The 144,179-nt window shown below is 43.0% G+C and overlaps 1 protein-coding gene across 2 annotated transcripts; it reads left to right on the top strand.

Moving 5' to 3' along the window:
• Positions 1 to 40,140: 40,140 nt before the first annotated feature.
• PDGFRA (platelet derived growth factor receptor alpha) lies at positions 40,141 to 102,057 on the top strand. Of its 2 annotated transcripts, XM_032774239.2 has the most exons (23): positions 40,141 to 40,296; positions 52,672 to 52,732; positions 54,716 to 55,030; positions 64,105 to 64,368; positions 64,535 to 64,665; positions 66,075 to 66,246; positions 66,350 to 66,539; positions 75,308 to 75,423; positions 77,183 to 77,309; positions 78,325 to 78,518; positions 79,033 to 79,127; positions 79,235 to 79,367; positions 87,196 to 87,300; positions 88,732 to 88,842; positions 89,115 to 89,268; positions 89,823 to 89,989; positions 91,581 to 91,696; positions 92,115 to 92,237; positions 92,821 to 92,932; positions 96,011 to 96,110; positions 96,235 to 96,340; positions 97,935 to 98,170; positions 99,421 to 102,057. In XM_032774239.2, exons 2-23 carry the CDS (start codon positions 52,684 to 52,686, stop codon positions 99,566 to 99,568), a joined length of 3,264 nt encoding a protein of 1,087 aa, XP_032630130.1. In that variant the 5' UTR covers positions 40,141 to 40,296; positions 52,672 to 52,683; the 3' UTR covers positions 99,569 to 102,057. The 2 variants fall into 2 exon arrangements, with proteins under 2 accessions (XP_032630130.1, XP_032630129.1); XM_032774238.2 differs by lacking the exons at positions 40,141 to 40,296; positions 52,672 to 52,732; positions 54,716 to 55,030; ... (2 more) ...; positions 66,075 to 66,246; positions 66,350 to 66,539 and adding exons at positions 70,962 to 71,232; positions 71,399 to 71,529; positions 72,939 to 73,110; positions 73,214 to 73,403.
• Positions 102,058 to 144,179: the final 42,122 nt, after the last annotated feature.

Here is a 144,179-nt window from a genome sequence, read left to right as displayed (position 1 = left end):
ATAACTAGTTCAGAAAAGCAGCAAAGAGTCCTGTGGCACCTTATAGACTAATAGACGTATTGGAGCATGAGCTTTCGTGGGCGAATACACACTTTGTCGGATGCATGTAGTGGAAATGCATGTAGGGGCAGGTATATATATGCAAGGAAGAAGCAGACTAGAGATAACGAGGTTAGTTCAATCAGGGAAGATGAGGCCCTCTTCTAGCAGTTGAGGTGTGAAAACCAAGGGAGGAGAAACTGCTATCAGGGGCAGGTATATATATGCTTCTTGCTTGGATATATATACCTGCCCCTAGAAATTTCCACTACATGCATCTGAGGAAGTGGGTATTCACCCATCAAAGCTCATGCTCCAATATGTTTGTTAGTCTATAAGGTGCCACAGGACTCTTTGCTGCTTTTACAGATCCACACTAACACAGCTACAGCTCTGATACTAGTTCTGAAAAGATAGTGGGAATGAACCTTGGAGCGAACAGACTGCCTGGGCCTAACTGTGTCACAGTAGTAGGTCCTGGGCCTTTGGCTTGGATCTGTTTCCTGAATGTTGCACGGAAACAGAAGATACTTCTCATTAGTTTTCTTTATTCTCCCAGGGTTGCTCTAGCCATGATGTAGCTCCACCAGTGCTAAGAGTGGGAACACTAGCATTTCCTGGCCACTGGCATTTTTACCACTAAATAGTCTAGACCCACTTTAAGCAGGATTATATGTTGCAGTTAGAAAAATGTTAGTGGCTGGTCAAAAATAGCACTTCCGTGGTTGGCTGCTGGCACCCATGCAGTTGTTGGCACTCATCTAGGCAGTGAATTGAATAATGAACCCCTGGGCCTGATAGAAAGCTGTCAGGGCTCATTAGCAAGGGGATGCTCATAGAAAGAAGGTCTCCTAAGTGAGAGAGGAGCTCCCGGGGACCATAGACCCCAAGAGGAGGGACTTTATTTCAAGGTCATTTAGATTTAATTAAGTGGAACTCCAGAAGGGGATTTTTGTGTTATAGTCCATTGGACCGTGTGACGTTCTTAAAGGCTGCTGAGAGACAGGAAGCTGAGACAGGTAGTGCCTGCAGCACTCACTAGCTCAGCAGGAGGCATTGCAGGGCAGGCATGTCCTGTGACAGCAATGGATGGAGACTTCAGCCAGGACTGTGGCACAGGGACTATGAGCAGGGTGATGCAGTGCCAGAAGCTAAGGAACTGATGTACCATATGGGGGTATGTGGAATTTGTTCAGGAGATGGCCTAGAGATTTCAGTCTACAATGATGAAGAGGGACCATACAACCAGAGCTGGTTCTAAGGGCAGATGAATAGTGTGCTGTCTCCCTGGGTGTCACCTTGCAGATGAGGCAGGATCGTTGTGCCACATGGTGTTTTTTGTACTCTGCTCTGATTGGCCAGTTGTTCTTGCTCTAGTAATGATTGGTTGGTGTTTTCTTGTTTCTGTTTTCTCTTGCCCTTTGAAGGGGGATGCAGAAAACATTTTCTGCTTTGGCCAACAAAATAGCTAAGGTCACTCCTGCTTTCATCTATATTGTAAGAGGTAAATTTGGGGCACACAGATGCTTAGCCTACTGTTTTCTTCCAATTGACTTTGTGTTTAGCCCTTTCTATGCATCCATTTTGGGGATTCACTAAGAAATAAGATCAGGGTGGTGCTTAGAATAGGGTTGCCAATTTTGTATTTAAAAACTTCACACTCCAGCAGAAGTGCTAGAACCTCCCCTACCCCACCTCTTCTTCCTGAGGCACCACCTCTGCCCCACCTATTCCCCTCAAAGCCCCACCCCTGCCCCACCTCTTCCCTCAAGCCCAAGCACCTGCCCCTGAGGCCCTGCCCCAGTCCACTCCTCTTCCCCCTCCCACCCATCGCCCACTGCTTTTCCTCTCCCACCCCCTGCTGCATTGGTCAGGAGGAACTCCTCCTCTGTGGAGCTGGGGCTGGGAGCTGCAGCTGCTCGATGCAGGTAGGAGGTGGCCCCACTGAGTAGGGGCTGGAGTGCATGATGCCCGGCATCTCCCCACCTCCCACACTGGCAGTAACTGAACTTTGGGTGTCCAGTCCCCTTTTTGACCAGACTTTCCAGTTGAAAACTGGGCACCTGGCCACCCTAGCTCAGAGGCATTCCTCCCCCTTCCACTTTCTTACAACTTTTCACTGTGAACAAAAGTAGGATCAATACTGGAAACATGTCATGGAAGTTTAGGGTGACCAGATGTCCCAATTTTATAGGGACTGTCCGAGTTTTTGGGTCTTATATAGACTCCTATTACTCCCCACCCCGTGTCCTGATTTCTCACACTTGCTGTCTGATCACCCTATGGAAGTTTCTTTGATTTATTTGTTGGATTTGTGCCGTGTGTATGCCCTCTGTCAAACACTCAGAGCTCCCCACAAATGAATGAAATTCTCTCCCCATGTTGTTGTACAATAGCTTTAGAACAGGAAATCATGTGCCTCAGATGGCTTATGCCTGGCTTTATGCAAAGATATGAAATGTATGCAAATTTGCAATTCAGACTTTTTTGCCAGAAGATATTGGCATGTAGGAGTGACAGTCAGGAAGTGGCCAGGGACCCAGGGTTGGGCTGTGGCACTGATACAAGGAGTGAGTAGGCAAGAGATGAGCTGCTCAACTGGGAGTGTTTGGGTTTCATGAGAATAGCTTGTGTCTGAAGAAGAGACTTCCTCTCTTGAACTGGTGCCATCTAGTGGAGAGAGTAAATAACTTAAATTGGAAGTTAAATGAGAGAAAAAAATGTGTTTTGCAGTTTTAACGGTAGGCCAGGGTAACTGTGAGTGCTTGTCTTGGGTTCCATCTTGGACCTCTTTGGGGGGTAGAGAGAAGGCAAAAGGTGAAGACTAAAGATAGAAAATGGAGATCAAAACCTTTTTCTACAAAGTGTGTATTTTGATCCACTGACAATTTCACTATTCCAACCTGCCAAAGCTGTATCAAAGGGAGAGTGGGAATGCTTAACCAGTAAAAGAATGTATGTGGATTAAAAAACTTCATTCTTATTGTAACCAGAGCAGAAAATGGCACAACATGAATCCATTCTAGTGGCAATGATTGTAAATGAGAGTGAGAATGGCACAAAGGTAACCCATTTCAGCCTTTATAAAGTAATCTTGTGTGGTCTTACTTGGATGTCCTAACACACTTGGCTCTTTATTTTGTGGAACATTATGGTTTCTTTGATAGAATGACTGCATGGTCATAGCTCTGGAATAGCACACTGGGAAAGACTTTAAAGAGTGTAATCTTGCACTTTAATCACAGGGGTGCTTATCAGTAAATGTCTTTCAAATATACTGTAGCATCATGTTTAAAGTGACTAAAAAGACACTTGCATTAGAGGCCCATTTTCAAGCACTCAGAACTCTTAAAATGGAGATTTGTTTGTAATGTTTCATGCTTATTCTCAGCTCAAAGATTGAGGGCAAATATTTCAAAGTGTGTGCCTGATTTGAGATTGTGCAGACACTGCTGGACACACAAACAAACCTTGATTTGTCAGGGCTTGTGTGTGCGCAGCATATTTGGGTTTGCTGGTACACAACAGCATGTGCACAGTTTAGCACAGGGACTTCTGAAAATGTTGTTTAACTGTGTGTGAAAGTGCAGCAGGCTGGTACTGTCTGCCTGAAACACCTCCAGTTGCTATGTTTCCCGCTCTCCTGGGAAGGTGCTGAGATTTTTTGCTGACTCATGGGAGCAGCTGGCTTGTTACCCAGCCAGTTATAAGGCTGATGGACTACCCCTCAGGAAAGAGAAAGCTAGGGCTTGGAACAGGCAGATTCTGATAGAAGGAACCTTAGGAGCAGCCAAGCCTGAGGAGAAAATTTAGGCTGGGGTGAAGTCATAGATTCTGGGAGCCACGCGGAGCCATGGCACACATGGAGGCACCCCACTCCCTGCCTGGAGTGCCAGAGCAAAGCAAGCCAGAGACCCCACTCCCCAGCAGGAGCTCGAGAGCCAGATTAAAATGTCTGAAGGGCCAGATGTGGCTGGTGTACCTTAGTTTGCCCACCCCTGGTTTAAACTGTAACAGGACACACTTCATCCGAAATCTTAAAAATATGGAAATAAGTTAGTGGGAAAGATAACATGCTCCAGTGCTCCATAAGGCTTTCATTTCTGTCCCCAGCAGACTCTCAAAGCAATGCATACCCCAGCTTCAAATGTGCACTCTAACCCAATACCTTACCAGTGACCTTGTGTGCTTTTGTAACAGATCAGCACAGCTGACTGTCACACATTCTATGGGGCAGTTATTGTGCCTTAACACTGTTAAGCTTTTGCAGTAGAGTGCATCACATACTAAAATCCATGTGGCTGAGTTTATTTTAAAGGATGGAACTCCAGTTTTATTCACGTCTCAGAACAGTGCTAAAATCAATGATACAGTAGGGCCCATAATCACTACTTTATGCTAGCTTGATTGGGTTCTTCATTTAAGATTGTGTGTTCTGTGTTTAATGTATTCTCCATGTGGATGTGCGGGTGCCGGGGCTCAACCCTCCCTGGGGAGGAGGGGAGCCACACCGGCCTCGTCTTGTCGTCCGGGGGCCTCTGCCCTCGGGACCGCAGTCAGCTCCGGCGGTTCGGGCCCTGTGGGCGGGACCAAACAGCAGCACAGTTAAACAGGGCCCAGCCTCTGGCTCAGGTGGGCGCCCGGCAAACCGTTACAATGGTTTGTTCCGCTCTGGCCCTTTGGGCAGGGCAGAGCAGTGGCAAAGTCACGAGGGGCCCAGCCCTTGGGTCAGGCGGGGCACCAACAAACACAGTAGCAGTTTATCAGCTCTGGCCCTTTGGGGCAGGACAGAGCAGTGGTCAGGGTGAAGGGGGATTCTGCCACTCGGTTATGGGTGGCAGGGGGAACGCAGGCCCACCCACTCCTCTGCGTTCCAGCCCGGGGCCCTAGTAGCGGCTGTCGCTGCTAGTGGCGATCAGTGGGGATCCTGACCGAAACACACTGACATAGGCACAGGGCCCTCTGCAGCCTGACTGTAGTCAGCTGCCCCCAGGCTACTTCCATTCTCCCCCTCGGTTCCTACCTGGTCCGCTGGGGCGTCCAGCACCATGGGTTCTTCCCAGTCAGGGCTGGGCGGCAGGTCCGGGAATACCTCCGGGACGGCAGGCCAGGTCTGGTCTGGGGGCTCCTCGGGGCCGTAGTAGGGACGAGGTAGCTCTGGCAGCTCCTCGTCTTAGCAACTGCAGGGCAGCTCTGGCAGCTCCTGGTACCGGTCTCTGGCCTCAGCGGCTTCCCAGTGACAAGGGTCGGCAGGCACATCTGTGCCTGCCAGCAGCTGGGCCCTAACTGAAGGCTGGGGCCTGGCTTTTATCCTTCCGGGTCGCCGCCTGACCCTCTGAGGGGCGGGACTTTTGCCCAGCGGTTCCGCCCTGGGGGATGATTGACGGGGCTCAACCCTCCCTGGGGAGGAGAGGAGCCACACCGCCTCGCTACACTCCATTTCCTAGAATAGCAGACAGTCTTGCTTCTCACCATTTGAATCGATCAATATTGTTTGTAGAGCAGTGGGGGTATTCTTTCCCCACCCTGGCCCTGCAACGGTTAATTGTGCATTGCAGGTTGAGGAAGCCATGTCCCTTCCTCTCTGCAGTGCACGCTCAGCCTGGAGGTAAGATCTAAAAGGAAGTGGCCCAGCTCAGTCTGGGCAGGCTGCTGAAGGGAGAGGATGCAGACTGCAGGCTTTCTCCAGGGAGCTGCTACAGGCCCCGAGCCCCAGATGGATACCAGGCGGCCTGACAAGCCCAGAGAGGAGGCTGAGCTGTGAGGAGCTAGTACTACACTGCCTGAGGACCCCAGAGACCAGTGAGAACCATGGATCATCGCTGGTGAAGACAGGGTAGGAAGCAGCCTGGGGGCCTTAAACTTTGCTCCAGTGGGTGAACCGGGGAAACAGTCAGTGTGTTTCAGGAGGTTTCCTGCTGACTCAGTGGTGAGTAACCCCACCACTGCCAGGACCCTGGGCTGGGGTTCAGAGGAGCAGGGAGGGCCCGAGTACCCCTATCCTTGGCGCTACACACCCTGAGTGGCACCCCACTTCTCCAACATGCCAATAAGCCACAAAATCCCACAAATGGGGTGCTGCTTTATTGACTCTGGTCATTAGGCCACGCTGCCCTGAGTGGAAGTGCCACTTTATTGATTCCGGCCATTAGTCCGTACTACCACATTTCATAGTAGTAAAGCCTCTGCCCTTTCTTTTGACAATAGGACACCTGACACCCTGTGACAGGGTGTACCTACCCCACTGCAAGCAATTATTGACCTGCTTGATTCTTATGTAGGGTAAGGAACAAGGACAAAGAATTACTATCTAGTAGAGATTGTTGGCCCGGGGCCCAATCTTGCAGATACTTGCTACTGGACACAGTGCTTACTACCATGAGCTGTCCCACTTGCTTCAATAGGACTATTTATGGTCTGGTAGCAATCACTGCACTTGGCTCAGCAGTAAGTGCCTGCATTTCAGTCCCTAGTATTATTCAAGAGCTGAGAATCAGATCAGTTACATTATGAGGGGTTGCTAAAAGATTAAACTCCCTTGAATAACGAACATTTAAGTGCAAACAAACAGATTGCTCTCCCTTACCTCTCAGTAAACTATCTGATAAGTTTTAAAAAAATGACTATTTTCCTTTAGATAAATCAATGCCGTTTTAGAACCCAGCTTCCACTCAAACTAATGACAAATGGTTTCAATGGGAGCAGGATTGGTTCCATAATATTGCCTAACTTAGAGCTTTTAGAACACAAACCCTAGATTGTAATAACACAAAAATAGTGGTTCAGAGAGTGTGCTATGCTTGGACCTTTCTGTAATGTCTTGTGAGTGCACTTGTTCTGCTGCTAGGATCTGAGTGACCCCTTCTCTCAAGGGGGAATCCTGGAACTCTGCCACTCCCAGACTGGGTCCCTAGGTTTTAGCACCCTGTGTTTCATGCTGTGTCTCCTCCAGCAAGGACAATTTGCCTTGATTCCCGGCAGGAGAATTCTCTCAAGAGCTTTGTAAGGGGAAAGTGTATGCAGTTCAGACTTCTCCAGAAGCAAAGTATCTGTCAACAGGAACACAGCAGCCAGAGATAAAATAACAAAGAAGGCCTATATGCATGAATCTTACATAACCTCTTAGCTTCTTCTTGCTTAGTTAAGCAGTCCTGTCCCTACTTCACTCAGGCAGCATTCAGCATCTGGGTTGAAAGAACACCTGAGGCTCCTACAGGGCCGGCTCCAGGCACCAGCTTATGAAGCAGGTGCTTGGGGTGGCCACTCCGGAGCGGGGCGGCACTCTCAAGTATTCGGCGGCAATTCGGCGGAGGGTCCCTCACTCCCACTCAAAGTGAAGGACCTCCCGCTGAATTGCTGCAGATCGCGATCATGGCTCTTTTTTTTTTTTGGGTGGGGGGGCTGCTTGGGGTGACAAAACCCCTGGAGCCAGCCCTGGGCTCCTACCTCTGACCTCCTCCCAGTCCTTCCCAGCGTCTCTTCCAAAATCCCCTCTCTCATTTGTCAGGGCTGCTTTTTAATAGAACCAAATCCCTTTGTTTCAGCTTTCCTAACTCAGGAATTCTCCTTCTCTTATCCCAAGCCAAGGGTGTCTGCCCAGTTAGGTTGGAAGCTGTACTTTATCTACTTGGTGAAGTACTAAGTGACTGAGTCAGTCCACATCACTGTCTCTCTTCCTGGTCTGCTGGGTGAGACCTCCAGGTGGGAGTTAACCCTTTGAGTCCATGTAGCCCAGAGTACTGAAGTAGGCAGGTAAACCAAGTCACACATAATAGTCATAATAATAATTCCCAAATCTCCCACAATCTCCACACTATCAGAAGAACATTTAGAACACAAATCTTAGATTTAACATAAACATCAGCAATCCATAGGAAAGTCTTTCTCTCACACACACACTCGAATGTGACTTCAGCTTGGAGCTGGTTTTTCAGATATTGAAAATTTGTGGAAACAAGCGAATTGTAACAGTTGCTTATTATGTATTACCATAATTCTGTAATATTATAGCACTAGATGTCAGACTTTGAGATCCAAGAATGTTATCAAGATCTTATTGTAAATCCTGACAAGATATACATTCTCTCTATATATTTTAGTGCCAAATCCTGCAGTCATTACTCAGTGCTTAGCCATACAAAATTCCCATTCTAGCCAATGAATAAGATAGGCAGGATTGTATCTTTAGACTTAGTTTTTGGGGAAGGAATCTCATTGCTTAATGTACTTTTGGTTTTTTGTAAAGAGCTGTATATACTCGTACACTCCATAATATTTAATATTTTATTACATTTATAAATAAAAGCTTTCAATAATATGACAAAACATGTGCCCTCTATTCAGGAAAGCACTTAAGCACATATTTAACTTTAAGCATGTGCTTGAGTCATATTGAACTCAATGCTGAAAGCTCAGCACATAGTTATATACTTTTCCTGCATTGTTGCCAATGGCTATTGAAGGCAAATGAGATCACTCCTGAGTGAAAAACGGAGACTGTTAATCTAACATTCGCAGATGTTGCAATATAGTTGTGCAAGAGTTTCCTTTCAGAAGAGATGCCTGTCATTAATTGATTAGGGCCTGAACTTGACCCACTGAAGTCAATGGAAGGTTCACCGTTGATTTCAATGGAAGCAGGACTGGGACCTGATAGAATAAGTCAAATAAGAAATTCATTCCGCTTGTGACATAGTTGGACACAGCTCCCAACTGGAAATCCCTACAGATTGATTAATAGGCCTAACAATAACACTGTCAACTGTTCTAGTAAATCCATTACAGTATCTCTAATAAAAGGGCTCACTTGGAACACTATAAACAAGATGGCTTTTTGTATTACAAGCACAAGAAGTGTTTGATATAAGTGTCTGTTTTTGTCACAGAGAGCTTTAAGCTGAAATCTTTATGCAGCCCAGTAATCGTGTTTTTCAGTGTATTTGAGAGTACAGTTGGGCACTCTGCGCACATTAAAAGTAAAAAAAGGTGTCACTGCTGACAGGAAGCATGTGATTCTTAGCTAAACAGAAGCATGTGAATGCCTGAACGCACTTACAACACTTTACAATGATGGCTATTTGTTGGGTCTGTCTTTTCTCTTGTGACAACCCCTACTCTTCTGCAGAGCCACACAGTGTGTAACTGTGGGAAGTTCTGCACACTCTGTACCCTACACACAGTAGCTCTTTTGCCAGTTGACTCTCCATTTTAAAATTAAGAGCCACTTTAGTGTATCTAGCTCTAAGATAGCTCTGAGTGGGTCAGGCAGACTAGCAATCCCCCTGTATATATGCCAGGTTTCACCAGTCACTGCCCACTTTTTACAGGGCGAGTATTAAAAGTAAAAAGCCCAGTGCTGAAGCCTTCTTAGGAGCAGTTCAGATTCCAGATCTGAATGTTACAAATGGGGCCCATCTCTGCTGAACAGTTTGGGGATATCAGATTTATATTCTTATTAGTTGACTTTAATTTTTAAAACTTTAATAAGGAAAGGGGGATGTGACATTTCGCAGGGGTACTAAGGGCTATGAGGCACCTCACTACCACCTGCTCTTAACAGGAGGAAGCTTCATCTGTGACTGCCATGGTCAGCTCCCCAACCCCACCAGCCACGGGTAACACAAGCACTCCCCTCTAGGCCTATGCAGGCCCTGCTTTCTCTCTACAGGTTAGCAAAAGGCACCCTCCAGCCCCTGAGCCCTCCGAATGTCTCCAGCCCCTGATCCCCTGGACAATCACAGTATTCACAGATCCACGGCTTCCAAAGATACAACCCATCTTACCAGTTCCATCTCAGATCACGGCTCCACTTAACTCTCAGCACTTAGATATGAGAGAAATCAAATATATGTTTATTTAACAAAGAATAGAGATGCAAGTGACTGCAGGTAGAAGTATTAGAAACAAATGGTTACATCTAAAATAAAATCATAGCAGGCATTCTAGAGCCTAGGCTTAATTAACAAGATACTTTCATGTCTAATAAAGTATTGCTCACTAGCACTTTGCAGCCAGACTGGCTGTGACACCTCTTTCATGAGGCACAATCAGCTATCAGTTTGCTTCCTTGGTGAAGGATCCTGGGTGTCTCGTGGTACCCTTAGATATATCAGAACAATCCTTTATTCATATTCATAAACAGGACCTCATCTCCTCTGCTGATTCCCACCCCCCACCCCATGGTTTTTCTCGTCAATTTGGCAATCTCTGGATTTGCGTCAGCTTCAGTATGCAAACAGACCTCCGCTGCGAGGTGAACAACGTATGTATGACCAGTCAGGGAGTTAGGTGTCAGTTATCTCCTGCTTGAAAGGAACCTGTCCGAGATATGTCACCTCCTGGTGACCTGCCTCGCCTGCAAGAGCTTAAGAACAAAACTTTCAATATAGATACATAACTCTTTAAACATTTTATGTACATATATTTTACAATAATTATGATGACCAATGGGCTACTGGCTCTTGTCAGAGATCTTACATGCTGTGGTTAGATGTTTGGTTGCATGTGGTTCCTCTATATGCCATCCCAGCTGTGCGCAGATAGCTGGCACCCAGTGACCACAAGATCCGTTAAGGTCTGAAGGCATCCAGCCAGGTTTGTTGTCGACGAAGCATGGTACTAGCAACCCGCAGACTCTACCGGACCACTAATACATGTATGACCATAACAATGGACCAGCTTAGTGAATAGTGGGATTTTCTGGTCCTCTCTAGGCCGGACAGAGTCACTCCCTTTGAAGCATCATTTTATACGCCAAACAAACAAGTTAAGTATTGACCCTCTGATGTAGTTAGTTATTGCCCTTTACCTTGTACATGTTGATTTGATCAAAATCTCTCTATTCATCATACTCTCATCCTGACCTTATCTTTAGAAGGGGTCAGTGTGTTCTTATTATCTTTGAGGAGGTGTTTGTACCATACCTGATATTGGGGTGTTCTGGAGCCACCCTTCTGGAATGTGTTTGTGTGAGTGTCCTATGCCTAACCTTTCTGAGGAATGTGTGTGGTTTTTGCATGCCAGCCCTATTCCTGCCAGTTTCTGTGAGCATGCAAACGGGCAGAGCCTGACTTCTGCTAGCTTTGCTTCTTTGCTTTATATCAGCAAAGTTTGATCACTACTTTGGTTCAGGCTTCTGATACAAGGCCTTTTTCTTTCAGGCTGTCTTCCTCCACCCTTCATTGAAATATTATGCTGTCATGGTATCTTTCCCCAATCTGAACCTTAAAGTCCAAAAAATTGGGGTACCAGCATGAATTCCTCTAAGCTTAATTACCAGCTTAGATCTGATAGGCTGCCACCAATCAGGACTTGGAGTGCCTGATAAACTCTGGTCTCCCCAAAACCTTACCTGGACCAACCCGACCGCCTGGATTTATAAAGAAAGTAAGAACTCTTCCCTCCTAGTGCCTCTCCTAGGGATTTCCTCCTGGGTTTACCCTGGAAGATCACTGTGATTCAAGCTCCTGAATCGAAACAGGGAGGTAATGTCCTTCGCCTCGCTGCCTTCCCCTCTAGCCCAGAGGATTATAGATTAAAGCTCCTGAATCTAAAACAAGGATTACTTTCCCCCCCTCGTCCTCTCTCTCCCACCACGTTCCCTGGGTGTACAAGACTCAATAGCCTCAGGCCTAACCAGAGGAAAATCATTACGGTATTTTTAAAAAACAGAAGTTTTAATAAAAAGAAGAAGAATAAAAATACTGTTAAATTCACAGATTGGATATTAAGGAGTCTTTCAAGTCTATAGAAACGAGAGAAAAAGCATCCTGCAGCGAAATACAATTTAAAATATTCCGCCAAATACACATTAAAAACTTACGAGCCAGATACACATTTGCAAATAAAGAAAACCAATTAAAAAGACTAAACCGCCTTTCTACTTGCACTTACTACTTGAATAGAAAATTAGAGCCTGTAGTACATCTGGTCACTCTCAGATCCCAGAGACAACACAGACAAAGAAAAGAACACACAAACAAAGACTTCCCTCCACCGAGATTTTAAAGTATCTTGTCTTCTGATTGGTCCTCTGGTCAGGTGTTGCAGGTCACTGTTTGTTAACCCTTTACAGGTGAAAGAGACATTAACCCTTAGCTATCTGTTTATGACATATGCAAATATCTGATGCAAGGGATCCCTGAAAAACACTGTGCCCTCTGCCAGTTGGCACTAAGGTGTCCCTGAGTCACAGGGTACATGAATGATGGTTCATTGGGTTTTCTAATATAAGAAGAATAATTAAAATAAATTTCTGTAATCACTATTGACCATCTACTTAGACACTATTGGTGTATTTAATTTCTGGAGTAATTTTTTTTTTATGGACTAAAAGTACGAAGGAAAAACCTGGAGGAATTTTTTTATACATCTTACAAGCTCTGCTGGTGGAGATTAGAAATCCTTGAACTTCAGTGGAATCTGACGAAGTGGGTATTCACCCACGAAAGCTCATGCTCCAAAACATCTGTTAGTCTATAAGGTGCCACAGGATGCTCTGTACAGCTTGTTTGACATAACAAGTGTTCACATATATTGATTTTAATGGGAGTTCTGTCTCAGAAACAGAATTAGGGCCTTAGGTATCTGCCTGCACACCTGAGACTCGATGATCCAAATGCTTCATGAATATAACCATTGACTTCAGTTTTGACCACGAGCAGGGGTTTTGTTGAAAGATCTGAAAGCTGGATCAAGATGAGGGGCTATAATTATCCTGAGTCTTGAAAGCTTTCTTCTTATCTGTCCTCCATTCCTTCCCTCCTCTGTGCTATATGGTACGGAAGGGACTCTATAGCTCAGTTGGTCATCAAAGCCCATTTATTATAGGTAAGCACATTAACCCCAGCCCTTATTGGCACTGGCCTATCATCCCAGTGCGGGAGAGTCACCAATACATCCATAGTGAGGGAGTGTGGTCCCTGCTTCCCTCGCAGTTCCATAAACCTCTCTCTTTGTGGGAAGCATTCAGGGGAAACTCTGAGATGAACTTTGCAGAATCTCCTGAGCCCTGCCATGAAACAGTTCTTCTGTGAGCCTTATTGGAGGAGGTTAAGATAGGGCCCTTTGGGTCTTCCTTATATAGGACCAAATTCTATTAAAGGGGCTTAGTTCTGAGGAAATTGCTCTGAAGCAAAGTGCAGCTGAAGAAAGAACTCTTAAATAATTTCAGCATAGGAATTATCACACTGGATCAGACCCCTGGCCCATCTGGTTCAGTATCCTGTACTCAACAGTGGCCAATACCAGATGGCCCAGAAGATGGTGGCAGAAATACCACAGTTGACAAGCATGTCCCCCATTAAAATTTCATCTTAACTTCTAATAAAGATTGTCTTAAATCCTGAAGCAAACTCACATAGCTAGCTTCTGGTTGGTTACTGTAAGGTACTAGCTTTTGGGCGTTCAGTGGCTGCAGCCCACTGCGCTCCTGAACCATGGAGCTTGGTGCTTGTGCATTAACACTGTGCGTGAACCCTTTGGGCATGACCTCAACCCATGCACTTGTCCCATTTCTCCATATGACAATATATGGAGACCTTGTCCAGGTGTTCTATAGGGTGAGGAGTTCCCCTGCATAGGCTTTCCATTGCCTGAATAACTAATACAGTCAGGTGCATCCATGGCATTTGAGCCCTATGCAGACAGAGCAGCACCGCAGTCAGATTGCCAGGATGAATGAGTACTATAGAGAGTATGTCTACACAACATTTTGGAGCCCATGGGAGTGTGCCTACTAGCCAGGTCAACAGACCTAGCCTGCTAGTGAGGCTTGTGCTAGCTTTCTAAAACTACCTGTGTAGACAGTGCTTTGAAGTTACAGCATGGGCTTCACCCACAACTTCAAAGTGCTGTCTGCAGAGCTATTTTTAGAGTGCTAGCGTGACCCTGCTAGCAGAAGTCGGTTGACCCAGGCTGGCAGGCTTGCTCCCATGGTTCCGAAATACTATGTAAGCATACCCTTACCAGGTGCGTGTTTATAGGAAACGGGGTGGCCCCATCCTTAAAGAGACGTGATTTCTATTTTCTTACATTATTTATTCAGCTTTTGAGTTTACAAGCTACCAGAATAAGCAAATAGTGCTGGGATATTGGGTTGTGGTATTTGTACTCATTTGCTCATTTACATGAGCTTGTACCTAGAAGAACCTTCTCCAAGGCTGAAGTGTTGCTGAAATTACACCATGTGAAGAGCTAAAATGCACTTTTTAATAAAATTGTTCCATTATACTGACACTGACTTTGAACTGACCATGACTTCCTTGGGGCTAATCATACAATTAAGAGCTGCAGGATTGGGCCCTGGATTGGAACTTTAGTGGCATATTTTCCAAATCAAGAGGATTTCTTGGCATCCTTTGTATCCGCTTTATAAATGTTGCTATTTCCTGTAGCTCTGCTGCAGCACACAAGAACTTGTGGATGTGTATCGCCTGCAAGAAATCAGGGTTGAGCTGAGCAGAGAAGCTTTTTTATGACGAGTATGAAAAACACATGCTTTTTTTAAATTGAAAGGCGACTATATTTTAAATGCCAAAAAATGGAAAATATACTACAGTTGAATATGAATGTGAACAGATGTTTACTTTAAGGAGGTTCTCAAGTGACTAGAAACCCTCTGGAGTCATTTATAATAAAGAACAGGTAAACGAACACCTGCAGTAGTGGGGCCTCTTTCTCCTTTCAGTGACACTGAAGTTACAGTGATGTTACTCCTCCTGATTTACACCATTATAAATATGATCTGAATCTCTTTCTAGCTTACTCCATACATGTGTGATACTCCTTTTATTAAATTACTCAGTAAAATATATGGCTGATGAGAGAAAAATGAATGTACTCCAATAGTATGATCAGTTTGGGGCACTGTCATTTCAAATGGCAACATAAAGTTCCCTGATTTTCTCCTGTTGAAGTGAGTGGCAAAACTCTTACTGACTTCTGCGGTGCAAAATCTGACCTACCAAGAAAAGTAATATGGTTCCCATAGGACTTCACATATTTTCAGATTTATTGGGTTCACTCCCTTATAACTTGATGTACAAATATTTTTATAATGGGATATATGATGGACAGTCTGAAGTGATTAATTATTAAGTTATATTGCTTTTTACAGTAAAAAGGACTGACTGTTATTTCCATTCTTCCATAGTTCCAAAGAGTTATGGCCTTTTTAGACATAATTTGGAAAACAGTGCTGTCTCTCCCCACTTTAGAAGGAGTTATATTGCGCAATTCTAAATTATATATATATATATATTATACCAACTCTCTTTACAGTAAAATCATCACTACTGGCTTTTAGGGTTCAGAATGCACAGTAGTTGCAAAATTTTTGCAATCATAAACTTTCTTTTCTCATGATCAATCCTTTCAAGAGGAAACTAATCTCTCACTGAAAAACCAAGTCTGGGAAACATTTCCTTTTATATTGGCTTTTGTGTATGTTTATGATAATGTGAGTAGGCAGTTGCTGAAACAATCTAATTTTCCTTCAGCCTTCACCGTCTCCCTTTGTACAATATACTCAAACAGAAGAAAAAATAAATTTCAGTTTTCTGTTATTTTTATTGGTTATATTTGTATTTCTATCTGTTTCTAGATGTTGAGGTTAATCCTGAATTTCTTACTCAGGGCCTGATCGTGCATATCTTTTTATTGGCAAAACTTCCATTGACTTCAGTTGCAAAGGAGTCCCTGGGAAGTTTATCTGAATAAAGGCTCTAGGATGGGTCCTGAGTAAGTTATTCAGCATTTGGTCAAGTATTCATAGGCAGACTTCCAAGAGCGAAGAGGAAGAAAGGTGAAGAAATATCTAGACAACAAAGCATAGTAATACTTTGGACATACACTCAGGGAACTTATCTATACCATAGTTACAACCCTGTTAGAAAACAGAGTCATAATTTGGCTCTATCCTAACTATGTTATAACAATTTGAGTTTGCTTGATTTTGGTAGATCAGACCAAGTCATGTTATAATCACACTACAGAACTTACAATACCTTATATTGTACAAGATCCTTGCAGCCTCTCCTGGGGCCTGATCGAAAGGCCGCTAAAGTCAGATAGAGTTATTCACTTGACTCCAATGGGCTTTGATTCAGGCCCTAAATTGATTAATTTCTGGTCTTTAGAAAGAGCCCAGTCCAGACAGCTCTTCATTTTCTCTGCATATAAGCTGATCCTGATCATCTTCCAATTGGTTAACTCTGAACTTTGTCACCGCAGAGGAAACGTGCTTTGTTCAACATCCATTTATTTTTTAATTGTACTTTTAATAAATTTGTATGAGACCATGTGCTTCAGACAGCAAACATCTTTACTATATACATATACATGATATATAAACCACATGTCCCTGAGGATGTGTGAATAGGAACTTAGTCCTTTATCTCCAAAATACTAGTCTCTGCTACTTGAGCTAAAGAACATTGTGCAAAGTCAGAAGTAGTTGTAGGTCATTTATTCTCTCTGTGGGTCAGCCACTAGATGGTGATATCCTACATATAGATGTGTCCAGGCAGGCATGCCCACATATAAATTGTCAAAGCCAGTATGTTACCAAATATATCTTGCTGATTACTAGATGGGAAAACCCAGGCATTTCATTTCTGGTTTTTTAGAAAAATAACAGTGAAAAGAGAAAAATGTGTTCTAGAACAAAATGTTTTGATACCTGGAAGCAGTACAGGAAAGAGATGACAAGGCAAAATTATAGTGCAAGGTTTGCATGTGCCCTGTGAGTTAGAGTAAACAGGAGGAATTACTTTGCAATACTTTGGGGAAATCTTCAGTTCTGTGTCTCTCAGCAACCAAGAAGCAGCTAACACATGACTGAGAGGAGATCATCAAACACCAGGTCCCAAATACGGCTAGATTACAATCATTTGAAAAAACTGAGACATGAGTGCTGAGGACAAAGAGATTCATAAGAGCAAGCAATTATAGTATCTACATGTAGAGTTACTTAATAAAAAAACTACCAGGAACTTCGTTTATTTTGACATTTTCAATGGAAAATAGAGTTGATATGTTGAAAGAAGAGTGCAAGGGTTAATCTGTTTACAGATATAAATAACACAAGGTTCAAATGACTCTGGAAATCAACTTTTTTAGAGGTAGTTCCCAGCTCTGTCTGACAAGATCTCACCACAAAGAGGCTACTTTAGATAGTAAGACAATATCATGATTAACAGATGCACAACACAGATATTTTGTGATATGCTCTCATCTCAAGCCAAGAGGGATCTATTATAGATATAAAGGTTTAGATGGTCTGAAGAGAGAATTTACAAGATGCTACAGTATAAAAATGGGTCACTTCACTTGGAGAAAAGTGGTAGTTCAAATAATATCACCTTCTAGTCTCAGTGATGGTTACAGGTTGCAATCTTGGTTTCTCTGTTATTCTTTTTTGTATCCTCCTCCATCACACGCATTCTATCTGCAGAACAAACTGTACTTACCAACTAATTGCTGCAGGTTTTAGCATGAACTGTCCTTAAAAAGTGGAAAACATGAAGCACAGTAACTGAGAAACTCTAACAAACCTACTATTAATAATAAGATCAATACGTTACCCTTTAAATATTTATTTTTCCAAAAGAATCTTATAGGTCACAGAACACAAAATATTATAAAATGTCAAAATGATAGTTTTCCTTTATTTAGGATCTTTTAAAGATAATAATAGAGATGTTTATCTCTTTCATATATTGTGATGGTCCTCAAAATGCCAGTGCCTGATTCTCCTCTTACACCACTATACAAATAATTCTATTGAAATAATTGGAGTTGACCACTGTAAGACCATAGTAAGTGAGAGGAAAATCAGGTCCCTAGTGTTACTTAGGACCTGATCCTACTCCCACTGAAGGCTGTGAGATTTGTCACTTACATTAATGGTGCATGAGTAGGCCCTCGGTAAACTAGAGTCTCACTCACTTCTTTGCCACCATGTTTATTCTAGTGTGACTCCAGGGACTTTAAATGGTGTTATCCATGTAAAACTGAATGGGGTGGAATGGACAATCCTTAATGTAGAGGTCAGATGTGGTCATCACTTCATATAATCCTGTGACCACTGAACACATCTGGGTGAAATCCTGGTTCCAGTGAAGTCAATAGGAAAACTCCCACTGAATAAAATAGGGTCAGGGTTTCACTTTTATAAAGACTGTAAAAGAAATGCTGGTATGAGACAGAAGAATGGGGGGTGACAATAGAGGTGGTGGAGGTAAGGATACTATTAGTGGAGAGAGAGTGAATTTTGTCTTATTTCTGAATTACTTACTGTGGGCCAAATGGGCACTGCTTCCAGAGATGTGTCTGAGGCAATGATTTAATTTACACTCTGGAATCTATCCTCAGCTGTGACTGAGTTGCCTTTGGCAAAGCAGAGGTGGGGCAAATGTGGCTGTATGCCATGCAATCAATGGGGCTACTCTTAGAGTAAGGTACCACTTTTGGAGTGAGTTGCTATTTGCTATGCATGAGAGTAACAGGGTCGGGCCTGAAGTGATCTGAATTATTTTTCTGGTTCTTAATGAATTATCTGGGGTGATTCTACTGAAGATTAGTATGAGTCTGAAAAGCACGGTAATATTTAAATAAATCAATATTGCAGGCCTGAGTGACCTGATAAATTTAGGGGGAAATGGCTATTTGGCAAAAGAAGAGATGAGTTTGAAAATTTTCAGGAAAGTGATCCTACTACTTGGAATTACATTAATGTGGAAGGAGGTTGATCAGAATTGCCATTTCATACTGAGTAAACATGTGGGCTAAGAAAAGTGATGTGTTTTCTTTCCTTCAAAAAAATAATAAAATCCATTAAAACAAGCCACTTCTTCTTTGCGAATTATGAGTCTGCTCATTGTGGCAAATTGCCGGTACTGTTCTCTGGGTCTCGCGCTTTCTCTTCTCTGGGGTAGGTTCAGGGCGATATTGCTTGCCTCTGAACCAGTTCTTAATCACTCCCCTAGTGTCCTTGGAGGAGGGGAGTGGAGAGGGAGGGACCTGGGCCCGCCCTCTACTCCAGGTCCCAACCCAGGGGCCCTGGGGTTGTGGTGAACCACTTGACTAGCGGTTTCTTCCCCTGGGTTACTTCCCTCTCATACCCGTCAGCTTGTGAAGGGCTTCTCGCCTCTCTTCTATACAAGCCTGGTGCCCCTTACCTAGGGTTTCTGTTGGGCTTCCCAATCCACCGCAGCACTCCTCCAAACCTTCTATTTCTCTCTGGACAAACTCTTCTCTTCTGCAATCTGCACTCTGCTCCAATCCAACCTTTCTCCTTCAACTACCACCCCCTGTCTGACTGAAGCAGGGGTTTATATCCCATGACTGGAGTCAGGTGCTCTAACTGGAGTCAGGTGCTCTAATTGGCCACAGCTGTTCTAGTTAATCTAAAGCAAACCTTCCTCCCTTGGCAGGGAATAAGGCCCCCTGCTAACACTCTTATGCTGCCCTCTGGCCATGCTGTATCACATCATTAACAAACAAATGAAGCATGATTATTTTGGGGCGTGTATATATATGCCATATTAAAGTATGTTTGGGGCATGTATATATGTGCCATATTGATGTATGTTCTAAAGGATTCCTGGCAAGAATGCTATAGCCTGGGTTATGCAGGTGGTCAAACTAGAAAATCCTAATGACCTTAAAATCCATGAATATAATTTACTTTAAAAAGGCATATTCAGAATGGTTCATCATAGTTTCAGATCAGAGCTCAGCAAAACTGCAGATGCCAGAAGGACTTAGACCAAAAACTCGTCAGAAAGATGGTCTCATAATTACGATTCTGGACTGAGGAACTTCTATTTAGTTAGGAATACGGGCACATTGGAATTGCCAGACTGGATCAGACCCATGGCCCAGCCACTCCAGCATCCTCTCTCTGACAGCAACTTGCACCATATGCTGCAAAGGAAGGTGTGAGAACCCCACAATATGAAGGTGAGGGATAATCTTCCATTCTCAGCTTCTGGCAAACAGAAGCTAAGGACATCATCCTTGCCTATCCTCCGTGAATTTATCTAGTTCTTTTTTGAACCTTATTTATCTAGTTCTTTTTTGAACCCTTGGCCTTTACAACCTTCACTGGCAAGGAGTTCCACAGGTTGACTGTGTGTTGTGTGAAGAAATATTTCCTTTCGTTTGGTTTAAACCCCTAGTTCTTCTGTTATGAGAAGGAGTAAATAACATTTCCTTATTTTTCCATACCAGTCATGATTTTATAGACCTCTATCATATCCTCCCTTTAGTCCTCTCTTTTCCAAGCTGAAAAGTCTCAGCCTTATTAATCTCTTCTCAAATAGAGGCTGTTCCAAACCCCTAATCATTTTTATTGCCCTTTTCTGAACTTTTTCCAAACCCTTTCCAATTTTAATATATCTTTTTTCAGATGGGGGGACCACATCTCCACACAGTATTCAAGATGTGAGAGTACCATGGCTTTATATACAGGCAATATATTATTTTCTGTCTTATTATCTATCCCTTCCTTAATGATTCCCAACATTCCATTTGCTTTTTTGATTGCCACTACACAATGAGTGGATGTTTTCAGAGAACTATCCACAATGACTCCAAGATCTCTTTCTTGAGTGGTAACAGCTAATTTAGATCCAAGAAGCTGGGAATGGGTGATTGGATAGTTCACTTGATGATTACCTGTTCTGTTCATTCCCTCTGGGGCACCTGGCATTGGCCATTGTTGGAAGACAGGACACTGGACTAGATGGACCTTTGGTCTGACCCAGTATGGCCATTCATAAGTTCTTATGTACAATTAAGGACAAAATCATGTAAATATCTGGTAAAGTCATCTTCCCTTGTTGCTGTTGTATGTGAATTACATAATGTATTGAAAATACTATATAATTTTCCTGATACAGTACTCCTTAAACTTCCTAATTTTCTTTGAAAACAAAACTTCCATCATCATCATCATCATCATCATCCTGGCAAATCCCAAAGGTATGTGGACTCCTTGAGTATCAGCACCACCTAGATTGATGTCTGGCAAGTTGCTTAAGAAGATCTGGCTGGATATTCAATTTATGTCCATCAATGGCAACCTTATTGCAACATCAAAGTTTTGGTGCCCATGTGATCACTGGCCATATGGCAGCATTCCATAGTACATGCGCTTCAGAATTTGTTGGTCTTCTAGTCTAATAACAAGAGAGCTTCCCAAATCAAACCACTGGTGATGTCAGGTGGGTAAACAGCTGAATCCTTTTGGCTTTGGGGCAGCTTTCCTTCTCCCTGGGTGATTGGTGCGGTGGCTGTGTGCCGCACTTCTGCCAGCCCTTTGTTACCTTGCTGCACTGGGTGACTGTGTTGGACTGGCAGTGCCTCTCACTCTGCAGCACACACAGCACAGTGGGGGTGGGCAGACAGCAGGAGCAGGACACACAGCCATGGACACACAAAGCCATTGCTGCACCAACCCCATGGCCCGGTGAGGTGAGCCGACCTCTCGGATAGGAGTCTGGGTATCTGCTGACTCAGGTTTGGGGTTGGGATGGAAAATGACTCCACCTGCTCAGGTCAGATCTGAGTTGGGCCTAAAACTTAGACCTGAGCAGACCTCTAGTGAGGTTACAAGTGAAAGTCAACACCAGTGATACAAGCTGCAGTTTTTCTCTTCACTGTGCTTTTTGCTTCCCTCTGGTGTGTGTTTGTCTTGTTTTGTCTTCTAGGAAATGGGATCAGACTTTAACAAAAGCACCGGCCCATCTCAACTAACTTCTTCTCTTTTCCCTACAAAGGACAGTTATTATCATCAGAGATTGTCAAACGAAGGGCATATTCCTTCTAAAGACATTGTCCAGCTAAAGGGGACAAGACCGGATGCTGGGCTAGATGGACCTTTGGTCTGAGCCAGTATGGCCGTTCTTATGTTGTTGTTAAATTGAAAGCCATATTTAATACTTTACATTTCAAATGCTTTAACTGTTTTTTTCTTTTCTGTATCTTTAAATAAAAGGTTAAAAGGATTGTTAATGGTGTGTTTCTACGGGACTATGCAAGATGAGATCTCTGTAGAAAACCCCCAATCTTGTTTAAAACGGTTTCTGTTGGATAGTGACAGAGTCATGTTATTCTTTATTCTTTGGGCCCATTACTCCATGTAAATTAGTACAACAGAGCTCAAGATGTAGCCATTTGTAGCCCCAACTTAAAAGCAGAGTAGCACTAAGTAATAAACACAACCTAGGTATACAACTATAAAAGAAGTGGGGAGAGAAGAAAGTGCGGGGAGATGAGGGAAGGGGGAAAAGGTAAAACCAAAAATTGGAGGAAAAATGGGCTTTTATTGTTATGGGTTGGGCTTTTTTTGTTGTCAAAACAACAAATTTTTGGAAACAAATCCAAAACAGTTACCACTTTCTGACAAGTTCTTACATTTATGTTAACGCCAATTGTGAAGGCATTTTAGGGTTTGGTCTTACACTATTCAGGTCAATGGCAGTTTGTCCCTTGACTTGAGGTGAGAGCAGAATCAAGCCCTTAAAGAGTAACAAACTGTTCTATGCAATGTTTATAAATTTGAAATTGTGAGGCAAGTAAAGGAGGAAAACTAATGTTTTTGTGAGCTGTGCATCTTTCTCAGCAGTTAGTGAATGTGCAGTTATCAGTTATCGCACCTTCTCCCCAACCGTCATTCACCGTGGCCAACTTCTACAGTGCAAAATGTGGAAAAAGTGCCCATTTTAAGCGTGTGTGTGTGTGTGAACATGTGTGCTAGAAAGACTGATACATTATTAATCCATGCTCCAGGTAGCATGACATATTTCTACATCTTGTTTAGTGGAAAGAATATCTGTTTAATTAATATACAGTGATAAGTTTCTATCTAAATGCTTCTTAGGGTCCCTGGTTGGTTCTTACGCGGTTAGTTCCATTTTAATAATGTTTTTGTTAAGAATAGTAGTTGCACATGCTACTGCTGCTCAACATTAACTCTTTTTCAAGAAATGAATACTGCAAGTACCATTAGCTCTGAATAATGCCATCTTTCCCCCTTTATTACATTTCTTGTGCAACCTTTGCAGGGCGCAATCACATTGGGCCTGATTCTCAATCAATGTAAATCATGAGTAACTCCACTGAAGACAATACAACAGGTTCTCCATTCAGCTACACCAGTTTTAAGCTGGTGTGGTTCCACTGAAGTCAAAATGGTGTAAGGGAGTGGAGAGTCAGGTCCAAAGCAGTTACATCAGCATAAAAATGGTATAAGGGCTAAGGAACCAAAACTCTCTGAAGACCCTCTAGAGTCTTTTTATCATCTTCCATGGGCATCAGAATCAGACCTTCTAGATTTAACAGTGGCCTGGAACTTGTGTAACTTTCTTTATCTGCCTTGTTCCTCTCCATGATAACAGCAAACCCAGCCTTTCCACCAGATCTTGTGTATAATCCTTTTATGAGACTGCTGTGTGAGGAGCTTCAGATGTTGCTAGCATGATGCATTCCATAGAATACAGCATATTTGCAGCAGTTACTTTACTAAAAGATAGGAAATAGCTAGATAATGTCAGACCAGTTTTAAATCCTAAGCAGATGGCTCAGTGGGAGGATCACCTCATGGGAAGTTCCACACACTATTCTGTTGGGGGCTGAAGGGGGTGATGGGTGAGGTTTGTACCTCTCTTCAAAAAAGAAGGCTGTAGGTCTCACTCCCAAACTGGGAAGTCTCAGGGGAGCCTCAGGGCCATCTGTATGTTGACCATGTCCTTCTGCACCAGCTCTGATTCTCAGCAGCCTTTCTTCTCTGGTTCCTTAGCAGTATGGTTCAATGGCAGCTGTGCTATTGGAGACTTTCCTGGCCATGGCTGCCTCTGCATGCTAATAGGCGTGCTCTGCCAGAAGGACCACAGAGTCCACTACTTCCTCCAACCATCCTACTCCCAGTCCCTGTTTTCTCCCCTGTATAGACCCTGGGCCATGAAGCACCTTCTGTAAGGTCTAGAGAAAGGGAACCAGTAGTCACAGAGGTAGCTGAACCCCCACATACACATGGGAGAGTGACAGTCCATGCATGGTGTGTCTACTCCAGACCACAATCTTTGATATTTATTGATGAATATTTCTATAGCATGTGCTATATATTTGAAAGTGGTACATGCTAGGATTTCCTTCAGTCCTGCCCTGTAAATACTATAGCTGTGCGCACTCAGAAAAATTAACAAATCTGTTACATAAAGAACCTCCCCCATCCCACCCTCACTCCAGGGTGTGGAGCTACTTCATGGAGCCTACATGTGTGCTGTGTCTGGAGTAGACTCACAAGGCCCTTGTGGGGCAAGAAGGGAAGATGCAAGCAGAAAAGGATCTCCAAACCTGCTCCCTGTGCATTCCCATGGAGGGGGACCATGAGGAGCCATTGTCCTACCAAACCATGCAATGGAACCACACAGGTTTTCCTTGCTGAGGAGCTTCTGAACCTGTGGAGGCTGCTTCTGGTTTTGGACTGAATGCATAAGATCATTGTAAATATCTGTTTAAAAAACATGGTGATAAACATATGTCATGGGATCTGAAGAATCTGAGCTAATGGTCCTAGTTCTGAGACATAGGAAACAGTCTGAGATTTAAGATATATCTCAAAGAGCATCCTCTTGTTTTTACTATGAGATGAGGTTGTTGTGTTTCACTTCCCAGAATTTTGGGCTGTACTGTTTGTTTTCCCTGTCTCCTTTTTCCCATCATGAAATATATATAACATATACATTCTTAAATCATAGGGTCCTACACAATCTGGCTGAATGGGTCATACTGCAAATGGAATCAGACAAAATTAGCTCTCTTTTTTTTTTTGTACCTTTCCCAAACAAAATTCTCCCTCTTCCCAAAAACAGCTGTTTCCTTTCCAGTTATACTCCTAACACATGAGCCTGGAAAAGTGGGATGAGAACGTTACTAACTATTCCCCAAACTCGACCTTTTGGACATGTTATGTGCTCAGACCTTTGACAGCTCTGGGTGCATAGTGTGTGTTATACCTTATGTTGTCCTTGCAGATTTTTCAGTCCCTGTTTTATTGCTGAAATGTCCTGGCAAATTTTAATAATCAAATGTAAAAAGATACCATATGTGATTACTGTAGCCTGGGAGAAAATGCTCTGACATTTAAGATCTGATTCTCTTCTCACTTAACTAACTCTTCCTGATGTAATTCTTTGGATTTCGACAGAATTATCACTTATTTATACCAATGTAAATGAGAGAAGACTCAGGCCCTTGACATATTTTTCTACACACAGTTGGCTACAAACATTAATTGATGCATTTCACTTTTTAAGTAAAATCCTGCTCTGTTTCTAATGAGTGGATATTTCAGTTGTGTCTGTGTATGATATGGCTGGGATCCTGGGTTCCACTCATGCTGTGCACAGAAAATACACTGAATATAGTCTAAATTTATACCTTTGCCTTTATTAGTTTAAATAACAAAAAGAAAACTTGAATATATGCCTATGCTTTCTCCCTGTGCTTGGCTATTCTGCCTGGCCTTGGTTCCCTCTGCTTGAGAGAGTTTCAAACCCATGTCATGCTCTTGGATTGCCTCTAACTGGACTCACCTGATCTAACCTTAGAGTGACTCAACAAAAATGCTTCTTTATCTGTATGCAGGGTTCAAGGCCTTGACATTATGGCAGCTCAACAGACTATCCTTTCAACCCATGCAAAGTCCTAGAATCTGCCACCCTATTAAATACCTCCCTCCCAGAGTAACACCCATGAATGCCATCCTTGTTTCTCTTCTGCATAACACTAGGGGATCCAATGCCAAAAATTCCATGTTGCTATCAGAAAATCTGTTGTTGTTTTGTGTGGCATTTCCTTTTGTGGTCATGAATAGATTCCATGACCCCCTAAGTAACTTCTGGAGCTCAGAAGTGTACAAAAGTTCTCCCACTCCTTCCCCAACAGAATTATCCAGGGTAGTGAATGGGTTATCCCCTGTGGAGAGGGACCGTAAGACCATGACTCATATAGGATTACACCCAAGTAATATGTCCAGGAGTCCCTGGTTATGCTTTCTGCAGTTGCTTCATTCTGAGCAAGCCCTCATATACCAATGCTTAGGCACAAGATCCAGTCAAAAATTTTCACATGAAACTTTTTTTTGATGAAAATTGGCCTCTTTCTGAAACAACAAACTTACATAAAAAGCATTTTTTTCTTCACATTTTTCTACTTTTTCATCAAAAGCAAAAAATTCATTTTTAAAACAATTCCCATCCTTCAGGTTTTTTGATTTCCCTCCCCCTTTTCCCCTCTCTCTTACTTTCCACATTATTCCTTTTCACCACTGAATGCAATAGAAATAAAAATGTTTGTTTTAAACAAACAGCAAATTTAAAACAAACGAGACAGAATATTGAACGCTGTGAACCAGAAACAACTTTGAAATTTCAAAATTGTTTCTGAAATTGTTTTTCCATCTCTATTCTTTACCACCTCTGGACATACTCCAATGACCAGATCCATTCCACCTTCTCAGATACACAAGCACAGAACATCCCTTGGGTTCCCTGTATCCCATGTCCTAAGCAAGATGTCACATCTCCCTATAACCCGTGCTCCATCAAGAGGCAGAATCTTTGCATGTGGCCCTTTTTATCACAAGCAAAGCATATGGGGCTGCTAGTGGCTCTCCCCTAAAGTCTCTGTGAACTTTCTTGGGATCCCACTCCCCAGTCACTTCATACTTCTGCACAATGGTTCATCCATCTGTCTATTTGATTGTTCTTCCATTCTAAATGGTAGCTAATGATGGTCTCTTTGTAGAGTCAGCCTCAGTTTGGTTTGTTGCATAGCCACTGCCAGTGTAGATGGCTGTTGCTACTTCATGAAGTCTGCACCTTCCCAGGCATACTGCTCCATCATATTCATTAGTTTCCCCACTATCTGGATCTTGGGCTTGAGTCAAGCAGCTGGCCACTCCATCACATGTCAAGCATACACAAGAATAGGGCTTACATGGAAAGAGTAGGTACTGTCACACAGAGACTCTCAACTGCTCCAAAACAGCAGTTTTCGTGGCTTTAATCTGTAGCTGCATCCTCATCCAGGCCCTAATAGGCCACTCGTGCCGCCTCCATCAGAATAAGGGTCAACCGCGTAGTCCAAGACTTTCTCCCACTGAGCAGCAGTACCTACCCATTTGAAAGCCATCAAATAAGTTGCTGGGTCATCTGGTCTGTTCTTGGATAGGAATGGTGCACTTGGATTAAATAGTCTTGAAAGCAACTGCTTCTAGGAATGCTGCGGCTGCTGTTGTGCTCCAGCCTGGATCTGCTGCCTTTCCTGGAACTCTTCCTGCTGTTGCTATTGGGCTGCAGCCTGGGCTTGCTGGTGCTCCTGCTCCAGCTGCTGTTTCTGTCGTTCTGTCCTCCAGTGCCAGATCATTCTCATTTTCCTCAGTTGTGCAGAGGCTAGCTGATCCAGCTCCTGACATCACATGTAAACCAATGGCATTCCCACTCTGATGCAAATGGAATAGACACATGGGATGTAGTCCAGACTTACCCCCTTCCTAGGCTGTCATTATCTGAGTTAACAGTAAAGGCAAAAAGTATAAATATAAACCTACGCTTTCTCCTTGGCTGGTCCTAGTGCTTCTTTGGCTGGTTCTCGTGCTTCCATATAATACTTCTGTCTGCTCCCAGAATGACACTCCAGCTCCAGGACTGGTGCTTATCTAGCCTTGCAGAAACTTAACAAAGCTTCCTCTGTATCTCTAGGCAGGGTTCAGGCTAACACAGCTGAAGAGCCATGTTATGGTCCTGTTTCGTGTTGACATAATATGCTCCCTGCCAAAAAAAGCCCAGAGTCTCAGGGTATTTTTGCACCCACTAAGGGCTTGGAATCCTAGGTTGCAGCACTGGTTCTTGCCATCTTTTCACCTCTACGGGCAGCTCAGGGGTTTGATTTGTTCTTTTCCTTGCTGAAAGGAGACCTTTCCATAATCATTCATGTTCACCACATCTGGGCCCGACGACTGCAGTATATCTTGGTGCTACCCTTGAAGACAACTCAGAAGCTCCAGAAAGTACAAACTGGTGAACCACCTGCTCAGCAGAGTGGGTTACCACGAGTACATTATAGCTATGCTCCATGTGCTTAACTGGTTTCCCAGCTGCTTCTGGGTTCAAATCAAGCAGTTTGTTTAATTTCTGTATGCCAGCATGGCTTGGAACAACTCTTCCCGTCTGGCTCTGGCCTTATGTAACTTTGTAATAACGAGCTAATCTGAGATGCCGTTCCTGACAGTTCCAGATGTGCGCTCTTGGAGGTTAGAGATAGGATACTCTTAGTGGAGGGCTCCTTGTTTGAGTGCTTCCAGCTGTGAAACACTCTCTCTCTGGTGGTCTGACAAAGCCCAAGTTTACTGACCTTCAGAACTGTGCCACCCACCGCAGCTAGTCCCTTTCCCTCCCGTTTACATAGTGGCTCCTTCCCACTACTGTATCCAATGCCCTGATATTCCCCATACGCTACCTCTTGCTCAGGGACTTGTGGACCATGGTGGGCAGCTGTGGGGGGTAAGGACGGCATAATGGGTGTCAGAGGAAGGGAAGAGAGCTCTGAAAAGAGCTGGACTAGCCCTAGCATCAGCATCCCTATTTGGTATCCAACAAGGGATACAACAAGTGGCACCTTAAAGACTAACAGATTTATTTGGGCATAAGCTTTCGTGGGTCTGAAGAAGTGGGTTTTACCCACAAAAGCTTATGTCCAAATAAATCTGTTAGCCTTTAAGGTGCCACCGGACTCCTCATTGTTTTTGTGGATACAGACTAACACGGTTACCCCTCAGATATTAGGTATCCAGTGATTACAGCTACAGTACCCCTGAGATCTGACATATTTGCGAAATGTGAGTTTGCTGCATCCCTCATGCAGAATAACTTACGTTGCTGAGAGAGACTTAAAAGGCATCCAGCGTCATCCAGCTTCTACTCTCTGTTTCAAAATAATTGATGGAGTGGTATATACACAAGGTGACTGCCTCATCCAGTTTTCTTCCTGTGACCTTTATCTCTATTCAGATGCTAATAATGGTTTAAGCTAATGTTTGCCATTCAAGATCCTAAAGCAAAGCTGTGCAGTGGGCTGTAGACCATAACAGAACAAGTTACTTTTAACTTTCCCCTTTCCTAAGTCAATATTGGGATAGGCTGCAATGAAAAAAACCACCAACATACGGAAAAGAAGTTAGAACCAGGGCGTTCTTTAGAAGCACTCTGAACAAGCGACTGCACAGGGCAAAGGGCAATTAAGGGGCACTGACAGGTGCAAGTGTGCTGTGGGACCATTTGTCTCACAGAAAAAGAAGTCATTCTGTTTCTTACATATTTACAATGGCGTTTGTCCACTGAAACTGTGTAACTACCTATATAGTTTAACCACACACAAGCAAATTCCATGGCTCTGACTTTCAGTGTTTACACTGGTGACAGTAATATCAAATGCAAGTCTGATCCTAAAGTTGGAACTCTAGGATCAAACTGCCAACCAATCCTATATGTACAGCTACTCACATATTTTCTTTGGAGTAAAGCAATTCCCTAAATCTTTCCGTTTGTTAGGCTGACTGAATGCTACTCTCATTTTGAAACTCATGTGATACTGGGCATCATAAACTCATTTGGGGCACCAGCCCCTTGCAGGTGAATTATGATTTTAATATAACACCTGCTATCAAATATGTCTATGCGCAGCTTCTAACAATTTTTCACATCTATATTATGAGCTTTAATAACATCCTTTTTTTGGTATTTGAGGTAGTACGAACTTGAAACAGAACACTTAGCACCATGCACAGTCTTCTACCCCAGTGCAAGTGTGTAAAACACTGTCAAATCAGAATGGCTTTATATGCAGCTTTGCTGAAAGAAATTGTGCTCGTCATGTTTTTATACCTATTTCCAGTTTCTTTCAGCAAAAATGAATAGCAGCAAGAATGCCCTGTATTTGTCTTGACTGAAAGACATTGGAAATGCCTCTTGAATACATAATAGACCCAATTTCCAGTGTCTTTCATTTTCATTGATACCTATAGAGCTAAATGTATTACTTTTCTTGCATGAATATGCTAGCAGAATAAGAGGGGCCTGGAGTCTTTTTTCTCACTCCCAAGACACCCACCCAGGAAAACAGGAGGAGGGACCAATAGATAGACTTAGGTTGCTAACTACAGCAGTAGGTATGGGGCCTGTGCCCCACAGCTGCCAGAGGCTATGATCATACAATATGGGGTACCCCCTAGAACCTGCTTTTTGAATGTTGCCAACACTTTTCCTTTTTGGTACCAGAGCACTGCAGAACACTTTTCTCTCTGGTCCTTTGAGCCATTCTGCCTCCGTTTGTCTGAGCTCATTCCAGTTGGATGCTGTATAGTACATTGCGCCTGTTTTAATTCTGAAAAATTGACAGGTGCTGTATTCTGTTGCAGCTTCTCACTCAGACTGGTAACCTCCCTTCAGAGGGAACCAAGACACTACCTTTCTTTAGGTTTGTTTTTTACATTAGACACCCAGGTCTTGGCTACCCTGTTTTTCATAGAAGACTACGGATGAGTTGTTAACTAGTAGGATTTTGATATCACAATAACAAGAGGGAAGCCTGAGCAATTGAGAAATCCCTTCCTCTTTCAGACTATAAGAAATCCCTTGGCAGTTTGTTTGGTTAAGTGTTATATCTCAAAGGTACAGCAAACAGCTGGAGTAAATTATTACTCTGTGAAAAGTTCAGCTTTCACTGATCACTGCAAATACACCCATTTCAGTTCTCTGGGGCCACAAGGAGTCCTCCAGCAAAAAGAAGAATGAAGAGACTTAATAGTCCTGATGTTTCTGCTAAAAAAAAACAAACAAAATGTCTGTTCTCCTCTTGTCTCTTTGAAAAACCCTAAAACAAATCTTTCAGGCTTCCTTTATAGATCAGAAAGAACAACTAAGGGCACAACCCTAATCTTCCCCTTCCCTGCTGCAGCCCACCTTTAAGACACTCCTATTAACCTGGAGTGAAATCCTCGCCCCATTCTTGTCAACAGCAAATATCCTATTGGCTTCAGCTGGGCCAACACTTTAGCCCTGGAACCAGGGCTTAAATTCAGATGGAGCTATCTGAAGCGTTGCTCCAGTAAATATTTTCAAACTTGTGGGAGTCCCTGCTTTCCTCTCTCCCCCCGTGGGGCTAAAGCCCCCAGTCCAGGCAATCTTCAAGCCCAGAGACCGCCCCACCTCCCAGCTGAGGCCTGGAGGCCCAAATGGGGGTGGGGCATGGAGAGCTCTGGGAAATAATCTCTGAGAATTTAAATCCTGCCTGGAACACATCACGCAGCTACATAAATCAAGCCCAGAGACATCTTGGGGCTGCAAAAATTTATGATAAGCTGATTTTATATTAGTGACATTAGCTAAACAAAAACACTGATATCAGACAGGATGGCCATTAAAAGATATAGTGCCATGCCGACACATGGGGAGTTATGTAGGCAGGACTACATTTTCAAAAGCTACTGATTTAGGGGGCTTCAGTTTTTGAGCCTCTGACTTGAGACACCGTAGAAGTGCTTGCTTTTCAGAATTACTGAGCAAATGCTCTCTGAAAATCAGGCTCTTTCCAAATGTGTCAAGTTGGGCACCCAAAATTACTAGCCACCTCTGGACTATTGTGACCTGCATGTAACTCATAGCTTGAAGAAGGAAATGTGCTGCTTTATCACATGACAACCCCCAGCCAATCATAATATCACATGTTCTTGTGCTAAAATAGCAATTGCATCCTTGGTGTTCTTTTTAATAAATTTAGTTTAATTACTTCTACATTATTTGATCTTCCTGCAGAATGATATATTTATGTGCACACAGTTACTTGAAACATACTCTGCTCTCAAGGGTTAACTTGGTTACTGGAACCAAACTGAACATTTTAAAATGCTGCTACTATGGAGAATAAATGTCTTTAAAGCCCTTATAGCATATGTTAAATAAAAGGGCTCCCAAATGATGTTCTGATTTGAATTATTTGTCTTTGCAGTACATCTCTGGTTTTATTGCCAAAAAAAAGACATGAAGGGAAGCCACATTCTTATCTGTTATACCAGTTTAAACCTGGAATATTTCCATGGAGCTAAATGAAGTTACACCAGATTTAAACAAGGGAACAGAACCTGGCCCAATTCATATAGTGTTTAGTTTTCAAAATATAATTTGCGTTAAAAACACTTCCTGCAGCAGCTGGATGTTTCTTTCAGGTTTCCTATCTAGGAGCTGAGCTGGCAAGGCGTTGTCAGATCTCTCAGTATCAAAGGCTGTAAAGGGGAATGGTACCAATAGTCAATAACTGCATAAACAACATTGTCTGAACTTGGCAACATTGATTTGCTGTTGTAATCCGTTAATTGTTGTGGACTGAAAACATTTCAGATAGAACAGACTGGAGACTTTTATAAGAACAAAGCCAAAGAGAATTCTGTCCATCATTAAATATGGCAACTAAGGGGGGATTATCAGCTGGGGTGGATCAGTGCTGATCTACCCCAGTGGAGGCTCTGGGCCTTAACCTCTGCTTCCTTGAGCCACCTTCATCCCTGCTGCCACTTCCCTGGGGGGAACTATCAACGGAGAGTCATACATGTAGTGAATCTGACTAGCCTCAGATTAGCACTGTGGAGTATGTATACCAGGGTTCGGCAACCTATGGCACACATGCCAAAGGCGGCACGCGAGCTGAATTTCAGCGGCACTCGTACTGCCCAGGTCCTGGGCACCGGTCCAGGGGCCTCTGCATTTTAATTTAATTTTAAAAGAAGCTTCTTAATCATTTTAAAAACCTTATTTACTTTACATACAACAATAGTTTAGTTATATATTATAGACTTATAGAAAGAGACCTTCTAAAAACATTAAAATGTATTACTGGCACGTGAAAATTTAAATTAGAGTGAATAAATGAAGACTCAGCACACCACTTCTGAAAGGTTGCGACCCCTGATGTATACAATCCTAAGAACAAAGGAAGGTTCCTTTCATGATCATATGCAGAAGGGACTGATAGACCAAACTGATCTGATTCTGTTCATCAATCATTTAGGAATGAATTGTCTTGGGGCATTATGAATATTTGACAGGATATTTTTAGAGGCAAAAAACCACAGTTATAAAGTGTAGCAGGAGATGTGAATATCTTCAGACAAGAGTTTTGCATTGGGTCATCTCCCAGCAAACCTCTCACATTCACACCTACATTATATAGGCTGTTTGAAACCACCAGCATCCTTTGCAACAGTAAACAGAAAATCTTCATAAAATAAAATTGGCTGCAAATGAGAAGAATTCATGATCGAGATTCCTAAGCAGGAGTCGTATTTGTCTTTATTGTAGTTAATAGAGGCAACAGTTGGTTTCAGTGAGACGGGGGCAATGCTATATACAGAGGTAAAATTTGAATTGTCGATGCAGAATTTGACCAATGTCACTCTGGTCTGTTGCCAAGCGTCCTTGAAAGAGGTTGAGTTCTCTGTTGGACTGGAGTGCCCTCTAGTGGTTTTAACACGTCTTCCAAGATTTACTCTTCTCTAACTGTCCCGCCCTGTGAAGACTCGAGGGAGTTACTATGATTTTAAGAATAGTGGAGACACCTCCTCCAAATTGCTTGACAGCGTCCCTTATCAACTAAACTGCTGCAACAACAAGCCCAAATCCACATTGTGCAATACTACTGCCGCAGCAGTCTGCCGACTTTTTTTCCCAACCATCTAACAGATGTTCATACCGTGATATTTTGGAAGTCGCATAGCACGCAGATTAATAATCCTTTCGTTGACTAACGACACCCCCCAGATCGTTAGGATTTAATGCTCATCCCCATGTCATCTGGAGGCTTTTATGATCAATGTCCCCCTCCCCTGCTTTCGAGGACTTTCGTTGATTTTTTCATACCTGTGTCCTACCCTATCCATCTATCTGATCTACCAACGGTACATTCAACTCTGTACCAATTTCTAGCTCTGCCACCGCCTTCCTGGGCAAATCTCTCTGTACCTCAGTCCCCCAGCTATAAAATGGGAATAATATGCTTCCTTCCTCCCATCCTTTGCCTGCCTGGGCTAATTAGATTGTTAAGTCTTCACAGGCAGGGACTGTCTCTTGCTATGTGGGTGTAGATACACAACGCCTACCACAGTTGATGCACCAGTCCTAGGTGGGGCTTCTAAGTATTGTAATATAAATGCTAATATGAGGATATGCGTTTGTCAGTCTCTTAAGAAGGCCGAGGAAAGCAATTGTACTTAGGAACTAATGGCAGAAAGTGGTGAAAAGTGGCACGAGGGACCTAGGGAAATACTTACTGATCCCCCTACCGCCCCAGCGAGCATATCAGAGTCAGTTTTTCCTTGGCTCTCTGGGCTGGATGACCTCACCTCTAAACTGGGTTAGGGCTGCTTCAGGTCCAGAGCAGCCTGTTTATTCTGCCACAGTCAACACCCAGGGCAGGAGCCGAAGGAAAACAAAGCTTATTTTCAGAGAATAAAGCCTTCAGCCTTTTGGGGGTGGGGTGGGGTGGCGGACATCTTTTAATGTTAAAAGCCAAATGCATCAATGAGAGTAAAACCATCTCCACGTTTCTCAGCAGAAAAACTTTGGGCTCAACTACCTTAGCCAACAATGTTATGAATAAAAATAAAGGTAGGAGGAAAGGCGGCGGGGGCCGGGGGGAACTAACCGTTAACTTCTTTTGTCTGGCTCAGCTCCCCTGCAGTGTCACTGGATCCCTGCTATTCAAAGCCAAATTATGTTGAGCAAACACACTGAGTGGAACTGGTGTTGGGGAAGAAGAAAAAAATCACAGGGAGACTGTAAATGTGTGCACGTCAGCAGAGGGCCTGGCTAGCCTTGTCAGACTCAATCGAGGTGACGACTGGATTTCTTTTTCTCCTCTCTGCTTTTGTCTTCACAACGGCCAGTGTAGTGTCTCTGGGAAGCTTGATTTACTTGCTCGGCTAGTTGTTTAGTCTGGCAGGCATAACAACCCTCTTGCTGTTCCCACCCCCAAATGTGGCGACAAGCGGAGGCGCTGAGAAGCCCCCTTCTCGGGGGTTTAGTGGGTCGCTTCTCCGAGTTTAACGCCTGAAACAAGATTTGTGCTTTGAAACTAAAGGTGATATTGGGAGGGTGGGAGGGAGACACTACACTAACCCAACCCAAACGCGGTTGTTGCTCCTAGCCTTTCAAGCAGCCCTTTAAGAAATCGCCCTGAAGTGACTCGAATAACCTCTGATGCTAAGTGTTTTAATGATTCCAGAGAAAAACCTGGAGACGCGTGGAAATCAGGCTGCTTATGAAAACGTGCCAAGATGTGAGGGAATTTGGTTTCAGTGTTTCTCGCTTGCAGTTCTCATTTGGACGGGGATCAAAAATGATTTCCCAAAAGCCATTTCCTGTGGCCGCTGATGCACATGCTGCTCGGGCGCATTCGGATTTAAGGATAGGGCTGGGAAGTCCTTTCTTTGATGTTTTCTACAGTAGGGAAGAAGTTCTCACCTTTCTGAATGCTACTCGGCCACAGGTAACTGTGGTTACAGCTGGGAGTGCACACGACGTGTCAACCTGAGTGTCTTGCTTAGCAAGGTTTGGCCAGACTCTGTGCAGAAAAGTCACAGATCCAATTTGGGAGATTCAGTTTAATGGATCCAGATACAGCGGCCGTTTATTTAGGAGCCAGGTCAAAACAAGGGATTGATTAGTTCATTCCTTGTAGCTCGCCACCTTGGACCGTATCGGGAAATAAACAAAGTTAGCTGGAAAAGTACAAGAGATGCGTGTCCCTGATCTAAAAGAGTGTCAACTTCAGGGAGATAGCCACAAAGGTGAGGCGGGCAAGAGGAGGGGTTTAGATGAAATCGGCCAGCACACTACTTCAAAGCCCATGCTGCAAATGCTTAAACATGGGTAAGAATAATTAAAACCAGACCTCCTCGAGCTGAGACAAAGGACTCCATCCCTGTTCCATCTGATCCGACCCCATGTACAAATGAAGCCCTTTAAAAACAGCGCCCGATCCGATGCTTCCAGGTTTGGCAGGCGGCATGAAGGCACACACAACAGCAAGGAGCCCAGCCCCGCTACAGCAGAGGACAGGGATCCAAATTAACAAACCATTAGCCTGCCTAATAGGTCAGCTAGTTAAACTCAACCCGTCTTGCCCCTGGGCCGGAGGGACGCGCAGGAAAGGGTCATTATTTACAGCAAATTGTTTCTTCTCCTGGGGACCAATAGCGCTGCGGGGGCCAGAGAGGCAGCTTGAGGGCTCCCAGCTCAATGAACAGCCCACATGAGCAGCTCTGGACAGGGAACCGCTGCTCGTTTCAACCTCACTCCCCAGCTACCCCCTTCTCCATGTGGATTCCTCCCCTCCGGTCTTGGACCAGCCACGAGATCTGGGCTTTGAAGCACTGGCGAGCTGATCTGTGGATAAGAGCTAGCGTTGCCTTGCTGGCTGGGCCAGCGCCGCAGTGTATACACACGCTGAAGTATATAGGGTTGAAGTGTAAACATGTACTTTGAGGCAACAGCCCTGTCAGCTGGGCTCCCAATGTTTTGTTTAAGACGCGAAGCTCCCATCTGTCTGCCACATAAACAGTCTGGGAAGGAAAGTGCCCCCGAGAGCACAATGCCGTCGGTTGCAGGCTGAACTGCCATTGCCGTTAAGCCGTTGGAAGCGTTCGTGACAGAAAAAGGGGCATTTGAACCCCGTGGGGTAGGGCCAAAAGCCCCCCCCCACATGCCACCACTTTCAGGAGGGGTTAACACATATTTGCTCGATTCGCAGCGAAGGAAAGCAGCCGAACGCTTTCTGGTTGCCCTGCGAAATGCATCCGAATCCAGCTGCGCTTGGATGGAATTCGATTTGTCACAGAAGCCGAATGGGGAAGGCATGTGAACGGCTTAAGCCGTGTTTGGGGGCAGAGGGCTTGTTCTGGAGGACCGACGGTTTGTTTAAATACATCACCCTTCAACAGGCTGATTCTGGCAAAGTCATGGGGAACCACAGTGCTTGGGGGCCGGGGGGGAAGGGTGTTTGAAAATATCCAGATGTTGAATTATATTTGAAACTGGTTTCTTAACCGTCCAGTTTCCTCCTCTCCCTCCACCAACCTCAACCCCTCCCCCCAAGCCAGTGCTTCACGTCCGTTCCTCACCGTTGCTTGCAAAAGTGGGCTACGTGTGACAATGGAGTGCCACCTCATCAGTGTTTTTGCACGCCCCGCACGGCTCAGTGATCAGGGCAGGATCCCTGCATTTCCCAAGCCTGTTTCTCAGCACAGTAAATGGAGGAGCAGGGGGGGGGGACAGGAGCACAGTGGGGTCTCTCGCTCTCTCCCAGCAAATGGCCCGGAGGCAGCCGGGACAGGAACAGGGGCAGAGCGGAGCCCTCCAGCCAAGGGCACACATATGGTGTGCATCTCCACTGCTTTCCATCAGCCACATACCTAGATAAGAAAAAAAATAAACACCCAGTCTTGTAAATGGGAAGGTTTCTCGCCCTGTTCCCAAGATGGGGACCACACATGGCCCCCTGCTTTGCTCTGTACAACAATCTTGTAGGATCTTAGAACAACAGAATGGAAAGGGCGTCTCGCTCTTCCCCTGTGTAAACCGTGCAGGGCGAGTGACTCAAAGGGGGCTGGAGTCAGGGACTGAGATAAACGGCTGAAAATTTCGAGCTTCAGGGACCGATCCCTTCCCTGCAACAGGCCAGAAACAGAGTCAATATAAGATGGATTATTAGCGGTATTTCCTGCTACCGAGGCGTGTACACGTTGAGTCTGATCCTATCCTCAGCTGGAGGCAAAGGGAGTTTGCCCACTGATTTCCGTGAGAGCAGGACAGGGCCTATGGCTTGTAACTAGCCACGTTGTGTTTACCCTGAGGGAGGAGAGGCGCTAGATACATATTTCATGTTATAGATGGCTGTGATAGAGCCAGTAATTAAGACACTAGGTCCCGAAATACCAAATTATCCTCCAAAGAACTGTACTGCTAAAGTGCCTTTAATTTTTCCCTAAACGCTGTGGGATCCCACATGGAAGCAGTTAGCGAATGTTTGTTAATGATCATAACAAAGGCATTATTCAAATTAGACAGGTAATTACAACCAGCAGGAACATTCCTTTCTTTTCTTTCTCTCTTTGCAAGAGTGGCTCTCCCTTCACATCTGGTCCGGACACTACAGCATCAGATGTCCCCTTTATCGTTTTAGGGATTTAATACCCAGGCGATATTCATGCAAATAAATCCCAACCGAAACAAAGCCACTTTGCAAAGCTACTAAAGACCTCTTTGATATCCTGGAGCCCGTTGTGATTGATGTGAGCCTTGTTTTAAAATTCCGAATCTCACTTTTATTTAAGCCCTTGTAACCATGCAGGGTTGATCATTTTTTTTTAGAGGCTTTGTTTTTCCTCTCCCCATCACCAGCTAAAAGAGCAAGGTCATTTGTAACATTGTAGCTAAAATAATTCCAAGCTGCAAATATTTTTCCTTTGTTGCTGATCGATTGGAGCCTGGTATTTATTTACAAGCATTACGGTATCCTGTTAGCATTCCGAACAAGGGGCTGTTCATATATCTGCCTCCAATGATTTCCTGAAGGAACATGTGGAAGCAATAGTGAGGTTGTGCACTCACCCAAGCCGAAGATGCCTTGGTGGAGAACACGCAAAAGGCTGCAGGCACTGGGAGCACCAAACAACCCAGTGAGGGGGGACCCTGCAAACGCAGCCAGAGGGCTCTCAGCTTGAACAGAATTACACTCCTTGCCTTTCACAGCTCTCGCTGCCCAGTCCCTTCGGGGGATTTGCGCTTCAGAGACCAATTCGCCTTCGTTTGGGAAGGAGAAAACCACCAGAGTCTATTGCTTGACTTTGAGAACAAACTTCTTTTGTTCAGTAACGAAGGACCAGCGCCTATAAAGGCAAGGCGGGAGAACGGGAAAGCTGTGCAGGAAAAAACGAGGACGCAATTTTAACATAAATTCCTCTAGGCACCCTCCCCGGCAGCACGCGCCCTGCTCACCCCAAGTTCTGCCCTGGAGAAGGGGATGTCAAAGGCACCTCAGCTCCCATTCCTGGGGCTGCACTGCCCCCTCGCACCCAGCAGCTGAATAACTCCAGTTGCACGAAGCTGTGCACTCTGTGTCTCGTTTCGTAGGAGCTAGCCAGAAAGCGAAGAGCAGCCCCATCTGACTCCCACGATTACATCTCAGTCTGTCACACACTTATCTCCAGCAAATAGCAACAATCGAGCCCGACGAGATACGTGTATCTCCCGGCTGGGGATCAAAGCTCTGGCCGGAGACTATTCCAAACCGAGCCATTCAAACCCGCAAGGCTTCGACTGCAATGTCTGTCCAAGCTCCTTAATGTTCTGCGGTGGCTTTGGAAGTTGAGCGAGCCTAGGAAGAGAGGGATAGAGCACATGGTCCTCCCATGTGAAACAGCTGGGTTCGGACAACGTTCTCTTTCGTTGTTCCTTTCATTCATAAACACTAGGAGCTCGCCTCTGTCTGCGAGTGCCAGGCGCTTCACAGCCATCCATCCATCCACCTTTCTACACCAAGCCCCAGCTCAGTCGGGCATCAAAGACATCACTAAACTACCAATTCATTTCCATCTCAGCTTCTTCATCCATGCCCTGACACGGGGAGAGGGACCCCAGCCTAAGCAGCCGCCCCACCTGCACAGAGCGTGTGTGGAGGGAAGCTCATTCGTGCCATTGGGAACAGGATGGGTTTTCAGGAAACTTTTTCCCCCTGCAGTGCAAAACTCTCAAATTCGTCCCCCATTCCCCGGCCATATGGCTCCACTTGCCGCCCCTCCTCTCCGCGGCTGGAGATTGACTGGCCCCCCTGCCTGCGTAAGAGCCGCTGGAGGCTGGGCTTCAGGCGCGGACCGGACCGGAGCGGCTCTTATTCTGAAGGGGCGGGGGAGGGGGGCTCATTTCCTGACAGCTATTTACTTAAAGCAAATGATTAGTTTTGGAAGGATGGACTCTAACATCGAATCAATTACAAGACGCGGTCTCTGAGAGCACTGCAGTCTGAACTGGAGGGAGAGAGGGAGGAGGAGGAGGAGGAGGAGGAGGAAAAGTCAGAGGACGTGGACATATTTTTGACTCTTTCTCTAGACTTTTCATTGCGGATTAACGTGTGAACTGGAAGGTAAGGCGTGGGGAAGTTCCACTTTTTATGCTCGTTCCAGGGGACGTTGCCGATCCGGATCCAAAGAATGGAAGGTTGCTGAGGATCAGCCCCTGTGTGGACAGGAGAGCCAGGGCACGGGGGCGGCTCACCTCAGGGGATCCTCGCTGGAAACCCTAACTCTGGAAGTTTGCGCCTGAGACTCAAAGGGCGCTGGAGACTCATTCCTCAGCGGGCAGCTCCCTCCTTAGGGGGCTTGCAAGGGGAGTTGCTAGGGCTGGGAAGGTGGTTTGTCCCGGGAAGGTGACGCCTGCCCCCTCCAGTGAGAACGCTTTGAGTGAAGGTAGCGCGCTTTGTTGGAGAGGGCTGGGGAGAGGGGCGATAGGGGTTGGATGGAGACGGGGAGCAGGCAAGGTCGGGGCTCTCGCTGGACCCCGAGAAGGGAAGCGAGGGCACTGGCCGAGGAGCCAAGGATGGACACGTATCATCGATCCCCTTCGGCTCCGGAGATGGATAGTGCAGGAGCTCCAGTGGCCTGGGGGCAGAAGAGAGAGCAGCGATCGCCTGGCAGTGGCGGGGCCAGGGGACCCCGACAGTCCGGACTGGGGGGCGACAGCCGGGGCCCACCCTTCGGGGGACGCGGGGGGGCCCTGTCTGGAGGGTGCTGCCCCGCTGGCGGAAAGGCTGCGCTAATGACAAACACATTTGGGCAGGGGCGGAGGGGCCACCGCGCCACATTCCTGCCGCCGGGCTGGGAGCGATTCCGGGGACGGAGCTGGGGGCGGGCTCCGCGCCCCCCTATCCCCAATCTAGAGTGAAGCCCTTTGTGTGAAGAAAGGAATCTCGTAACGGGAAGGAAAGCGGGGAGTTTGGCGAGGAACTCGGATCAGCTCTCGGGGCAGCGTACGCGGGGAGCTGAGAGGGTTTGGCGAAGGTAAGAGGAGGTTTTTTTCTCGGACCCTCCCTTGGCTGCTGTGGTCCCAATCCTCCCTTGACTTTTATCTAGCCCTTCTTCCCTCCATCAGGTCCGACCTGCCGTCCCTCTCCTCCATTGTCCCTCCCTCGTCTTTTCCTGCCCCTCCCGAGCCCCATCCCCTGGCGGGGGACTGTCTGGATGCAGGGGCAAATCATCCCCCACCTCGATCCCTGCGCTGGAGGTTTTTACACCTCGTTCTCCGTTCTCCCTGCAAGCAGGGAAGCTGAACTCTGCGCTCTGGGCTGTTACCTGGCGGTGTCCCAGTTCACACGCACCCAGCTGCGCTCCTCGTGCGATGGACATGCCAGAGCCACAGAGCTGCCAGCGTCCCCTAGCTGTCTGCCCCCTCCCTGGCAGCCGCTGCAGCCCAGGCGGACGAGCCCTCTGAATTGTGCCCAGGGAGTGTAAGGCACCATCAGCCCTTGGCAGCTTGTGAGGTGTTTGGTTGGATTTTGTCGGGCACTGAGGTTGAAACTTGCTGACCCTGCTGGGCTGGAGTCCCCTGGAAAAGTCCCGAGAGGACTAGGAAATGGCTTCTTGGCTCTTTTCTGCATTGCTCAACATTTTTGGACTGCGACCCAGCAGCGAGTAGACACTCCTAAGAACAGGGCTGGACCGTGTTTTGGAGCAAGATGGATGGATCTAGGGACACAGCACCAGCCTTCAAGACTCAGCAACACGTCTGGGAACAGAGACGGTAAATCCCAGGGGAGAGCCCGCTGCCTTTTAATTCCTGTGAGGTAACTACAGCGACAAACATCGCTTTAACTGCGCTCCTGCCTGGATTACAGGGTTATTTTCTGTCCGGAGTTTTCAACTCCACCACATGCAAATTCTCCAATTGCTTTGGCGACGTCCCACCCAGATGTGTAATAATCCCTGCGAGAAGCGCCTTGCAAAGACAGGAATCTACTGCATCGCCGGGAGGAGATCTGGGAGTGACACGCCTGGCGTGCACACATCTCTCTCCGTGCCCACTCATCAGACGGGTGGTCCCCGGAATGCGGATTGCGCTCGCCCCTACCGAGCTCGTCCAGCTGTGACTGCGTCGTGTGTGAGCAGTGGAGCGTTCCCGGGTTGAGAAGGTTTGAGGTCAGGCAGAGAGAGAAACTCATCGCCCCTGTCCCTAGTGGACGCCTTGATCTGCGCAGGGGAGTCCTCAGCCTCGGATCCCCTAGAGACCAGGCATCCTGCATAGACAGGGTGAATCCCTAACCTCTTCAGGTCCCCAGGAAAAGCGGCTTTGGGGGACTCTGCAGACTCCTCACAGCCGCTGTGGAGATCTGCTGGCACGTGGAATAGTGTGGCCTAGGATTCCTGTCTGAAGTGGCCCCTAAGACTTGGAGAGGGGATTGAAAAAGAAGTTCTGAACAAGCGCGACGGATCATGGAAATGTGGCCCTTGGAAAACATTGAATCACCCCAGTAAAGACCGAATTTGTGGGGCTCCTCCCCACCTCTTGTTTCGTTTCTGTGTGGCTCGCCTAAGGGTTGTTGCTTCAGCTTGGCAAAGGTCTTGCTATTGTTTCCTATGAAAATAGCTAAGTGGCTGAAATTTGACGTCACTGCTGGGTTCTCTCATTGTTCTTGGTCTCTTTAGGTTAATCCTTTCTCGCTAGCTGTCAGCTCACTCGGCTTTTCCAATCTGGTAAACATTATAGATAAGTGTTCCCTAAAATGTGTTGACTTTCTTCGCTTCGGGGTACCCTAGGATCATTTGGCCTTCACTCTCTCGGAGTCAGTCAATGAGTGGCAAGCGTTGGCCAGACCTTTAAAAAACAGAACAGGGGATTTGAAAGTGTGAATGTAAACATTCCTCGCCCCCCAAACTAAACAAACTGATAACATCAAGGCAGTCTTTACAATGTCCAGTTGTTCTCTGGCAGTGGAGACTGAGTGAGCTTCCCGGTTGAGCCCTGGGTGTGTATATGTGTGTGCATGCAACCCGTAATGCCAAAGTCCTGTAGACTTTAACAGAAAGGGGTCACACGGTTGGTTTTTTGAATGTAATCGAGACTTATATTCCCTGCCATAGGATTTTGGTTCAAATAAAGGACATCATTTTTTATTGAAATGTATAGGGATTTTAGAGTAGTTTTCATAGCACCCTATTCAATTTCCATGGACTTTACTGGTTTCATCTCTATTAAGTTCTCCAGGAATTTTCCATACGTGTGAGTGTGTGTACTTGGGTTTTTGAACCCAGGCTGAAATTTTAACCTGATCTAGTGAGAGTGGAGTTGGGGAGAAGAATGGTTTGATGGATCTGACACAGTTTCCTCCAGGCTGAAATCTCAAAGCTTGGTTTCTCGCAGAGGAGAATTGGTTGCGCTCCATAGGGAGAGAAGGAAATTAGTGACCTCTTCATCTGAGTCGGGTCTGGGAGGGAGGGAGGAATTACAGAGCTCCGTCCTTCAGCTGTGTGTGTGTGTGTGTGTTTATATATATATATATATAGTAGGAATGTTGATTCTGCAGTTTTTCCCTGCCAGCAATTAGTGCCATACGTTTCCGTGTGTGCATAAGGGAAGCATCTCAGCCTCCTCCCATAAAGTTGGGAGCGGGATGTAGGTGGCGAGAACCGTTCATCAGTTGTTAGCATCGACAGTTAAAAAAAGCAGCCAGAGAAACTTTCCGCGGGAAACAAAGCCTATTTGGTTTAACAGAAGTGCTGAGGTTGCTTTCGCAGCCCCAAATCAGCGCTCTGGGGAGGGAGTGGGGGACGAGGCGTGAGCTAAACAGCTAGCGCCGGAGAGCAGGGCTGGTGCCTGTGTGGTGTGACGTGGTGGATAGGCTGGATGGTGCCAGACAATGTTTTCCCATGGGAAGAGGCAGGAGTAGATTAGTCAATCTGGGACAGGCTGAGCTCTGCAAAAGCCGTTTGCGGTGTTGTACTGCCCCCTAGCAGTCATTCTTATGGTTACCGCCTGAGCCTGTTTGCGGCATATTGGCCAGTTTCAAGAGCGGGGATAGACAACCTATGGCACACGCGCCGAAGGCTGCACACGAGCTGATTTTCAGTGGCACTCACACTGCCTGCGTCCTGGCCACCAGCCCGAGGGGCTCTGCATTTTAATTTGGTTTTAAATGAAGCTTCTTAAACATTTAAAAAACCTTATTGACTTTACATACAACTATTGTTTAGTTATATATTATAGACTTACAGAAACAGACCTAAAAACATTAAAATGTATGACTGGCATGCAAAACCTTAAATTAGAGTGAATAAATGAAGACTGGGCACACCACTTCTGAAAGGTTGCTGACCCTTGTTCTAGACTGTGTCTGAGTAGTACCATCCCCTTAGGTTAGTCCCACTACTTGATTTCAGTGGGGTTACACTGCTGTAAAGCAGGAGCAATACACTGAGGAATCAGGCCTATGGTTCTTGACCCCAAGAATTTACAATCTCAGGGGCCTATCCTGGCATAGGCTCTTCTAGTGCAGGTCCCTGCACCAACACAGGGCTGCCCAGAGGATTTAGGGGGCCTGAGGTCTTCGGCGGCGGGGAGCCCCCACCCAGAGGATTCAGGGGGCCTGGCGTCTCTGGGGGTAATTCGGTCGCGGAGGGTCCTTTCTCTCTGGGAGCTGTCGCCGAAGTGCCCTGAAGACCCGCGGTGGGAGCCCCCCGCTGCTAAATTACCGCTGAAGACCTGGCACTTCAGTGGCGGGTCCCGCTTTGGTGGTAATTCGGTGTTGGGGGCGGGGCGTCCTTCTGCCCGTGGCGCGTTGCGAACGGACCCCGCTCTGGCTGCATAAAGCCTGGAGCAGACTGAAGCTCTGGTGTCCTGGACCTGCCATAGGGTTTTCCAGCCCTGGACATAGCGTGGTGAGCGACCCTCCGTGTCATAAACAGATTGTTAAGGGGTTAATGATCTCCTTTCACCTGGAAAGATGGTGGTAACAACAACAGCCTGCACCAGTCGTAGGAACCAATCAGAACTAAACAAGTAGGATCAGTTTCTGGTGATGGTCCTTCTCGCTTCTGTTCCTTGTGCTCGCGAGGGTGATCATCGGTGCTCAAGGGCTCTGTCTGAGACAGGGTGCTCCTCCTATGTGGTGTTCCGAAAGGGCCAATTGTTGACGCGACAGGGTAGGAAGACAATTATAGCGCTGTATGATTGACACATCCGGTTTTCGTAGATTATGCGCCAGGTGTTTCCTTGCTGTTCGCTGCCGTAGGCCATGGGTGGTATTTTTCAAATTGTGTTACTTTTGTTTTTCAGATCTTAAGATAAGGTGTTGTGTGATTTTTCTATTGTGGTTCTCCTTTTTGTGACCTAAGACTTAGAATCAACTCTCTAACGCCCTTCTGTAGGTATTTTCTAATCCGTGTGTATCGTGCATCGGACCGGTAGGGATTACTTCTTTGGTGCCTCGGTATATGCTCTGTTCTACTATATATCCCTTATGATCGCAAAATGGGCTTTCCTCCTTTGTTTTAGAGGGAACTTACGTTCACTCGGTATGATTGGTACTTTGGCTATAGTGAAATTCATTCGCAGTCGATCACAGGGAGTTCCCGGGAATTGTATTGCCACCCTCGTAACTGTCCCCATATCTTGGAATATTCGCGCGTGCCTGTTTAAGCAGTATCTCGCTCGCGTATGTCGATTTTGGTTTATTCGTCACCCTTTACTCCGGTTGGTGGTGATCTATATGTGTTGGGTGGTGCTTTTCAGATGGGGTTTGAACTGTTCGAACCTGGTTGGGTACAGTCATACTCGCTTTGCATTCGTATTGGGCCGCGAACGCCATAGGGGATCGGTTGCGCAAGACTCATGACTCATCACGCTGTTGAGTTCTGGCGCGGGTTAAGTCAGTGATGTGCGGTATAGTATGATCTTCACTGTCTCTTCGCTCGGTGTGTTAAGTATCCGCAGCGTGCCTGGGCGGTATGGTGTCCTCCGTCGTGACATGATCAGGGTCTCTCTGTCAGGTAGAGGTTTGGGTCTCAGTGTTGAATCGAGACCTGTGTTTTGGCATTCTTTAGACATTCTCGGGCTGTCGTGTGGACTTTGGTCTGGTGGTGCAGGTTGTCTAATCCCTTTTAGAATCTCTATCTGATTCTACCACAGCTCGGTATATTCAACTTGTACTCTTATAGTGCGTTCAGTTGTCACCGCTCCAGATCTCGGTCAACTGATGGCTAGGAGTTTTTGCTTCCGTGGGTACGCGTGTAAGCGTTCAGGCAGTCTTAGGCGCGCATACACTCTCGATTATCCTTCCGGCTGGAAATTATGACTACTCGCCATATGATATACTGCAGGTCCCGACCCCCGGCCCCGGAAGGTAAACTTCTCGTGGTATGTGGTCGCCCGCTGTGCCTCGGTGTCGGTGGGGTCCCTTTTTTCAAATGTCGGTGCCACAGCATTGCATGGGCGCTTTGTCCTTTCCCCTCCTGATCTTCCGCTGCGTCTGCGCTCTGTTGGCTACTCCACACTGCAGAATCCTCTTTGAAGATTGCTCCATAAATTACTCATGCCTCTATGACTGTCGGGGTTGTCGCGTGTGGTCTCTCAGCTGGTATACTTCAGAAGACCGCGACCTCAGACTAAAAACAACCATAGGACTCAGACTCGAATAGATGCTTTGGCCCCGATAGTATTCTCTGAGGTATCCCCAGCCCCGTTGTCCATTTGGCTCAAGCCAAAGATCGCTTTGAATCAATGTCGAGGATCTGGCCATTTTAAAATAATATGCAGCCTAGTATCAGGGGAAGGCATGATCTTCATAACAAGCGGTCGTGTCACTTCCTTATGCTATAGTACGTATTCTAGAAATTATAATGGGTTTGAAAAGAACCCCAATGTCGCTCGGCTGTGTACGCTTATGAGCGAGGAAAAGACTCTCCAATGTATTATATGAAGGAAAATGATGTTCAGAAAACTTGATAAGATGTCAAGAAGCTACTGAAAGTATATTAAAAAAGTTCAATGGGTAATTTTCAGAATCCACAAGCAGCCAGTTCCCCTGAGTATCCCAGTCAGGAGACCGTCATCTTACTTTGTAAATTGATGGCTTCATGTGTTTTTGCTGGCAAACATTTGTACGGCATAATATGAGTGGCTCGTTAGTGTTTGCGGTCCGGCTTTCGGTTCACCTGTGCCGAACGCATTTCGCCCACACAGGTGTCTGCTCAGTACGCTTTGCCAATGGCGTGTTCCCGATTCCTGATAGTTAGGCTATTCGTGAAGCTGGGCCCTATATATGTTTTGTGGTTTTTGGTGTAGACGGAAGGTCCGAAAGGCTTGAGTGTGTTTTACGGCCCGCTGTAGCCAGTAATGTGTCCTTAGGCTTACTTCCATTAGTATGGGACGTAATACTCCAGTCGCCGCTTCTCTCTCCTCTAGGGGAACCCAGGGAGGGGAAGCCTAGGAGTGGCACTAGTGAGGGAAAGAGTTTACTTTCCCTGTGTTAAGATCCAGGGGATCTGGGTCTTGGGGGTCCCCAGGGAAGGTTTTGGGGAGACCAGAGTTTATCAAACACTCAGAGTTTGATTGGTGTCAGCTTATCAGATCTAAGCTGGTAATTAAGCTTAGAGGTTTCATGCACGTACCCAAATTTGGACGCTAAGGTTCAGATTTGGGAAATATACCTTATGACACCCTGCTCCAGGGGCCCCGAAAAACTCTCGTGGGGGGCCGGGGCCTGGGGCAAATTGCCCCACTTGCCTCCCCTGGGTGGCCCTGCACCAATGCAGAATCCTCTTGAAGTCATTCCAGCCAGACTCAGGGGCTGTGTCAGTGAATTCAGAGACAGGATCAGACAAAAACAATAGGACAGAAATCGAAGATTTTGAGGTTCACCTTCCATTTGGCTCAAGCAAAATTTGAACAATGGAGATCTGGCATTTTAAAAAAATGCCCTAGAATCAGGGAAGCATGATCTTCAAACAAGCATCTTCATTCTTAGCTTCTATTGATTTTTTTTAAAGAAATGTCCCTGGCTAAGCAATGATTTGAATGAAGGAAAATGTGTCCAAAAACTTGATAAAGTGTCAAGAAGCATGAAAGTATATGTAAAAAGTTCAAGGGAATTTCAGAATCCACAAGCACCAGGTTCCCCTATCCCTAGTCAGAGGTCATCTTACTTTTAAATGATGGCTCTGTTTCTGCAATTACATCAGTGTTTGCGGGGAGGGAACGCACAAGAGTCTGCCAGAGTTGCTCTGACTGTAGGATTGGGGCCATATTTGCTATTATTTGTTACCAGATATGTAGGCTACAAAGAGATCTTCATAGATCAGGGTGGTTTATACAGATTTTGGTACTAAGGAAAGCAAGATATAGTAAGGTGCATTTTCAACCTTGTTTTCTTTGTATTGTACTCTGGGTCAAAACTAGGGTTTGGATGCATATCATACTCTGATGGCCTTGAGCCAAAGAGGTTTGTTTCAACTGTTTCAAAGATCAGGGTTTTCTGAAGACTGCCTCACTGTGCCCCCAAAAAAGTGCTAATAGCTTAAAATGCAAACAGACAGAACCTCCTGCCCCCATCCCCAGGCTTCCAAGTTAAACTTTCCTTTTGGTTTCCTACTTTAGACTGTCTTCTCTTTTTTAAATGTTAGATCCTGATCCTGCAATTTGATCTGCAAGGGGAAAGCTTTATTCCTGTATTCTTTCTATGATGTCAAAGGGGCTAAGCATGTGGTTTACCCCATTGATCAGACTGCAGGATTAAGGCCTTAGGTTGTAAGATCTTTGGGACAGATATTGCTGCCTGTGTGTCCTGTATAGTGCTGGACTAACTGTTAGAACTTAATACAGAATTAGAATTGATATTTAATAACTGTTACTTTGCTATGATACAGGAGAGATATTCAGGCCACCCTGAATGTAAATATTTTGAAAGGGGCAGTTGAGCAACCCTGTCTTTACGAAAAAATATTTAATTTTAAACTGCACTTCGCTAGTGTATTTTAAGTGGACAGTCACAGAAGCGTTTTTGGTTTTGGTTTGTGTGGTCCTTTCCTCTGAGCACGCACGGAAATCTTCAGAACTTGCTATTGTTCACTGTACAGAGGGTCTTGCTTTTGGGGAGTCTTATAAGGAAAGGAGCCAATGACCAAGAAAATTTACAGGGGGCAGTGTCCGCATATTTACATCAACCTAGTAAAGCACACCATTTTCATCCAATGTTTTCCTTTTTCTTACCTTTCCTGGAAAAGCTCAGAGCTTCCCCAGAGAAGCCAGTTTTAGGGAGAACCTGCACTAAAAGGATCAAACTCATTCCCAAATTAAGATAATCTCATCATTATGTTTCCAAAACCTGAACAATAGACCTGCTTCTGCAACAGTCTCCACTAGTACTGCAGGTGTGAGTAAATGTTGCAGGATCAAGTCCTTTTACCAAGACTATTGCTCATATGAAGTTAATATAATTTCTGTATAAAATGACAGTTTCAAGTTGATCCATGGAGACTTGGAGTCGTCCAAATTCCATGTACCACCGTTGAGACTGATGCTCCTTTCTGCCAAAGAAATTCAGTTTGGCTGCATTAGTGTGGATCGACACTGCCATCATGTGGCCAATTAGATTAAATGCAGGTGACTGGTACCCAATGGGAATTGAGGCTATTTACTGTAATTTAACAATGGATATACAATTCTACTTTCCCGGTGAAGGTTTTTGCCTAATTTATGACAGTATGAAAGATTAATATCACTCTTTCCTCCCCATAGTGCTGGCGCTTTCCCTCTAGCATGTACAGAATGACTGACTGGGTCTCTCATTATTTTCTATATGGATTTTTCCATCAAGGTTCACAACATTCTGGATTCAAATTTTTCCAAATTTTGTTTTTAATTACACACCACAGTCAAAGGAACTACTCATGGTGGTAAGCATTGTACTCAATAGGAACCATTTGCCAGACCAGGTCCTTATAAACAAAGATTTTGATTATATTCCTTTCATGGTTTAGTATCATCTAAATAAGTAACTGAAATACTAACATTTAATCTAGATCACTTAAAATATCTAAATAAACACAATTACTGCTTTACTCTATACAGTCTGCTTTATATATATTGGCAGACTAATTTGGAAATTTGAGCCCGATCTAACATTCTTTGCATGCCTCCCTATTCCCATTATAACCAGTGGGTGTCCTAGGGTGTACAAGGAATGAAGAATCACACCATAAGTATGCATACACTGCACATGTGCTTATGACCTTGGCCCAGATCCTCAGCTAGTGTAGCTCTATTAACTCAATTTACATCAGATAAAGATTAGGTTCGTGGGGTGTTCTGAACTGAACCTGGGGTGTTTACTGACGCTCACTAACCAAAAATCGTTAAAATAAAGAGCATGAAGGGCTGGGATGGACTAACTCTTTCTCTTGCCTCGGATGAGACAATTTTTTTTGCCCACTTAGCGGCTGGAGCTAAATATACTTACTCCTACCAATAGTTTGCCTAAAGTATTGGCACCGAATTAGGCAAACAGGCAAAAGAAGCATATGCAAAAACCCATTGGCGTGGCATTGTTCTTTAGATGCATCACAATGTGCAATTCCATTCAAACTGGAGTAATGATGAAGAATTATATGTGTATCCCTATTCTCTCTTTCTCAGTTGCTGTAGGTTCCTCTGGACCTTGTCCCATAGGGTAATATGTCAGATCTCAAAGAGCAACCAGTCTGACAATGAACATTTAGTAAATCCCTACATTGCTGCATTGGTTTCAGGCCCCTTAGCTCCCATTGGCTTGCATGGTAGCTAAGCTGTTTGACTATGTCACAGCACAGTGTCATCACCCATACTTACACTGGGTATTATAGGCCTGATTCTCCATGTACTTATACTGATTTTATACCAGCATCACTTCATTGACTTCAAGTGAAGTAACTCCAGATTTGCATCAAGGTAAGAGGAGAATCAGATCCAGATTATTTCTGTACAGACTGCATTGTTTTCAATGAATAGTCCATAAAAGCAATATATTGTGGTAAGAGAGCCTTCTATCTGTAAAGGCAAAAGGAAACCTGGCAGATAGTATGGGTAACACTGTCTTGGGGATCGTGAGCTGTTAGCGCTCAAATCAATAAGGCAGAGTATGGGAATTCTTTAAAGATGTACAGTGGGTTACTTATCTAAAGAAATACAGGATATAAATGTGATAAAAGTGAGAAAAGAGGCTGAAACCAGAGGACTTCTTTGATGTCCCAGAGTCTGTTATCAGTGGGAGGCAGATACGTAAACACATGGCCATTATTGTTAATTGCAAAATCAGGCTGAATGGCTTGTCTTTGCTGGAATGCTGTCTGTTGAATTTCTGAAGCTGTTGCATATGTTCCTTTAGCTGGTAGTTTGTTGCCACTACACTGCTCAAGTCCTATTGTGTCCTTGTGGTGGGAGCAGAGGCTGTCCAGCACCTTGAAGAACTGGGGGCTAGCATGGCTTGCTGTCAACATTTAATTCATATCTGAGAGGCCTGTGTTCCACTTTAGTAGCCCATTGTATTATCCTTGTTCAGTATATACTGAAGTTACTGTCCCTATTGAAATCAACAGCAAAACTGAGTAGGGACTGCAGCATTTGTCTTGGGAAATTTGGATAGTTTGATTACCATACATTTAAATTATCTTACATGGCATGTAGATATACAGTTACTTGTTGCAGTTACCCCTTGGACACTGCCTGCTGTCTTATGGCAATTTGCTCTGTATAGCTTAGAAGACCAGAAAACTCCAAATAATCCGTTATTCTTCATGCTGCTTGGGAAAAGAGGTACTGTAGAAACACAACTGCAGTCTTGTGCTCCCTCTTGTGTTTTATTAGAGAACTTCAGCACATGTTTTAAATAGAAAGTCTCTTGATCAAGGGAATTTGTATTAAATTAAACAAATGCATTTATTGAACAAACTAAAAGGTAGATACAGTGGTAAAATAGAACTTTAGCAGATGATGGTACTTTGTAGTATAGAAAGTGGTTTTAAATATACTTTCTCTCAAGTATCAGAGGGGTAGCCGTGTTAGTCTGGATCTGTAAAAGCAGCAAAGAGTCCTGTGGGACCTTATAGACTAACAGATGTATTGGAGCATGAGCTTTCGTGGGTGAATACCCACTTCTTTCAGAATTGCTACCATCACATTTTGTAAGCGGTCCAAAGGCCAGATCTTGCCATCAGTTACACTGATGTAATTCCATTGCAACCTCACTCACTTCTGTGGAGTTACTCCATGCATAGAGCAATGCAGTTATAGGCCCAGTTCTGGAAGCTGCAGTAGGGATTGTGGGCCGAAGGTGCAGACTTTGGCCCAAAGTGTCCTTAACGTTTCCCAGAGAGAGCTCTGTATGCAGTATGTACTCCTAAGCTGGCGACGGAGTCAGAAGCCCTGCAAATAGCTCATTGCCTTTATCAATATGTTCACTAACTTTACTTTTTCTTGCTTTTCTATTTTTCTCTTTCAGTTGTCCGCAGTGATGAGTACTTCCCCAAGTACATTCCTGCTCCTGGGATGTCTCCTGACAGGTAACATTCCTAAATACCGTGTGTCACTTCATTCATTATCCTTTGTAAGTCTGGGCTTAAATCAATGCTCTACAGTCAAAGTTTCAGATAGATTTGTTTTCAGTGTGATCAGTGATCATGAATCACAGCACAGAAGATCAGTCAAGTGGCTGTAAATTATTTTTTTCTGACATTAATTATAATAAAAGTCGCCAGGAAGAGAGTCCGAAGTCTGTGATTAAATCTACTGAAAATATTCATATTTTTATGGACAGTCCGTCTTTTGTTACTGATTAAGGATCCCAGCTTGGTGCCCGTGAGCAGCCCAATGAAATGGATATGATACAAGGAAATTCCCTGGTGGAGGGGAATGGAATCCACTATGCAGCTACTATTGCAGCCTCAGGGCTATAGTAACCCATGCAGTTGATTCTCCCTCTCCGGAGGGAAGAGGTTTGGCCAGTGGATCTGTGTCACTACCGATGCACCAGCCATGTCTCATGTCTCCCGCCAGAGTTTCTTCAGCAGCACATGGGAGCAGAGCTCCATGATGTGCAGCAGAGTGCAGGCTGCCTGGGTGGGATCCCGGCATCCTCCTACTCTGTGGCACATAACTGCATTGGCGAGCAGGCCTTCCGTATCAGCAGAAGGAAATGTAGGGGCAGGGCAGGCTTTGCCTCAAAGTGCCATATATAGAAAAGGCCAGCATTACTAGATATTACAGGTAAAATACTTGCAATGGCTTGAGAAGCAGAACAGAGACCATGATGGGCCCAATCCTTGGCTCCAGTAAACCCGCTTTGTGCTGGTCCCCTGGCATGCAAACCATATCTACCTCCCTGATAATTTCTCTGGGGTCTCAGGGGCTGTGGTGCTGGGTGGGATTCTCACTTAGGGTGGGGACTAAGCCAGCCCTTGGCCAGCCGAAGTAAAACTTGCCCAAACTAGAGAACCTGGCCTTGTAAATCCAGATTGCACATTAAAAGCACTCCATTACAATATCCTGTTCAATGAGTTATGGTTCTATTTGATCATTGGTCTTCCTTACATTTCAACTAGTGATGGGCCTGAGCCACTTAGGGTATGTCTACACTGCAACCACTCCCCTCTCAAGTCCCAGACTCACAGTAGTGAGTCTCAGAGCTTGGGTCTACACAGGGGTGGCTCCAGGCCCCAGCATGCCAAGCACATGCTTGGGGCGGCAAGCCACGGGGGCGCTCTGCCGGTCGCTGCGAGGGCAGCAGGCAGGCTGCCTTCAGCGGCTTGCCTGTGGAGGATCCTCCGAAGCCATGGGACCAGCACACCCTCTGCAGGCAAGCTGCCGAAGGCAGCCTGCCTGCCGTGCTTGGGGCAGCAAAATGCCTAGAGCCTGGGTCTACAGACTTAGGCTGGCAAGACTGACAGCATGGCACTAAATATAGTCACATAGACATTCTGGCTTGAGCTGGAGCTTGGGCTTCGAGGTGGGCTTAAAAACCCGAGCTGAAATGTCTGCATGGCTCTTTTTAGCACCATAGTGCAGTCCAAATTTGTAGAGCCAAGCTCTGAGACTTGCTGCTGCAGGTTTTTTTGCAGTGGAGACATAATCAAAGTTTGTATCCAGGCTACTTCTATAGCCCTTTGCAGAAATAGAGGTCAGCTGTAATGTTCAGATACAGGCGTTGATCTAGCACGAAATGCTCCCAGAGTCTGAGGCTGTTTGGATCTGGGGTTTTGGTTGAGAGCCATCGCTAATTTCAACTCTTTGTCTTTCATTTCTCGATGCAAGTCGGGCTGAACTGAAATGAGCAGCATTTTGTCTGAGACGTTCAAAGAGGAATTATTTTGCCCTCCATAGGGAAATGCAGTGGCTGCTTTCAAAAGGGCACATTTAAAGGGAGATTAGTGTGTCTGGTTTGTCCATAAACATGGCTGTTTTATAGATAAATCACTCATCCTTTCTCACATCTATGTGGTGAGCATGCTCTGCTTAGTAACTGGTTACTTATTCATTTCCTTTGACAGGACCATGGCTAACTTTTTGCCTGCTTCCATTGCCGACTGTTCTTCCGAACAGAGATGAAATGGTGGTGCAGCTGAATGCCTCGTTTACTCTGAAATGCTCTGGAGACAGTGAAGTGACCTGGCAATACCCAATGGCTGAAGGAGGCCACAGAGTCGACATTAGAAATGAAGAGAACAACAGCGGTCTCTTTGTGACTTTGCTGGAAGTGGGGAATGCCTCAGCGGCTCATACTGGATTATACACTTGTTACTACAATCATACTCAAGAGGAAGATGGAGAGGTGGAGGGGAAGGATATCTACATCTATGTGCCTGGTGAGTGGGTTATGCTGTGTTACAGCGGAAAGGTTTGCCTGGGTTGCTGTGTAGGAATATCAAGAACCCTATTAAGCATTTAAATGGAGAGCAACCTCTTGATCTGGGCTGGGCATGCTCCTCTTCACATTGATTTTGTTTGGTATGAATTAGTTCTCATGAAAGGTAGTGAACTGACAGCCTTGAAGGCTGAAGCTTTCTCTCCACAAAGCGCAGGAAAAAGGCAGTGCTCTCCCAGTGGATACCTCGACTCAGACATGGAGACCAGCTCTGTGGGTGCACACTGCACATAGTTGTCTCCATGCCTATTGGCTTCTTTGATAAGGCTTCCAACCAGGGGAACACTAATTCCAACTATTTGGTGGTGGCTTGTGTAATGTGTTCTTTGGGACCTGTACTGAGACGAACTAACTTCATGAATACCACTATATAGTCAATGGATGGTAATGGCTCTTGGTCTGTATTGACCAAAATTGGATTTGACCTGATAGCTCAGAGGCTATGTATTGCTACTTTCAAATATCTGAAGTGTGGAAATGTGTTAGTTGATGGAAAACTTGAACTGCAGTGCAGGAGGATGCTCACATATTTACAGGGTGTAGGAATCAAAGGTGATTAGTAAGATGTAGCTGTATTGGAACACCTGTTACAAGAGAGGTGGAAACAAGAAATGGCAGTGAGGGCCAGTGTGGCAAATAAGGTGGTATTTTCATGCATCATTTGCCACAATTTTCACAGCAAGACCTGCCTTTCCTGCCCCTAAACTTCCTCTCATGCACCGTGGAAAAATCTATTGGACCCAAAGAAATGACAATGGCAAAACCAATGAGGCAGTGTAGTCTAGTGGATAGAGCACATGACTGTGACCCAGGAGATCTGGGTTTTGTTCCCAGCTCTGCCTCTTGCCCTCTGGGTGACCCTGGACAAGCCATGTCCCTCCAGTGTCTCAGTTTCCCCCATCTGTAAAATGGGATAATGATACTGACCTCCTTCATAAAGCATTTTGAATCTCCCGAGTTAGGTATTATATTATTAATAATAAGAACACCACCCAACAGGGATTTCAGGGAACATCACCCCACTTGGTAATCTTCCCATTCTCTTTTAGAAGTGCCCACCTTGGCCCCTCTTCCCCCACACACTCTAGGGGCAGGGGTAGGGATGTCACAGAATGTCCTGTCTGCCAATTCTCTGAGGTTGGAGTCAAAAGTCTATTAAACTCATTTGTCATGGCTTTAATAGGAGTCACTGGCTGAGTCATGACTGACTGTCACATGAATCCATGAGCGCCAACGTCTTTAAAAAGGAAGAGACTATAACATTTGGCATCTGGGGATTTTGGTGTGGGCGGGAGAGGGTGAGTGGGTGGATGGAGGAGTGAGTGAGTGGATGTGAAGATAAATGGCTTTACAAACTTTATTGAGAGCCTTTGTAAAGCATTATACATGACTGCCTGGAGCTCTACTGGGAAACAGGGGATTAGAGACAGCACTGCAGGGACACAAAGTGCCAGACTGGTAGACTGGCAGTGAGCATTCTGAGGGTTAGCCTGCAATAGCAGTACAGGAAAACAAGGGAAAAGAAAAGAGGTTGCAAGTCACCCTGTAAAAGTTTAACATGTTTGTGAAGTTAAAAAAAAAGATGCCTGGACTACAAAAAAGATTATGTAAGGGGAAAGAGGCTATATCAGAGATTTTGTGAAGTGCCCTAAAACTCTGAAGTCTGTTTTGCAATGGCATTTGGGTTTTCTATAAACTATAACGTGCAAGGTTAGCATGATTCTTCCATGATTTCCCTCTACATTTACTATGAAAAACTTGCAGCATCAACACTTGTCCTTCAGACAGTTATTGAAGCTTGGGCAGAGCCTGTAGGCTTTATACCTCAGTATCAAGTCAGCTCTAAGGCCTGGTCTACACTACGCATTTAAACTGAATTTAGCAGCATTAAACCAATTTAACCCTGCACCCGTCCACACAACGAGGCCCTTAATATCGATATAAAGGGCTCTTTAAACCGGTTTCTGTACTCCTCCCTGACGAGAGGAGTAGCGCTGAAATTGGTATTGCCATGTCGGAATTAGGGTTAGTGTGGCCGCAAATCACGGATATTGCTACCGGGCGGTATTCTCACATGTGCACACAAGTGAAGCCGCTCTGGACAGCGCACTCAAACTCAGATGCACTGCGCCAGTTAGACAGGAAAAGACCACGCGAATACTCTTTGGAATTTCATTATCCTGTATGGCCAGCTGTTGGAGGCTCTGATCAGCATGAGTGAGACCGATTGACAGTCCAAATCCATAAAAGAGCTCCAGCGATGGACCATACGGATACATGACTATTAATGATCATTGTTACCTGCGGGAGACAAAACTGTTCTATCAGAGCTCTGTTTACAGAAGAATGAAATGCTAAAGATTTGAAAAAAAAAATCTCCAGAGCCATGATACAGAGTCCACAGCACCAATGCTGTTAGTGACAAAGCATAACCGAGAAAGCTGAGAATCCAACTGGGATGCCATGGAGGGATGGCGAAGGGGGTACGAGGAACATCAGACTATTCCACAGTCCCACAGTCTCCAAAAAGCATTGCGTTTCTCTAGGGCTGAGCATCCCAATGCTTGTAGGGTTGACAACACATTGTCTGGGGTTGGTTCAAGGTATTCTGCATCAATTTACCACCCCTGTCCCCTGTAAAGAAAAGTGGAAAAAATTCGTTTCTTGACCTTTTTCAGGTGCTCACCGTATAGTCTACTGATTGCTGGTACGACCAGGAGCTGTTGGCACCATGAACAGCAGCAATCTCTCTCCCCTCTCTTCCCCGGTGGCAGAGCGTGCAGTGACAGAAGGACTGGGTTAGCCATCCTCAATCATCATCCTGTGAGTGCTCCTGGCTGCCTCAGGTGAGTCAGCCAGGGGTGCCTGGGTAAAAATAGGAATGGACTCTTCGGTCATTCCCAGAGTAGGAGGGTGTTGTTGTACTGGTGATGTAGTGACATGGCTTGCGTAACCGTCTTCATCATAGCAGACTGGTGGCTGAGCTCCCATCAGCCCTCCCAACTTTTCAGTGTCTAAAGAAAATGTTCATGTATTGCCTGGACTATTCATTAGGCAGCCGGGATTCTGGCTGTTCATTCTCCCTCACGTTTAATGTCCTGCCTGGACTATCTAAGCCAGCTCGGAGGCTACCTTCCACTCATTTTATCTCACTAAAAGTCAGTGTTTCTTATTCCTGCATTCTTTATTACTTCTTCACACAAATGGAGGGACTCTGGCAACGGTAACCCAGGAGGTTGGGGGAGGAGGGAAGCACAGGTGTGTTGTTGCAGGGCACGCCTAGAATGGCATGTACTCATCATTTCTGCAGGGATCTGACACAGAGAGTGGCTAGTGCTGTCTGGTACATGGTTCTCCTAGTACACTTGCCCCCATTATTCAGGCAGGACTGATTCTATTTTTAGATACAACATAAAGGAGGGAATGACCCAGGGAGCATTCCCATTTTTGTCTTTGCGCCCCAGGCAGGACCACAGCGAAGGTCAGCCAAGAGCACCCATGCACAGCAGCAGACGGTACAGAATGATGATAACCGTCATTTCATCGCCAATTTACAATGGCATGGCAGACGGTCAGAACGACTGATAACCATCTCTGCTATCTTGCAAAGGCAAATGAATGCTGCGTGTAGCGCTGCGTAAGTACCGCCTCTGTCAGTGGCATCCAGTACACATATCGGTGACAGTGACAAAGGCAAATGGCCTCCTGGCTTGCATGCTATGGCATCTGCCAGGGCAATCCAGGGATATAAGTGCGCGAACATGATGTCTGCCATTGCTTTCACGGAGGAAGGAATGAGTGATGGCATTTACCCAGAATCACCCGCGACACTGTTTTTGCACCATCATGCATTGGGATCTCAACCCAGAATTCCAGTGGGCAGGGGAGACTGCGGGAACTATGGGATAGCTACGGGATAGCTACCCACAGTGCAATGCTCCAGAAATCAATGCCAGGCTCGGTACATGGACGCACACCATTAAATTAATGTGCTTAGTGTGGCCGCATACACTTGACTTTATACAATCTGTTTTACAAAACCGGTTTATGTAAAATCAGAATAATCCCATAGTGTAGACATACCCTAAGTGGCCCACTGCTGAACAGTATGATAGCTCACTAGTAGCTCGAGGACAAGGAAGATGAAGACAGATATCAGAAGACTCCTTCAAGAAGGTTTTTTTTTAATATTCCTGTGATGTACCAGGGTACAATCCAAGCTGATGAGTAGCTGTGTCACCCCTGCCCTCTAACCTGTGGTGACCTTTATACTGCTTTGCTCAGTGATGAGCTGCCAAAATCTTAACAACCAGTTCCCTACCGGGTCTTCGGTGGCACTTTGGCGGCAGGTCCTTCATTTGTTCTGGGTCTTCAGCAGCACTTCGGCGGCGGGTCCTTCAGTGAAGACCCGGAGCGAGTGAAGGACCTGCTGCCGAAGTGCTGCCGGAGACTTGGAACACCAATGAGTACAAGCCCCTGCTGAACCTCAGTGTTGAATAATAGCTGACTGCTTCTCCAAATATAATACATATGTAGGCAATAAGTCAGATTTAATAGTCTTTATTGGATTCTGATATTTATTGCAAAATTGAACTAAGTGCTTTGATGAAGCAGTTTTTACAAGCACTAGTATGAATTGAGGCTAGCAGTTACATTAATTTAATCTCTGTTCTGTTGATATGATGAAAAGCTTGGCAAGAATTTAGACAGTAGCCATGGCAAATGTTACAGAACACCATTGTGGGTAAGGGATTATATAGCTAGTGCCAGTGGCTGGAAACAAAAGAAATGATGTTTTAACAGTTAGCCAGTGAGAAACCACAGTATTTCCATTATTATGCAAACAGGTCTTAAAGTCATTGCCTTTCTTCCTGATGTGTTAAAAGCACTTACATTGGTTAATAAAATTCAAAGACAAGTTTTGTTTTTCCTATTCACAAAGTGTAATGGACAAATCCTCTTTAGAATGCTGGGTGATATAGTCTTACCATTATCTCTCCAGTTATTTTTCTAAGTAAAATAAGTTACATATTTAATCCTGTCTGAAACAGAGAGACAGATTAACCTGAATAGATAATATAGGCTTTAAAAACAGAACTATAAAGTGGAGAAAATGAGCAAAAATAGAAAGGAGATGTAGAGGGGAGGTTTTTGCTAGGGGAAAAACAGCTGTTATTTAGAACATACAGACAGGCCACTCACTGCCCCCTGGGATCCCATGCCTCTCCCCCCCCAAGCCTTGTCACCCCCTGATTCCTCCCCTCCCCAAGCTGCAGTCTGATTCCCCTCCAGCGGCGGCGACTGCTGCTGGGAGACACCTGGGCTCTGTGCAGCTGAAGAGCCAGGTGTCCTTTGCCCGAGTGCTACTTTCCCCCGGTTTGCCACCAGGGGCGGCTCTAGACATTTCACTGCCCCAAGCACTGCGGCATGCCATGGGGGGCACTCTGCCAGTTGCCGGTCCCGTGTTGCCGGTGGACCTCCCGCAGGCGTGCCTGCGGGAGGTCCACCAGAGCCACGGGACCAGCGGACCCTCCGCAGGCAAGCCGCTGAAGGTTGGCTGCCTGCTGCCCTCCCGGCGACCGGCAGAGTGCCTCCCTTGGCATGCCGCCCCACACACGCGCTTGGAGTGCTGGGGTCTGAAGCCGCCCCTGTTTGGCGCGCAGCCCCCTGATTCCTGCCCCCAAGCCTAGTCACTCCCAATTCCTCCCCTCCCAAGCCTAGTCACCCCTGGATTCCTCCCCCCCAGCCTCATCACCCCCCTGATTCCTCCCCTCCGAGTCTCATCTTACCTTGTGACCTCAAATGGAATTTTACAGACACATCAATTTAAACACACTGGGTTAGATAAAACAAGTTTATTAACTACAAAGAGAGAGATTTTAAGTGAATGCAAGTCAGAAATGGTTATAAGGAAAAGATAAGATGCAACTGATGCCTAACTTAAACTATGTTAAATTCAAAGCAAAGTTTTTCTCACCACATGCTGTCAGAAGTCTTACTGACCAAACTTCTTAGGCCAGGACCCCTTTACCAGTTCAATGGTTGCTTCCTGTGTCCCTTCTGGTGTAGTTAAGCAATGAACAGAAAGAAAGAGGAGGGATTCCTCTGGGGTATTTGTCTCTTTTTATAGTGTTAGTCCCCGTCCTGGAAAACATTTCCAGCTGAGATTCTGGAGACAAAAAATCTATGGAGAAGGATGTTCCCTGCTGCTTTTTCTTACCTGTTTGAGGTTTCTTTGTCTACCCTTCCTGCTTGATGACTTTCTTTATTGCTTAAATGCAAAGTAAGCAGAGCGCACATTCCTTTGTTTGAGACAGACAAGTTTGCCAACCTTAGTTTGGAACATGTGTTAAGATCACCATACAGTGGAATCTTATAACTTCACCTACAGTGTTGTCACACATATTTTATCAGGAGAATATGGACTAGCAAAAGAGTTTTCAATTGATACCTTGCAAGGCATACTTTATACAAAGATTATTACAACAGTGGGTAGGGTGTGGACACAGGCGTACATTCTGTCACAGTCGCCTAGACCTGAACCTACTAGATCTGCAAGGCATAAGCATCTTGTAATTTTTCCTTCACTAAAGAGCCAGCTGACACCGTTGGAAAAGTTAATCTTTTTTTTCACCTAATTTTAGAATTTTCAGGAAAATTTGTTTCCACCATGAACTTTTTTTGTTTTGTTCAAAGCAATTCCTTTCCCTACAATAAATTATGAGGGCTGTGGGGGAAAGCAAATTTCTTTCTTAAAACCAGTATGCTTTATGACTGTTACATAAGGATGTAATAGCCATACAAGCAGGAAAAAAACCTAAGTGAAGCCTCTTTCTGTTTTTCATTACGTTTGGAAAGCAAATGTACTGAGTTGGGTGGATATGAGTTCTGTAGTGCTGTGTTTGGATTGTTGTTACAAGGAGCGTGCCAGTGTGTTATAAATCCCATCATTGGAGGGGTTTATACTCCCATTATTAAAATTGATGATGAACCTTGGCTCACAAACTCTTAGGTTTGCGCAGTTATTTGTGTGTTTAGAAGGGGCAGATTATGATCACTTTCAGAGCTGCTGTTTTAAGGTTGGGTATGTTTTGCATTAGATTTTAAACCAAATTTGGATTGGACGGCTATTGGAACTGGGTACATTGTGTTGGTTTTAAAAAATATTGGGGATTTGTTTGCTTTTTTATAGTTGTGCCTCATAATTCGAGAAACCACATGGAACAACCATAGTTAATGACATCTAGGTACCATGGTGATGAGCACATAGAAATACATAGAATTAGATATGTAGCAAGAAATATTTTTAAATAACAATCTAACTAATTTAGCTGAAAACCAATCCAATCAATGTCTTTGGTTTCTAATACTTTTTATTAGAAGAGAGGCAGGGAGAAGATCATTAAAAAGTGTACCCTTGATTACAGGGGCTCTAAGATTACAGTTGAAAAGAAATTAGAATAAAAGAAAGAAGTGATGGGTGACTGTAATGGGGAGACTGGGGTGTTCCCTCACCTTGGATTCCTCTCTACAATCACACGTCTGTGGCAAGTTCAACATCATGTGCTTTATTTATAATGTGCTATACAAACTTTTGTTCCCCATAGCTTAAGGCTTTTACCTTCTCTCCAGACACAGGATGTGAGGGAGGAGAGCTCTCACCTCCCTGATATCAATGACTTCTCTAGCCCTTCCATCCTCTTCCTGTCTCTCTTCACTGTCCTCGGCTGATAAGCTGAATCACCTTGTTAACTGGTTGATCACCTGGCACTTAATCTATTGTCTCATCAATTTGCCCCACGTGGGGACTCTTACACAGTGCACAGAATGGTGAGTCAGCCTTAGGCCGCCTAGCGGTACAGCTGCACAGCTGTACCAATTGCAGCTGTGCTGCTGTAAGATCTCTCGTGTAGCCGCTCTCTGTGGACAGGAGAGCTTGTCCACACCGGTGCTTCCATCAGGAGTGTGTTTTTTCACACCCTTGAGCAAATTAAGTTATACCAACAAAAGTGGTAGTGTAGATAGGTCCGTGGGCTATTCATGCTCTATCACAGTGGTTTACACCAGTGAAAGCCAGGACATTTATTCTAAGCAGCCTAATCTCCTTTTTGTGTCTGTCAGTTAATGTAGATCCAAAATACAAACAAAGGCCCCTGAGCTGGAAAATGGGACTTTTAGGTCCAAATTCTACCCTGAAGGTTTTGCTGGAAATTGTTTTCAGTGGGGTTGCATAACAAAAGGCAGAGTTCAGCCCTTCAATTTTGTTTTATCCCGCAGGAATGGGCAACAATTTTCACACCTAAACATTAGTGGTTTTCTGGCTTTTTGCCTTTTCCCTGTGAATAACATATTAGGAAACCTCCACTAGATCCACATCCAGGAGTGGCGCCAGGGTTTTTGGTGCCCTAGGCAGGGATCCTTCCGCGCCCCTGGTCGTTGGCAGCAATTCTGCGGCAGGAGGGTCCTTTTGCGCTCCCAGTCTTCGGGGCACTTTGGCGGCGGGTCCCGGAGCGAGTGAAGGACCCGCCGCAGAATTGCCGCCGAAGACCCGAAGCGCAGAAGGACCCCCTGCCGCCGAATTGCCACTGAGGATGGCAAAATGCCACCCCCCCAAATGCTGGTGCCCTAGGCGACCACCTGGGTTGCCTAAATGGAAGTGCCGGCCCTGTCCACATCTAAAGGAAATAATAACACTTCTCTTTTTCCTGGAGGTCTTAAACTTCCCAGTTTGGTACATTTCTGTTACATAGGATCCTCGCTACTAGTTGGACTACTGAGATGTCTTCTTACATGTCTCATCAGATGGCAAATGTCATTATGGTGAGAGTGTGTCGACTCTGTATGTGACTTTAACATAGCTGTGGTTTTACATATGATAAAGGAAATTGCTGGAAAAGTAAAGAAACAAAATATATTCATTTCTATCAAGGTGCATAATTATCTGCTGATGTCTCCATTCTTGTACTAGGGACACCTTAAAATGATATAATATAAAAATACTTATCTTTTTTACAGATCCAGATATGCCCTTCGTTCCTCTACTACCAGAGGATCAATTCATCCTAGTAGAAGATGGTGATTCCACCATTATCCCTTGTCGTACAAGTGACCCTAATGCTCAAGTAGCTTTAGTTGACAGTGAAGCCAAGGTCGTATATGCCTTTTATGACAGCAAACAAGGCTTTCTGGGAAATTTTCCTGCAGGCTCATACACGTGCCAAACAACTGTTAAAGAAGTGGAGTTCAAGTCAGATCAGTTTTTCATCTACATTTTGAAAGGTACTCTTTTTCAGTTTTTAAAGGAGAGTAAAAATATTGAGCCTTATTCTCTTCTTGCTTACGCCATAATTGCGTAAATGAAATTGGAATCTAGTCCTTGAAGTCCACCATTCATATACTGCATGTGGTTTTTAAACTTGATGCACTCTCTTTCTTTTTCCCTCAGCTACTTCAGAGCTGCCAGTTGAGATTGAGGTCCTTAAAACTGTATATAAAACAGGCGAAACGATTGTTGTAACTTGTGTGGTCTTTGACAACGAGGTGGTTAATTTACAGTGGAATTATCCAGGGAAAGCGGTAAATATCTCATTTGGTTTCTGCATAATTGTAGTTATCAGTTGGTGAGGAATATGGGGGTGTGAAGGGGTCAGCTCTTCACTGTTAGAATGAGGACAGAGGAAGAGAGAAAATAGAACCATTTCTTTTATTTTCAGGTTATCACTATAGAAAATCAGTATCAAGTGTTAGAATTCATTATTAGTAAGTATGCAAAGCATTCAAGGGACATGAGGGGTAACTGGGAGCATAAGAAGTTATCAGGGAGTGGGACTGTAGCGTTGAAGGAATAAAATCTCTGCGAATTTGTGCTCTAGAAAGCCTGATGGAACAAAGACGGAATATTCTGGAAATGTGTCCAGATATCTGCATATAACACTAGTGGTGAAGCGAATCTGACTCTAAAAATGACTCTCTTCAAATCATAGTCTCAGAAGGGCTGATTTTTCTCAGTTAAACTGGTGTAAATGAGGAGTAACTCAGTTAAAGTCAGTGGAGTTACACGAATGAAAACCTGTTGTGAGAGGAGAATCAGTCCCAAATTCTCATAACATGTGTTCTGAAGTGAAGGTTTCTCTTCAGTGAAATCCCGTTTATAGTCAGTGCTCCACATATAATGCAATTGTGCTGCTGTGTAAAAGATCTGATAATTGTGGGGTATTGTAAAGTTGCAGAATAATTGTGACCTAGAAATGCAGCTTTAATTTAAAAAAATTTAAGAGCCTGAAAAAAAAAATTACTTCATATAGGAAGGTTTAATTTTATTTTCAGTTTTACAAATTCAAAACCTCACTCTCTTGCCAATCATTCTAGTTTCACACAATCCCCAACATATTTTTGGTTCCCATCCCTGAATATGCAGGTGCTGTCTTCCGTTTGGAACATTTTTATTCTCAAGTGAACACCACCATCACCCCCTGCCCTTGCCAATGAATTATTCTCTGAATTAGCACACACCGAATATAGGAACTGGGAAATGGCATAATCTGTCAGGAAAAGGTATTAAGAATTCACCTCGCCTTGTGGGAACTGATCAAAAAATATTCAGGACCAAAATCAACAGCATCACCACCAGAGTCAAAGGATAGAATCTCTTAGCTTGCTTTAGCACTAAAATGCTCTTTTAGGCTCTCCACCTAATTTTTAGATGGTACGTTACTCCAAATGCACAACATATGCCATTTTTAACCTACTCATCCTTTGGTAGTTGTCTCCAAAACTGTGTATTCTTATGGGCACACCTGCTGCATCCATGTCTGAAAATTTGTCCCTAACTACTTGAGCCATTCCTTTTGAATAAGGAATTTGGACCATATAGCAGTAACTCTTTCATTGCTCTCCTTCAAATGGAATCTTAATTCTTTTATACTGTATTTATTTCCTGCAGTTGGGTTATTTAAATAAGATTTTTTTCTCTCTCCAAAATACAGAAAGAAAAAGGTGTGATAAAAGTTGATGACATTAAAGTTCCATCCCAGAAGCTGGTTTACACTTTGACCATTCCTGAGGCTTCAGTGAAAGATTCTGGGGATTATGAATGTATGGCCCGACATGCAACCAAGGAGGTTAAAGAAAATAAGAGAGTAGTCATCACAGTTCATGGTACAGTCCAATTCTAGTGTCCAAAAATTGTTAGCATGCTAGCAAATACCATGTTTGAAATAAAGTGAGTAGCATTATTTATGTGAATCTGTATCATTTACAGATAAAGGATTCATTCGTCTGGACCCCCAATTTAGCCCTTTGGAAGCTGTCAATTTACATGAGGACAAAAATTTTGTAGTGAATGTGCAGGCGTACCCAGCTCCAAAAATGTTCTGGCTGAAGGACAATGTGTCTCTGACTGAGAATCTTACAGAGATTGTTACCAGTTCAAACAAGATCAATGAGACAAGGTAAAGAAAGGTTTTGCCAAGGTGACAATCTGAATTTCTCTTCCAAAATCTTATGATTTCATTTTATCAAATCTATGCCTAGAATTTGGTGAGAAAAAACAAGACATTATATACAACCTTATCTTCCTTGCCTTGCTATAGCCTTTCATCATCCCCTCCTCTTTGACATCCTGTCCTCCGTGGACTTCCATGTCACTGTCCACTCTTGATTCTCTTCTTGCCTTACCTAGTGTTCTTTAAATGTCTCCTTTGGGAGCATTGCATTTCCGCTCCTCCTCTTTATTGGAATCTGTCAAGGCTCTTTCTTTTCACCCATCCTCTTCTCCTTTATACCCTATACTTCAGTAGCCTCACTCTTTTACATAATTTTAACTATTATCTCTCTGGTGGCAATTCTCAGATATTATTCTCCTATTATGGTTCATTCTCATATCTCTCACTGTGTCTCTGATAGCTCAGCTTGGATGGCTTACAGTCAACTCAAGCTTATCAAACCAAACCAAGCTCATAATTTTTCCTTCACACATTGTGCCCTTATTTCATTTTCCATTGCAGTTGACAATGTTATAATTTTTCTGTCATTTAGAAACATAACCTGGGCAGCATCTTTGATTCATTCTTCCTCTTTCCCTCCGCATTCTACTGCTGCTTCCTACATAACATTCATAGATTCAAAAGCCAGAAAGGACCATTGTGTTCATCTCATCTGATCTCCTGTATAGCAGAAGCCATAGAACTTCCCCAAAATAATTCCTAGAGCAGATCTTTTAGAAAAACATCCAATCTTAATTTAAAAATTGTCAGTAATAGCGAATCCACCATGACCCTTTGTAAATTGTCCCAGTGGCTAATTACTCTCATTGTTGAACATTTACACCTTATTTCCTGTCAGGGCTGGCAACTTGTAAGGGGCGGCCAATTTTCGGGTGGTGGGGTGGGTTTTTTTTTTTTTTTTTTTTTGNGAAGGTTGGCTGCCTGCTGCCCTCCCGGCGACCGGCAGAGTGCCTCCCTTGGCATGCCGCCCCACACACGCGCTTGGAGTGCTGGGGTCTGAAGCCGCCCCTGTTTGGCGCGCAGCCCCCTGATTCCTGCCCCCAAGCCTAGTCACTCCCAATTCCTCCCCTCCCAAGCCTAGTCACCCCTGGATTCCTCCCCCCCAGCCTCATCACCCCCCTGATTCCTCCCCTCCGAGTCTCATCTTACCTTGTGACCTCAAATGGAATTTTACAGACACATCAATTTAAACACACTGGGTTAGATAAAACAAGTTTATTAACTACAAAGAGAGAGATTTTAAGTGAATGCAAGTCAGAAATGGTTATAAGGAAAAGATAAGATGCAACTGATGCCTAACTTAAACTATGTTAAATTCAAAGCAAAGTTTTTCTCACCACATGCTGTCAGAAGTCTTACTGACCAAACTTCTTAGGCCAGGACCCCTTTACCAGTTCAATGGTTGCTTCCTGTGTCCCTTCTGGTGTAGTTAAGCAATGAACAGAAAGAAAGAGGAGGGATTCCTCTGGGGTATTTGTCTCTTTTTATAGTGTTAGTCCCCGTCCTGGAAAACATTTCCAGCTGAGATTCTGGAGACAAAAAATCTATGGAGAAGGATGTTCCCTGCTGCTTTTTCTTACCTGTTTGAGGTTTCTTTGTCTACCCTTCCTGCTTGATGACTTTCTTTATTGCTTAAATGCAAAGTAAGCAGAGCGCACATTCCTTTGTTTGAGACAGACAAGTTTGCCAACCTTAGTTTGGAACATGTGTTAAGATCACCATACAGTGGAATCTTATAACTTCACCTACAGTGTTGTCACACATATTTTATCAGGAGAATATGGACTAGCAAAAGAGTTTTCAATTGATACCTTGCAAGGCATACTTTATACAAAGATTATTACAACAGTGGGTAGGGTGTGGACACAGGCGTACATTCTGTCACAGTCGCCTAGACCTGAACCTACTAGATCTGCAAGGCATAAGCATCTTGTAATTTTTCCTTCACTAAAGAGCCAGCTGACACCGTTGGAAAAGTTAATCTTTTTTTTCACCTAATTTTAGAATTTTCAGGAAAATTTGTTTCCACCATGAACTTTTTTTGTTTTGTTCAAAGCAATTCCTTTCCCTACAATAAATTATGAGGGCTGTGGGGGAAAGCAAATTTCTTTCTTAAAACCAGTATGCTTTATGACTGTTACATAAGGATGTAATAGCCATACAAGCAGGAAAAAAACCTAAGTGAAGCCTCTTTCTGTTTTTCATTACGTTTGGAAAGCAAATGTACTGAGTTGGGTGGATATGAGTTCTGTAGTGCTGTGTTTGGATTGTTGTTACAAGGAGCGTGCCAGTGTGTTATAAATCCCATCATTGGAGGGGTTTATACTCCCATTATTAAAATTGATGATGAACCTTGGCTCACAAACTCTTAGGTTTGCGCAGTTATTTGTGTGTTTAGAAGGGGCAGATTATGATCACTTTCAGAGCTGCTGTTTTAAGGTTGGGTATGTTTTGCATTAGATTTTAAACCAAATTTGGATTGGACGGCTATTGGAACTGGGTACATTGTGTTGGTTTTAAAAAATATTGGGGATTTGTTTGCTTTTTTATAGTTGTGCCTCATAATTCGAGAAACCACATGGAACAACCATAGTTAATGACATCTAGGTACCATGGTGATGAGCACATAGAAATACATAGAATTAGATATGTAGCAAGAAATATTTTTAAATAACAATCTAACTAATTTAGCTGAAAACCAATCCAATCAATGTCTTTGGTTTCTAATACTTTTTATTAGAAGAGAGGCAGGGAGAAGATCATTAAAAAGTGTACCCTTGATTACAGGGGCTCTAAGATTACAGTTGAAAAGAAATTAGAATAAAAGAAAGAAGTGATGGGTGACTGTAATGGGGAGACTGGGGTGTTCCCTCACCTTGGATTCCTCTCTACAATCACACGTCTGTGGCAAGTTCAACATCATGTGCTTTATTTATAATGTGCTATACAAACTTTTGTTCCCCATAGCTTAAGGCTTTTACCTTCTCTCCAGACACAGGATGTGAGGGAGGAGAGCTCTCACCTCCCTGATATCAATGACTTCTCTAGCCCTTCCATCCTCTTCCTGTCTCTCTTCACTGTCCTCGGCTGATAAGCTGAATCACCTTGTTAACTGGTTGATCACCTGGCACTTAATCTATTGTCTCATCAATTTGCCCCACGTGGGGACTCTTACACAGTGCACAGAATGGTGAGTCAGCCTTAGGCCGCCTAGCGGTACAGCTGCACAGCTGTACCAATTGCAGCTGTGCTGCTGTAAGATCTCTCGTGTAGCCGCTCTCTGTGGACAGGAGAGCTTGTCCACACCGGTGCTTCCATCAGGAGTGTGTTTTTTCACACCCTTGAGCAAATTAAGTTATACCAACAAAAGTGGTAGTGTAGATAGGTCCGTGGGCTATTCATGCTCTATCACAGTGGTTTACACCAGTGAAAGCCAGGACATTTATTCTAAGCAGCCTAATCTCCTTTTTGTGTCTGTCAGTTAATGTAGATCCAAAATACAAACAAAGGCCCCTGAGCTGGAAAATGGGACTTTTAGGTCCAAATTCTACCCTGAAGGTTTTGCTGGAAATTGTTTTCAGTGGGGTTGCATAACAAAAGGCAGAGTTCAGCCCTTCAATTTTGTTTTATCCCGCAGGAATGGGCAACAATTTTCACACCTAAACATTAGTGGTTTTCTGGCTTTTTGCCTTTTCCCTGTGAATAACATATTAGGAAACCTCCACTAGATCCACATCCAGGAGTGGCGCCAGGGTTTTTGGTGCCCTAGGCAGGGATCCTTCCGCGCCCCTGGTCGTTGGCAGCAATTCTGCGGCAGGAGGGTCCTTTTGCGCTCCCAGTCTTCGGGGCACTTTGGCGGCGGGTCCCGGAGCGAGTGAAGGACCCGCCGCAGAATTGCCGCCGAAGACCCGAAGCGCAGAAGGACCCCCTGCCGCCGAATTGCCACTGAGGATGGCAAAATGCCACCCCCCCAAATGCTGGTGCCCTAGGCGACCACCTGGGTTGCCTAAATGGAAGTGCCGGCCCTGTCCACATCTAAAGGAAATAATAACACTTCTCTTTTTCCTGGAGGTCTTAAACTTCCCAGTTTGGTACATTTCTGTTACATAGGATCCTCGCTACTAGTTGGACTACTGAGATGTCTTCTTACATGTCTCATCAGATGGCAAATGTCATTATGGTGAGAGTGTGTCGACTCTGTATGTGACTTTAACATAGCTGTGGTTTTACATATGATAAAGGAAATTGCTGGAAAAGTAAAGAAACAAAATATATTCATTTCTATCAAGGTGCATAATTATCTGCTGATGTCTCCATTCTTGTACTAGGGACACCTTAAAATGATATAATATAAAAATACTTATCTTTTTTACAGATCCAGATATGCCCTTCGTTCCTCTACTACCAGAGGATCAATTCATCCTAGTAGAAGATGGTGATTCCACCATTATCCCTTGTCGTACAAGTGACCCTAATGCTCAAGTAGCTTTAGTTGACAGTGAAGCCAAGGTCGTATATGCCTTTTATGACAGCAAACAAGGCTTTCTGGGAAATTTTCCTGCAGGCTCATACACGTGCCAAACAACTGTTAAAGAAGTGGAGTTCAAGTCAGATCAGTTTTTCATCTACATTTTGAAAGGTACTCTTTTTCAGTTTTTAAAGGAGAGTAAAAATATTGAGCCTTATTCTCTTCTTGCTTACGCCATAATTGCGTAAATGAAATTGGAATCTAGTCCTTGAAGTCCACCATTCATATACTGCATGTGGTTTTTAAACTTGATGCACTCTCTTTCTTTTTCCCTCAGCTACTTCAGAGCTGCCAGTTGAGATTGAGGTCCTTAAAACTGTATATAAAACAGGCGAAACGATTGTTGTAACTTGTGTGGTCTTTGACAACGAGGTGGTTAATTTACAGTGGAATTATCCAGGGAAAGCGGTAAATATCTCATTTGGTTTCTGCATAATTGTAGTTATCAGTTGGTGAGGAATATGGGGGTGTGAAGGGGTCAGCTCTTCACTGTTAGAATGAGGACAGAGGAAGAGAGAAAATAGAACCATTTCTTTTATTTTCAGGTTATCACTATAGAAAATCAGTATCAAGTGTTAGAATTCATTATTAGTAAGTATGCAAAGCATTCAAGGGACATGAGGGGTAACTGGGAGCATAAGAAGTTATCAGGGAGTGGGACTGTAGCGTTGAAGGAATAAAATCTCTGCGAATTTGTGCTCTAGAAAGCCTGATGGAACAAAGACGGAATATTCTGGAAATGTGTCCAGATATCTGCATATAACACTAGTGGTGAAGCGAATCTGACTCTAAAAATGACTCTCTTCAAATCATAGTCTCAGAAGGGCTGATTTTTCTCAGTTAAACTGGTGTAAATGAGGAGTAACTCAGTTAAAGTCAGTGGAGTTACACGAATGAAAACCTGTTGTGAGAGGAGAATCAGTCCCAAATTCTCATAACATGTGTTCTGAAGTGAAGGTTTCTCTTCAGTGAAATCCCGTTTATAGTCAGTGCTCCACATATAATGCAATTGTGCTGCTGTGTAAAAGATCTGATAATTGTGGGGTATTGTAAAGTTGCAGAATAATTGTGACCTAGAAATGCAGCTTTAATTTAAAAAAATTTAAGAGCCTGAAAAAAAAAATTACTTCATATAGGAAGGTTTAATTTTATTTTCAGTTTTACAAATTCAAAACCTCACTCTCTTGCCAATCATTCTAGTTTCACACAATCCCCAACATATTTTTGGTTCCCATCCCTGAATATGCAGGTGCTGTCTTCCGTTTGGAACATTTTTATTCTCAAGTGAACACCACCATCACCCCCTGCCCTTGCCAATGAATTATTCTCTGAATTAGCACACACCGAATATAGGAACTGGGAAATGGCATAATCTGTCAGGAAAAGGTATTAAGAATTCACCTCGCCTTGTGGGAACTGATCAAAAAATATTCAGGACCAAAATCAACAGCATCACCACCAGAGTCAAAGGATAGAATCTCTTAGCTTGCTTTAGCACTAAAATGCTCTTTTAGGCTCTCCACCTAATTTTTAGATGGTACGTTACTCCAAATGCACAACATATGCCATTTTTAACCTACTCATCCTTTGGTAGTTGTCTCCAAAACTGTGTATTCTTATGGGCACACCTGCTGCATCCATGTCTGAAAATTTGTCCCTAACTACTTGAGCCATTCCTTTTGAATAAGGAATTTGGACCATATAGCAGTAACTCTTTCATTGCTCTCCTTCAAATGGAATCTTAATTCTTTTATACTGTATTTATTTCCTGCAGTTGGGTTATTTAAATAAGATTTTTTTCTCTCTCCAAAATACAGAAAGAAAAAGGTGTGATAAAAGTTGATGACATTAAAGTTCCATCCCAGAAGCTGGTTTACACTTTGACCATTCCTGAGGCTTCAGTGAAAGATTCTGGGGATTATGAATGTATGGCCCGACATGCAACCAAGGAGGTTAAAGAAAATAAGAGAGTAGTCATCACAGTTCATGGTACAGTCCAATTCTAGTGTCCAAAAATTGTTAGCATGCTAGCAAATACCATGTTTGAAATAAAGTGAGTAGCATTATTTATGTGAATCTGTATCATTTACAGATAAAGGATTCATTCGTCTGGACCCCCAATTTAGCCCTTTGGAAGCTGTCAATTTACATGAGGACAAAAATTTTGTAGTGAATGTGCAGGCGTACCCAGCTCCAAAAATGTTCTGGCTGAAGGACAATGTGTCTCTGACTGAGAATCTTACAGAGATTGTTACCAGTTCAAACAAGATCAATGAGACAAGGTAAAGAAAGGTTTTGCCAAGGTGACAATCTGAATTTCTCTTCCAAAATCTTATGATTTCATTTTATCAAATCTATGCCTAGAATTTGGTGAGAAAAAACAAGACATTATATACAACCTTATCTTCCTTGCCTTGCTATAGCCTTTCATCATCCCCTCCTCTTTGACATCCTGTCCTCCGTGGACTTCCATGTCACTGTCCACTCTTGATTCTCTTCTTGCCTTACCTAGTGTTCTTTAAATGTCTCCTTTGGGAGCATTGCATTTCCGCTCCTCCTCTTTATTGGAATCTGTCAAGGCTCTTTCTTTTCACCCATCCTCTTCTCCTTTATACCCTATACTTCAGTAGCCTCACTCTTTTACATAATTTTAACTATTATCTCTCTGGTGGCAATTCTCAGATATTATTCTCCTATTATGGTTCATTCTCATATCTCTCACTGTGTCTCTGATAGCTCAGCTTGGATGGCTTACAGTCAACTCAAGCTTATCAAACCAAACCAAGCTCATAATTTTTCCTTCACACATTGTGCCCTTATTTCATTTTCCATTGCAGTTGACAATGTTATAATTTTTCTGTCATTTAGAAACATAACCTGGGCAGCATCTTTGATTCATTCTTCCTCTTTCCCTCCGCATTCTACTGCTGCTTCCTACATAACATTCATAGATTCAAAAGCCAGAAAGGACCATTGTGTTCATCTCATCTGATCTCCTGTATAGCAGAAGCCATAGAACTTCCCCAAAATAATTCCTAGAGCAGATCTTTTAGAAAAACATCCAATCTTAATTTAAAAATTGTCAGTAATAGCGAATCCACCATGACCCTTTGTAAATTGTCCCAGTGGCTAATTACTCTCATTGTTGAACATTTACACCTTATTTCCTGTCAGGGCTGGCAACTTGTAAGGGGCGGCCAATTTTCGGGTGGTGGGGTGGGTTTTTTTTTTTTTTTTTTTGGTTCGGTGGGGCGGCGCTCGGGTTTTTTTTTTTTGTTTCAGCGGGGTGGTGCTGGAGGGGTTGTTTTGACAGGGCGGAGCTCAGGTTGGGTTGTTAGGGTGGGGCGGTGCTGGGGAGGTTGTTACGGTGGAGCAGCACTTTTTTTTGCTTGGGGCGGCCAAAAAGTTAGAGCTGGCCCTGTTTCCTGTCTGAATTTGTCTAGCTTTAACTTCCAACCGTTGGATCATGTTATATGTTTCTCTGCTAGATTAAAGAGCCCACTATTAAATATTTGTTCCACATGTAGATATTTATAGACTATCATAAAGTCACCCCTTAACTTTCTCTTCGTTGAGCTCAATAGATTGACCTCTTTGACTCTATCACTGTAAGATGTGTTTACAATCTTTTAATCATTCTTGAAGCTTTTCTCTGAACCCTCTGCAATTGATCAATGTCCCTCTTGAATTGTTTATATCAGAACTAGATACTTTATTCCAGCAGCAGCCAAATTTATAAAAAAAATCTCCCTCATTTTCCATCCTATCAGCTAATTCACTTGTCAAACTTGTGATCATCTGCCATCTTGACTGCTGAAACCTTCTCCAATCTTACTACAGTCCTGTCTTCTGGATACTATCCTGGCCCCTCTCCAGTCTTTCCAAAATGCTGCTCCCAAAATAATCTCTTGGTCATCATTTTGATCACATCAATGCTCTTTCCAAATCCTTGCCAGGTAAAATAATGCTTGCTTGCTTTTCACCTGAGAGAATTAATTAACATTTCAACAGCACTCTGACGAGAAGAGCACTATAGAAATGCAAAGTATTAGTACATTATACCCACCATATACCTACATTAAATATATAAATTTTCTACTAAAAATTGCTTGGTTTTTTTAATGATTTGGATTAATTTATTTTATGTTTTATAAAATAATATGTACAAAATCTCTTGTTTCTATAGGGTCCAAAGTATATTAAAACTGATTCGGGCCAAGGAAGAAGACAGTGGAGATTATACTTTGGTTGCTGAAAATGGAGAAGAGACTAAAAGCTATACTTTCTCATTGCTAATACAAGGTAAGCATATTAAGAACCCTGTTGGACTGGGCAGAGGTAGCTGTAGACAGCAAAGACTTAAGTCCATTTAAACACCAGGTGTCCTGCTAACCTACAGACATGCTAGAATGAAAGGCCTGGAAGCCAGGAATGGTTGTGTTCTTTCCTTTGATGAATACTGACTTTGACTTCTTCAGTGGCCTTCTCTGCCTAGCCTGAGTTACTCCATCTGCAAAATGGGGAGGCCATTTATTAAGCTACTTCACAAGGGATTGCTTGAAAAGACGAAGAGTGCCAAGTGCTATGATTTCAGCAGCAAATTAGTTTGGCTGCTTCCCTGCCATGTCGCTTACTAGCACAATACTAGCTGATTGGCTGGAGCTGGATTGGTGTTTTCCAAGAGTAGTTCCTACTGGGTATGTCAATTGTACTGACTGGTCACTCAGGTAAGACCCTTAGGAACAACAGATCACCTTTTGCCACTCCACACTTACACAGTTTATCATCCTCTGCAGAAGAAGCACATTGTGGAAACAATATTTCCAGTATTGCCAATCCCAAAAGTTCAAAATAATGAGTCAGATCTGCCAAAATCTTGAGTTTACTTGTGGCTTTTTTGTCTATCTTTTGATTTTTGAACTCTCCCTTCCATAGCAGTGTTTGTGTGACAGTTACAGTGTGGCCAACTCTCCCAAATTCATAAAGTGAGGTGACTCTGGTCCCCTCCGCAGGAGTTCTCACTGGCTGTCTGATGGTGTGGAGCTTCCAGCTTCTCTCCAGATCCCAACATTCTAACTAATTACATCAGTCCCACATCTGCCCATCTGTCAGCCCAGCAATTAATTACCTCCCAGCCGCCACCACATGAGTTCTGCCCCTTATCCAGTTCCCACATCAATTCTGTCTCCCCCCAGCCCAACGCTTGCTGTTCCCCAAGCCTCACCTCTTCTCCTTTTGCAGCTCCAGAGGTTTTTTACCCCATCCTCCACCCTCTGCCCCTGTCCAGGCTGGGTGTTGCATGGATGTTGAGGGGAAGGGGGAAGGAGCAGAGAGTAACCTGACCCAATTTTGACAAGGAGGGAAGGGAGAAATGAGCAGAGCCACCCTGAGGTGCTAGGTGCTTTCTGCTCCCTCCTCCTGTGAAAATGGTATCAGCTTCTCCCTCTCTTCCCTCCCCTACATGAAACGTCCTCTTGGCTCCTGAGCGGCCAAGCTCTGGCTGCTTCCTGCAGGTGTTCCCATGTTACAAATAAGTAATAGTAATAGGGATATTGCTGAATGGCTGAGTTCTGGGAGGTGGGTGGGAGGGGGAGTCCTCTGGTTTTCTCTATATTTTTCATCTTTACTCTCCCTGTGCTCGCAAATGAGTCTGAGTAGGGAAGGATAAGGTTTCCACTGCATCCAGTCAGGGACATCCAAATTGCCACCCAGCTGGTGTCTCTCAGGAGCAATGTGAGGCTCTCATGCTCTCTGTATGCCCCAGGACCAAGCATACCCCTTCCACAGCACCCCCTTCTGTGACTGTGCTGTAGCCTGGGCCCTGTTCTCTCCCACAGGATATAAGTAACTTTCATCAAAGTCAGTCTGAGTTATTCATATCCTTCAGGGGAAAATCATGCTCTGGAGAACAAGCAAAAAGCTTAGGACCCAGACTTGGATTCCCTGAGGCTGCTGGCCAGGCAAATGACAGCAATTTTAAATGTCTGTCTTGTTTCATTTGTAATTCTACCCCAACTAAAAGGGAGAAAATTCTAACATGCTCTTTTTAATTCACTTCTAGTTTCAGCTTCAATTCTAGACCTGGTGGATAAGCACCAGGGCTCTGGAGGGGGACAGACGGTCCAATGCTTGGCAAAAGGGACGCCTTTCCCTGATGTGGAATGGCTGATTTGCAAGGACACTAAAAAGTAAGAAAAACAGATGTGCCTTTATCTCCAAATGTGAACGTTTTCCCTTGACCAACATAATTTAAGCTCGTGACACACATTCCTTATCAGCCCTCTGGAAACTATGATTCTGGTTTGTCTTGCAAAAGTGACAACTTGTTTATGCTTTATCAGCATACGGATGGGGTGGGGGTTAATATCATTCCTACTGATTTTGTCCTGTAGAACACGTGCAGTGTATCTGTTTAACAGGTTTCTCTGAGATGTGGTATCTAATTAGTGATGAGTGAGCCTCAGGGAAGTTCAGATGAGCAAGTCAGATGCTTATCCACATATCTTTTGAGGCTTTCCTGCCATCTCCTGGACAGACTCACCTATCCCATTACCCTTTCACACTCCCACATCCACCCTTCTTCCTGCAACTTAGCCCACTGTAGATAATAATATTTTTTTACATTCAAAGTGCTTTAGAAATGTTAACTAATTAATCCCCTCACATTTGTTGATCTAGTTCCAGGGTCACCCCTTCTCCCACTCCTCTGCAGACAATCGAACAAGGAGACAACAAACCTAATGGGGCCCAGCAGCCCTGGTAACCTCAGATACTTTCTGTTGTCGTTATACCCACATTTCACCCTACTGTATGGGATTTCCCCCTCTCTTCTATCCCAAAGAGATTTGTGGAGCACTGGGGCTTCAGAGGCCAGCCATGAATTCTAGGGTGTAATGAGAAAGCGCCGGAGCAATGCGAAGTTTGGACTAACAACAGTGGGCTGCCAGGACTGCTGGGCTCCATTACTGGTGCTTCAAAGGTGGTAGTGCTGGTAGGGATCAGAAATTCATTGCCTCTAGCAGTAGGGGAGCCAGAGGATTGTTAGGAAGTGGGTACATACTTAAACATCTTTGGTCCTTAAAATAATTATTGCCAGAGAAAGTGAGTAGGGAAAGGGTGCTTAGGGTGATCCTCACTTTGTTTACACTTGCTCATCCATACATAAATCTGATGTCTATATTCATGGATATTCTATTTCTGCAGATGCAGTAATGATACCTCATGGATGCTTCTGACTAACAACATCTCAGATATACACATGGAGGCTCATCAGGTTGATAAGGACCAAGTGGAAAGCCAGGTGACCTTCCAAAAGGTAGAAGAAACCCTGGTAGTACGGTGCATGGCGAGGAACACTCTTGGTGCCGTTACTCGGGAACTGAAGCTTGTGGCTCCTAGTGAGTTAACTTTGTCACTCCTGAGAGATTTAAATAGCCATTTCAAACTCCCCCTCAAATAAACCCAATCAAATCTGGAAATAATTATGCAGTGTGAATGTCTAATAGGTAAAACACCAGCTCTTTGAAAGTAAATAATGATGAAAACAGATTTGGCAGCTCTTCCCCAGACATTTGAGCAAGAGCCATTCTCCAAGTCTTAATTCTGAATCCATCTTTCCCATATTATGTGGTTCCATGATCCATCTTTTCATTTTAGTTACTAATGGCCATGGAAGTATCTTCCAGGCAACCACTGTTGTTATTTCTGAAATAGGAAGGCAAGGTTATTATAGGCAGTGAATGACTTAATGTCCCCTGCCTCTGGAGACTGCACTTTTCACATCTGCAGTACACAAGAACTTTGATGGCAAAGGAGGTGGGAGTCCTACTGTCACCTACAAACTTGGGCCTCTGTCACATTCCTCTGCATTCAGAAGGCAAATCTAAACTGAGGCCTTTTCTTTTACTACAGCATTGCGATCAGAGTTAACTGTGGCTGCAGCAGTCCTAGTGTTAATAGTGATTGTGATTACTTCACTGATTGTCCTGGTCATCATATGGAAACAGGTAACTTAAAATATGTGATTTCTATACTGAATTGAATTAGTGACCTGACCCATTCTTAAATCAGGCATGAACCTGACAATTTATGTTTAATTTATTGTGCACGGCAGAAACCAAGGTATGAGATAAGATGGAGAGTCATTGAGTCTATCAGCCCTGATGGCCATGAGTACATTTATGTGGATCCAATGCAACTGCCCTATGATTCGAGATGGGAGTTTCCTAGAGATGGATTAGTACTTGGTAAGAACTTTGAGAGCCTCTTCTTTTGTAGAGATAAGATGTTGATTTAATGCATGTGGGGAATCAGAGCTCTTGACCTGCACTCATTGGGTGAGCTCTGTGAAGAGCCAAACTGTGGTAGATAAAGTCTGTTTATAGAGAAAGAACTTTCTATGTTGCTAAATGGAATGATCAGACCACGGCAATTCTATGCTATCCAGTATTAATAAATTTCTTAACCTGGTATAAAAACAAAACCAGAAAGGTCTTGCAAAACATCTAGAAATCAGAATGCCCTGGCAACTATATAAGTACTACTGCCCTGTACTGGACAGAAGCTCAGACATACCCAAGTGTGCTTGATTATGTCACCCTATAGTGTCTGGACCATAGACCATATAAACCCTAATACTATTAAAGTTCATGGAAAATTCTCCTTTAGTGGCATTGGTAGGAGCTTTGGATTTGGGAACAGAAAGTCCAAGGACAACTGTGAATCTCTGTGGCCATGGTTGGCAATAGAGCTGATAACCATTATGTTCTGTGCTGCTGCAGAATTGTTACAAAATTATTAACAATCAATCAATCAAACAAACAAACAAACAAGCAAACAGATTTTTCTTGGAAAATTATTCTGAATACAAGAAAAATACATCTACCTACCTACCTATCTTAGCTCCTTGATTTTCCTCTGAAATCCTCTTCTCTCTCCTTTTTCTGTCACATCACCATCCTCCCTGACACCCAGACTTGAAAGCTGAGGCCATGTTTGACTTCTACCATTCCTTCACCTCTCACATCCAATCTTATTCCATAATATTTCTGAGATCCAAATTTTTCTCTTTCCAGACAGCAAAGCTCTTTTCTGTCTTGATTACTGTAAACTCTTTGTCTCTGGCCTTTCTTCTCTTCACATGGCTCCCCTCAAGATCTTACAAAACTATCACTGTCTCTTTCAGTCTTTCCTTTGGCTATCCCTGCTTCAGTGCCTCAAGTTCAAGCTCCTTGTCCTTGCCTTCAAGGACTGTGGAACTGTCCCTCCCTACTTACCTGCCTGTGTCTCTCCTCATCCTACCCATTGACCACTCTTCTCTACCAGAGATATCTGCCTTGAGCCCCATACTTTAATGTCTCCTGTATACCTCTTCCACCCTGTTTTCACACTGTTTCACACATAGTGCCTTCCCCAAAAGGTTTGTCAGGCCATTAGCCTCTCTTTCCCTCCCTAAATTCCTGTCTTACCATTCATTTCTGCTGAGATGCCCACAAGAAGTGAGTCAGCAATGGCCTTTTTATTTTATTAGACATTTATAGTTCTATGTGTAGAGACCCAATGTAATCTGGAAGTAGTTATGCAGTTTTATGAAAATATTTTAAAATTATAAATCCTTGATGTCAAATGCCATTGTCACATAAACTTATTTCTATGAACTCTGCTTTTTTTCTTTCCACCTCTGCTTTATTGTTTTGTTGTCTCTTTGTCATGTCTCATGTGGAATTCAATTATAAGCTTTTCAGGGTAAGGCTCTCATACCATTATAGATGACCTGTAAATACCCAGCACAATTCTGGGTAGCGTAATATAATAAATAATTGTCTGTCTGTCTGCCTGCCTGCCTGCCTCTTTCTCTCTCTTTCTCTCTCTTCTATCTATAGCATCTTAAGCATTTCTAACATCCCCATTATGGAGATATCTATGCACCAAACATTACATAAACACAAGTGAAGAAAACTATGAAAGATATTTTTATACACTTTACAAAACATGTTCTATTTCTATTTCCTGTTGTGTGAGGCAATATAATCAAAAGCAGTTCTTGCCAGAGAGAGGATTTCTGTTGATTCTCTAGTGAATGTATCACAAAGAATTTCTGATTCAGAAATAAATTCACTTAATTAAATTTGCTCTGCTAACTGCAGATCAAACCATGGAGGATACTTGTGGGAATTATTTGACTACATCGCTGGCTTTAATTATGTGTATAAAACAATTATCGGAATTGGGTTGTTAACAGTCCACCACAGTAATTTTTGTCTCTCTTTGACTCATCAGCATCAGTTTACTTCAATGCATTCTTGTTTATGAGTAAATTCAGGAAGATTAACTTTAGAAAATGGCACTGCATGTTCTTACAGCAATCTGGGTAGCACAAGTATTTTTCCTGACATGCCGAACGTACATTCATCAGATATATCTTTCTTATGAGGCAGTTTCATCATATGGGCCATATTCTGCCCTCATTTATGCCAGTGAACCCCATTGATTTTACTGGTATGATGGGATTTTCCCCCCCCAAATGGAATTTCTGCTATTCTATCAGTTAGATAGCAATGCAGTAACTTACTGAAGATCTTAAAGGTTATCCAAAGCCTTTAGGAAAATCTGGGGATGTGGCTTAACTGGTGTTGTTCCTTTAATGTGTGTACTTCCTCTTCTAGCTGTGTGAGCCAGCCAGCATCCTTCTACCTGCTTTACAGGCTTGTGGTATCTGGAGTGCAATACCATGCTAGGTGACCATAGTCAGCTTTGGGCTACTGAAGTTTCAGTTGACTGGAATTCAATAAACTGAGGTCACACTGACAATTTTGCTTTGTTCTTGTTCCCGCTATATATTACAGTGACAGAGTGTGAGTAACCCAAGCTGACTCACCACTTGGTGCTCTTTGGAAGCATCCCCACCTGGGGTAAATTGAGGAAGTAATAATTTAAGTTCTCAGTGATTAACTAATTAGCTGGTTGATTCAGCTCAGTCAGCTGGAATTTACCCTTCAAAGAGAGATGCAGGAAGACCCCAGAGTAGAAGGCTATGCCTTCAAGCCAAAGAACCTCAAGATTTCAGAGAGGTGAGAGCTCACCCTTGCCCTGTGCCTTGGTAGGAGATGAAGACTTTGGGAGAAGTTATGTTATGGGGAACAAACATTTATAGAGCACGTTGTAAATAAAGCACTGGGTGTTGAATCTGCCACTGGTGTGTGTGAGGACTGTTTGCAGTAAAAATCCAAGGGGAGGGAACCCTGTCCTGTGAAAATAACATATAGTGATGGTGCTTAGATACTATAAACGTAATGAGTTGGGACTACCTGAGAGAGAGAAATTATATTGCAATGATCTGATTAATGTGTTTGAACACCACTTCCCTCTGCTGGATATAACCAGAACTGCCCTGCTATGTGTCATAGGCCTTCCACTGCTAATAGCTAAATGACTTTCTTCTTTCCCTGAAGTAGTAGGGAATAGAGTTTTTGAGTACCAGGATTTGAGTTCTATCCCTGCTTTTGCTGTGGATTTCTGAATGGCCATAGTGTGTGACATAGTGGCACTCATGATCTCCTAGATGGCCACTGATTTGCCACAATAGGCACTTCAGATTCTTAAACCCTGGGTCAAGTGCTGTAGCTCTCTTTAGAAATCTCACATTGGTACCTTCTTTGTATTTTGTCAAATCTGCAGTGAAAGTATTCTTGAAACAAACAACATGTACTGGGTCATCATCTGAGATTGCTAAAACATGAAATATATGGGTAACTGTGGGTAAAACAGAGCAGGAGACATATGATTCTCCCCCAAGGAGGTCAGTCACAAATGTCATTAATGCATGATTTATTTATTTTTTTAAATGAGCGTTATCAGCATGGAAGCTTGTCCTCTGGAATGGTGGTTGAAGCATGAATATGGCTTACAGAGTCTGTCACTTATTAGGCACTATCACAGACTAGCATCTCATGCCAATGACCATGTTACCATTTGGAGGCTGGATTTGAAATGAGTTAATTGTCACAATCCAGATTGAAGTGAATAGTCTCCATTTCACAGGTCTATGTCTGGAGCAGTTCTGCTGAGTTCAGTAACTTACCAGATTTATGCTTGTGCCCCATGAGAGCAGAAATTGGCCTAGAATTTCCAAAAAATGGCACCTCTCTTCAGCAATCTCACCAGAGAAGTGGAGAAGCAAATGGGGATGGAGGCTGAACTGAGGCATTTTCTCATCCCCGGATATGGCCCTCTCTTTCAGTATGAAGAAGCTTGTTATCCTTGCTGTCTGTCCATGTAAAGAAATAAAAGAATTCACTCTCCAGGGCTGTTCCTCTAGCACCTTTTATAGTAAAAATAAAAGAAAATGTATAGTCTGATGGGAGGCTGCCAGTCAAGGTTTCTATACCAATAGCATAAGGAGCTTTTCTCTGCGGCAGATGCAACATCCAGCTCTAAGCAGTTAATTCCCACCTGATATCAAAATGCAAGTGTAAAAGACATAGGGAACAGGACTTTAAAAAACATGTGAAGAGGGGGTGAAAAGGAGAAATAATGAGTCCCTGACATTCAGGAAGTACTGCCACCGTTCTCCACAAGCCCCCAGATTTAGCTGAGATGCCAATGATACGATTGTGGGCGGAATTGGAGAGTGCAGATGACAAGATGAAACCGCATCAGCAACATGTTTTAAGGGGCTGCATCCTGCCATGTGGTTCACAGATCTGCAATCTGAAAATGTTCCATGGCTAATTTACGCACACAGGATGGCAGAAATTTTGTAGGAAGATTCTCACATCCTGACTGGTAAGGGAACCTGTTGATGCACAAGAAGCTGAGAGAAAAAATTCTCATATTGTTTTGTAACCAAGTTGTGAGAGATCTTGGGAAGGATTATAGTTAGGCCAGCACTGACCGGTTTTGAAAATCCCATCTTTCCTATCTATCTTGGTGATACATGCATTTTTTTGGCTGGAATTTTCATATAGGAGTTGGTCTATTAATTCCAGATAACCATAATACACAGTACATGGCCTAAGATAAACAGTAGCTTCTCGAGAAGCATCATCTCCAGAATCGCAAGAGAGGTCAAGTGCAATATATGGCAGATATGTATAGATCTCATGAACATTAAAAGTTGCAATGTTGTATTTCCCGATAAGAACGGAAACCAGATGATCTTTTATTTGTACTGGTAGGAAAAAAAAAAAAGTGCATCAGGAATGTGATCACATACTGACATCTGGAATTTATGAAATCCATGGGATTTACTAATTTGGGTGTATTTTTGCATGTTGCATATTTCATTAAAAGTCTGCCTCAAGCCTTCATATCAGTTCCATACACAAATCAACATACCCTTAGAGCCCTGACCAGGGTTATTCTATCTACTACACAAGATCCACAAATCCGGAAATCCTGGATGCCCCATAATCTCGGGCATTGGCACTCTCACTGAAGGACTGTCTGGATATGTGGACTCTCTACTCAGACCCTATACCACCAGCACTCCCAGCTATCTCTGTGACACCACTGATTTCCTGAGGAAACTACAATTCATTGGTGACCTTCCAGAAAACACCATCCTAGCCACCATGGACGTAGAGGCTCTCTGCACGAACATCCCACACACAGATGGAATACAAGCTGTCAGGAACAGTATCCCTGAATGACTGCCAACAGCACAACTGGCTGCTGGCTCTGTGCCTTATTCTCACACACAACTATTTCAAATCTTGATGACAATATGTATCTTCCAGGATCAGTGGCACCACTATGGGCACCACATGGCCCACAATGCCAAATTTTTTATGACCACCTGGAACAACGCTTCCTCGGCTCTCGTCCACTCACTGCCCTTCTCTACCCTATGCTACATTGATGACATTCTCATCATCTGGACTCATGAGAAGGAGACTCTGGAAAAATTCCACGACAATTTCAACAACTTCCACCCACATAACCTAGCCTGGACAATCTACACGGGAGGTCCAATTTCCTAGACATGCACGGTGCAATAAAGTGATGCTCACATTAACACACCACTATACCGAAAACCTACGACTGCTATGCCTACCTTCAGCCTCCAGCTTCCATCCCGGGCACATCACACGTCCTTGTCTACACCAAGCACTGAGGTACAATCGCATCTGCTTAACCTCTCAGACAGAGACCAACACCTACAAAATCTCCACAGAGCATTCGAAAACTACAATACCCGCACGAGGAAACTAAGGAAAACAGATCAACAGAGGCCAGACGTTACCACAAGCACTCCTTACCTGCAAGACAATCCAAGAAGAGAACCAACAGGACACATGCCATCAACATTATCAATCCCAGCTAAAACCCCTCCAACGCTCGATCAGGGATCTAAACCCATCCTGGACAAGTGATCCCAACACTTTCACAGGCTTGGGTGCAGGGCCAGTCCTCCGCCCACAGACAACGCTGCGCAACCTGAATCATATTCTCACCAGTAACTGCACACCGCAACATAGTAACTCTAGCTCAGGAACAATCACTGCAACCAAACCTTAATGAACAACTCTGCCCAAATCTACACCAGTGACACCATACGGACCTACGCAGATCAAGCCCACCATCACCGGGTGCATGTCACACTGCATGTCACAATTATATACGCATCATCATGCCAGCATGCCCCTCTGCTATGTACATCAGCCAAACTGGACAGCTCTATGAAAGATAATTGGACACAAAATCAGATATTAGGAATGGCAATATACAAAAACCTGTAGGAGAACACTTCAACCTCATCTGGCCAACACAATAGCAGATCTTCAGTGTGCCTTCCTGCAGCAAAAAACTTCAGACCAGACTTCAGAGAGAAACTGCTGAGCTTCAGTTCATCTGCAAATTTGACACCATCAGCTCAGGATTAAACAAAGACTGTGAATGGCTTGCCAACTACACAACCAGTTTCTCCTCTCTTGGTTTTCACACCTCAACTAGTAGAACAGGGCCTCATCCTCCCTGATTGAACTAACCTCGTTATCTCTAGTTCGCTTGCATATATATACCTGCCCCTGGAAATTTCCACTACATGCATCTGATGAGGTGAGTATTCACCCATGAAAGCTCATGCTCCGAAACGTCTGTTAGTCTATAAGGTGCCACAGGATTCTTTGCTGCTTTTATAGATCCAGACTAACATGGCTACCCCTCTGATAGTTCCATACACAGTTCTTCTTCTCCATACTGAATCGACAACAGAAGACTGAATGCACTAATCAACTATTTTTGTCTGAACTGATTTGTGGGCAGAATAAAGTGGGTTAAACACAGAGTGTGTAAACAGAGCACTTGGAAACTGCCATAAAATCTATTCCTGCATATGAAACACATTTATATATTAAACTTCAGAGGACTTTTCCCTCAAGTGTAATCAACATGTATTTTAACTTCTCTCAGATTGTTGATAGTCCCTGCTTTTGTATTCTTAAACTGAGCTGTACCACCATTAGATCTATCATGTTGTTAGAGTGTGGACATAAGGGTCTAAGGCACTCCGCTGGATTATCCTTTAGATTGATATTTCTGTATGACATGGTACCTAATGACAGTAATGGCATCAAACTGATGATGGAGAGTCAAATTCAGCCCTGGGGTAAGCAGGCACCACTCAACTGAAGCCAGTTACACCACAGCAGAATTTGGAACAGCGAATTTAGATTAGACATTAGGAAATCAGTGTTCTATAGTTAAAAATGTTCAGCCAAAGGATTAGGGTAGTGGACAACCATGAACAAAACAGTGAATTTCAGTGCTGTCACCTCCTGCCATACTAGCTGATTAATAATGTGCTCTTGTCCTCTTGTTTACTTGGCTTTCTTTAGGAATATTATTTAATTCAAGCAATTATTTTTCATGTTTTGTGCTTTGCTGCTTCACTGATTTTTTTTATTGGTGGTAGGAGTAGACAGTAACAACAATAATAGTTTTGGATGAACAAGGATGCTCATTCTGCATAAATAGCAACACATACCAGCAGCATCACATAAAGAGCAGTGGCAGCAGAAACTGAGATAAGCTATCAGCAACTGTTCATTGAGTAACAAACTCTATTGTCTGCAGGTCGAATCCTTGGTTCAGGTGCATTTGGGAAAGTAGTTGAAGGAACTGCATATGGATTAAGTCGCTCTCAACCAGTGATGAAGGTAGCTGTGAAAATGCTGAAACGTAAGTGATCCTCATGGTGTCAGTATCCAAGCCAGGCGGTAAAAGATGATGCAGGATTATTAGCATTGTCTTAATTTATGATACCATGTTGCAGCTAAGTAGAATCAGGTTCTCAGCTAGTGTAGATCACCTGAGTTTCACTGAAACTATATAAGCTTATGCTAGCTGAGGAGCTGACCCAATGATTTTAAAAGAAATTTAAAATTAATGTCTACAGCATAAATGTGATCATGGTCATCCTTCACATAGGCAAGAGCTACATTAGTGGTAAAAAGCGCGATAAACTTTTGGAATCTAATATTTCTATTTTTGTAAGTATTTCTCATAGTCGTGCTCTAACATGAGCATAGTGGTCTGGTGGTTAGCACTTGCATATATAAATCTTACAAGCCAGATTGGTTGGTGCAAGATTGGAGGGATTGGACAAAAGGATTGTGGGCCTCTGATCTTAGGGCTGTCTGGCTGCCAGTCTGAACCTGCATAAAATAGACTTGCCGCAGGTTTGCCCTACTTTATTCCAGCTGCCCAATGCCCCCAAGGGCTATTCCAGCCAGTGGGTGCTGTCAGGGAGTAGAGGTGCTCAGTAGGCAGTGGTGGCTCCAGACACCAGCGCAGCAAGCACGTGCCTGGGGCGGCAAGCCGCAAGGGGGACCCTGCCAGTCCCTGTGAGGGTGGCAGTCAGGCAGCCTTCAGTGGCTTGCCTGTGGGAGATCTGTCGGTCCCACAGCTTCGGCAGCAATTTGGTGGTGGGTACACTGAAGCCGCAGGACTGGCAGATCTCCTGCAGGCAAGCCACCGAATCCGTGGTACCAGGGACCTCCTGCAGGCAAGCTACCAAAGGCAGCCTGACTGCCGTGCTTGGGGCAGCAAAAAAGCTGGAGCCACTCCTGTCAATAGGGAACTTCCAAAGAGGTCTGTCAGTGCTTAATTTGTGCCAGGGCTTGCCAGGGCTGAGCCCCAGCACCTCTAGGCTTGGCAGTTCATAGCCCTGGCACCTCTGGGCTTGCAATGTCAGTTATGAAAGTAAAAAAAAAAAATGATTGAGCCCCAGCTCCTAATTGCTTGAGCCTGGAATCTCTTTCATTACAAATTAAGCACCAGTCTCTGTGCCGCTTGGAGGTTTGCCCACCCATGGATGAATCCCCAAAGGGTTAGCTAACCTGGGATTATGATTGCTTTGTACCACAAAGAAGGGCAAATAGATTGGGCTCACTACAAGTGAGTCTTTATTAGTGACTAGTAATTCTCATTAGACCTTCAGAAATGCCATCACCAGATAAAGTGCAAAGCCCTCCTTAAGAGGCCTCTATGTAAATGTTTAAACAACCAAGCAATATATCATATTCAATATTTGTATTAACTGAACGGTATTAACATTTTCAAGAACAAGGATCATTAACCATTAACTGAACTATTTTATTTTTCTGACAGCCACAGCTAGATCCAGTGAAAAACAGGCACTAATGTCTGAACTGAAGATAATGACACATCTTGGGCCTCATTTGAACATTGTGAATCTCTTAGGAGCTTGTACTAAATCAGGTAGGTTTGTCTAACACAAAATCAATGTTTGCCAAGCAACTAAAATTTGGCATTTAACATAGTCTGTATGTTGAGCAAGTGCTTTTTAATATAAATGTGAGTAAATGGATGCCTGATAAAACTGCCTGTACATGCTAATAGTTATATTCCCCATTCAACAAACTGACATGCATAATCCTTAACACTTTGTCCCAGTATGGTTGGTTTTCCATTATCTTTTCAGTGATATATATTTTTTATCATCAAGGTATTATTTTGCCTTCTTTCATTAGGTCCAATTTACATCATTACTGAATACTGCTTTTATGGGGATTTGGTAAACTACCTGCATAAAAACAGGGATAATTTCCTGAGCCGACATCCAGAAAAGCCAAAGAAGGAGTTGGACATTTTTGGGATGAACCCAGCTGATGAAAGCACAAGAAGGTGGGAAAGGACAAAAAGGATTATCGTTTGCCAATTAAGGGCATGATGTTACAATGGAAATCTTCATTTAGGCAAACAGCCCTACTGACTTCGCTATATGGGTTTTCTTGGCAGGACTGGGCCCTGTGAAAATTGTCAGAATAAATGGTATACTTTGATCAACTGTAATATTTAAAATAAATGGCACAGGCAGCAATATTAGCTGAGTTCCTGCAACTCCCATTGAGTTCAGTGGGATGTGTGAGTGCTCAGCATTTGTGTAAATCAGGTAACTTATATTTAGACTCCTTTATCCATATTCAGACACCTAATTTCAGCACTCAGCTTTGAAAATGTTGGGCGTGGTTTTTATTTATTACCATGAGAAGCATTTTTTTATACTTGTATGTATTCATAATCCTTAACACTCTACTATACTATACTTGTACATGTATATGACATGAGTGACATGAACTATGCCGCAATGAACTATGACCCAGAAGCAAAACCATGAAGATACCATGTGAAATATGAACCAAATCACTGGGCAGTATTGTCTTTGTTTATTATTTCAGTTATGTCATTTTATCCTTTGAAAACAATGGAGAATACATGGACATGAAACAAGCGGATACAACTCAGTATGTGCCAATGCTGGAACGGAAGGAGGGTTCTAAGTATTCAGATATCCAGAGGTCAATGTATGATCGGCCTGCTTCATATAAGAAAAAATCTGTGTCAGGTAACCACACTCATTGTTTTAAAAACCATTCTTTCAGAAACATATGTGTTACCTCTGCCCTCCAGTGGAAGGAATTAGAACTACTCCAATATCTGTGGCAAGCCTCCTATAGTGTACCGGGGAGATTCTCCTTTAGCTCAAGTGATAGGTGCCTATGCTTGTGGGGCAAGGAGAATGGAGTTTTATTTTTGCTGCTTCTGCTGTGAAGTTCTCAGCAGCCATGGTGTGTAGTTTGGTGACACTCAGGGCAGGTCTACACTACAGCCAGGGTCGATGCTCTGAGATCGATCCACCAGCAGTCAATTGAGCAGTTCTAGCGAATACCCGCCAAATCGACAGCAGATCACTCTCCAGTCAACCCCTGTATTCTACCCCAACAAGAAGAGTAAGGTAAGTCGACGGGAAAGTTTCTCCTGTCAACCCCGCGCACTGTAGACCCCATGGTAACTTGACCTATGGTACAGTGATTCCAGCTATGTTATTCATAAAATCATAAAATATTAGGGTTGGAAGAGACCTGAGGAGGTCATCTAGTCCAACTGCCTGCTCCAGGCAGGACCAATCCCCAACTAAATTATCCCAGCCAGGGCTTTGTAAAGCCGGGCTTCACTGACGTAGCTGGAGTTGCGTAGCGTAGGTCGACTTACCACAGTAGTGTAGATGTAGCCTCAGAGTCTTAAGTGACAAAGGTATTATTACTTTTGTATGTTTTGCAAGATTCTGAGCACTGTGCCAGTAATAATTAATAATAATAATAATTAATAATTTTTCTTTCTCTGTTTCCACTTTCATTGACAGACACTTATGAAAAGGAAAAAAATTTCAGATGCTTTTCTGGATTATGTAACGAGGGTGATGAAGGGCAAAGCATCCCATTCCTTTCTCCTTTTCTCAGAAACTCAAAACATTGCTTCCAAAAGAGGCTTGCTCACTTCTGGCTCTAGGCCTGAGGTCCTGAATTGCAGGACCCAGAGTTAGTTGGCAGACCAGTGCACTGCTGCTTTGCTCAGGGCCACCAGGGGTAGATGAATAGCCTAGTCTGCTCTTTAGTGTCATTTTTTTAATTAAAAAAACAAAGATTGCCATAGAATTCCTGATCTTCCAGTGACGGTACCGGACATGTCCTAATGCATACTTGCCTAGAAACATAACAGTGCTCAGCAAAACTGAAATGGTCAAAAATGTACAAAAGTTTTAATGGCATTACCATCTCTAAATCAATGGCTTATTTCTAACCCCATGCTGAATAGTAAGAACAACCCAGGTAATGTAGGTGGCCCTTTCTAACTTAGCTGTTTTCCACAATCCCCTGTTAAAAAAAAAAATAATAATAATTCTATATACAGAAGACAAACAAAAACTATATTTAGTATTGGATATTTTTTCTTTTTTTAAGGAATACAGTCTGTGTTAGTGACTGATGCAAACAAGCAAAGGGATTATTTATTCTGAAAAGATGGCTTTGGGCCATGATACTATGCTAAAGTCATCACCTCAGAAGCATAGAAGGTAGAAAGAACTGGGCACTGGTTTCATGGCCTGAATACACTTTTATGACACAAACATATTTTCCCTCCACCTTTTTCAACAGAACCAGAAGTCAAAAACCTGCTTTCTGATGACAATTCTGACAGCCTCAGTTTGCTGGATTTACTAAGCTTCATGTACCAAGTTGCACGGGGGATGGAGTTCTTGGCTTCTAAAAATGTGAGTGCCATGAGGAACCAAGCAGAAATGGCCTAGTCTTTTTTGGATTTAAAAACATGAAAAAATGTCCTTTTAGGGTTCTAAGCACCCTCTCCATTAACTAGAAACACAAGACAAAAGTGATTACAAAACCAAAGCCGCAGCATTTTTCTTCCCCTATACCACGTCAGCCACCAGTCAGAATATTGACTGCAAAGCAGAGCTTTCTCATACCACACTGTCCTAGCTGACAAGACCCACCCCCTTTCACAACTGCCCTTCTTGAATGCTGGCTCAATAGGTGGTCCAATTTAAACTGTGCCTGCAAGGTCAACACATTTTGTTGTTTTTTTTCAGGGAGGGGACAGTGCATTCCAAAGGAAATGGGCCTTCATGGGAATTGGTATCTCTTTAAATGACTTATGATCTCTCCATGCAGTGTGTGCACCGTGACTTGGCAGCTCGTAATGTCCTGCTGGCTCAAGGAAAAATTGTGAAGATCTGTGACTTTGGTTTGGCTAGGGACATCATGCATGATTCCAACTATGTCTCCAAAGGCAGCGTATGTACTTGTTTAATCTTTTTATTTCAGTATTTAATTGAGATGATAAGTGTCAGTATAATACTCTTGTCAGTGTTTGGTTACACTAATGGACAGTTGGATTAAAACAAGAGGAACAATTTTTTTTTTCAATTAATTCACATGACTTCACAAAGTCTGTTTGAAAGATGAAAAGTCCTTGGCCAGAACTAGTACTTTGCAGGGTGAGATTTTAACTGGCAAGTTTTGTGACTGGATGAATGACTAAGGGAATGTCATTGTGATGTGGCATAACATAGCAGTCAATGACATATTTGCATAAGCAAATCACCAGTGGACCTCCCATCTCATGTCCACAAATCAACTGAGTCACTTGCTAATAATTTAGCAATTCAGGTATCCCTGGATTCATTATTTTGAGGAATAAATAGAAGTTTTGCTCATAATCCTGTGACCTCTTCATATTTCCTTGAATAAAAAATATTACTAACTACTTTAGCAAATGTGCATTTATTAAGGCAAACCTTCTTCCTACTGTCAAATGATATATCTGCTGTACTGAGCAGTATTTCTGTAATGATTTGATATGTTTATTTTGTTGCAGACTTTTCTCCCAGTGAAATGGATGGCACCTGAAAGCATTTTTGACAATCTGTACACAACATTAAGTGATGTCTGGTCTTATGGCATTCTGCTGTGGGAGATATTTTCTCTTGGTATGTATATGAGCACTTCTTTACATGCAGTAATTAAGCTGGTTGAGTTCATGCTACATTAAAATAAGAACTGTAAATACTATTGTGACAACAAACTACTGGGGTGAATTGTTGTTATTATTTCTATTGGGTATTACTGGGATCAGAGTTCCATTGTGTAAGGTGCTATGCAGACATGAAGTAAAAAAGTCCCTGAGCAGAGAACTGACAATACTGGTTTATGACAAGGTGGGCAGGTTGAAAGCTGGTGCTGTTGATTGCTGCTGATTTTTGAGTTGACTGCTAGTGAACTGAAAGCCATCCTCAGCATATTTACTTCCATCTACTGGACCAAAGGAGAGGCATAGATTGCATGCTGGGCTGTTGGAAACTTTCCTAGGCTGAGGGAGGCTCAAAGCAAACATGCTCTGGGCAGCAGGGCTACTGGAGCTGACTGTTTGCACTGGCAGTTCTAAGCAGCAGCAGCCATTGGGTAGGGCAGCGTAGCACAAAGCACAGCTACCCCAGGCATTCCAGTGACTCGCTTCTGGTCTGGTAGGAAGAGACTGGATTAGGTGAGTCTGCCAAAGATTACAATGATGAGAGCAGACTACAACTGTGTAATCCCAATTAAACAACCCCAGGCTCACCACCTGACAATATCCCTTAAAAATGAGCAGAGACTGTTAAACTCTAGAATGGCTTATCACATAAATACTTCTTAAAACAGCAACAGATGCACATCTATCAACTGTGTTTATATGGTCCCCAGCACCCTAGTACCACAGCTTCTTTTAAAATTTCCCAGCACTGCTGTGAGGTAGGGATGTATTATAACTCCCATTTTGCAGATGGGCAACTGAGGCCCTGATCCTCAAATGTATTTAGGTGCCTAAATTCTTTTTAAATCAATGGGACTTAGTCCCCTAAATACCTTTCATCTGGGCCAGGGAGACTAATACTATGTCTACACTGCCCTGCAATGTACCAAAGTGCTGCACTGTAACCCGCCTACATGAATGCTGCAGGTGCAAACTAAAAGGCTCCTAGATTGCATTAATGTAGTCCTGCAGTGGAGGGCCTATGACACATTGTGGAGCAGTTCTTAGGATAGTGGTTTCACACACAATCAGATCTTTGCAGTATAATTTCTCTCTCACAGGTAGTCCTAACTCATCCCTGTCTATAGTATCTGAGCACCATCACTATATGTAAAAGCAGCAAAGAATCCTGTGGCACCTTATAGACTAACAGACGTTTTGGAGCATGAGCTTTCGTGGGTGAATACCCACTTCGTCAGATGCATTGTATTCACCCACGAAAGCTCATGCTCCAAAACGTCTGTTAGTCTATAAGGTGCCACAGGATTCTTTGCTGCTTTTACAGATCCAGACTAACATGGCTACCCCTCTGATACTTATCACTATATGTGCTTACATTAATCATTAATATGAAATAGGAACTTTTTAGTTTGCGCCTGCAGCATCCACACATGGGAGTTACAGCACAGCACTTTGGTGTGCAATGCTATTCACAGCCCCATAGTCTGAACTGTGGGGCAGTGTAGAGAAGCCCAAAGAGACTTGCCGAAAGTCACCCAGAGAGTCTGTGGCAGAACAGGGAAGTAAACCTGGGCCACCCAATGCCAGGCTAATACCTGGACCACTGCACTGTCTTTCTTTTCTTTCTCCTAGCATAATACACTTCACAAATATTGCAGATTGATTTTTCTATAAGTAGGCCTGTTATAATTGTTCCTAAAAGATATTTCACATAAAACTGTTGACTATATTAAGCTCTCTTTCTCCAGGACAGTAATGTGAGCTCTGGCATGTGTATTCATTTATTTGTATTACAGAAGCCCCTAGGAACCTCAGTCATGTGCTAGGTGCTGTACAAACATAGCATATTAAAATCATGCTATGGTTCTGTGGAAGAACAGGTTCCAAAGATGTACACTAGAACATCAACAGCTCACGCTAGTCCTGGGGAGAGCCATTGTGAACAACTGAATTTTGTAAAGGGCCAGATTCTGCCAGACTAACACATGTGGAATGGTTTCTATTGAGTGCTGAGCTGTTGACTGGCCCATTGATTCCAGTGGGACTCCACCTGGAGTAATGTGCTGTTCAATGTCAGTAAAAGTGGCAGAATATTACCCAAACTGAACAAATGCAATAAAAATAATCAAGGATAATGCATCATGAAACGTACTTTGTTCACTCATTTTGTCAACTATAGTTTGGCTTTAATTCTAATAACACTTCATAATATAGTGTTACCCCTTTTGGGCCTGAGCGGTTAGCCAATATTCAGGGCCAACACCCACTTGATATTGATAACTTTTAGCATAACAACACCAATCCAATTTTTTTCACAGACAGAGCTTTCGCCCAGCATATACATTTAGAATAAAAAACATATAAAACATTTGCTGACAAGTAAAAGCCAATAAAAAGAATAGATATTGTACTAGTAAGTATACTGTAGCATATGCTGTATAAATAACCAAACCTTTCCAATTCATTAACACATGTTTTTACAGCACCTGGCAAAACAGAACTCTAATCTCAGTTGGGGCCTTGGGGCATTATAAGCAATCAATAATCACAGTAATAATACAACCTCACTACAGTGTCCTGCTATTACATCTCTGTTGAGAGATGGAGAGACAGCAGAGATGATAGGTTATTTTTTATTTAATTTTCAGATTTAGAGCATCAATCCCTAACTCCTGACATATCACAAGATTTAAAAAGAACAACATCCAGTACAGAAATCCAGTACATTGATAAAAGAGCCTTAGAAAAGCCAGCTCAACTCCCACCCCACAAATCTAGCTCACACTCTTAGCACTTTCCAAAATTTCAGATAGCATCTAATGCAGAAAATATTAACTAGACAATGAATTGAGCATCATCTTAACTCCCTACTCCAATCTCCATTTCCAGCTCATCAAATACCCAGCAAAAGAGATTTGTGGTTTAATGAGGGTCTGCTGGGTGTTTGGTTTTTCATATAGTTAGTTGTGGCTTATTAAAACATTGGAAGTATTCAAACAATGTAAAAGAGCCACTTTTGTTGCCTTTCACCATTAAGGTGGCACACCGTACCCTGGCATGATGGTTGATTCTTCTTTCTACAACAAGATAAAAAGTGGCTACCGAATGGCAAAACCTGACCATGCTACCAGTGAAGTGTACGTATGCTCTTCTTTGTTTCTCCTGTGCCAAAATCTACCTCCAGTTGATTTTGGTTTTGTCTCTCTGGCTGTTGATTTTCAACTTCCAGCTAATGAAACTGGGTCTCTGTCTTATTTGTAGGTATGAGATTATGGTGAAATGTTGGAACAGCGAACCGGAGAAAAGACCTTCTTTTTACCATTTGAGTGAAATTGTGGAGAATCTGTTGCCTGGTGAATACAAGAAGGTTTGTTCTCTGGAATGCCTGTTGCATTTTGTATCTGTTCCCAGAGGAGTTGTAACTCAGCTGCTCAGCTCATCTGTGTAGTAAACATGTCGTTAAGCCATGTGAACGAAATGCTTCAGATATGCTGTTGCAGTGTATAAGAGACTATAAGGCTATAAAACTAAGGTTGCTGGTGGGAACCATTTTACAGTATTACATAAGGGACAGCACTTTCCATTTCCTGTAGGCCCATTGTCATCTTAATCCTTCTGTTAATCACAGAGCTGGTCCTACATATTTGCATAGGCTTTTTTCAGAAAATGTAAAAATCCTAAAAAAGGCACCAATTCCCCTGTGTGTATAATCTCCCCCAGCCTCCCTCAACCCCTTCTCCCTAGCTTGAACCCTGATGTCAAGGCACTAATGACCCCTCTTCACACACACACTCCTATCACTCACCCCTGCTTCCCATGCACCCATCATTTATTAGTGGGTTCCCCCACATGTACCTACTCCTGCTTCCTCCCCCCACCCTTAATTCACGCTTGCCCCTCCATTCGCTTCTGCTGTTCACCCTCACTCCTGTGCCTCCATAAATCTGCTCCTCACTTCTTCTACCCATTCATTTTTCATTGCTGGGCCTCTTACTCCACAACATTCATCCCTTATTGCTGGGCCTCTACCACCCCATACATCATCCATGCTTCTCTGTATATCTCCCAGCCCCTCATTCCTGGGCCCCTGCAAACTCACGGATGGCTGAGTCCCTCTTCTTCCTCGTCGCAGAGCTCTTCATTATTTCTGCCCCTCCTCGACACACACACACTCCTCACTTGCCACCACCTTTGGCCCTATTTGCATATAACCACACTTTCTGGGCTCTACCCAATGGAGTGAGAAAGGAGAGGAATTCGTCTTGCCTTCAGGAATATCCTCTCATTCCTTCCTTGGAGAAGTGCCAGATCTGGTCAGTAGACTCAAGGGAAGGGTAGCTGCCAGGAGCCAGAGGAATTTACTCCTGCTCCCTGCCCAGAGGAGGGAAGGGAACGAATGGGGATCTTTATTGTCACTCCTCATTAGCTTAGTGGAAGGAGAGCAAGTGGAAGAGCTCTGCACACAGAAACTAGAAGGGAGAGAGATCATGCAGTGTCAGTACTCCCTGATCCCTAGTACTAATATTGAGTAACAGTCACATGGTAACTAGTCTCAGGGCATACATGCACCACTGAATAATTAAACTAACAACTCCCTGTTTGGATTCACAGTTGCATCTGAAAGACGCCATCACTTGCCTGCAGAGATGTTAGTGCACCAAGGTGTGCACGTAGAGGTGTACAAGCACTATTTTAAAATGAAACCCACCCAACCATCTTTTAACTATTAGTACCTGTGTGTATTATCAGGCCAGAGGCACTTGTCCAAAGAAGCCTTGTAAAACACCTCGAATAAGCCTGCACAGCTCAGCTCAGGGCAATAGAGCCACACCTGCTCACATCAAGGCAGAGTGCCTACTGTTTTGGTTTAGTTACGCAGCACAGCTAGTTGCAGCAGGTTGCTGAGGAGCAGATGCCTTCTTGTACAGTATCAAAGACCATTTTAAAATTAATCTTTTCAGAGCTATGAAAGGATTCATCTGGACTTTCTGAAAAGCGATCACCCAGCGGTCACACGCATGAGAGTGGACTGTGACAACACCTACATCGGTGTCACTTACAAGAACGAAGACAAGCTAAAGGACAGGGAGAGTGGATTTGATGAGCAAAGGCTGAGTGCTGACAGTGGCTACATCATCCCCCTGCCTGACATTGATCCCGTTTCTGAAGATGAACTTGGCAAAAGGAACAGGCATAGGTAGTTGCTGCTTACAGTACATTATGGGCCAGATTCTGCCATCCTCACTTACCCTTTTATAGCACCTTAATCTGGTCCAGATTCTGATACTCTTACTCTTCTTGAGTAGCACCTTACTAGAAAGCTAGCCCACTGACTTCAGTGGGGCTACTTGCAGAGTTAGGTACTATTCCTTATGAGTCAGGATATAGAGTGCAGCTCTCAGTGCCTAGTGCCAATGATTTCAATGGGGCAGTCCATGAAGCCTGGTACTTATTAAGGCCTGGGACCTGTCTACTCAAGAGACCTCCTCTTTTCTTGTACTGTAGTGCCATAGTGAAGGGGTCTGGCAGGATGTTACCCATGAGGACCCTCACCTTTGGAATTAACTTTCCAACTTGGTCCAATGTAACAAAATTGACTTACCTTTGGGGCACATAGTAAGCCCCATTTGTTTTTCCGAGAATGAGCAAGTTGGAACAGGGTTTGAGGTATGTGAGGGAATGATTTATTTTATTTCAGAACTGCTGGTTCTTGTAATGGGGTTAGCTATTTCGGAGGGTTTTTTTGTGATTTTTTTCAATTGGTGACAGAGCCTTTGGATGGAATTCTTATCAATGGATTCTTATCAATATAAATAGATACATAAATAAAATACCAAATGTAAATGAGGGTAGCTGAATCTAGCACAATGTGGCTAGCAGTATTTTCAGCTACATTCATTTTATACTCTGTTTATTATAAATTTAAGATCCTAGGAGCCAAGTTTTTGTATCTTTGGACTATTATCAAGAGAAACTGGAATGAGGTCATTTTTTACCACAGGGCAGGAGTTTCCAGGCTTGATTTAAGCACCTATGGTCTCTGTTATACCATCTTTTCCTTAAGCATCTCACTCTCTCTCTTTCTCAGATTTTTCTAATTAGCCATTTGCCTCAGCAGTATCTGATATTGGTTGGTGGGGACTTCCTTCAAGTCTAATGTTTCACTCATGAATACTGTATGGATGAGTTGGCAGGAGGCATTATTAGAAAAGTGTGGTCAACTTGCTCTCTTGAATTCCAGAATTATTCATTAGCCTCTGGTGATTTCCTCCTACCAGATGTCAATCACTCTAAGAGAAAGGTAGTTAGAGATCACCTAAGATAACCCAAGGTGCCAGAAGGTCGGTGCATAAATCCACTTCTATGTCAATGGGTCAACTGTAGAAATTTAAGTATCTTGTTTATTTCACTATGTATTATAGCTCCTAGTTTCTCTGCCTCTTACAGTTCCCAGACATCTGAAGAAAGTGCCATTGAGACTGGTTCAAGCAGCTCTACCTTTATCAAGCGAGAGGATGAGACCATTGAGGACATTGACATGATGGATGACATTGGAATAGATTCCTCAGACCTGGTTGAAGACAGCTTCCTGTAATTCACATGGAATTAATGGACAACTTTGAGCTATGTCACAAGAGAAGCTCGCCATGTGATCTAAGGACTTTTTACTCTGTAGAGAAAACCACTTTATTTCAATGCAAAGGATGTAAGGAAAGTAGAGATTTGTTTCCAGTGCACAGAGGTCATCCTGGATATGAAAGAGTGAGACACGCTGAAGTCAGCTTTTCAGTGTTGCTTTTTATAGTACTTCAGTAGCATCTCAGTGGTATTTGCAGTTTGAATAGGTAGAAGGACAAAGGCCATAAATAGACCAGTTTTGTGTTTCAAGGGCATTCGTGACTCTGATGGATAGAATTTCCACTGCAGCAAAACGTCATCATTGTAATTATTTAAATAACTGTGTGCTCAAGGATCTTTTAAGGTGTGCATTAAATATATTCTGTGGACTTAGAAGAGATCACTCAAGATTCCTGTGTACTTTGCCACTTAATTTCAATATCAGCTGCTGCTGAACTATCATGTGAATGAAGTACATGCAAAAACCACTTTTGAAACTTAAAGGTACTGGAACTACATAACATTTTACTTTTTACAGTAGTGCAAATAAAAGGGAATAATAATAATTAATTAAAAAGCCTTCTATAATAGGTGTTAGAAGCCTAGTGAGTCTTTATAGAAGATAGCTGTTTTCATAATACTGCTAGTACTGTCAGTAACACTAACTGTATAGTTTATAACTCATTGTCCTTCAGCAAAAGCACAGTTGTTAAACTTTAAGTAGGTAAAGAGATTTAAGATTCAAAATGTTTATATAAAACAATTGTTGTATTTGACTGTATACAATATGATAATGGCGCTGGTGAGCTAAAACTAGTTTCACATGTAGAAAAGAACTTTGTATCTTCTAAAACATGACGAGTTAGTTTTCCAGCATCGGATGAGTGGCTTTCCTAATACAATGATCTAAAAGCAATTAATCACCCCTTGATTTACTGAGGTTTTTTAAATTTAAAGCTATTTTTAAACCTTTCATTAATTTACACCAGGTTTCCCAAGTTACTGTAAAAGGGACGTATGACTAATCAATAGCAACATCATTATTAGTGTTTAAATAATATTTTGCCCATCTATTCAAAAGAGAGCTTATTTTGGGGTCAAATGTGAATAACTGGTTTGCTATTTGAACTGTTCTGGAAGCAAACAAGGAAGCCTTGTTTCTTAGCCTGAGACTCCAGATTAAATGTGCAGTCATCATTCTGTAACACATGTTCTTATCTTAGTTTTCAGGTTTCCATAGATGCAGAGGAAGCTGGCTCTGTTATCTTTACCAATCCTAACTAAGACAAGTAATTGCTTTCAAGTGTGTTGGTTATTTTGGTCTGACTCCTTCACTTAGAAAAAAAGGGCGTACAAAATCTAATCCACTCTCGGTTCTGCAATACTTGTTTGTTGACATCATATGTTTGTAGAATGTGCTATGATTACTGCTGTGTCTATATGATGTGTTATTGATATACGATGCTTTGGAACTCTTACAGATGAAAATAAGATACATGCCAATTATGGGCCAAATCCTGTTTGGCACTCAGCTTTTAAACTCAGTAGGAGTTGAGTGCACTGAGCACCTCACAGAAAATGCTCAGTACCAAAAATGACACAATCAATACAAATGAGATCCGAACTCAAGCTTGTGTGGGAATTTTTTTCCTATTACATGTGGAAATGTGACCACCAGTGAGTGACTAAACAGAACAAAGTGATTGGATTCTGAACAACAAATTACAACTAAACTTGAAGGACCAGTTAAGCCCTCAGAAATGCTGTGCGCCTCCTCTTGACTTTACTTATTACGGAGAGTTGTGGGTGAGCAAAGGAGAGCAAAATTTGGTCCCAAATGTAGTACTGCCATTATTACGGATAAATCAGTATAAGTTTGAATTTCAGAATGTCACATGGCTAAGGCTACATGCAAAAGTATGCATGCATGCTGTTATGGCTGCAAATGAGGCATTTGCAAACAAAAGCCAGACAAATTCAAATTGGAGGTAAGGCACAAATTTTTACCAAGCAGGGTGACGAAAAAACTATGAAGAGAAGTGATAGATTCTCAAGCTCTTGATTGCTTCAGATCAAGACTGGATGTCTTTCTGGACGATATGCTTGAGGTAAACTCGAACTACGCTTTAGTCAAACACAAGTGAGTGGGCTAAACACAGGGGTAACTGGATGAAATTTAAGAGCCTGGGGCATACCGGAAGTCAAACTAGATGACCTAATTTTCCCATCTAGCCTTAAACTCTATGAATCTATGAAACACAAATGGCCTATTAGATAGCTGAAGGGTCATTTGCACTTATTTTGTGCGCTTGCTATGTCAGTTATAAAAGTTAAAAAAAATGCTTGAGCCCTTGTACCTAATTGCTGGAGTCCTAGCACCTCTTTCATTACAAATTAAGGACTGGCCAACTGAGACCACAAATTTGTGTGTACAGTCACATAACTTTGTGTTCAAATTAGGCAAGCATTTTTGTATATGATCCATTTCATCGTGTTTGAAAATCAGGTCATATAGGTTCAGTGATATCAAAAGATAAGTCATGTAACATTCATAGATTCATAGATTCATAGACTCTAGGACTGGAAGGGACCTTGAGAGGTCATCGAGTCCAGTCCCCTACCCTCATGGCAGGACCAAATACTGGCATTCTTATACTTAAACATATACTCTTAAACATTCTTATATTGTCTCCCTTCCTCTTGTTGGTTTCATGCTGAATCTCACAACACATCTTGGGACTGGATCTATGCTTTAGATCGGCGCCAAAACATTTACTGGCTATCCAGTCCCATTGCAATCTTAAGCCCCTCAGTCCTGCAATGAGTTGCATGCAGATGGAAGCCTGTTGTGCAGAACCCCATTGAAGAAAGCGGAGCTCAGTGCCGGTGAAGGGGTCTGTCCAACCACAGCTCATTGCAGGATTGGGACCAGAAATACTTGCCTGAAAAAATTATTTAGACTGTAGTATAATGGGGAGTTGTTTTGTTTTATGTTTCCAGCATTGCAGATTTTTTTCTTTTATGGCTTAATTTTGAGAAGCCACCAGAAGAGAAAGTCCCAATTCCTTCTGTATAATGACAATCAAAACATTCCTATGAAACGCAACTTCTTATTTTAAATGGTCAATCAAATCCTTAAAATTTGGGCTGCAACTTGTAAAAAAATTGTCCTATTATATGATGAAGGACGTAAGATATGGTGATGTTATACATCAATATGTATATATGTATTTTTATATAGACTTCTAGGATACTGCCAAAACATTTATGACAAGCTGTATCACTGCCATTGTTTATATTTTTTTAACTGTGATATAATCCACAGGCACGTTAACTGTTGCACTTTTGAATGTCCAAAAATTATATTTTAGAATAATAAAAAAAAGTAAGTGTTTCCAAAGTGGTAGTGGTGTGAAGTGTTTGAAGAAGGGCTAACTGATATGCATGACCTAAGGTACAACATGTATTACATATGCCCCTGTTCATACTTTGTCTTAAACCCTGTAAATTAAGATCTCTATATTTCAATAAATTATATATAATTTAAGGCTATGTAGGGGTCTATACTCACTTATTTAAAGATGATCAGTTGATAATGAATCAGACTTGCTCAGTTTGTCCATGACATTTCCTTAATTGAGTTTTCTGCATGCCATGAACCAGCAGGGAGAAAAAGTATTTAGAACCCCAAAGGTGAGTGTAGGGCAAGGGACTTGAGTGTCACATGACATTTGAAGTACGTTGTGCTCCCCCTTTAAAATGTACCAGGTGCTCTATTCCAGCACCTGGCTGCCAACTACAGAATACAGACAAAAAGGTAGAGGCCAAGCTGTTCTTCCAAGATGGCAGAACATCTCCACCAAGCGGTGCTTTGGAGCACTGGTCGGTATGGTAGCTGCTCATCCAATTTAGGTCCCAAGCGAATGCTAGATTGGGATCCTGGCCTGCTCATCTGTGAGTGTGCTGCTGAAGAAGGGAAGATGCTTCCAGTGCTCTCCTCTTCTCTCCACAAGGGTAACTGCACAACACAGGAAAAGATTTTACCTCAAGTTTAAAAACCAACATATAAAACCAAATATAGTCCTGAAAATTGCAAGGTGGAGGTTTCCCACCATCATTCTTGATGAATACAGGGGTTTAGATGATGCTGCATTTAGAAGGCTGTAGTAGCACTTTCTTTGATGACTGCTAACTTTTTGAGCTTGTCCCAAGTTCAGTTTCATTTAAAACCAAACAAATGCCTCACATAGGCCTGTAGTCCCACACAATGTAACTTAGTACAACTGATATAATTGTGTGCTTTTCTTGAGAGGAAGCCCCAGACTCCAGCATTACAGCTGTCAGATTCGCTCCTTCTCTCAGTGAAGTCTGTTGCATAGATTTAAATGGAAGCTAGCTAGGGCCCAGGTGTGCAAAAATAACAATTACAGGAATTCAGACTAGCAACCTCCTGTTTGTTGCTTCTGCCCATATTAGATGGACTCTGAGTACCATATCAGCTATCTATTGAATTAGATTCTCATAGAGCAAGAGAACACTTTATTTAGCTACAAACAGCGCATAGACATCCCCGAAAATGTTTCAGGCATCCCCTAGGGCCTAAATTCACGATATGAGCAGCAGCAATGGGCCTCACTTACTTTGCGCTTGCCACAGTGGAGCTTGTCTTAAACAGAATGCTGCTTGGGCCCAACTGTGAGGAAGACGGGTTCACTATGTATTCATCCTGCAATTTATGCCTTTGCTGCTACCCACCCCAGTTCTATTTTCACCTTTCTGAAAATTCAGCAAACACACATTAAAAACTTGAATTTCCTTCCCTTGTGATCTTCAGTAAAAGTTGGCTAGAACTGCACAGTAAGTTGGTTGGCAGAAAGGGATCTGCACCATAGTCTGAATACTTCCTTATGTGAGTTTCATGACTCACTTGAGTAAAGTTTTGCATGGTCAGGCCCTCGGTTTGTAGCAGGGTTTTATGCTTTAAAGAGTATAAACTGATGCTTAATCAGAGTAAAATCATCTCAACTGACAAAAAGAAATAAGAATAAGGAACTATTTGCTCTAGATTTAATAAGCGCAGTACACACATCTATTGCCAATAGCCCGTACAATTAAAGCTTAAAATCAGACCATACTTTGCAGCATAAATCAACTTCAGACACTCATAAGGATTATGATTTGATTATTGATCATATATGTACCACAGACTTTTCCTTCAGTAATTATTAGGGCTGTCAAGTGATTAAAAACATTAATCACAATTAATCGTGCTGTTAATAATAGAATACCATTTATTTAAATATTTTGGATGTTTTCTACATTTTCAAATATATTGATTTTAATTACAACACAGAACACAAAGTACAGTGCTCAATTTATTTTTTATTACAAATATTTACACTGTAAAAAAAAATATTTTTAAATTTCCCCATTACAAGTACTGCAGTTCAATCTCTTTTTCATGAAAGTTGAAATTACAAATGTAGAATTATGTTCAAAAACCCCGGCATTCAGAAATAAAACAATGTAGAACTTTAGCACCAATAGTACACTCAGTCCTATTTCTTGTTCAGCCAATTGCTCAGACAAACAAGTTTGTTTAAATTTACAGAAGATAATGGTGCCTACTTCTTGTTTACAGTGTCACCTGAAAGTGAGAACAGCCATTCTCATGGTACTGTCATAGCCGTCATCACATGATATTCACATGCCAGATTCATATGCCCCATCATGCTTCAACCATCATTCCAGAGGACGTGTCCATGTTCGATAGCAACTCAAAACAGCGTGGACTGATGCATGTTCATTTCCATTATCTGAAGCCACCAGCAGAAGGTTGATTTTCTTTTTTGCTGGTTTGGGTTCTGCAGTTTCCACAGTGGAGTGTTTCTCTTTTAAGACTTCTGAAAGCATGAGCCACACCTCGGCCCACTCAGATTTTGGAAGACACTTCAGATTCTTAAACTTTGGGTCGAGTGCTGTAGCTATCCTTAGAAATCTCACATTGGTACCTTCTTTGCGTTTTATCAAATCTGCAGTGAAAGTGTTCTTAAAATGAACAACACTTACTAGCTCATCATATGAGACTGCTATAACATGAACTATATGGCAGAATGCAGGTAAAACAGGGCATGAGGCATACAATTCTCCCCCAAGAAGTTCAGTCCCAAATTTAATTAATGCATTTTTTTAAACGAGTGTCATCAGCATGGAAGCATGTCCTCTGGAATGGTGGATAAAGAATGAAGGGGCAGACAAATGTTTATGTAAATACCTTACAGTGCAGGCTACAAAATGCAATGTGAATGCCTGGTCTCACTTTCAATTAACATTGTAAATAAGAAGCAGGCAGCATTATTTCCCATAAATGTAAACAAACTTGTTTCTCTTAGTGATTGACTGCACAAGAAGTAGGACTGAGTGGACTTGTAGACTCTGAAGTTTTACACTGTTTTGAGTGCAGTTATGTAACCAAAAAAAATTCCACGTTTGTGAGTTGCACTTTCACAATAAAGAGATTGCACTACTATATTTGTATGAGATGAATTGAAAACTACTATTTCTTTTGTTTATCATTTTTATAATCCAAATATTTGTAATAACAATAATAAAAATAAGCACTGTACACTTTGTATTCTGTGTTGTAATTGAAGTCAATATATTTGAAAATGTAAAAAAAAATGCAAAAATATTTAATACATTTCAATTGGGATCCTATTGTTTAACAGTGTGATTAAAACTGTGATTAATCATGATTTTTTTTGTTAATTGCAATTAAAAAAATTAATCACATGAGTTAAATGTGATTAATTGTGGTACTCTCTTCAGTTTGGTGTTTAAATACATAATGATAAATGTATCAGAGACATGATATAATATTCCATGTTGTGGGATACAAGTTTGTTCCCTGCTCTGGTTAGTATGTGGTTATTGATATTTATTTACTAAAGCACTAACCTGTTATGAGAAGTGCTACTTTACGATATCATTGACTTAATAATTCCCCTCTGCAGCATGTAGGGGTGGGCTACAGCTAACTATAACCCAGATCCACCAAAATTTGGAGCCCCAAATACATTGTCTCCCAGTCATTCCCCATCAACAGACATTCCTTCTTGCTTTAGCTCAGCACCACTTTCGCCTTTTCGAGACTCTTGTTCCTAGCATACATAGATTCCTTGATTTTTCTTTCACCACAGTCTCTTTGACTTTCTTTTCACCTAGACAAACTTGAACTATCCAGCCCTGGCCACCTAGAGACTCTCCCCACTCGGGTTAGCCAGAACTCACCTCATCGCTCTCCTCTCTGGCCAGTAAGTGCCCAAAGAAATACTTTTAAATGTAGCTTTTCCAGCTGTCAGTCTTTTCTCTACCTCACCACTGGTGTGGTGAGATCATTTTCTTGTTCAGTCTGCTGCAGGCCAATTCAAGCTTCTTCATTCCTCCTCATGCCAACCTGAAAATGTGCTTGGAACACTTGCATAACAAAGACGCGGACGTGCAAGGACTGCCCAGCTGTAGCAACCTCACATTCTGGTCACAATATGATGGGACCGCAACTCTTCAAAGCAAGATAAGCAGGAACTTGTGCATAGTGGCATTCCAGGTGCATGCAATCTACCTCTGAGGCCCTGCAGGAGGAGTATGCTCATATCTTCTTTAAATACTTGAACGTTCAAACTGTACCCAACAAAGGACAAGAGAAAACTCATACCTACAAGGATATTGTCTACAATACATGCACAAGTCGCACTTCTTCTATAGAATTATACATTTGATTCATAACAAAAATCCATACAGAGCAGTATATTATTAAGGGTTCATTGGGCTTCTGAGAGGGATAAAGTTCTTTGGTCTTTGACTCATGCCTTCTAACACTGTGCAAAGCCCTCTATGCTCGCTTTGAAATATAGGGTCAGAATCTACATGATTTGAGTGGGAATTTTGCCATTCATTTCTGCTGGTCTTATTTTTATCAGCTGACAGGGTGAACTGAGTCTTTAAGGGGAGGTCAAGCCCACTTCTACCTGTGTCTGGTTTTGCTCCTAAATCATGGGACAGGGATTTTGGCCAGATTTTAAAAGGAATTTAGATGTCTAATGATTCCAGAGGCAGTATGGAACCTAGGGACTTTTGGAAATCCTACTACGGGTCGATTTGCATCTTTAGGACCTAAATAGTTCAAAAAAAGTTTAGCACTAGGTGACTGAGAACTAGGTCTGCTGGGACATAGGATGTTGATTTTAATTCCCTGTAAGCTATGTTGCCAGTAACCCCTCCCTCGGCACTGCTGCAGGTCCCTGTTATAGCCTCTGTCCTTCATGACGTTGGAGATTTTTCAAATGCTTGGGCATTTTGTCTTTTGGAATGGAGTTCTGATAGCATGGATTCGTCTCCCCATACAGCGATCAGATCCCGTACCTCCCATTTGGTCCATGCTGGAGCTCTTTTGCGATTCTGGGACTCCATCATGGTCACCTCTGCTGATCAGATCTGCACTCACCGGCAGATTGCCATGCTGGCCAAACAGTAAATGAGATTCAAAAGTTCGCAGGCCTTTTCCTGTCTACCTGGCCAGTGCATCTGAGTTAAGAGCGCTGTCCAGAGCGGTCATAATGGAGCACTCTGGGATAGCTCCCGGAGGCCAATACCATTGAATTGTGACTGCGCTACTCCACACTACCCCAAATTTGACCCAACAAGGTCAATTTCAGCACTAATCCCCTTGTCAGGGGAGGAATACAGAAATCGATTTTAAGAGCCCTTTAAGTAAAAAAAAAAAAAAAAAGCTTCATCGTGTGGATGGTTGCAGGGTTAAATCGATGTAACGCTGCTAAATTCGACCTAAACTCATAGTGTAAACCAGGGTTTAGCCTAGGGAGCATTAAAAGGAATTGTACCTCTTGAGGAGGAAAAAGTCTACTGGCTCTGAGTTCAGCAACGGGTACTGTGGTCAGCCCCTGCTATATGGAAAGAAGGAAGCCCCTGCAATCTGTTGAAGGATTTGATGGTCATATATGCCATATGCAGTGGGTGGTGGCACAGGAAGGCAAAAAGGTTTGCTGTTATGTAGCTGGACTTTTATATGCCTTGCTAGGGTGGGCCAGAGGTAAAACTGTGCATGGAGGATGGAAGTTCTGTTTTGTGAATGATTTTGAGATTTTAAAATTTGGCTTCCTTCACACTTTGAGTGAAAACCAGACACTTAAAAATTCTGAAAAATCCCAAATTTCTTTTCGGTTCATTCAAAACAAATTGTTCCACTAAAATCCAATATTTCATTTTGATTTCAGTTTCTAAAATGTTGTATGATATGATGCTATATAAAATATAATACGCAAGAAAAACATTGATACAAAAATCACTGCAAAAATGCAGAATTGAAACAATTTGTTCTGATAATTTCAAACAGGAGGCTTTTACATTCTTGGAACTTTTTTTGAACAAAATTCTGGCACAATTAATTTGATTTTTCAAAGCATTTTAATTTTTGACAGACACACATATTCTGATGGAACATGGTACCATCAAAGTTTATCTCACCAGCTCTAGCCAGAGGGCCAAAGCACTTATCTCGTCCAACCTGCCAGAGAGACTGAGGGAAGCTGAGACCTGGCATCCTGGTGACAGGATGGATGAGAGGACCCTTCTAATGGCCTGACGCTGGTGAAATTTTTTGCCTATGGAAGCTGTGTGCTGGGCTGCCCTAGCCAGAAGCAACATCAACCCACTGCATCAGGGCAAAAATGAAAAAATGCTGCTTGGCTTGTGTATGCTTTTTGAACCATAAATGTCCTTTGGGGAACTGGATGGCTCCTGGAATTGGCAACTGGAAATAAAGCCTGGAAGCTGGTTATCCCTGATGCTGATGTACCCCCTGCCTCTGTGGGAGTCATTGGCTGCAGATCCGTTGGCTCTATCAACTCCCACCCCCACCACATTATCTTATCTCTGTTCCCAACTCCTTCCACATGTGGATACAGCTGGCTGTCACAACTTACAGGGGTCCAACCCCTGAATGGACTCCACCAGAAATCCTTCTTCCCCATGTGGAGTTGGAAAATGGAGGGTTTCTTCAACAGAAATCTGGCTTTTTATTGGGGAGAAAATGCCCACAAATTTGAACCCCCAAAATATTGCCAAAAACTGAAACAAACACTTCTGGTTTTCTGACAAAAAATTTAAACATTTAAAGGCAAGTGAAAATTTTAATTTAGTTAAAAATATAATTTTCCACTCCCCCCCCCCCCAAAAAAAGTTTTAAAGGAAAATTGTTGTGATGGTATGTTTACTCCACACAGTCTCTAAAGGGGTTAATGTGACTCCGTGTGGCCAATTATGCTACCTGAATGCACCTGGAGAGTGAGCTGGCCAGCTGGGCTTAATTAAAGATGAGTCCCAGGTGGGAGAGGAACTGGGTGGTTAGTTTAAACACAAAGCGTGGACCAGAAGGGTGCTGCAAAGAATGAATTGTGCAGTCCCTGTCTTAGTACTTGAAGGTGGAGCAACCTGCAGGATAAAGGAGGAAGGCTAGTGGGAGAGTTGGCCCCAAAATCCTCTCAGGGGTGGGCAAGTCTGTCAGGAGTGATATAGAGCAGCCACAGGTGGTGAGCCCTGAGGGCAGGGTGAGGCATTCCAGGGAGAGAGCCAAAGGGACACTGACAGGTCTTTCTTGAGGAAGACTGAATTTGGGTTACATTGTATTTTTGGGGTTTGAGATTTACTGGGGGATTTGGGAGAACCTTGGGAGCTCTAACAGAAGGGTGAACCTAGAGAGGTAGTGTGGAGACAGTTTAGTAAAAGGCTATGGTGGAAAGAAGACCAGAGAGGCAGCACAAGGCTTGGTTTGACTAGACAGACCTTGCCTGGTTGCTACGAGATCTCTGGACTGGAACCTAGAGTAGAGAGCAGTAATGGGTTCCCCCATCCACCGCTAGAAAAAGGTAGTGTGCGAAGCCCCTTCCTGGCCTCCCCCCAGATATAAAGGGATAAGGATACTTGCAGCCCTGAGCCAAAAGGGTGTGAGGACCTTGAGTCCCAGAGTCAAGCCTGTTGTAAGGACATTGGAGTGTATATTTGTCTGACTCAGTTCCACCCCTATTGGGATAAGTAACAAAAGTGTGACCTGGCTGGAAAGTGACTGTTGGTAGAAGTTACTGGATTCAGGGAAAAGAGCTGCTACACCATACCCAGCCTCAATGGGGCACTCCACTGGTGAGTCCACTCTTCTACACTGCTCTACTTACAAACTCTCAACGTTCTAATGTTTTGTTAAATTTATTAGTAATTTTAGTCACTAGCACAAGTATATCATATTTGGTTCAGTAGTGTAACTTTACAAAAATCCATCATCTTTAACGCATTTCTTAATCTATGCTAAAAGAGAAGCTTCTCTCATCTGGCCACAAGATGGAAGCATCACACAAAAATCAGAACTATAACACTATATTTTCCTCTGTTTTGTTTTATTCACATCACCACCTCAGACAGTGAATTCTTCTGAAGGAGCTGAGAGCCTTCACAAATTTTGGAGGTAAGTGACAAGAGATTGTCCTTCATGTCCAAATGCTTTGTTGCGAAGCATTTTGAATCTGTACATGGTATCTATGATTTTCCATACAACTCAAACTACAATGGGCACTTTTCTGAAAGAGGTAAAACAAATGACCAAATTCTACTCTTAACCAAGAGAAAACTGAAGTAACTCTGCCAAACACAATGGAGTCACTCAATATTTACACCAGAATCTGGTGCAACATTATTTATTTTTAGTTATTGCAATTCATGTTGAAATATCAAGCTCTGACACTACACAGACTTTAGGTTAAGTAGCCGAGTAGTCCTTCTGAAGTTAATGGATTTAGAATTAAGCACTTAAGTCTCTCTGGAGCTTGGGGCCTAAAATCTCAAACTCAGCTGAGATTAGTTTCCATTGTAGCTAAGAAAACTTGTAATATTTACCAATATTATTCTCCCATCATGTCAGTATTTTTCTAATATTAAAGGGCTGGAGTCAAATACTCTTGATGCCTGGTGGTTCAGAATTTCATTTGCAAAACTTACGGCTGACACCTAACCTTATAATGTGCTGAACCAAAATCCTGGATCTGAACAACCCCAAGAACTGCCTTCATATGCTTTGGACAAGTTGGGATAATATTCTCAAACCTGTGAGTAGGGCTGTGATGGATTCAGTCACAAAGACTCCCTTGGGACTGTCACCTAACGTTCTGAAACTATCTCTGAGCTCATTTTCTCTGATGGCTTGGGACTCCAGAACCCAGTCTTGTTGAGCCAGACACTCTAGCCTGCTGCAACACAGAGCCAGGGTCTGAACCACGCCCCTGAAGCTGCAGACTTAACTGAAAACAGTTAAGTTTCAGCAAGTACTCCTGTCTCCAGCACCCAGACTCCCAGCTCCCAATGGGATCCAACCCCCAAATAAATCAGTTTTACTCTGTATAAAGCTTATACAGGGTAAACTCATAAATTGCCCACCCTCTATAACACTGATAGAGAGATATGTACAGCTGTTTGTGCCCCCAGGTATTAATCACTTACTCTGGGTTAATTAATAAACAACAATGATTTTATTAAGTATAAAAAGTAGGATTTAATTGGTTTCAAGTAATAACAGAACAAAGTTAGTCACCAAGCAAAATAAAGCAAAAACACACAAGTCTAAGCCTAATACATTAAGAAAGTGATACAGGTAATAGCTCAGCCTCAGAGGTGTTCCAATAAGCTTCTTTCAAAGACTAGGCTCCTTCCTAGTTTGTGCCCAGTCCTTTCCCCTGGTACAATCCTTGTTAGTTCCAATTCAGGTGGCAATTAGGGGATTCTGATGAGTGGCAGCCATCTGTTCCACCGCTTTTTATAGCTGTGGCACAAGGTGGTAATCTCTTGTCTCTCTGGATCCCCACCCCTCCTTCTAAATGGAAAAATCCCAGGTTTAAGACTGATTCCAGTTCAGGTGACATGTCACTATAAGATCTCCTTCATCACATCATAGCTGGAAAATAGGTACATAGAAAGGCTCGCAGGTAAACAAACCCATTCACAGTTCATTGATTCTGACGCACCCTTAATGGCTTCCACTTGACATGCTTACATCAGTAATACAAGTTTATATCTTCTTCTCCTAACTCTAGACATAGAAATAATACATGCAAACAAATAGGATGAACACACTCAGTAGATCATAAGCTTTGTAATGATACCTTACAAGAGACCTTTTACATGAAGCATTCCAGTTACATCATATTCACACTTATAAACATACTGCCATAAACCACACGGAGTGCAACATCACAGAGGGTCCAATCTCTAACTAATGCACTGTATGCCCCAATATCCCCTTTGTATTAGTGCTTTTGCACTCTGCCTGTAGATATTTCATATAATATGGACCACTACCCCTTCCTACTTCTCCACATGGGCACCAGTGATACTGCCAAGAATGACCTTGAGCGGGTCACTGCAGACTACGTGGCTCTGGGAAGATGGATAAAGGAGTTTGAGGTGCAAGTCACGTTTTTGTCCTTCCTCCCTATTGAAGGAAAAGGCCCAGGTAGGGACCATTGAATTGTGGAGGTAAATGCGTGGTTACGCAGGTGGTGTTGGAGAGAGGGCTTTGGATTCTTTGACCTTGGGATGTTGTTCCAGGAGGAAGGATTGCTTGGAAGAGATGAGATCCATCTCATGAAGAGAGGGAAGAGCATCTTCACAGGCAAGCTGGCTAATCTAGTGAGGAGGGCTTTAAACTAGGTTCACAGGGGGATAGTGATCCAAGCGCTGAGGTAAATGAGGAATTGGAATACTGGGAGGAAACACAAGGAGGAGGGTGCAACAGGAGAGGCCTCCTGATTCATACTGAGAAAGTAGGGCAATTGACTAGTTATCTTTGGTACCTGTATAACCCACACACTTTCTGGGTGTGATGCTCTGTCCCGTCTAGTGGCACTGAGACCACTTAGAGATAAAATGAGTCTGCTCTACAGCCTTAGCTAACAGCCAGTTTGCCTTTAGGTCATGCACTAAGCTCCAGAGGTCCCCAGTTCGATACTACCTGCCGATGACTAGGGTCTGTTGGCGTTACACCTCTGCATGAATGCAATAAGACTGGGAAACAACCAGGAAGAATTAGAAGTCCTGGCACAGTCAAGAAGCGATGATGTGGAATAACAGAGACTTGGTGAGGTAACTCACATGACTGGAGCACTGTCATGGATGGGTATAAACTGTTCAGGAAGGACGGGCAGGGAAGAACAGGTGGAGGAGTTGCACTGTATGTAAGAGAGCAGTATGATTGCTCAGAGCTCCAACATGAAACTGGAGAAAAGCCTGTTGAGAGTCTTTGGGTTAAGTTTAGAGGTGAGAACAACAAGGGTGACATCGTGGTGGGCATCTGCTATAGACCACCAGACCAGGAGGATGAGGTAGACAAGGCTTTCTTTGGACAACTAACAGAAGTTTCCATATCACAGGCCCTGGTTCTCATGGGGGATTTCAATCACCCTGATATCTGCTGGGAGAGCAATACGGCAGTGCACATACAAACCAGGAAGCTTTTGCAAAGTGTTGGGGACAACTTCCTGGTGCAAGTGCTGGAGGAACCAAGTAGGGATATGCTCCTCTTGACCTGCTGCTCACAAACAAGGAAGAATTGGTAGAGGAAGTAGAAGTGGATGGCAACCTGGGCAGCAGTGACCATATCCTGGTTGAGTTCAGGATCCTGACAAAAGGAAGAAAGGAGAGCAGCAGAATGCAGACCCTGCACTTCAGAAAAGCAGATTTTCTCTCCCGCAGGGAACTGATGGGCAGGATCCCCTGGGAGGCTAATATCAGAGTGGGAGGGTGAAGAGTACAGAAGAGTTGGCTGCATTTTAAAGAAGCCTTATTGAGGGCACAGGAACAAACCATCGCAATGTGCAGAAAGCATAGCAAATATGGCAGGCGACCAGATTGGCTTAACAGAGAAATTTTTGGTGAGCTTAAACACAAAAAGGAAGTTTACAAGAAGTGGAAACTTGGACAGATTACTAGGGAGTAATATAAAAATATTGCTTTAGCATGCAGCAGTGTAATCAGGAAGGCCAAAGCACAATTGGAGTTGCAGTTAGCAAGGGATGTAAAGGGTAACAAGAAGGATTTCTACAGGTATGTTAGCAACAAGAAGGTGATCAGGAAAAGTGTAGGACCCTTACTGAATGGAGGAGGCAACCTAGTGACAGATGTGGAAAAAGCTGAAGTACTCAATGCCTCCCACTTTTTTTTTTGGCCTTGGTCTTCACAGACAAGGTCAGCTCCCAGACTGCTGCATTGGGCAGCACAGTATGGGGAGGAGACGAGCAGCCCTCGTGGTGAAAGAACTACTTAGAAAAGCTGGACATGCACAAGTCCATAGATCCAGATCTAATGCATCTGAGGGTGCTGAGGGAGTTGGCTGATGTGATTGCAGAGCCATTGGTCATTATCTTTGAAAACTTGTGGCAATTAGGGAAGGTCCCGGATGATCGGGGGAAAAGGCAAATTTTGTGCCAATCTCTTAAAAAGGGAAGGAGAATCCAGGGAACTACAGACCAGTCAACCTTACCTCAGTCCCTGGAAAAATCATGAAGTAGGTGCTCAAGGTTAGATTGTTGGGCTCAATGGCTAGTGATGAACAGCTGTCTAGTTGGCAGCTGGTATCAAGCAGAGTGCCCTAGGGTTTGTTCTGGGGCCATTTTTGTTCAACATCTTCATTAATTATCTGGATGATAGGATGGATTGCACCCTCAGCAAGTTAACGGATGACACTAAACTGAGGGGAGAGGTAGATATGCTGGAGGGGTAGGGATAGGGTCCAGAGTGACCTAAACAAATTGGACGACTGGACTGAAATAAATCTGATTAGGTTCAACAAGGACAAGTGCAGAGTCCTGCACTTAGGAGAGAAGAATACTATGCACTGCAGTAGGCTGGAGACCAACTGGCTAAGCAGCAGTTCTTGCAGAAAAGGACCTGGGGATTACAGTGGACGAGAAGCTGGATATGAGTCAACAGTTTGCCCTTGTTGCCAAGAAAGCTAATGACATATTGGGCTGCTTTAGTAGGAGCTTTGCCAGCAGATTGAGGGAAGTGATTATTCCCCTCTATTAGGCACTGGTGAGGCCACATCTGGAGTATTGCATCCAGTTTTGGGCCCCCCACTACAGAAAGGATGTAGACAAATTGTAGAGAGTCCAGCGGAGGGCAACGAAAATTATTAAGGGGCTGGGGCACACGACTTATGAGGAGAGGCTGAGGGAACTGGGTTTATTTAGTCTGCAGAAGAGTAAGAGGGAATTTGATAGCAGCCTTCAACTACCTGATTTGGGGGGAGGGTTCCAAAGAGGATGTAGCTAGGCTGGTGGTGGTGGTGGCAGTTGACCAAACAAGGAGCAATGATCTCAAGTTGCAGTGGGGGAGGTCTAGGTTGGATATTAGGAAAATCTTTTTTACTAGGAGGGTGGTGAAGCACTGGAATGGGTTACTTAGGGAAGTAGTGGAACATCCATCCTTAAAGGTTTTTAAGGCCCAGCTTGACAAAGCCCTGGCTAGGATGACTTAGTTGGGGTTGGTCCTGCTTTGAGCAGGGGGTTGGACTAGATGACCTCTTGAGGTCCCTTCCAACCTGTATCTTCTATGATTCTGTGTGGTCGCACCATTGCTTAACTGTGCATAACTGCTGGGCTGTTAGCAACAGCATGCTGTACCCTGCTCAGATGCTTGAGCACTGTAAAGGTACATTTATACTGCAATTAAACTCCCAGGGGTAGCCCATGGCAGCTGACTCAGGCTGTGGAGCTATTCAGTTGTGGAAGATGTGTGTGTGTGTGTGTGTGTGTGTGTGTGTCTCCCCCCACCTCATGGGGTCTCAGAGCCCAGACTCAGACTGAGTCCCAATGTCGACGCTGCAATTTTTACAGCCTTGCAAGCCTGAGTCAGCTGACACAGGCCAGCCCTAGGAGTTTAATTGTAGTGTGGACATACCCTAAGTGACCCTAAAGTACTATTGTTAGTTTTAGTTTATTTTCCACAAGATGAATTAAATCCCCAAGTATATATCTTTCAGTATAAGAATACTAGTAACAGCCCTGCAGAAAAACTCACCACTAGCACATATATAGATGTGTGTAGTATATATTTATATCTACTTTCTTGTTACTTTGCAAAAAAGCATGACTATTTTTTATTCTCTTTTATTCTCCATTTATTTTACACACACACAACGATTTCAGTTTTAGGTTAAAGTCCGTTTTCACTGTAAAAATGGTGACACTTCAGATTCCAAGCCCAGAAGGGACCATTGTGATCGTCTAGTTTGACTTCCTGTATAACACAGGACAGAGGACTTCCCTGAATTAATTCCTATTAAAAGATGTGCTCTTCAAAACAAAACAAAATCCACACACACACCCCCACATTCTTGGCTCAGATCTGTAAATCGTGTAAATATCAACTTTTGCAACTACTTAATGTGGAGCAAATATTGTTAATTCTACACACTAGCCATTCCCATTTCTCTCAATGTATGCTTAGAAGGACTTGGAGAGCCATCAGCCATTATTTCTAGGCTAATCAGCTGGGTGAGTAGGACAACAGTTGGATTTCATCACAATATTTCAACTAGTTTCAGTTAAACCAAAACAGATATGAGAAATGTGCACAGTAGAGCATCAGAATATTGTAGGCTGGTAAATTCTCATTTCTCACTGAGTGCTAGTATGCATGATGCAATGATGGACTCTTTAACTGACCATCAGTGCAAGTGCTAGTGTTACAGTCTGGAAGAAAAGAAGTGAATTCAATTTAAATATTCACTGTTCTCTCCATCTCCTGAGAGAATTCCTTGAGTGCTTTTGAGCCATAGCTCTGCTTCTCCAATTGTCTTTCTATTCCCCATCTCAGATGATGTTTACTCTCCAAGAACCTATTTGTGCCTGAAAGCACAGCCTTGTGTGGGGGCTAGTGTATCACACCAACACCCCAGTCTGAGCACCAGCGGACTTCTTTTTTTTTTAAGGCCCCAGGGAACCATCATCATCTTTTAGTCTGGCATCCTGCATAACAAAGGCTATAGACTTTCACCCAGTGGTTCCTATTGCAAGTCCATAACTTTTGGTGAGCTAGAGCATATATGCAAAGAACATTCTGTATCAGGTAACTAGAACGCCTTTTACATGACAGGAAGCTCTAGAAGGCACATACCCAATCCTGCACTCTTTTATGGGGTGTAGACTATTTTTGCTGTATGATTCCTCCATTCCTGCTTCATGTGCCAGTGCATAGGGAGGGTGGAGCTATGTCCTCTCTGCCTCTATCCCTTGGGGGAAGTGTTCCTTTCCCCCTTCTCCCCTCTCTGTGGAGTATGGAGAGAGCAGCTGTTTCTGTGCTTTCCTGACTACAGACAATGCAATTGTGCCTGGCTGTTGTTTGGGCCCAGCAAAGGGAGGAGAAGACCATTCCCAACCACCATTCAGCCATATCTGGGCCAAGCACAACTGGGTCCCAAAGTGGCCTTATAGCCATTGCCTCTGGCTGAAATCAGCAGTGAGGCGCACAATACAAAAATCAACTTTCCACACCACAGCAAGGTTACTGTGCTAAGTAATGAATAATGCAATATCTGTAGTGCTTGTCTATTGGGACAGACTAGGGCTTGCTGGTTCTGGGTTTTGGTTTGTTTTTCTACTTCTCACATTGTTCAGTAATGTTCCCCCTTCATGCTACTGTGCTGGCTCTTCATGGCTGAGATGGGGGCCTTTATTCTTGACCTTTCCTTGTCTTCTGTGCTTCAGGCTCAGAAGACAATGGTCCATGCAAAACATCCTTTACTCAATGAGCATTTTAAAGTGTCCACCAGTCATTCAAGGAAGTTCTTATGCTCAGTGTATTTTCACAGCAAGCGTGTTGTATTCTTAAGGCCAAATTTTTCACTTGATAGAAAGCCCAAATAAGTAGGCTTTGTGTAGAATTTCTCTGTGGGGCTAAGAACTGGGAGAGGAATCCACTCTATTAAGATATAGTAGCACTGAAATAATGCATCACACTTCCTCCTGTTCACAAGGAGTTATGATTGCTGCTTGCAATGATAAGGGAACTCTCTCCCACACCTGAAGCCACCCTTTATGCTACCATGGATTGAGACTCTGGAGCACACATCTGCAGTTTGCAGATTCAGAGTCCCCTGCATGGACTTAGATGCTTGCTCCCTTTCCCCTTCACAGGAGACTCCTGCTGTCTCACTACTTTTTGGACCACAGCATGTGGTAGGTAGACACAACGTAGAGTACAGAGTGTGTTTTTGGGGTTTCTTTTGTTCTCCCTTTTTCAGGTAGGTGAATAAATGAGGAGTTGCACTTGCAGCACCATTGGTGTGGGTTTTTTGGTGTTGTGTGGTGGGTGTGTTTTTTTTTTGTTGATTAACCTTCCTCTAACTTTCTGAGGCTCAGTAATTCATTAATAGCCAACTCTTATGGAGAGAAAGGATAGTTGCAACGGTTGTAGGGTCCATAGCAATAGAACAAGAGTTTGGCTTCTTAAACTTTAATTCTGAGACAAGTATGGTGAGTGTCTTGTGTCCAGGGAGAAGACAAGATGAAATATTATGACCTTCTCATAAACAGACTGGGGAAATACAAGCTAGATGGAATTATTATAAGGTGGGTGCATAACTGGTTGGAAAATTGTTCCCATAGAGTAGTTAGCAGTTCATCACAGTCATGCTGGAAGGGCATAATGAGTGAGGTCCCACAGGGATCAGTTCTGGGTCTGTTCAATACTCTTCATCGATGATTTAGGTAATGGCATTAAGAGTACACTGAAAGTTTGTGGATGGTACCAAGTTGGAAGGGGTTGCGAGTGCTTTGAAGGATAGGATTAAAATTCAAAATGATCTGACAAAGGAGACGGTCTCAAGTCACTATAAATCGAATCAACAAGGCACAATCGCAAGGACTCACACACCAGCACATAATTGCAACACACTACACACCACACCACCCCCACCAAAAAAGGAAATGCCTGCTTAGGAAGGGAGTACTGAGGAAAGGGATCTGGAGGTCATAGTGGATCACAAGCTAAATATGAATCAACAGTGTAACACTGCTGCAAAAAAAAACCCCAAACATCATTCTGGGATATATTATCAGGAGTGTTGTAAGCAAGACATGAGAAGTAATTCTTCTGCTCTACTCTGCGCTGATTAGGCCTCAGCTGGAGTATTGTGTCGAGTTCTGGGTGCTACGTTTCGGGAAAGATGTGGACAAATTGGAGAAAGTCCACAGAAGAGCAACAAAAATGGTTAAAGGTCTAGAAAACATAAGCTATGAGGGAAGATTGAAAAAACTGGGTTTTTTCAGTCTAGAGAATAGAAGCCTGAGAGGGGACATAACAATTTTCAAGACATACAAACAATGAGGAGTCCGGTGGCACTTTAAAGACTAACAGATTTATTTGGACATAAGCTTTTGTGGGTAAAAAACATGCATCTGCTTCTCCATGCATCTGAAGAAGTGGGGTTTTTACCCACAAAAGCTTATGCCCAAATAAATCTGTTAGTCTTTAAGGTGCCACTGGACTCCTCATTGTTTTTGTGGATACAGACTAACATAGGTACTCCTCTGATACAAAGTATGTAAAAGGTTGTTACAAGGAGGAGAGAGAAAAATTGTTCTTCTTAACCTCTGAGGATAGAAAAAGAAACAATGGGCTTAAATTGCAGCAATGGTTTAGGCTGGACATTAGGTAAAAATTCTTAACTGTCAGAGTGGTTAAGCACTGGAATAAATTGCCTAGGGAGGTTGTGGAATCTCCATCACTAGGGGTTTTTAAGAGCAGGTTAGACAAACACTGGTCAGGGATGGTCTAGATAATACTTAATCCTGCCTTGAGTGCAGGAGACTGAACTAGATGACCTCTCAGGGTCCCTTCCAGTTCTATGATTTAAGCCAGAGAGAAGCCTTCCAAATTGAATAATGCAAATAGGACTGGCAGAAAAAATTCTGCCAACTCCGTCTGATGGGAAAACTGATCTTTCAACAAAAGATTATTTTTTTAAGTTTTTATTTTTTGTGGAAAAGTACAATCTTTGGGGTTTTTATTGTCCACTTCTGCCCCCCCCCCAATAAAAATCTAAATAGTATTAGACCAAAAAACTTTTGTATTCAAACGTCTGCTGAAAAATGTCTAAGTTCTCCATGGAAAACTTAGACAAACACTTTTCAATTTCAAAAATCTTCTTAACAAGCTCGGAGTGAATCCTTTTTTGACACTCAAACATTGTTTTGCTATGTTTCCTACAGTAGCCAAGGGCTGGAGAATGTCTGAGGAGAAAACTTCATAATATGAACTATGTTCAGAATAAAACTATGTTCAGAATAAAAAATACAGTACATAGTACACATTTGTATTGTGAGAAAGCTAGTTCAGGTTGTATCTCTAACAGCAGTGGGGTATTTATTAATGTTGTAACAATTTGTGTTGGACATAGTGGCAGGTTCCAAGAAATTGTGACTGAGTCTGAAGATGCCTTTATTCCTGTTCTACAGCTACTAAGACGACCTGCACAAAAACAAACAGGAGAGAGGGGGAAATGTTCAGCGGGTGAGATCATGAAAGATTCCACATTATTCCTCCTATACCCTTGAGCATTAGATTGCAGGGGGATTGTATGAGTGACAGCTGTAGGCGGACATCTGTGACACAATAAATCACGAACGTTTAATATAGCATCATCTCTGCACATAGACGCTATTATATGCTCATGAGGCTCTTTGACTAAGACCCCAGGATTAACAAAAGAATAATTTGCTGCCTTGCTACTAAGATGTAGGTCCTAAAGTCTGATAATATTTTTACAGGGAAAAAAACAAAAAAGGAGCCTAATCGGGAAGATGGGAAGTCAGAGCACATGCGTATTCACAATTTTATGGAGTTATAGGGGCTCAAAGTTTTCCTCAAATATATTTGAGTGAATGCAGGGCTTGTGAAAAGTTTTGAAATAGCAGCCCCAAAGAATATTCTAGAAGTATCTGTGGGACTGGTACAACATGGTTCATCACACTGCCTTCCACTCCCCAGGTGTCCCAACCCTGACTTGCAGAGACTTACTCTAGGAGTGAGAGGGAAGTTCAGTCACCATACTAAACTTATTTCTTCTCTGGTGCCAGCAGAGATTGTTGGGTGCCATTAGTGAGTTCCATGACATGGACACCTGTCCATGATAAATTGGGCTGGGATACAGATACTACTGTTTAGAAACTATAGTGGGTGCTCTAAAAATATCTGAGTAGTCACTGACTCACTTCACATACAGCCAAACAGCTGTCAGATGGTAAAGACTTTCCATTGCTATTGTTTTCATTAGCAATGTGGGCTGGATTTGAGCAGCTGACAAGCTATATGTCCTCTTATCAACCCCTGCACCAGTTCTCCATTTAGTTACTCTTTTATTTCAACATGCCGCACAATTGCTAAAATATTGACAAATTATGAATTCATGATATTTTCATACATTTTTCAAACTGATGTGGTGAGATGAAAGTCACCTAAAACATGGATTAGGATGATTTGTCCTTCTTCAGAACAATTGGACTCAAGTGAGAAGCAGAGAATATGTTTAAGTAGGCTTAACAACAACAATATAGGATTTTAGAGACTGCCGTCCAATGAAATGCTTGGTTGGCCCAAGTCTGCATCTTCTGTTCTCTTTGAATTTCCATCTTCCTTAAGTAGAGCTGGATGAAAGATGCTATATACTTTTTGTGGAAAACTTTTGAATGACATGAAGAAAAATAGCGTTAACTTGTGGTGTGTGGTTTTATCAAAAAAAATATTTGGGTCTCTTCCCCCTTACAGCTTCGCCTCACTCCCCAGGAAAAGTTAGGATGAAGAAAAGGGGGAAGGGCAGGGAATCTGTAGCTTCTTTGGTATTAGAAAACTGAAGACTAGAAAATTTTGACCAAAATGAAAGTGTTAATTTTCAGTTAAAAAACCATGGCGTGAAAATGTTTCAGCAACAAAATTTCAGAGTTTAAGTCCAGATGAAATAAAAAATATGTACGACCAGATGCATTCCCTGTATGTGGATCTGCAATCTAACTGCAGAACTTACACTGACTTCAGTAGTAGTTCTGTACATGGAAAGACTGTAGGATTGGACACAGGTAGGTGATATATCAACTCACTTAGTAGTTTACTGCATATGTACTTATCCCAAATTCTTTAGGCTTCCACATGACTACATCAGAACACTTTGTGTAGTCTAAAAATCTCTGATCTTGCAAAGACTTAAGCATTTGCATAACTTCACACATGTAAATGTCATTTAAGAAATAAAAATGCTTGTGTGTGTAACAGTGCACTTGTTTAAGTCCTTGCAGAACCGGGGCCTAAGTTATGTAACTGTAGACTTAAAGAATCTTGCAAAAACATTAATGTATAAGGCAGTGGTTCTCAAACTTTGTACTGGTGACCCCTTTCATATAGCAAGCCTCTGAGTGCAACCTCCCCGCCCCATAAGTTAAAAACACTTTTAAATATGTTTAATAGCTTTGCTTCCAGCATTTATAATGGTGAGTTTGGGGTGGAGGCTGATAGCTCGCGACTACTCATGTAATAACCTTAGAACTCACAGTTTGAGAACCCCTGGTCTAAGTTAATTTTTTGAAAACATTGATATGACTATTTCAGAGAGTTCTGCCTTATACTACATGCAGTGATGAACAGCATGAGAGCTTACCTAGCTCTGTACCTTGATTCAAGATGGGATAGATCACAAGTCCAATGGGCTTGTCCTGGTGGATATCTGTCTATTATTTCACTATGCAGTCTGGCACAGTTCTCATTCTCCACTTCATGCGCTCAGGGCTGGCATAGTGAAGATATTGCAGGTCAGAAGTCAGGTGCATTGGCAGATCTCCTACAGGAGGCAAGGGCTGTATGTACATGAAGGCCCTATGACTTTACACTGCCTCCAGGGTCTCTGGCCCTATAGGAACTAAAACCCTTTAGTTTAACATCCAGTAAGCTATAATCTTCTTAAGTGACTGGCAGAAGGTTGGTCCCTTTAAATTGAAGTAGCAGAAAGTGGCAGCTGATGACTGTATGCTCTTCATAATTTTGTAAATGCCTGTCATTAGGGGAGGCACAAAAAAGCAATGCAATCCTCCTTCCTTGTCCTTGCCCCTGCCCAGGGGCATCTCTTCCCCCTTTTCTTTCTGTGGTCAGGACTACGGAAAATTGGCTTGACTCATCCTTCCCTCCCTGCAGGTGCAATGACTCACTCTCCTAAATGCTGCTCTGAAGGACACAGCTGCTCTGAGTCCCAGTTTGCCCTCATGTTTAACTTCCATTGATTTCAATGGCAGTTTGTTTTGTGTGAATATCCAGGGGCATAATGTTGCTTTTAAAACAAAAACAACCCCCTGAAACTGTCTTGGTTTAAGGGACAGCCCCTAAGACTAGGGATATACATCAGGCAAAAACTGCTAATTACCTCTAAATTCTCCCAATCAATATACACCTGAAGCAAAGCCAAAGCTTTTTCAAACCCAAAGCTATGTAGGCCAGAGAAATTTAAAAGAACAAGCAAATAACTTAATCTTGTGTCTTATGCCATCTCCAGATCTGAACATGTTCTCCAGGTGGCTATTCCCATCCCTGGCTGATTAGTAGGGTCCATTCAGTGATGTGATCTAATATCTTAGCAAGTGAGTGTAACAACCCCCCAACTCTCGCCTTCACTTGTGATAAATCTCCTGTTTTAGGACCTGGTTCAAAACTCATTGAAGCCCTTGGAAAGATTCCCATTGATTTAAATGGGCTTTGGAGCAGGCTCCTGGGGTGTGTGCACTTGCATAACATGCTTGCCCTGTGTGTGTGTCCCTCAAAGTGGATAGCTCATTTGGGTAATTATTATTGGGGATAATGGCCTTGTAGAGGGCAGAGGGGTTTCTTCCCTCAGGAAATATTTGACAGAACCTGCTATTGGCAGGAATGCCAACCCTAAGCATTGAAAAATCATGAGTCTGGAGTGGTGAAAATACACTGTGGGTTTTATTTGCCTGCTGGTTTCTGAGCCTGTAGGGAGCACTCACTTCATATTATCAAGTTTTCTTCTGCAACCAGGAGCACTAGAAACTTTTTTTATCTGAAAGCTGAGATGCTCATGCAATCTCTTGATTCCACAAGCTGGAGCTTTAAGAAGAACACTGAATATTTCAAAGTCATGATCAAATCACAAGAGTTGAAAACACTGCATTTCGTGGAATCCATCCAGCCAATTCCAAATACAAAAAACCTAGTTCACCACAAGCATGCTTCCTGCCCAGGGATCTGTCGTCTCTGGCAGAGATGACTTACCAATAGCCAGAGAAGGCTTTATGCCATCAGTGGCAAGAAAATTATCCCTTCACTTAGTGGCAAGGCTTTTAGCATGGGATCCCCAGGAGCCATTGCCGAACACATCATTGATAAAGTGCTGCACTGTATGTCACCCAGGCAGTGGTGTGAACAAAACCGAATGGATTCAAGTTCAGTGGACTACTTCCTCTAGGAGCCATTAGTGCTGCCTCCAGTTTTAAACTTTCTCGTCTATAAAAGCAGTGTTTTAACCATAGTTTGCTTAACTTACACTTCTTAATCTATTATTTTATGGGCCAAATTGTCAGGGGCTTCTAGCCAGCTTCCAAACTTACACCCAGCTTTATGGAGACAAGGTGGGTGAGGTATTGTCTCTCTCACCAACAGAAATTGGTCCCATAAGAGAGAAGTTTTCGAGCTTACTCAGAGCTCTTCATGTCTGGGAAATGTACTTCCCATAGCTTGTCTCTCTCACCAACAGAAGTTGGTCCAATAAGAGATATTACTTCATCCCTCCCACCCCCTGCATGCACCATTGCAGGTGTAACTTTACAATCCATCTTTGATAATTTGGTTTTATATTCCCTCTTTCATTTCTTCCTCCTTTGGAAGGATAAGTGCTTCTCTCTTCTCCTCTAAGGTCTGTCGCTCTTAACTGCTGCCCCTGAACTCCATAGCAGGACTGTAGGAGCATCAGTGTTCCAGTTTAGCTTATTGGAGTTCTTGTTCTATTTCTCTCCCTAGTTGCTCATCTACCTGAGTGAAAACATACAGTGACATAATAAAGAGATCCTGCATGAAGTGATGAATAGCAGGAGAGTGTGAGAAAAGTCAAAGGAAATAACCCTGATGTCTTTCTAAAACACAAATCATCTTTTGTTTTAAATTCTCATACTTCTTGTGCTTTAGATATTCACTCTTCCGCGCTTGGAAGGAAAAGAGGAATAGGTGACCGAGGAGAGAAGGGAGTTGTGGGAATACTGAAGGGAGAGCATGAAAAGAGAAGCACAGACCAATTCCAGAAAAGAGAAGGTGTCAGAAGAAGAGTAGATGAGAGATACCAAAAGCACACTATCCCTATCCAAAATGGATCCAAAGTTTCTGACTAAGAAGCAGCTAGAGATAAAGAAATAGCAGCAATAGAGACAAGGATAGATGTTGCAGCAGCAAAAATGGAAACCAAGGGCCTCTACTAGCTGATTTCCCTCAGTTCATATCACTATACAGATTAAATTTAAAATTATATAAAGGCCCTGAAAATTAACTTAAAACATTAACTTGGTCATCTTTGCTACTGAGGAACTCAACGTCCTCTATTTACCCACTGACTAAGGCAGCAGAAGCTTCCCCACATTGTTTCACCAATGTAGCCTAGCCAGGGCTGGCTCTTACATTCTTGCCGCCCCAAGCAAAAACAAAGAGCGGCACCCCCCCGAGCGTCGCGTTGCCCCAGTCCCCACCCCCCGAGTGTCGCGTCGCCCAAGTCTCCGCCCCCTGAGAGCCGTGCTGCTGAAGCCCGCCCCTGCTGAGTGCTGCACCGCCCAAGTCCCTGCCCCCCCCAGCTGGTGCCATGCCTCCCAAGCCCCACCTCGCTCCAGCGCTGCCCGGCCGAACCAAAAAAAACCAAAACCAAACCCCGACTGTCGCCCCGTCCCAAAGTGCCGCCCCAAGTATGTGCTTGGTAGGCTGGTGTCTGGAGCCGGCCCTGAGCCTAGCCCTGTGCCAGAGGTACCACCTCGTAGAGTTGGAGTCTCCATGTCCATTGAAAAGATGCTATCGGCTTGAAATCTACTTGCTTTTAACTCATTTTGTTCAAGAGTTTGGGGTCTAACCATCAGTTTCCTGTCTCCTTTTTAGTGCTGCTGTCTGTGCAGGCCCTTCAAACAGCAGTGGGACTACTCATGAGCATAACATTAAGCATACGCTTAAGTACACTGCTGAGTTAGTCTGAAAGCGCCTGTCAACTACCAAGGAAAATAAAGTGAAAAGTGTCCTCTCGCTAATCTTTCAGTTAATAATCATAATTAATATTTAAAATTAATATAATACTTACATTTATTTTATCTTCAGTGTTTTTAACAGACACCTGCAGCCCCCACACTCATGGTTAGGGCATGATTATGTTTTCTCATAGAAATAAGTAAGGAAGAAGACAGTCTCTTTCCCCAAATCTCTCAGGCTATGGCAGGTATATTTCAGACAAATGTGATTTTTGAAGTTGACAGTGTTTTTTTAACTCCTTTTTCTCTCATTGGAGGATGCCCAGTGTGGAAGTAGCTTCTCAAATGTGGGCATTTTTTCTAGGATCTACAATGAAAATACCAGCTCATTTCATATGGCTCCCCAAATACAGCCATTCGTTAGTAACCAGTGTTTAATCACTTTGAATCTTATTCACAAATGCATTATTCTATTTTTAGGCCAGGTCAATGGGAGTTACATTCGCATAAATACTGCAGTGATGCAATGGTGAATATGGCCCTATTTTGTATTTAAGTGAGATTCTTTCAGGTGGAAGGCTCCACATTTCATCACCAGTCCCTGGAGCCATCCAGTAGCTTACAAAAAGTTGTTGAACTATTTCTGCAGAGACACTACCCAATAAAATCAATCTAAAGTAACATCGGAATTTCTTCTAGTTCCATTAATTTATATGAGGAAAGTCATGTTTGGATAAAACCGAAATCTCACTATTCTGTTGGGCTATAACAAATAATTCTTCTAGCGCCAGGCATCAAGATTTTGGTTTTACCCACAATCCTTTGCAGACTAAGCATTGGCTGAAAGATGTTCAGAAGTGAAAGTAAGCCAGTATGACATACTGGTAAGAAGGTGGCTGCTGGTGCACAGATGACTGGCCTCTGATGGAGGAGGAAGGCAACTGTCCCGGGGTCTGGCGATTTAAAAGGGTCCCAATCTGTCCCCAGCCCCACCCCTTCTGCCCAAGGCCCTGCCCCTTCTGGGGGCCCAGAGCCTCCCCCATTCTTTGCCCAGGACCCCAGTCTCTTTGCGTACCAGTAAGTTCTTTAAGTTACTTTCACCACTGAACATATTTCACACGAGTATATAATGAAAGGCTTCTCATCAGTCTGAAGAGAGAGATAAACAACTTCAGGAAGCTTGGAATATGTTGTTAAAACTATTTTCATAGTTTCTTTGTCATGTGCTGTTTTGGCATTACATCCCATAATATATATTTGGTATGTAATTCATCAATCCCATGATCTTTCATTAGAAATTTTGTCCCATCTCATCCTTTTTATAACCAGGGTATGAAAAGAGAGACTATGCCGGCAAGTAATTAAAGGTTCAGCTGTCTTATTTTTCTTTCTTTTTTCTGTATTCAAACTTTATTTATCCCAGTTTTGTCTCCCTTCTCCTACAACCCCAGTCAAACATATGTTTGAGGGTTTTCTTGATACCACCTGATGACTTCTCGAATGCTGTGTCCAATCCTGGTGCCCACAGCCCAGGAAGGATGTTGATACATTGGAGAGGGTTCAGAGAAGAGCCATGAGAATGCATAAAGGATTGGAAAACATTCCTTATAGTGATAGACTCAAGAACCTCAATCTAATTAGCCTAACAAAAGGAAGGTTAGAGACTTGATAACAGCCTATAAGAACCTACATGAGGAACAAATATTCAATAACGGGCTTTTCAATCTAGCAGAGAAATTTATAACATGTTCCAGTGTCTGGAAGCTGAAGCTACACAGATTCAGACTGGAAATAAGGCATACATTTTTAACAGTGAGTAATCAAGCATTGGAACAATTGACCCAGGATCATGGTGGATTCTCCATCACTGATAATTTTTAAATCAAGATTGGATGTTGTCTTAAAAATATGCTCTAGGAATTATTTTGGGGAAGTTGTATGGCCTGTGTTATATAGATGGTCAGACTAGATGATCATAATGGTCCTTTCTTGGGTCTATGAATCTATGTTGCACATCATGCTGAATAAGACTCTATGCAATTTACTTTGAGCTTCTCGTTGTAATCTAACTCAGATTGAATACAGGTTTGGAGCCAATGGACATGAAAACAGGTGGAATGTTCAGATCTCTAACATAGGGCCTGTTGCAGCTCTGATTTAAGGCAACTGGGCTAAATCCTTGGTGGTGACCATCTGTTGAGACTGCCATTCCCACTGAAGTCAATGAGATTTGCAGGTGTTCAGTAATGGAAGTTTAGCCTTTGACTTCAATAGGCTAGTCTCCAGCTATAATCTCTGGACTTCCAAATCAGCCACTGACTTTGCGAAGGCCTTGTCTACACATCTTGACCTACTCTGAACAGGGTTAGATAACACAGTGGTAAAAACACCTCTAGCTCCCACCAGTCAAGCAGCACTGGTGCTAGTGCCCCAGTGAGCGATTTAAAGATAAATGCTCAAGTACACACAGCCTAGGGAAGTTGCGTGCCCTAGGAATATATGACTGGACCTTTAGCATATCAGACTTGCATCTTAAGCTTGACTTATCAAACTGAAGCATGCCATAGACATATAGTGTATATAGGGGATTTTGAGTCTCTGCCAAAATATCCAGAATAATATCCAGAGAAATATATGAGTCATGGTAGAATTAATGTAGCAGTTGATCCACTCATTCTAAATATTTATAAACCACATCTGTGGTGGCAGGAGAATAAAACACAAATGACACTGGATTTCCAGTTTTACTTTCAATATGTATGCATAATAATTCTAACAAACAGCATTTATAGAACTATGAAAAATTAATTACTACCATATATTCATATCATCACCAATATGTCTTAGAGTGATTAGGATGATAAATTCCTCAGACCGCATTTTCACCTAGTCTAGTACTTTTCATAAAAAGTTCCACGTGTCATTTAAATGAGAAGTTGTTCTCAAGAGAATAATTGGCTTCAGATTTTTGTCACAAGTCACCAACTGTAATAATCTATCTCTTTAAAAGACCCTTCCCGTGGGTACTCATATCAGTTGAGCTCATCATGTTGAATACAACAAAGATCATAAATCATCCTAAAGATTAAATAAGACTGAAAACAGCACAGTAATGTGGACTGGAAAGTATTTCCAACAACAGAGAAAAAAGTCAGTTCAGACTTCCTGTAAGATTATGAAACTATATCTTAAATGGCCAGAAGTCTTATAATCAATATAAATTCAATCTCCTTCAGAGCTTCCTGTACTGCTTATCAGTTCTTCAAGTACAGCTGGTGAATATACCACAAGTATCAGCGATTACAATGCACAGAATAGAGCTGGGAGCATCAGAGAGCCAAGGAATGAGAATAGAGAGGGAAAATTTCAAAAGTCTTCCTTAGCTTTGCAAGACTTTATAAATATTTGACTATCTTGTGTGTGTAAGCAAAGTCAGGATGAGCTCTATCCTGACATCTGGTCGTAAATTGTGGCAAGTTGTGGAAAAGAACTTCAGGGGCTGATCTTGTTTGCATAGGCACATCCACCCCACCTAGCATGAACTCACAGCAGCCCAAATGGTCACTTTGGCTGCTTTGGGATCCCCAGTTTCTCTGTTATTGGGGCACGAAGAATAAAGTGTTGTTACCCTGATTATGTGAATCAAGGACATTGAAACTGTTTTAAGACAGAGGGACTCACTATCAACTAAGTAGCACTCACTAGACAAGGGACATGGGTTCCAAAACCTAGTGAATTGAGACAGGCTGGGGACAGGTATTTGTACCTGATGGCAGGAGCACCTGTTGAGGGCCTGAAATGCTAATTGCATCTCCTCCTCCTCCTCCTCCTCCTCCTCCTCCTCTTCTTCTTCTTCTCCTTCTCTACTGTAGAATATTAGAGCTAATTTTAATTCCATTAGGAGTCTAGTTACAGGCTACTGAGCTGAATTCATGTTGGGCCAATAGTGCACTAGCACTGAGGCTCCCCTACTACAAGCTAAAATCACTGAGTGCTGTGGGGGGGCCTGAAATTATGCTGCTGAGCAGCTGGCAGAGTGGAGCAGTTTGTGGGATGACTGGAGCAGCTCGCGGGACGGCTGGTGGAATGAAGCAGCTGGTGGAGTGGCTCGTGGTGAAGGCTGCTGCAGAACCCCATGGAGAGGTGAGACAGTTGGCCTCACATCATGTAAGGTGCCCCTTAACACTACTGTGCCCCCTCCCCAGGCTGGGAGGTAAAACTCTGCAGATAAACTTTTGAACTCTGGGGCTGCACTGACCAGGGACAGAGACTTTTGGGTGTTGGATTTTTTGGTGATTTTTGAGTTGCTGGACTTAAGACCCTGAGGGGGAAAGGATACTGACAAACTTACTTGGGAGTGGGTCTTTTGCTCATAGTTTGTGTTATGAATCTTGTTTGTAGTGTTTCCCCAACATAATACTGCATTGTTTCCCTCCTTTATTAAAAGGATTTTGCTACACTCAGACTTCCTGCTTGCGAGAGGGGAAGTATTGACTCTTAGAGGTGCCCGGGGGGTGATATGTAATTGTCCCAGGTCACTGGGTGGGGGCTCGAGCCGGTTTTGCATTGCATTATTGAAATGGAACCCCTAGATACTGAACCAGTCTCTTGTTGCTGCCAACTCAGACAGGCAGAAGCGTTACATGTGTAAAGTAACATGGAAGTGAACTGTCATGAACAGAATGGATGAAAAGAAATCACTGTGGAGACTTGCCTGTATTTTTAGATATTTGCTGGAGAGGTAACCCGGTACACTTAGTTTATAAAAGGTTTAGACAATTAAAAATGTTACGAGCATTTTACAAAGATGAGTGGTTTGTGGTAGAAAAGACTATAAGTACATCAACAGAAAGTGTTATAGATAGATATTGACCTTTTGGAGTCTACAGATACAGATTATCCATTTATTCACCATCTGTTAATAAGTTATTAACTATTTATAACTGCTCTCTTCATATAAAGTGTGACCAAATTCTGTGAGTTTTCTCTATTCTTTTCACCTCTACATTTTAATATAAAATAAGACATAATTCTCAATATATTTATTAGCTTATTGAACCGAGTTCCCTTATTTGCTGCTACTAACATCTAGGAAACTCACTCAGCAAAGCCTACTACAGGAATTAAATGTTTTTGCTGGTAGAACTCCAAATATCAAATTTGTCCTAGGCCAATAGCATCAGGAGTATTGGTCAACATTTTAAAAATCTCTAACTGGGTTGTGCATCAAATTTATATCTCTTAAGTTGGTTTCTGTTAAAGGTTTGACCTGTGAGTCCTTACTCATGCTCAGCTCCCAGCAACTTCAGCCAGAGCTTTGCCTGAGTAAGTACTGCTGATTAAGACACTCAGAGCTCTCTTTCTCTCTCAGTTCAGATCCAGAGACCGAGCCTCAACTGGTTTCAGTGATTCTGCCTTTCACTGTGGCATGTAACTACATGTACTGTACATGCTGCCACAAGTGTAGATAAGGTCTAAGGAATAGTATCAAGTAGTTTAGGCAAAAAAAGTCAGGCTTTTTAGAAAAAGTTTTACAAACCATATTAATAATGTTTTCATTATTTTATTTTCTTTAAATCTCAGCTCAAATGTTGCAACCTTGTGCACGTGCCAGAGAACCAGGAAATAAAGCTGACTACAAACAGAAATTGAAACTGACAGGTTCACTTGCATTGTCCATATTTTGTGGCTTGTAAAAGGAAGCTGAGTACGTTGTCACAAGTAGATCACATCAGTGGAATTTCATAATAATCACAGCTCATGTTGCCAGTTTTACAGAGCCCCATTTCAGAGTCAAAACACAATTTGAGGTAGCTCAGCAGAGGCTCCACATCCTGCACAGACCTGTTCACCGTGCATTCTTCTTGTCCTTGTCCTCTGTGCTTCCTAGCTTTTCTTCCATGAGCACAGAATTAAAAAAGGGGGATATGTTAGTGGAGGAGATGAGTGTCTTTTGGTGGAAATTGACTTCTACAACATCCTGGCCTGTATATGTGGTAGAGTCGCAGTTGTCTTAAATCAACTATCCTTCCCCCCAGAGTAGTAGTATGACCCTTCTCAGTTTGCATCTCAATAGCTAATGATACAACATGGAGGAATGGTTCATACAAACTGGACACCCAGGGTCTGCTTTAAGATTTTGGAAGTAATTGTTGAGGATGGAGGGAAGGAACCTATTTCCCTAGGACCTCATCTGGGATGCGATGCCATCTCTAGGATGATATAACCTATGCAGCTCTTCTAGTCAGTGGTATGTATCACTGTTTCCTCCAGCTTTGGTGCCAACGGGTTGCAGCAAGGAATTAACTCTAACTGCTCTCCACTGCTTGGAACGTATGTTTCAGCTTTAACTCCTGGTTCAGGTATAGGTGGCCCCTCCAAGCCCCCACAACTTCACAAATAGATCAGAAGGGTATTTTTCAATAGTTTGAAAGGTCTTCATGAGAAGTGAGGAAGACATTGAGTGGGAACCGGCACAACTTGTTTTGCATAAAGTCCTTCAGTACCGCAGGAGCCCCATTTACACACTCTTCCTTTCCCTTAACACAACTGGACAACACAGGAGTCACTGGCACTGGGACTACAGAGCTTTTATCACTGGTGGTGTGTCAGAAGGAAAGAATCCAACTTGATTCTCAGGTCACAGGTTGAGTTTACATGGCAGGAACTAAAAAAAACCCTTTGTTTTACTTGAAATGGTATGAAAATCATTGAGAGAGAGAATGCATGAGGAACTTCATTTTTAGAGTAGAACTGGACTTTTAGAATTAACAGATAATATGCAGTAGAATACAAAACTTAGAAAAGTTCATTTGGTTTTTGTTTATTGTTCTTCACTACTGATATGAACTGAAAAAATATGATTTATGTAATTTCTAGGTAGAATTATTAAATATAAGACATTATAAAGATTAAATCTATACCTCTTTTCAAAGATAAGCCAGGATATTTTTCTCCCTTTCACAACAGTGGTTAAACTTGACATTCACTTGCTTGGCTAAAAGAGTAATAGGCTTAAAATAAAATAATCTAAAAGATATAAACCAGATTGTGTTATGTAAAATATACATCCTCGTCTGTCATTTTGGTAAGTTAAGGTCATGCACTATAGACTCAAAACTAACAAATGCTGGTGTTGTCATTCAAGTTAGCTATTTTTTATATAAACTAGTTCCACATAGCTCATCAAATCCTTTAAGAAAGCTGATACATAGATCTTTACACATGTCTTCGGGCTACTAAAGTGTTTGATATAATACAGTATTCCTGTTCATATAAATATTTGAAGTTGGAAAAACCTTCTGTTGAAGACAGTTTAAGTGAACTGTTCCCACGGCAGAATAAATTTTTTTACATAAAAAATATTGCATCACACCGTTTTTTGTATGCAGATGACAAAATTAACTATGGCTTGTGCATTGACACTTTGAATGGCTTGTTTCTCACAAATACTTAATAAGCAGGCAGCCAATATAGAATCTGAGCTAAAACCTGCTGTCAGTTAGTCTTTCCATTGACTTTGGCAGGCATTGGATGAATTGAGGTGTAAAATTCTCAGCGGAACAGTAATGCTTCAGGTTTCATACAGACTAGTTTGCCATTCTCCTGCTCCTTCACACAATCTGTAATCCCGTTAAGGATGTAAAACAGATACCTGCCACAATATCAAGGTACAAAGGGACCCTTCCAACAACACCTAGCTGTATGTCCAGTTGATGTGAAAGCTTTATTGTTATATTCCACTGCTTTATGACATACTGACACTCTGGTTTTGTCACACTGCTATTATGAAGCAGAGAAGACACTGTTACAGTGTGGGGAGAGCCCATCCTGCACTGAGTTACAAGAAAGAAATGGATAAATTCACTTCAAATGATTGAATGGATCTGGATGTTTTGATGAGGAAGTAAGAATATTGCACAGATCCAAAAGCAGCTCAAAGGTCTATAGTTAAGAAGCAAAGAAACCCAGAATGTAAGAATCATCAGTCATGCAGAAAAAGTTTTTAGGTTTCCGTGGCCTGACATATTCAAGGTTATAACTCAAGAAGTTTAAGGAGTGATAGAGAAAAAGACTGGGAAGAAAGAGAAAGCAAGAACTTCTTGAAGAAACATCAAGGGACTAATCTTGCTGCCAGTAAAGTCAAAGCAAAGCTCCCACTGACTTCAAGGACTGGATTTTTTGCTACCTGCACTTTGTATAGTCACACCAGAGAAAAGAGAGAGCACAATGAGTGTAAAATGTTATTCAGAATGGTAATGTTTTTCTATCTACTTTGTAATGGTACAAATGATTATGTAGTGTGCATGGCTACGGAGAATCTGACACCATGTGTATAAATATATGCATTATGAAAAGAACAAAGATGATAAGAGGGGAGATCTAGAAGAACAGTGATAATCCTGGACAAAAAAATTACTGAAAAAATACAAAAGGAAGGAAAACATTTCATTGACATTCTTTTGACAAATCAACAGACAGGGCAAATATGAAAATACAGAAGATAGATATGAATATGTCTCTCAAGTGTTTCTAGAAAGCCAAATAACATAGATAGGAGGCATAACACTAAACAAAACACAACAAACAAAACTAGACTTTATTCTCTTTTCCTAGGTGTTACGTGCCTAAGTGCTCTGCAGGGACGAGACACACACACACACACAGTGAGTGATATGGCTTTTAATGAAGGTAAAGAAAACACACCCGCAACGGGGACTCTGCATGTTGCTAACTCAAAGCGGGGAGCGAGTCCAAGGCAGCACAACAAATTCTAATAAATATAACCTTATGCTAATAGCATGTAAAACAACTCATACATAGGCATGTGGGAGCTTTCCCACAACTGGGCTATCTCTTATAGCAAAGGGCCAGGCTTTTCCAAATACGCCGGGCTTCCCAGGCTAAGCGGTTCCAACCGGCTACAAACAGCATATGCTAGTACACAGCAACCTTTAATAACCTGTCCTTGAGAAGGCGAACAGCCTTAGTTAAACCACCGTGACAAAATCTTCCGCAGTCCGTTACACTAGGATTCACTTGCTTGTTCTTAGATTCCTCCCGCCCACATTCTCTGATCTCCAGTCATAGTGCTCTATAGATTAGAACCTAGCACTCATAATAGCCCTGATGATGTATGGTATTAACAGAATCTATATACCTGGGTGCTGCTAGTTACCAAGTTGTGGATGAGCACAGTTGTTTTGGACAGCCACAAAGGGAGAGTAGGTGTCTGAGGTACTCTAGACCCAGCATTGTACAGACTTTCTAAATCCAAGATTATTAAACCCAGAACACAAGCAAAATCAGAAGAAATATTTCAAACGTCGATCATGAGCAGTTATTAGAGTGCTGCAGAAGGATGAAAAGTATGAGTAATTGAATATAACTTTGATTCCAACCAGGGGTGGTAGTGAAGTCAAGTCATTATCATATGATGAATATTTGGTGGCTTTGTTAAATGCATTTAGTTCCTAGTGGACAAAATCTACCATCAAAAATGGTTGTATGAGCCCAAAGACACTGAATATTCTCACCCTTACCCAAGTACTCCCTGGTGGTCAGGCTTCAGGCACTTTGGAACAAGGTGCTACACTTAGGGAAGTAAAAACAAATGCACAAATACAGAAGGGGGGGGGAATTGGCTTGGCAGCAGCACTTCTGAGAAGGATCTGGGAGTTGTGGTGAATCACAACCTCAACTTAACTCAGCAATGCAATGCTGTTGCAAAAAAAAATGTGATTCTAGGTTGCATTAGCAGAGGCACAGTAAGCAAGTCATGGTAGGCAATAATACCACTCTATTCAGTGCTATCTAGGCTTCAGCTGGAGTATTGTGTCCAGTTTTAGTCACCAATGTATAAAAAAGATGTAGCAAAACTGGAAAGGATCCAGAGACCAGAAACAAAGGGATGGAATGCAAGCCCTATGAGCAAAGGCTGAAGGAAATGGGTAAGTTTAGATTGGAAAAGATGAGGTTAAGGGGGGATATGATGGAGAAATGTTGTTCTCTTTTGTGACAGAGGCAGTGGATTCAAACTACAACATAGCAGGTTTAGATTAAATCTTAGGAAAATTTTCCTAACTGTAAAAGCAGTAGGACAATGGAACAGACTGCCTTGGGAAGTTGTGGAAGCTCCTTCACTGGATGTTTTCAAAAGGAGGCTGGATAGCCATCTGTCTTGGATGGTTTAGACCCAACAAATCTTGCATCTTGGCAGAGGGTTAGACTAGATGACCCTTGCGGTCCCTTGCAACCCTTTGATCCTATGGGTAGGTAGGGAGAAGGAAGAGATTACATTGCCATTGTCTGCGCTGTTCAGGTTCTGTGCCTCTTCAGTCTTCGAGGTCTTCAGTTTGCAGTGTGGTCAATCAATCCCTTTTCGGTAACATTATTGTCTTATCTAGTCTGTTTTCTCTCTTTTTTTAAATTGATGTAGCTACACTGGTGCAAATCCCCAATGAAGATCCATTGCATTGGTAGAATCCAAGGCTTGCACTTTGCAACATACTCTGGTATACATCATATCAGGCAAACCCTGTTTTGCATCAGTGCCGTATGTTTACACTAGAGATTTTCACTAATGTAACTAGTAGTGTAACCCTAATAGTTGTTCACAGAGCAGGCCAGTGATATCCGGAAGTGGTTCGCTGAACTGAGATGTAAAGTCATGATTTTAGCCAGTTTACTGACACATTGTAGATTACATTGTATATGGCCTAAACCAGCGATAGATAAAGCTTACGCTCCACACTCTGAAGTAACTCTTTGGTATGTAAGCCAGTGCCTCACTGTAGCCAAGGCACAAACATTTTATTTTTCCACACATGGGTGAAAACATGATTTTTCACCAGTTTTCCCAAGAGCAAAACGTCTGTCTTTCTTCTTATGCTACACACCTCTAAGATTCAGGGCCATGGCATGACTGGCAACTTGTATAAGGAAGATCAATAGACTGCTGGTATTCTCATCTGAGTGCCATAGGTACGGGCTTTATTACAGGGATCACTGTATCCACATGTTTGTATAAGTCTTAAAACCTATACGACAATGTACAATACTGAGCCATGCAGGTGGGATGGCATCAGAACCAGGTCTGTCACACAGAGGGCTCTGAGCCATCTTGTCAACACAGAGTGGGAGGTTGACTTAGGCTTTGTTTTCACTGACACAAAGGCCTGGTCTACACTACGTGTTTAAACCAATTTTAGCAGCGTTAAACCAATTTAATGCTGTACCCGTCCACACAACAACGCTCTTTATATCAATATAAAAGTCTCTTTAAATCGGTTTTTGTACTCCTCCTCAACGGGAGGAGTAGCGCTAAAATCGGTATTACCATATCGGATTAGGGTTAGTGTGGCCGAAAATCGACGGTATTGGCCTCCAGGTGGTATCCCACAGTGCACCACTGTGACCGCTCTGGACAGCAATCTGAACTCGGATGCTGTGGCCAGGTAAACAGAAAAAGTCCCGCGAAATTTAGATTTTCATTTCCTGTTTGCCCAGTGTGGAGCTCTGATCAGCACGGGTAATATGCAGTCCCAAATCCAAAAAAAGCTCCAGCATGGACCGTACGGGAGATACTGGATCTGATCACTGCATGGGGAAACAAATCTGTTCTATCAAAGCTCCGTTACAGAAGATGAAATGCCAAAGCGTTTGAAAAAAAAATCTCCACGCTACACAGTGCTGCGTGACAAGCGTAACGGAAAGCCAGAGACTCAAATGGACGCTCATGGAGGGAGGGGGTACTGAGGACTCCAGCTATCCCACAATCCACAGCAATCTCCGAAAAGTATTTGCATTCTTGACGGAGCTCTCAATGCCTGTAGGTTCAAACACATTGTCCGGCGTGGTTCAGGGAATAGCTCCTCAATTTACTCCCCATCCCCACCACATGAAAGAAAAGGGAAAGAAATCATTTCTTGACTTCTTTCAATGTCACCCTATGTCTACTGAATGCTGCTGGTAGACACGATGCTGCAGCAGTGAATTGCAGTATTCGCTCCTCTCCCCTCCCCGGTGGCAGATGGTGCAGTAGGACTGGTAACCATCCTTATCAACCTGTGAGTGCTCCTATGCTTGATAGCTGCTGAATACCCCTGGCTGCCGATTAGCCGGCAAGGGGCCTGGGTAAAATAGAATGATCTTGGTCATTCCCATAACATCTACACAGATACGGTTATAACCGCTCTATCATAGCCAACTGGGGACTGAGCTTCAATCAGCCTCCCACTTTCATGTCTAAAAGAAAGATTCTTCTCCACTTGACTTATCAGCATGTGGATGCGGTTCTCTCCCCACACCGCTATATGTCCTGCCTGGACTTCTAGCACGGGGCTGCCTCCCCCCTATTTATATTCACTAAAAACTCAGGTTTCTTATTCCTGTTTTTGTCTTCATGCACAATGTGGGCCTGCCATGGTAGTCAGGAGGGTTGCGAGGAGATAGCACAGGGTGGTTTTTGGGTAGCACTCCCGTGAATGGATGTAGATTCAATTCATTCGCTGCTAGGGCGCATGAACTGTTGCTTTCCTGATACAATGTTTCTCTAGTACACTTGCCCCATATTCTAGGCAGGACTGACTCTATTTTTAGAAACCATAAAGGAGGGATTGACTTGGGGAGTCATTCCCTGTTTTGCTTTTGCGCCCCTGGCCGATCTCAGCCAGGAGCACCCATGATAGCAGCAGACGGTACAGAGGAACAGATAACCGTCATCTCATTGCCAGTTTATGCTGGCAGCAGATGGTACAGAACAACTGATAACCGTCTCTGCTATCATGCAACAGCAAATGAATGCTGCTGTGTAGCGCTGGAGTATCGCCTCTGTCCGCGGCATCCAGTACACATAGGGTGACTGTAAAAAAAACAAAAACAAAACAAAACGCTGAACGGGCTCCATGGTTGCCATGCTATGGTGTCTGCCAGGGCAATCCAGGGAAAAATGGCGCGAAATGATTGTCTGCCATTGCTTTCCTGGAGGAAGGAATGACTGACGACGTTTACCCAGAACCACCCGTGACAATGATTTTTGCCCCATCAGCTACTGGGCTCTCAACCCAGAATTCTAAGGGGCAGGGGAGACTGCGGGAACTATGGGATAGCTACGGAATAGCTACCCACAGTGCTATGCTCCAGAAATCGACGCTAGCCTCAGACCATGGACGCACACCGCCGAATTAATGTGCTGAGTGTGGCTGCGTGCACTCAACTTTATACAATCTGTTTTATAAAACCGGTTTATGTAAAATCGGAATAATCCCGTAGTGTAGACGTACCCAAAGATAGTTTTACAGCAAGTTAATGCACCACAGTTGTCTCCACTTAGGATTTAACACAGAGAGAAAACACTGTAGGGTTTACTGAGAACTTGCTAGGGAAGGTCAGCCCTGTTCCCCCACCTGTGATTGACCTCACTTAGTTTTCCTTTGCCTTGTCTCCACGGTGCTTTTAAAGCAGGGTAGCTAGTTCTTCTGTGGTAAAAACACACTTATTTTGGTGAGTGAAGACACAAGACATTTGGTCTGAGGTGCTGGCGTGGGGGATACACTCTGAGGTTGACTTTACTGCCCCTGTCCTGGTAAAAACGAGCAACATGTAGCCCTGTAACAAGCCTGCTTCAAAAAGTGGTATAAGCACCAAGGGCCTAACTAGAAGTTATCAGGGCAAACCTCTAACAGCTGTGGTGCACTGGCTGGGTCCACGTCTAGTCTAGCACTCCAGAGAAGTTTGCACTGGACTCCCAACCACAGATGTGCTGAGGGCAAAAGAGATTTCCCCCTATGTGCTCTTCTTTTCCTTGTCAGTCCCAGAGTACTCTCACAGGATTTTGCACATAGCTTCCAAAGAGCTATAAACTGGTAGAGTGCCATTTGCATCTTCTCTGTGTGTCACGGTGTTTTGCCAGGGAGCCCTTTTTGCATAAACACTTCAGGACATCTATCTATCTTCCTGCCTACTTTGTTTTTTATAGTTAAAACTTTTAACAATCTATCTTTTACTTCCCTCTGAATTACAAATTATGAAGCAGTGCAGCACTTGCACCATACATGTACAAATGAAGAAATTATGTTAAACAGGCCTGGAACAGGGAAGGGTCACATTCCTCCATTTGAACCACCACTACGGGTAAATGTTCTCCGATTAGAGCAAGCGTGTGGGGGCAGAGGAGTAAGCACCTGTCAGCGAAGAACACAGCTTTTCCATAGCAATTCTTTTGGTGCTTGAGTGGGAAACCTATATGAGGAACAAGAGTATTTTTAACAAGTGTGAGCAGCCCAGAAATGTATAAATCTTGCACCTTTTGACACTTGGAATTGGAAAATTAAATAAGAAATTTAAGCAAGCAGGGTCTTTCTTGTTTTAACTATAGCTTTGTATCCAGTATTTTCCCCAGGAATTGGAATTGGGTGGAGGCGTGTGTTTGAATTTACTGGAGGTAGAGGGAGGGGTCAGGGCCGATGAGGGGTGAGACCATGAAGGTAAAGGTGGGCTGTACGGCACCATAGTAAAAACTGAAAAATGTTTCATGATACCATTTTATTAGATTTAACTCATGTTTTAAAATCATCACACAAATTAAAGTTGGCTACTCAAGCCTTCTATGAAGCATTACATCTACATCCTTCTTGGTTTCTTGTTATAACTTTGCACAAACTTTGTTTTGAATTTCTTGAATGCAATGCGTTCATCTTTGGTGACTTCTCATGTGTCTGGTACTTTCATTCCTTCAATCGATATGCTCATTAGTTCGTTCACATGATCAGGCAGAAGGTGACTTCTTTAAGAACACAAAACTCTATTCAGTGATGAAAAAGAATGCTCAGCTGTAGCTGTTGTGACTGGAGTAGCAAGAGATGAATTCCTGCTTCTTTCGTCCAAGGAAACATAGCACAAAGAGTTGGTTGATCCACTAGTGATGATAAATAAGAAGTTGAAGTCAAATCTTCATTCATTCCTCATATGATATTCCACTCTGTGTTTAAATTCTCTATTCTGTTCTGAGCACATGGCAGTCTCATTGCTGGTAGTGCCTTACTCCACTCAACTGTTGGTGTTTTATAGGACAGGGATCTGTAAAAGCCAGGTAGAGGTTGAGTAGAATCTAGACGTCACTGTTGTAGATTTTTAAGAATCAAGTCTGTGACGGTTCCACCCATAAGTCTTTATGGAAGATGCTTATGAATGTATATATGAAATAACTAGAATACGTTTTGTGCTACATATGCCATGTAACATATCTATGTAAAGGTTATGATCTACTGAATCTATTAATCCTATTTGTATACATGCATCATTTTTGTACTTGAAGTTAGGAATATTGGCTGTATACTTGCTTGATTTTAACTAGCCTAGTAGAGCAGTTGGTCAGCTTCTTGAGAAAAGTGCAAATTAAGTGCCCAGTCAAAAACCACTTAAGCCAACAATGAACTTGAAGACGCCAATCCACATCTGAGCCTTTCAGGAATGTGGCTTGGCTGGTAAAAACTGAGTCATGAATAGATTAAATGTTTTGTTAGGATAATGTACATTTAGCATGAGGATAATGCGAATTACATGAAAACAGGTAACCGTTCTAGACTTCTAAAACAAATATAAAAATTTGTTAAAAATGTATTTAATTTAAATTGACTTTTGAAAAGTAAGCCATCATGGGATAAGAGGGAAGTTCTCTCTTGGACTAGTAACTGATAATTTATTTGTGCCCTTTGTTTTCCATCTTTTAACCAGTTTTCAGAATGAAGAGAGATAAATAGTGATATCCCTAAGGGATCATACAGGGCCTATTATTGTTCAACATATTCATAAATGATTTGGAAAAATAGGTAAACAGTGAGGTGGCAAAATTTGCAGATGCTCCAAAACTATTCAAGATAGTTACGTCCAAAGCAGACTGTGAAGTGTTACAAAGGGATCTCACAAAACTGGGGGACTAGGCAACAAAATGGCAGAAGACATTCCGTGTTGATAAGTGCAAAGCAATTCACATTGGAAAACATAATGTCAACTATACATACAAAATGATGGGGTCAAAATTAGCTGTTAACACTCAAGAAAGAGATGTTGTTGGAGTCATTGTAGATGGTTCTCTGAAAATATCCACTCAATGCGCAGCAGCAATCAAAAAAGCAAATAGAAGGTTGGGAATCATTGGTGCAATCATTAAAAAGGGATAAGATACATAAGACAGAAAATTTTATTGCTCTAAAAATCATGTAATGCCACACGCTTGAATACGTCGTGCAGAAGATCTGTCGCCCAGACTATAGTGACATGGAACAGCTTCAGAGGGGCAAGCGCAAGTTAGTTGGTATGAAAAGGAGGAGAGATTTAAATGACTTGACTTCAGCTTACGAAAAGATGACGAAGTGGGATGATAGAGTCTATAACATCTGACTGGTGTGAGAAAGTGAATAGGAAATGTTATTAAATCCTTATATACAGCAGACTAGCGTCATCCATGAAATTATAGGCAGCAGGTTTAAAAAACAAAGAAGTAGTTCTCACAACAATTAAAGTCAACCCGTGGACTCTGTTTGCCAGAGGTGCTTGAGACCAATCACAGAAACAATAAAGGTTAGTTCCTGGAGAAAAGGTCCATCAGTGGCTATTAGCCAGGATGGGGAGGGATGCAACACCATGCTCTGAGTGTCCTAGCCTGTTTGCCAGAAGCTGGGAATGGGTGACAGGGGATGGATCACTTGATGATTACCTGTTCTGTTCATTCCCTCTGAAGCACCTGGCCTTGAGCACTGTTGGAAGATGGAAACTGGGCTATGTGAACCATTGGTCTGACCCAGTATGGCCATTCTTATGTAAAAATTAATCATAATAATAAAAATTTTTAGTACAGAAACTCCTCAACATAATGACCTCTCAAGATAGCAACAATGTGAGAAAACAACCTTGGCAAATAATACATAATAAAAATCTTGGCCTACTAGAAAACATATTTAAAAAAGTTTCCATTTCCAGTCACAAATCTAGCATTCTTGAGCAAAGTCACTAAAATATAGTCCAACAAAAAATGTTAATTTAACGTGCCCCTCACTTTTCCCTCCATTGCAGCCCACTCATCGGTGTTGTCCTTGGTCAGCGGAGACTCAAGAGTTCAGCGGTGCTTTCCTGTGAGTTCAGCTCCCAGGTGGGGAACAAGAAGGCACCTTGCTCGTTCCTCCAGCTGCTCACCATTTTTTCTGGCCACTGTTGTTCATTGTGCCACCGTTCACTCCATCGCTTTGTTGCCAATGGCCCTGC

This window comes from Chelonoidis abingdonii, chromosome 5 (genome assembly GCF_003597395.2).
Source record: "Chelonoidis abingdonii isolate Lonesome George chromosome 5, CheloAbing_2.0, whole genome shotgun sequence".
Classification (NCBI taxonomy): domain Eukaryota; kingdom Metazoa; phylum Chordata; order Testudines; family Testudinidae; genus Chelonoidis; species Chelonoidis abingdonii.
This window is presented reverse-complemented; position numbering and strand designations above follow the sequence as displayed.

Excerpts from the sequence above, each read along its gene's own strand:
- PDGFRA (XM_032774239.2), top strand. The coding sequence starts at position 52,684 with ATGAGTACTTCCCCAAGTACATTCCTGCTCCTGGGATGTCTCCTGACA. Across the intron at positions 79,128-79,234 it reads TGGTCATCATATGGAAACAG|AAACCAAGGTATGAGATAAG; the intron begins GTAACTTAAAAT and ends TGTGCACGGCAG. Across the intron at positions 92,238-92,820 it reads ACTATGTCTCCAAAGGCAGC|ACTTTTCTCCCAGTGAAATG; the intron begins GTATGTACTTGT and ends ATTTTGTTGCAG.